At 37.9% G+C, this 144,179-nt stretch overlaps 1 protein-coding gene and 1 pseudogene across 1 annotated transcript; one reads left to right on the top strand and one right to left on the bottom strand.

Moving 5' to 3' along the window:
• Positions 1-35,549: 35,549 nt before the first annotated feature.
• Positions 35,550-120,485, bottom strand: LOC148219840 (uncharacterized; annotated as a pseudogene).
• Positions 120,486-123,972: 3,487 nt separating this feature from the next.
• TYRP1 (tyrosinase related protein 1) lies at positions 123,973-134,604 on the top strand. Its single transcript, XM_014883993.2, has 8 exons — positions 123,973-124,165; positions 124,613-125,084; positions 127,863-128,185; positions 129,457-129,661; positions 130,556-130,723; positions 132,081-132,260; positions 133,620-133,766; positions 134,296-134,604. Exons 2-8 carry the CDS (start codon positions 124,703-124,705, stop codon positions 134,499-134,501), a joined length of 1,611 nt encoding a protein of 536 aa, XP_014739479.1. The 5' UTR covers positions 123,973-124,165; positions 124,613-124,702; the 3' UTR covers positions 134,502-134,604.
• Positions 134,605-144,179: the final 9,575 nt, after the last annotated feature.

Here is a 144,179-nt window from a genome sequence, read left to right as displayed (position 1 = left end):
CAGCATCCCAGTTGGGTAGAAATTTGGTCTATACACCTGCAGGCCTCTGAGAAAAGTAAGCATTAGTTACAGTAGGATCAGTCATACAGTAACAGCTATAAGTACATATATCAGCTGTAAGAAATTATTTTGCATATACAAATTACATATAGTAACAGCTGTAAGAAATTCTTCTGACTCAAATATCTCTATAAAGAATGGGCTAGCTCATATCTATCCAGGGAGTGTTCCACTTGGAATAACCAGATCTACAGTTCAAGTGTTGTACTGTTTTCTTCTCACGTCTACACTGGATGGAGTGCTTTTGAGGCTTGTCCAGCTCCTTATTCATTATCACATAAAGTATGCACCACAGCCCACTCCAGATAGGATACCTTTTTCTATTTAAGCCAAATATTTTACCTATGCGTATTATGTGAGCAGATCTGGATTTCCAAAGAGGAAATATCTTTATCCCAGAAAGTAAACCCCAAACATTCAAACAACAAACTCTTCCTGTCTGTTTAGCTGAAAAACTAGAATAAAATATCCCTGGATATTTTTCTTCTGGGAGTGATGACAATAGATATCCAGAAATTTATGTGGATTAAGAAAAAAAAAGCTGATAAGAATGTGGAGACAATGTAGGTTAAGAGAAAAAAAACTCACTGTTGACTACAGTAGAATCTAAAAAGTTCTCAGTCATTTAGGAAAGTAGAACCTCAGGTTTCAGGAAATTTTATTAGCAAAATCTTAAATAAACTTGCAGGTTTGCAACCAAGACTTTATTTCTCTTGTAAACTTTATTATGTAACCAGTTGTTGCTGTCAATAGGCAACGTCTGCTTCACATCAGCTTCGGTAATGAGAGCTGTCTCTTCCTAGTGGGTCTTTGAGCTCTTGTATGGATTTTCCCGACTTTGGGAACCTTCAGTCCAGCTCGGCCTAATGCTCAGCTCCCAGAACTTACTATAGCTGTTGCTTCATGCCACACTGACTGATGAGTCAAAGACTTTCAGGATGTTTACATAATTAAGGGACTGATCATTTTAAAAAGTCCCCTTGACTATGATGCTTATCAAGATGTAAGCATCATCCTATGACCTTGCATCAGTAGTTTGGCTCAAAATATGAAATCCCTAGTGGCTTATCTATACCATTTCCCAAAGTACTCTTGTTTCTCTTCTGTTCTTCCATACAACATCGTAACACCTAGTAGATTTTATTAGAAGAATAAATGAGATGAGAGCTTGACACTACACATCTGCAAGCTATAGTATGTGCTAGTCAACTCACATAGTTTTTCAAGTTCACCTCCCTCTTCAGGATTTGAGGTCAGTAACAAAGACAGGAAGAGAAGTAGGAACAAGGTGAAAGGGCATCAGTTTCTCTTCCTTGCTGGCCTGATAAATTTGTTTCAGAAGGAATTTTGCTGTAGAGATAAACAATTCAAGGTCAAGTCAGTCATGGATTTGTATCTCCAGAAACGTAATTCTAGCGAGGAAAGCTTCATGCATGCAGAAGGAAATCACTTCTGGCTGAATGATTTAAAAGCTTTAAAAGGTTAGAATCTAAAATTCAAACAAATAGATTTGATGGCATCTCTTGTATGTTTAATAAAGGAAATGGTAGATCTTTGGGAAAAACAGTAGCAGAAAAAGGCTGCACAAATATCATATCTCTAAATCATTCATAGAGTATGGCTCTGAAGTCTTTTAATTTATGCTAGATGACCTACTCTGCTATCTAAGCATTAAATGTGGGTCTCAGTCACTAGGACAAAAGTTATTCTGGGCTAAAAGGTACAAATCCAACTGAATTCATGGAGCCTTCCACAGCAGTATAAATCAGAAATGCCTGCCCCTAAATAAGAGGCCAAATGGTACACAGATATTCATAATCAAGAACATAATTCGTAATCAAAACATAATCCCTCTGAGATTGCAACACTTTCAAAATAGTAAAGAATGTGAAATTATGGTCTCAACTCTGCCAACTCATCACTAGTCAATTAACAGTAAGTTTCTAGGGGAGAAGTGGGGAGGGCCAGGGGGGCGGCTGTCAGTCTGTCTGTGTAAAGCTTTCCCTTAGAAGGCCTGCCCCTCACTTAGTGCTCTTGATAAAGTGAGGATTATACGGTCATGTGTTCTGGTGTTCCTTTTTCACCTCATTTCATGTGGCTTTTAAAAAGTAGATGACCTAAAGGAAAACTATGAAGAGGCTACCTAATCCTGTCTGGATCAGTGACACTCAGTTGGGTGATGTATAAGTGTAGTGTAATCAAATGTCTTGAAACTTGATTTAGTTAGCTATATTACAGAATGGTTTGGGTTGCTTTCGACCTTACAGATCGTCAAGTTCCAACTCTGTGGTGATGGGAGGGGGTACTCCCATGTAATACCCTGATATAATTCAGAGTAATTTGCAAAAAACAAGCACACTTTTGCACAAAAACAACAGACCTAATCCTGGATGGAGGTCTTTTCAGAGAGGCAGTCACAAAGCTCTTGAATATTTATCAAAGTATTGTTATATTGCTACAGGAATATGTAGTTCTACACTACCTTCACAAAGAGTTTGGGATTTAAACTTGATTTAACTTAACAAATGGCTTAACAAATCCATAAGTTCTTATTAAATCACTACAGGATGGCGTACATCCAGATTTATGTGATCCTATCCTTAGAGTTCATAAAAGCAAGGTGCTTTTGTGGGCTTTGGTTCTGTTTGAGGGTTTTTGGGGAGTCCACAGATCCATGTATTAACCGTCACCAGGTACAATGAAATGCATATAGCATAAGCATTCAAATGCTCATTTATCTTAAGTAACCTTTGCAGAGAAGGTTTTATTGCTTGCTCAGACAAAACTTCTAAGAATTAGTGAAGATGTTGTTTGATGGATGTTCCCTTCTGTAAAACAGAAACTCTAAAACCTGAAAGTACATGTTAGCTCTCTTAGTGACAATTTAATTTTCAGACTGTTTTGTGAAGGACATTTGACTTATGCAGTTGGGAAAATTCTATTTTTCTCCTAGTAAGGCTTGAATCCTATTTACCAACTTCAATCATATCTGAAACAAACTTCAAATTATTTCTATTAAAAATAATTTACATTAATGCCAGTATGGAAAGAGTTAGGTGGATACTTGTTTGAGAATTGTATTTATCAGGAGACAGGAGAGTTCAAACTGTGTGTTCTTTGCTGCAGCAGCAAACTGGCCTGTCAACAGTCATTTCCTACTATGCTATCCTTGTAAGTGTTCTTCCAGCCTAATTCCAGAAGATGAGAAGACATCTGGTTTACCTCATCTGGGTGGATTAGAAGGCAAAAAGTGCAAACTCATTGAAAAGTAGATTTATTTATTCTAGCATTCATGGAAAAATGTTTAATTTAAAGAACGTTTTGTTCTCCTATGTGCATAAGCACTTGGCTTCTGTAATCCTTAGATGCCTGGTTTATCCATGAGTTGCTGTAGTTACTCTCACCTGGTTGAAGTGGGGACATAATTGAATTATGACATCCCAACCCTAGAGATCCAAAATACTGACTGATATGCTTTCATTATCGTGCAGACAGGCTCAGCAGTAACAAAAAAATGACACAGATTCTCTGATGACAGTGTGAAACCTCAAGTATTATTGTCTCTCCATCTCTATCCTCCCACCTGTTTTCCAAGAGGAAAACAGAAGAATCCATCTTAGCAAGGCAGAAGAACATCTGTTTTTTTAAAATAGGGCTTTAGATAGAAATCTTTGTACATAACTCGGTATTTCAATGGTATGCTGGGGGCACACCATATTTTCAATGGTAAGTGTGTACATTAACTGCTAAGCTCATTCTCTAAAAACAGCTATTAATAAAACAGATATTTACATTCCAAAGTATGAAATATGGATCCAAATCAACTTCACATCATAAAAGTTACTTGTATAATTCATAAGTCAGTGACAAACCTGATGAATTAGTCACATAACTGACACATTAGAGACAGAACTTTGAATTTGGATGCATGTTTTATTTAAAGCTTGGTATGCTATATAAATAAATCATGAAAATATACTTCTGACTCAGAAAGTAAATAATAATGTAAAGAATAGCATCTCCTGGTAAAAAAAATTGTGGGAGGAAGGGTAATTGAATGACTTTGTGTTATTTGATTGGCATAGACAAGTGAGATTCCTCAGTAGCACTTTTAGGTCATTGTTGCTCTCTACCAGTTTAAACGAGTTATATATCAATCTAGGCTTGACTACTATAAAAGGTTGTTTATACTTAAGGTAAGCAGAAAATACAGTCCATTCTGTATCAGGAATAAGATGGGAATTTTTAATCTTTAATTGCCTGAGTTCTCACAGGAGAAATTCAAATCTCTTCCATCACAACTTTTCTGTGTTCCTTTTTCATTCACTTCTATATATCAAAGTGGACAACTCTCTAAGTGGCACAAAAATAAGCACCTCATTGAAAGTCTGCTTGTAACAAATTAAAATATATTACTTTGAATGGGAACAGCTTTGTTAAGAGCTTCCATATTGGAGGAGTGGAAAGCAAAAAAAAAAAATATGAATGACATACAAGACTCAATTATTGATTTTGTCATTTAGGAGATATTTTTACTGCTTATACTTTGCTATATCTAAGACTCTAAAATGCTCAAAGTTAAGGAAATAATGAAGTCATGTACATACCAAGTCACTAAGTTGCACTTGTAAAAAAAGAAGGCTTGTGATAGAAGGCACTTTTTTTTCTCCATACCACTGAATCCTTCACAGCTTGAACATAATTTGGTAGCCTGAAAATTAATGGTACAATTTTTCTTCTATATGAACCTCTAGACTGACTCATTGCCAGTTAAAAATGGTGACATGCCTTTGGTGAAAATAAATGCCTAAGCTCACTGGCAATTAGTAACAGCTTCAAAGTCCTAAAAATATACATATATTTGTTAGATGAATCAAAACCCTATTCAGACTCTTGGTAACCAAGTGGCTTTTTGTACAATGAAAATTCCTCAGAAGCAAATTCATGAGCTCAGAAAGAATTTACTAAAGTGATTATTTTGTATCCTACTAGGTGATATCTAGGTTTATTAGTTAAAATTTCACTTAAAAATATTTGTGATATATCTGACATGCTAATTCATGATTAGTAATTCATGATTAGGTAGTAATGCTTTAAGTTTGCTTCAAAAAAGAAACACCATCCAATTGTCTCAAATTATAAAACATCTTTCTAGTCCTGGATTAATGCAATCTATGATTCTTAATCTCCTTTCTTCCTTCCATATATGGTATCTCCACAAATAATCCAGTTTTAATCTGCACATTCTCTTTTTTCCTTCTCTAATCATGGTAAATTTTGTCCTCATTAAAATCCAAAAATGCTGGCTCTTGCTTCCTCTTTATAGCCCGTAATACTTATTATTCATCAGTCCAGAGGTTCACTAGTATCTTTATATTTTAATCTTTTAACTACTTTTTTTTTTCTTTTCTTATCTTTTTACTTTTGACTACATTTACAGTACGTGCTGGAGATTAACTTCCTTTTTTCTCCTCAAAAGCCTGTGAGGATCACATATATGAGAATTTGATATGCAGTCAGATTGAAGATGAAGGAAAAAAGAGGGAACAGAAGATCAGGGAGATGCAAAGGCAATAGGCATGGGGGGAAAGAAAGAGGAAATGAAGGGATATAGCTGTTATATTGCTATAAAATTCAGCTAAAGGAGCAATGTGTATTTATCCAGCTTTTAGAAATGTGTTTTGTGACACTTCAATTGTCTATAAAATAATGTTTAAAGAAGTAAACTTTTAAGGGGAACTTTAGGAATCAAAGTTACATTATTAGCCTGGATCAAGGAATATAAATAAAACCAGGAAGATCCTTATGAATGAGTTGAAATTGAGTAAGAAGGATATCTTCTATCATTTCAAGACACAAGCCTGTTTCAGTTAACAAGATAGGCCCTCAAAACTTCTGGAGAGTTCATAAGGTCAAATCCTTTTCTTCTTGTACCTTGACAGAAGCTTCATGAGCTATGATAATGAATAACTGATTAGACATATATTGCGTAAGATACATTTGGTAAGTCATAAATCATCTCTTTGGAACAATGTGTTCTTTCTACTTTATCAGCAATCTGGCAGTTCTCTAAACTGCACTTAGATTTCTGATGCCCCAAATAATTCGACCTACAAGGCTGGGGAAGGAAAATAAAAGTCAATGGGCATGACCTGAAATTAAAAAAAAATCCTGTACCAGCAGGTTTTGGTAGTGGACAAAGACCTGCAGTGATGATCTATGGAAAGGGAAATCTGAGACTTCTTTGAGCTGGTCATAGTCAGTTACAGATAGCTCTGCTATGGACAAAACCAACCCATTGAGCACACAACTGTACCCATCAAAGTAGCATAGGGTACCTCTGCAAAAAGTATGTTTAAGGAAGGATATTAATATCTAAACAAGAAAAGATGCAACACCAAGGCAGATGTGACACCTGAGTGGAGGCAAGGGGGAAAATTAAAGAGATTCCAGGGTATAAGGGACAATATATCAGGAGAGAGAAGAAAAAAGATGTCAAGGAGGCAAAAGTAAGAGTAACAGTCTTCTGAGGAAGGCTGGAGGAGCAGCCCTAGCAGCCAGGAGCAAAGAGAGGCTTGAACAAGGACTGCAGCAGAGACTCCTGAGAAGGACTGTACCAAACACCTACTGGAGCAGACTATAGCATAAAGGCATCTGAGCAGGGACTGGAGCTGGGACAACCAAATTGGCACAGGCAGGTAAACAGGGCTAGTGCTGGGAGACACCTGAGGAAAGGGAGATTCAAAACTGGTCGTTTTTTGGTCCGTGATAATGCAGGAAAGACCTCTTTTGTAGATGGCAAAAAGCACATCTGCAGAACCTCACTGGCCCCCAGCCCTAGTAACCTAATCTAGTTGGCCCTGCTCTACTCAGTGGACTTGACTGGAGAATTCTGGTGGTAACTTCCAGCCCCTGCTGTTCTGTATCTGAGACATTAAGGGTTTGTTGCCAACTTAACTGTGGAAAGTTCCTCTTTCCAAAACACTTCATTAAAACCTTTTTAAAATACTTCTGAGAGTTTCTAATAAAATTTGAAACCTGTGGTAAATGGAAAATACAGGAACAAGGAGTAAGCAGAGCAGTTTCTGTTCTATATACCTTCCTATTTGTACCTCTTATAATAAATAATATCGTTATTTATTATAAACCTCTTATAATAAATAACAGAAATAACATAGTTAACAGATCTGAAGGACTACTGCCAGGTAATGTGGAAAAGTGGGGGACAAAGGCCATTCAGTACACTGGGAAAGGGATAAGTAGAGAAATGTCACAGCATTATCACCTGGAGAGGATAAAAATGCTATATATTATTTGCTTCTTCATCTTCTTGATCAAGATGAAGTTTCTGTGGTAGAATGAAAAGGGAGAAACTGGGCTTAGTTGTTTCTTGTCAACACAGTCACTGCTAGTGTTCTAGAGACTTTTGGTATCAGAATAGGTCTGTGAGACTTTGAAGATGAGGACAAAAGTAGTACCCAGAAAGGCTAACAGAGTGACAGGGTAACAGATTAAAAACAACTTTTAAAACGAGCAATTTTCTTGAGAAGAACTGTATTGGTGTAGAGAATCTGAAGTCTGGGACTGTCTAAAAAATGGGACTATAGCTAAAACTGTGTTGGGTGTAGCTCACCATTCTAACGCTCCTTTTTTAAAGAGGCTGCACTTTTTACTTTCCTAGTCCCATTTCAGGATTCCACATAGTTCTCAAGTTATCCTAGTGGTTTCTTTATAAACAGAAAGAAATATTTGTCCAGATTAAGTTTAACTTGCTATTTATTTTTGTATTGTGGCTTGACAGTACCATGAAAAATAATATGGCAAAATACAGTGTTTTGGACAATATCTCATCTTGGATACCATTCTTCAGCCATTCTAACAAATACTTCCTACCCCCTCCTGCTATCTAACTGTCCACTGAAAACTTTAGGAAAGAAAATTCACACATTTAAAAATCTGTCTCCCTCATTTTAGAGAGACAGGCTGATTGTAAATAGTTTTTAGTAATTTCAGAGAGAAAAGTTAAGACTACTGAGATAAACCACTAGAAAACTAAAACACCATACCCATATTTCATTACTGTTTTTTCCTAACTTTCAAGTGATTGCTGCATAAGCCCAAAAATTTTTATTTTCCCATTATTTTAGTATGAAATGTAAGCAATTCTAGGAACAATCTCATGCAAACCTCTAAATAATAGCTGAATAAAACATGCATAATATGTACAGAAAGACACATGGATTTAGTATTCCAGTGACTGTTTCATCAGCTAGACAATAATTGTAATTTTATTATATTTTCGAGTGTATATTGGTCAATCAGTTCAATGTAATTTCTTCTGACGTATAACAGTCATAAATTAGTCTACAGTTCTTCCTTGTTTGCTTTCTTTAGTAATAATTTACTTCATAATAGAAATCACTATCTTAATTTGTTTGGCTTACTTTTTAGCTTTGGGTGATCAGCCTAGACCAGTATTTGATTCATGTTATCAAATTCAGGATGCATTTCTAAAACCTTTAAGCATCACACTGCTGAAAAAACAAGGTGCAGTTTAAAATGATTGCCAGGATTAATCTCTCTATAAGTCTTCAAATCAATAGTATTGATTTCAATTTAAGGTTTTATTTATCCCTGTTATTTCATTTAGTAAAGATCTGCTATTTATCTAGAAGCAAAATGTAAGCATATAGAGATAATAATACCAAGTATTTTTTTTCCATTCTCATATAATCAATCTCCTGCCCAGCACTCTGAAAAACTGTCCAATAAGTAGTGAATTTTTCAGCAGAAAAGACATATTTGTTTTAGATGTCAAAAAATTCACCTAGCCAAATACTTGTAAATGTTTTTAATTTTTATTTTTTTATTAAGGTTATATTTACAATAATAAGTAGTAATTAGTGCAAGAAAATTTCTTGTCTGTAACCATTATCTTTTCTATTGATGTGAGCAGCAATCACATCCCACAGCACTGTCAGAATCATAGATTCATAGAATGGTTTGTGCTGGAAGGGATCTTAAAGATCATTTAGGTGCAATCCACCCGACACAGTCCAGGATATCTTTCATCTGACCTGCTTAGTCAAAGTCCTGTCCTGTCTAGCGTTGGACACCTCCAATGGACTGTCACAACTCTGGGCAACTTATTCCAGTATCTCACCACCCTCACTGTGAAAAATGCCTTCTTATATCCAGTCTAAATCTTCCCTGTTTCAGCTAAACACTGTTGTTCCTAGTTCTGTGACTGCCAGTCTTGGTAAAAAGAAAAATCCACATCTTTATTGTAAGTCTCTGTAATATATTAAGAGGCCGGAATATGGTCTCATCAGAACCTTCCTCTCTAGGCTGAAATAACTGGCTCACTCAGCCTTTCTTCATAAGGACAGGTCTTCCATCCCCCTGATACTTTTGTTCCCCTCCTCTGTATCTGTTCTGCGAGGTCCATGTCTTGTAATGGGGACCCCAGAACTGAATGAAATATTCCAGCTAGGGTCTCAGCAACGAGGAACAGAGAAGAATTATCAACTCCCTCATCCTGCTGATTGCCCTTCTTTTGTGCAATGCATAAGACAATTGACTTTCTGGGATGCAAGTGCAGGTTGGCAGCCCAAATCCAGTTTTTCATCCACCAGTATCTCCCAATCTTTCTCTGCAGAGCTGCTCTCAGGCAATTCATTTCCAGTACACTACTGATATTCAGTAATGCCCAAGAGGTTACCCAGCAAAGCTGTAGATTCCCCAGCCCTTGAAGTGTTCAAGGCCGAGTTGGATGGGGCTGTGAGGAACCAAATCCTGTGTAAAATGTCCCTGCCCATAGCAAGTGGGTTTGAACCTGGTCATGTTTAAAGGTCTCTCCCAACCTATGCCATTCTATGATTTTATGATTTTCCTGACCTAGATACGTGTCCTTGTCCTTCAATGTGGACTTGTTGAACTACATGAAGTTCACATGGGTCCACTTCTCAATTTTGCCAGGTTTACTCTCAAGCTTGTCAATGTCCCATGGCCTATGTGTTGTAGTATATTTTGCTTCCTTTGATACAAAAATAGAAAACATACAATCAGACACTAGAAGCTCTCTAAAGTGATTAATCAACTGTAGAGGTTATAAAGTCAGAACACTGGTTTAATCTATCTGACCTTTTGTGCAACACATGTTTTTAGATGTGCTTTATATAAATTTGTATTCCAATGGGAGTTTTGCTTTTAGATAAGTATTGTATTTTGTCTTTATTTAAAAATTGTTTATGAAGAATTAATTGCAAATCATACCACTTGTTCAGTTGGTTAATAATGTTAATTGAAATTTATTTCACTTATGGAGTAAATTTCTGTAAGTTAGCTTAAATTCAATATACTAGGGTGACTAATTCTTCAATGTCATATTTCTGTTCATGTAAGTTAAAGAATCATCTCATCCCCCATATTGCTATTTTCTGTATTCTTTATACATTCAGTGATTCTATTAATATCCATTTTCTAACCATTTAAATTTTCTTTTGAGTCTATGCATTATCTCCACGGATTGTGGCCACCTCTTCTGGCGCTGGGAGCAGTTCTACACAGAAGGATAAGAAAATCAGCCTGTGTTTACCGAGACTATTGCTCACACAACCAAGGGTTACAATATTTTTCTGAGCACACTGGTCATCATGGTCAACTTTTATTTACTAACCTCCTAATATTTAAGAATTATTGCTTCCCAAGCTGGAATCTTCCACTCTGAAAGAGTGGTTTATGTTCTTCTGCCCTACATGTATATCTTGCATTTAGCCAAATCTGACATGTTTGTACATTGACTTGACTTCTTAATTTTCCCCTTTTTCTCTGGCTATCCTCTAGTCTTTTATGAGCATGATCAATCATGTACATTTGTGGTAAAATTGTTACATTATGAAAAACAAGAACAAATATGCAGGATTACAATAAAAACCTGCCTGCCTGGTTAGTTCTGTCTGATTGACTTCACAAGGAAATCTATCAAATTACATGACTGTGTTTTTCAGTGGGCTATTTCATGAAAATAATGATTCATAGCAATACAGAAACACTGAGAGAAACAATTCAATTTTCAGTTGTGAATACAAAATATTGCTAAACTACTTAGATTACACAATTTGCTGTCAATATGCTTGAGCAAACAAAAATCTTGCAGATTCTCACTATACTAATATAAATAATTTCCCAAAATCAAGCAATCAATCCCAATCAAGTTACTGCTTTATAAATGAATAAGTAAAACCATCATTATGAAGCATAATATTTCACAATACTTTTTTATCTTGCATTTTTTTCACATTTACTTGTTTTAAATTTGTTAAGGAATACTTCTAAGTTGAACTTTTCCAAATTTAAAAATACCCAAAAGAGCACTGAAAATTGGATTTCAATTATTTATTTTTTAATATGATAGAGTCAATATAACGCTTTAAACAAAAATATATTAAGCATTCAATGTCCTCTTTATAGAGGAAGTTATTTTTATGATTTAAAATCACCTTAAATTTAATTTTTATATTTGATAAATGTGTTATCCTATCAGAAAAGTTTGTTTCTCTGGATCATTTAGTAGTGAATAAATTATATGCAATCACCATTAATCTCAGTACTTCAGGAATAAAATAATTAGAGTATACCTCTTCCATCACTGCATGAGGTAGAGTACTGCACAGAAATAAAACATACTTCCTGATGTCATAACATGTCATCTAATCAGATATAGATACAGTAATGCATAAGAAACTTTTGCCCAAGTTCTTTTTTCCTGTTCTTTTATCCTATTGAGATTTCTGTGAGTGAAATGCAAGCAGCCGACAGCATTTTGTGTAGCTGTTTTTCTATTTTGTCAGGGCACAAGATATTTTTTCTTCATATCACAGGGCATTTAATTGCATTACATTTAATCCTTTGTAATCCTTTAAATCCTCCATTTAATCCTTAGCACAATGACACCTTTTTCGTTTGTGCTTTGCAGCATTTTTTTAAGGACAAGGAAGTTAGATTGGCTTTCATAAGGAATACTCCAAGAACTTGAGACTTTTGATTGTGACACCATGCAGATTGTGCAGATTGCAAAAGTCCCATTCACTTACTTGAGCTATGTCAGACTGCATATAAAGAGCACCTATTCAGCATGTTCATATGCAACAGTCATACATTTTAGAAAATCCATGACAGTCAGTAGGATTTAGACATTTGGATAAGCTCCTCTTTGGAGAATGGCCATTGAAATTGTGCAGCCTGCTTACTAAGAAGTTGTACCATCCAATAGTTCAAGTAATTACCATTCTAATTTCAAACATTGAAAAACTTTATCTGAGGCTTACAAGAACAACAAAACCAACATGCTTTTGCATTTGAAATCTTTTTCATCTACATCTGCAGTGGCTAAAATGCAGTTTTGGATTAAATAAATTTTTATTTTTCCACTACCATTTAGCAGTGCCATTTTCTCTAATATTATTTGAAATGGTTTGAGGTCTGGGTTGTAGTTTTTCTTTGCTTCTATTTGGTTTTCTCCCAATATGCTCTCAGTTTTATTATTCATTGGTGTTACATGCACTTCATGGACATCTGCCCAGAATACACAGAGATATAAACACATGTATATAGTTATGTAGAATGCCACTGTTTTCAGGTTATGGATTCTCTGTAAGGCAAACAGGGTCTACTACACTAAAGAAACTAGACCACTGAAAAACTAACTTTCTGATGTTTGCTCTTTGTTCGTGTGACACCTGATCATGTGTTCTTGTAAAAAGGCTGGGTACCTAATGGAGAGGGAATCCCATAACATAACACATGAGGAAGAAAACTCTTTAAAAAGTAATGCTCTGGTTATAACTTTATTTCTCACCTCCAGAGAAGATTTGTACCAGAGGGTAGTAGCAAGATTACAACCAGAAAGAGCCTTTCTCAGGAGAATAGTTTGTATTCAGTAAAGAACACAGCTTAAATTTTTTAAAGACATCTTGCTTTATAGTAATCCCTGATAAGGTCATTCATGTGTGGACTGCTACCCACATTTGAACATTAATGATGTGGATATAAAGTGACAAACACTATGAGTGAAGTGTTCTTCTAGTCCATATTCCTTAAAAGCAAAGATATGTGGGTCAAGCCTTAAATGATAGAGACAAAACAGTAGTATAAAGTATAAAATCACATGGAATGCGTCACCTGTATGCCCATACAGGTGTGTAGAATACTTGTTTGGATAACTGCTCAGATATTGGCTTTGGTAGCTCAGTTTTCTGCATGATACTACAAGAGTAATATCAGATGTCTGACAGAAAAAAACAAAAACAAAAACAAAAACAAAACAAAAAAAAAAAAACCAGAAAAAAACCTTTTCAGACAATTTGCAATGTGGCTAAATCTCTGAACTGCTAGTATCCATTTCTCAGCATTGATGGTGCTCTATTAACATATAAATTATTAATTGTTAGCACGTGTCTGCATAATCTCTAATGCCTTCCATGCAGTAAATATTAACTTGATTTCCAATTCCCAATTTAACTGTAAACTACTGTTTCTGTAGTAGTTTTTTGTCTGTCCTAGTTATTTCCATGACTTCATACATCTTCTACCTTTCACAGAAAACTTTACACAATTGCCTGCATTCTTTCATTATTCTTTGGAACATAGGTGGGTAGGTACCTAACCTGTAATAAAACAAACACAAACAAACAAGCAAGGAAGTTCAAGATCATGTGTGTGCATAGGAAGGAAACATATTTAGAACAGAAATTAATTACTAATCCGTTGAGGTTTCTGCCTTATTTTTAAATTACTTTCATTGGTAAATTCTTAGTTGTGAAGGAATATATGATAAAATGTTGACTATGACTCACTTAGAATTGATCAATTCTTTTACAATAAGTTGATATGTGAATGAAGGATCCTAATGTGTGACTTTTAAAAATATTATTAAAGAAAAGTGAAAATTCCCACTTGTCTGTCTGTAGCCTTTGACACTCATAATCTCATTATATCATCGGTATTATTGAAAGCAAAGAAAAATAACAAAATATATATTTATATAAAATTATAAAAATATATAATATTATATATGTATAATATATATAACTATATATATTATATAATTTAAAAAAATTATAACAAATATGTAATTAGCATGAACTTAAAAATTAGAGACGTTTTTAACTGGTTACTTTGGCAATGAAAGAGCATGCACATAGGTTGTCATTTTTCAGTAGAGGCACCTCCAACATGAATCTGTTAGATCCCACAAGAATCTTGATTTTCATTAAATTGCTAATCTTCACTCAGGTATTAAGATTAATGTGATAAATACCTTTTGGGAAACAGTTTTCTTTTTAGTCTAAAGCGCTGTTTAACAAGAATGATACAATTAAGAAGTTGTACATTTCTAACAATGTACACCAATGACAAATGAAACCAAGCTTTATTTGGAAAAGAGTATATCATTGGCTTTATATCAGTAATATAGGAATAGAATCAGCCACTTCCAGAATAGCTTTGTACATAAACAAATAATCCCTAAAAGAAGAAAAATGCCAAATTCAGTCCTCAATACAGAACTCATGTTTCATTAAAAATATTTAAAGTGTTAAGTCTGTAGGACTGAATATTTACCCTGCCTCATCATACAGATGTGTACCTATTTCCCACATTTGTGCATCTCTTCGTAAAATATGAAGAAATACATCATTTAAGAAGCTCTGTGAAGCAGAGGTATATTCTCACTTGATTCTTAAGCAAAGAACTATGAAACTACTTTATCATATGGCTCAGGCTGCCTGTCATGGAAAAAGAATCTCAGTCAATATTCTTAAGTAAGATTTCTTCTTTCATTCTTCTGCAGAAGGCTAGTAAAATCATCAAAATGATCAAAAGAAGGGAAAAGTAGGTATAAAATATTTACCTTCAACATCTATAAAATATTTTATTGGGAGCAGGACAGTAGGTATGCTGCAAGAGTGAGAACAACCTATGCCTAGGGGCAACCAGCTGCAATCTTTTGTGCTGCTTAGTGACTTAAGTGATGACAAACTCCAGTTCTTACAGCCTACATATTTAATGCCAAGGAAATGATCACTCATTTTAAAATTTGTTTTTAATTAATTAAAGCTACACTCTTTATTCTTAAAAAATTAGAAAAATAGGGAAGTCCAACATCATAGCTCTAAATATAGGTACTACAATGACTCTGCTGCCAAATACAAATACAGCTGCATAATCACAGTTATTCATCCTGCATTCTACAATAAAAAATAATTTAAAGTACAGGGGGATTTGTGCAAAGAGATGGAAGATGAGACGATTTGTGGAGCAACCGGAAAGTAAAGTAAGTTTTGACAGAGTATAAATACTTTGAAAAGATGCATAAGATATCTGGAAACAGCCCTGGTATGATTTCAAAAATGTAAACATATATCCCTAGGCCCACACATCTGTGCATGCCTGTATGAATCAAAAACCTAATGTAAGTCTAATGATCATGAAGCTCTGCCTTTTGCCTCTTCCTAAAAAGTTGCAGTTGTATTTGAGTACTGGGTTGCTAATTATGAAAACTTAGGATATGTAAATATTGACTAGCTAAGTTACAATGAGCGAAGGTCTTGTTTGGTCATGTTCCTAAGGCTGTATTGTTCTGTTAACTGCACTACCAGATTTCTCAAATGTTAAGTACACTGAAGTGCTGCCAGCTGACTTACACCAGGCTGGCAGGTAGAAACAAGAATGAGTGAGTAGCTGATTGGTTGGCAATAGAAATTAGTCTGTGGTCCAGGATCTTTACACCCAGAAGTCATCATTTGGCTGATTACATTCTGGCCTGCTCTGAGACACCCCTGAGTATCTCCAAGCCAAAAGCATATGGAAGAAGTACTGACCAACTTGTCCAAATTAAGCCTAGGGAGATAAGGCTGCCCTATATCTCCAAAGCCAAAGAGGAACAAGCAGGATTATACCAGCAAGTGAAGGATGATGGCCTATCAAAAATAGCTGTTTCCAGAGACAGACAGTAGAAAAAAAAAGTGAGTGGCCACTCATTTTCAACATGGTTACAATGTTTGGGAATATCTATGAATTAAAAAAAAAAAAAAATGGCTGTATTGTTCTTTGTTCAAAACTGGCAATGTAAACATGTGCATTAGGCAGGAGATTTCAAAGACAGTTGTAGGTATAAATTTAAAATAATAAAAATAAAATAAGTTTTACTGTCCCAAAAAGGATGATCTAGACCAAGGTTTTGCTTTTAAAGACACTAGTCAATTGGCAGTACTGCTTTTTTTGAATATTGTACTTCAGACAATTAAAAAATGTTGACACCTCAACTATGAAAATGAAATCCTTTATTAGATGTCCAAAGTAGGTACAGAAGAATAGAAATATTTCAATTCACTAGCCCCTTTTATAGATCTTAAGACTCTGTTCCTCATTTTAGCAACCTAGTTTATCTAGCTAAACACTAAGCCATGAACAGGCTTGCTTTAGGTTTTCTTTCATGTCGATGGAAAGGTGTTTCTAGAGAGTGTTTCAGAATACTGCAGTCTAGAATAGAGAAAATACCAAGTTTATTATCAGTAGTGCTACTAAGTCAACAGCATGACAGCTCTCTAGATAGTAGTGTCAATTTTTGACAGATGCCTTATAAGATTTCAGGTGTTAGAGAATACTGAAAGAACAAACATGAGTTTTTAAGTTAGATGAAGAAGTACCTCCAATGTTATTTCCCTCCTACTTTTAGGAAGGAGCTCACTGTAAGATAAAACAAAATAAATACATAATATTGCGGTGTTTTGGAACAAGAAGCTAAATTCAACCTTTGATCACATTTTTTCAGTTGAAATTTAGAAGATGCCTTTGGCATTGTCAGTCAGCTTTTCAGCAGAAAACATGCAGTTAAGTCAAAGGGTAGGAGTTATCTGATCTGTATTTATGGATAGATGCTTTTTCATCTTCAGTGGGAGAACAGTTCAAGGAAAGTAATAAATCTGGTGGTGCAGTTTCCCATTTCTGTATTTTTAATCCATCTCTATCACCACACTTATCTGAAATGCGTCCTTGGAAATTCTTTCCTGTCTACAGCGAGGATCCCTTATCATTTCTGCTCACCAATGAGCAAAAGCAGTTCTGAGTATCTTCCCATACTGAGATTCTCAATGAAAAGCAGTTCTCTTAAGGAGCTCTGTGTTCTTATTCTCAGCAGTCTTGAAATTCATCTCAGCAGTATTTGCTTCAACCATGGCAGAGAAAACTGAAATAGAGAGGGGAGTATTCAATTACCCCTGTGTAGTTAAGGCAGAATTTCGTCCTCTGCTATTCTTCCACTGATCTTCTGACAGATGTTTTCCCATCTAAAGGCCTGACAGACAGAAGCAGAGGCCTTAAAGACATTGTAGACCAATTTTCATCCCTCTCATAATTTTTAGGTTATTTTGTCTAAAGTTCCTTTTCTTTTCAACTATTTACAGTAGCTAGAATGCCTTTCATACTACAGCTTCTTTTAGACATTGGGCAAAAGAACATTTTCCTATATGAAAATATGTTTCTACTCTGTCAGGTGAAGTACTTTATTTCTATGTAAGGAAGAATTATGAAAGAGGTTTTTTTCCTTTCTTTAACTCTGCTTATAGTTTTGATCATATGCTTTGTTGGTATAAAGTATTTTTAAACATCTTGTGTTCCCTTACCTATGCTGACAGTTGCTAATGCATAGGAATTATAAGCCGCTTATATTCAAGTCAATTTTTTGAACCAGTTTTTTATCAATATTGCTAGTACAAGATGACTACATTGGTCATTTCTTCTGGACTTGTCTTTCAAAAATACCTATTAAATATATTAGAGGACGTGAATTTATGAATATGCATTCAGTACATTAATTCTCAAAATAGAAAATAGGAATAAGTCAAAGGTAGTAAATATATAAACAATTGGCAGAACATATCATTCAGGAGCATTCAGAACCGATGCAGAAAATGGACAAGGCCTTTTATTCTTTCTAACAAGCACAAAGGGAGTTCACATTTCCCTTGCAAATCTTTATGTAAAATATAGACCCTTTTTCACCAAGATTTTTGTTCAGAAGAGACATTACTGCAAAACCAAATAAGTATATTGCATCACGAAGACATTCAGAGCATTGTTCCAAACCTGTCTCAGTCATGATCTTTCTCCAACTAAAATATAAATAATGACCTATTAGTTAGTAGTAGCACTAGAATCATAAAATACCATAAAACCATGAGGAAAGTTTTTTTTATCTATGATGGTTAAATGCAGTGTCACATGTAACCGTAGATTTCCCACTGTCTGCATTTACATCATCAGTGCCAGCACATTAATGCAATCCACCTGCAGAAGCAGAGGCTGGGTGAGCACACTGCAAAGCTCCTGGAAAGTAGTCTAACCATGGCTGCAGTGATTTGAATCAGACTTAAGTGGTCTCCATTTCTTTCCAGATGTATGCCCTTTGACACAAAATGAAATTTCCTGTAAAACATTAATTCAAATTGGCATTAGCTTGAGCTTCCTGTTCTGACATTGTCTACTAAGCTGGGAAGAAAAAGTATAGGAATAACAACATAGCAAAAAATTTGCTAATAATTCTTTATCATTCTAAGTTGTGTCATAGAAATAATTTTAACTATGCAAATATATAAATTATTATGCTTAATCATGCATCATTTAGTAAAAGCCTTCAACCAGGACAACTAGTTTCTAAGCATACAAGATAAATGCTGTCACTGAGCAAAGGATTAATGCTCTACTAACTCTGAGATATGTCTCACTAGAACCATCTACTTTCTTTCAAATATAGTGAAATTTAATCAAGTGGTCCCCAAATCCCATGTGAAAATAAGAAAATGAAAATATAAACAAAGAGGTTTTCTCAATATCAACAGTTTCTGTATCAGAAATTTTTCGTGCTGTAAAGACCAGCTACTGACTTTTGCCTTGTCTCTGATGCCTTGAATTTCTCAAGATCTATGCATCATTGGGAAAGGGAGCTGCAGATGAAACAGTAGGAAATACGGTACTGTATATCAAGAGAGATTGTTCAATTGTTCTCTACGAGACTATGTAGATGTAAGATTAACTTGGTAAACCAAAGGGATAACCAGGCTTCTGTAGAGCTTGAGTCATGGAACACAGTTTCTCTGGGGTATCATTGCAGAAAATTTATAGCTTTTCCCCTGTATGTTTTATATATATTGGTATCTAAAGACATCCTAAGTCTATCTAAAAAGACCCTATTTTTTAATTACTTCTTATTTCACTGATCATTTATTCATAATTTGTGGAGGCTGAAAGCCCTGCAGAGAATGAGTCTGCCTTTCCCCTATGAAGGGAATTCCCTTATGCAGTTTCTCCTCAAAATGGTTATAATAAGGTTTCTCCTGGCATGACTCTTTGTTTCATGTAAACTGTTGTATCTTACTGGTCTTTCCCCCTTTGTACTACTCCTGTGCCCTTAGATGATTCGCTAGTTGTTCTACCCCGACTCCTGGCTCTCCCATATTAACCCTGCTTTTTTCGCCTTTTTGAGCCATTTCATCCCTGGACCCTTGGAGAAGGAATAAACTTCGCCTTGGATAACCACACATGACCCCTGTCCCTTCCTCTACTGTTGGCTAAAGCAGGGATTTTACAAAAGAGCTGAAATCTCTTTTTTTGGGTCTCTAGTTGTTTGGGTTCTTTTTGGGCTTTCAGTTGCGAAGTTCTTTCCTTTGTCTCATAAATCAGGTGCTTTGAGTCCCTCGTTAAAAAACCCTTCCCCTCTTTCCTCCCCCTGTGCTCGCAAACTCCCTTCCCTGTCTGAGGGACCATCAGCAGGTAGCTGTAGCAATAATGCACAGGGCTGCTTCCAACTCCCTGACACCTCCTGATCCTCTCTCTCCCTGCCAGAGCGGCACTGGCCATGCCACTCTGGATTTCTCCTCCAACCTCCTACCTGTGCCCCTGTGCCCAGTTTCATCCCCTGTTACCATTTCACACAATAGCACTGGCAATGCAGCCAGCCACACCATTTTGCCTCCCTCATATCCCAATTTTCCCGCCCTACCACCTCAGAATGGCTGTTTTCCCATGCCCTCTACCACACCCAGCTCCTCCCCCTCCCCTTCGTCAATAGGTGTAACTGAGTCAGGACTCTCCCCCTCCATGGAAAATCCTGTCCCTACTGCAGACCCCACCCACTCCCACTCTGGTTCCCATAAGACCAAGACTGGAAGTGGCCCTGCCAAAGACCAGAAGGAGGCCATCTTGGCTTCCACTGCCACTCACCATCTAGCATCTCCAGTTCACCCAAAAAAGCCTCACCATGCAAGCAAGCATTCTAAATCCTCTTCAGAAGATGAGAGCAGCAACTCCTCAGACTCGGATTCCCACTTCCAGTCTGAGGATTGCTGGAGAAAAATCCATAGGGAAGCCACCCGGGATGGAAATTGGGATTTAGCAAATAAAATCACAGTCTTCCCAATTATCTACAACCTGGGGAAGAAGACGACATCACCTCCGCTATGGGAGCCCCTCCCCTGTGGGGAGCTTAAAGAGCTGTGTAAAGCTGCCAAAGAGCACGGTCAGGGCTTTTACTTTAAAAATTTTTTAGAAACTACCTTCTCTGCCCATGTTTTGGCTCCCCATGACATCAAAAGTATTATGAACTTCCTCTTTTCCCCAGTTAAATTCATGCTGTAGGAAAGACAATAGAAAAAGCATTTAAAAACGTTATCAGACACCTATTCAAAGGATGTAAACAAACCAAATTTGTCAATGAGCCAATTGACAGAAAAAGAAAACTTCCTAAAACCCACAAACCAAACCCAAGTTTTACCAGAAGCTGCATTGCAAGACACAGCCACTGTAGCGAAAACATCTCTATTCATTACCCCTGATGACTCCCTCCCAATTCAAAGCTTTACTAATATTAAACAAGGGGTAGATGAATCTTTCATAAAGTTTGTGGACCGTTTAAAACTTGTACTTGAAAAGCAAATTGAAAATACAGAAGGAACACAAAAAGTTACTAAATGAAATTGCTATGACGAATGCCAACCCAAAGTGCAAAACAATCTTAAGAGCCCTACCCCTTGATACTGATAGTTAAGGCCTGCACAAAGCACACTTCCACTAAAGAATCTATATCACAGCCTGCGGCAAAGGGCATTGCAGAGGGAGCGTCAAGAGCATTTGCAGTAATGGCAGCAAGAGAAAACCAAAGGTGCTTTAATTGTAGGAAACTTAGGCATTTCCTAAAAACCAGTCCTGAAAGGGAAACTATACAAAATCTCTGCAGAAATCCCGAGTGGCCCCAAGCAGCAATCATCTTATCAGCAGCACTCAGGAAACCTCCAGCAGAGCGCAGAACAGCCCTGTGCAAAGACAGCAAATCAAAAGCCGTTTCACCCCACTCTGCCCATCATCTCAGAACAAGAAAACCAGATTCCAACACACACCCGGACGACCATCCATATGGAGCGATTCAAGTGGAAACCCTGTGACAGCTGGTAAGCAATGCACTTTGTAAATGAATGTGTCCTCAAAATCCCAGCAAAAAAATATGGGCTACCAGATGGTCCTCAAGATATTTTAATTATTGGAGACACCGTTCATGGACCAGACAACCTTCACGTTCTCCCTGAGGTACAGACTGTAGGTCTTGAGGATGAAATCCTTGTCTCCGTCTGCTGTACAGATCCACCATTTGATCTGTACCAGGGAACACCAATTGCCCAAGTTTTCCTCTTACCTAGGGACTACTCAGAACAAGTTCCTCTTAATCCTACCATTATGTGGGTGCAAATCGTGGGCTTTAGCAAACCTATTATTGAGTGTAACATCTTCTGTAAATTGTAAAATATTCTCTGCCCAGGAATGATGGACATTGGAGTGGATGTTACCATCATCGCCCGCTCCAAGTGGCCATCAAATTGGAAACTACCACCTGTGGCAGGGATGATTTCAGAGATTGAAGGAGTTGCAGTCTCTATGAGGAGTAAACACAATATAATAGTGGAAGGTCCCAAGGGAAAAATGGCAACCATCCGGCCATATATAGTAAGGTCACCTTTCACCCTCTAGGGCAAAGATCTTTTATCCCAATGGGGGCTTCCATTCGTATCTCTAATAGGGATTTTTAGTTGGGGCCATTGTTCAGCATGCAACACCCACTACCTCTTGGCTCACCTGGAAACAAGACCATCCAGTGTGGGTGGACCAATGGCCCCTCTCTAATGAAAAATTGAGCACTTTGAAAGCCCTCGTGGAAGAGCAGCTTTCCAAGGGCCACATAGTTGAGACCACCAGCCTTTGGAACTCCCCTGTCTTTGTTCTGAAAAAACCTGGCAAGGACAGATGGAGGCTTCTCCACGACCTTAAAAAGATCAATGAGGCCATCGAAGATATGGGTTCCCTGCAACGAAGATATGAGTTCCCTGCAACCTGGTTTGCCCTCTCCCTCGACGTTGCCCCAGGACTGGAAACTGACCATCATAGACATTAAAGACTGCTTCTTCAACATCCCACTCCATCCCCAGGACGCCCTGAGGTTTGCGTTTTCTGTGCCTTCCCCTAACAGGCAAGTTCCTTTGAAACAGTACCACTGGCTTGTCCTGCCTCAGGGCATGAAAAACTCACCCACAATATGCCAGTGGTACGTTGCCCACATCCGGTCACCCATTAGAAGCCTGTTCCCAGAACATATTGTATTCCACTATATGGAAGACGTTCTAATATGTGCACTGGACTTGACTTACTTGAATACAACTCTAAATAAGACTGTCCAAGCAATTGAGACTGCAGGTTTTGAAATCTCCAAGGACAAAATCCAGTTCTCCAGCCCATGGACTTACCTTGGACTTCGAATCAGAGAGTGCACTGTTGTTCCTCAGCAACTGGCCATCAAGGACAACCCGAAAACCCTAAGGCACCTCCACCAGCTCTGTGGGTCCATCAACTGGGTACGTCCGGTGCTAGGAATCATGACAGAAGACCTTGCCCCTCTCTTCAACCTTCTCCGTGGCAGCGAGGACCTAGACTCACCACGTGGGCTCACGTCCAAAGCCCAAGAGTCCATCAAGAAAGCCCAGGAAGCCCTATCACTGTGGCAAGTGCATCGCTACAAGCCAAGCCTGCCCTTCCAAATGGTGGTCTTGGGTAAGGCACCTAGATTTCATAGGCTCATCTATCAATGGGACAATCAGCTAAGAGATCCTTTAATTATATTAGAATAGGTTTTCCTACACCATCAGCCCACAAAAACTATAACAATGCCACAGGAGCTGAGGGCAGATCTAATAAGGAAAGCTAGGGCTTGCCTCCACTCTCTTGCAGGGTGTGAATTCACATGCATAATCTTACCATTGGCAATAATTGGGGACCTGGAGCATTTGCTCCAGTCCAACAAGAGCTTCCAGATCACCTTGGATAGCTACCGAGGCCAAATTTCAATCCATTTAACAGTTGTTTAAATCAATTTTCAGTTTGGTCCCAAAATTTATTCAAAGCAAAACACCTCTCAAAGCCCTGTCCATTTTTACTGACGGCTCTGGGTCCTCCCACAAGTCAGTAATGATGTAGAAGGATCCCAAGACACAGTGACAGTGTCCCAAGACAGTGGGAGTCTTCTGTCCAAGTGGTTGAAGGATCACCATAGATTGCAGAACTAGCAGCAGTCGTCAAAGCCTTTGAGAAATTTCAAGAACCCATCAATGTGGTCACGGATTCAGCTTATGTAGCTGGAGTAGCTATAAGGGCAAAACATTCACCTTTAAAGGACGTCTCCAATCCAAAATTATATAAGTTGCTTTCTAAACTAATTTATCTCATCTCCCACAGAGAACAACCTTACCACATTATGCATATGAAATCACACACCAACCTCCCAGGAGCCATCGCAGAGGGAAACAAGAAAGCAGACCCATTATGCCTGTCGAAGTCACCAACATACCAAACATCTTTGCACAAGCAAAGATGTCCCAAGTCTTTTATCATCAGAACGTCCAACATCCCAGCTTTAATAAGAATGTCTAAACTTACAAGAGAGCAGGCCTGGGCCATTGTGGCCACCTGTCCGAATTGTCAGTCTTACCAATTGCCATCACTAGGATCTAGGGTCAACCCCAGAGGACTGAACAGCTGCCAGATATGGCAGACTGAAGTAATCAACTTTCCTGCCTTTGGAAGATCTAAATATATTAATGTATCAGTAGATACATTCTCGGGTACAGTGTTTGCTTCTGCACACGCAGGAGAAAATGCTGCACATACCATCAAGCATTTTCTCCTAGCGTTTGACACCTTGGGAGTCCCAAAAGAAATAAAAACAGACAATGGGCCTGCTTATACTTTACAAAAATTAAGGGACTTTTTAATTCAATGAGGAATTAAGCACATCACAGGCATCCCCCATAATCCCACAGGACAATCAATTTAGGAAAGAACTATCAAGCAAGACCTTGATCAGCAACAGGGAGACCATGTCACTAATTGAGAGACTCTGTAAGGCTCTGTACATGATAAATTTCTTAAAGTGATCTTTTTCTGAGCCAACTCTCCCCATACTCTGGCACTTCTCAAATTCAGCCCGAGCTAAGCTCGATGAGAATCTGCCGGTGTTGATCAAACACCCGGAAACCCAACAAATATCAGGGCCTTTCCCATTGGTTACCTGGAGGAGGGGATATGCCCATGTGTCAGCACCATCTAGCCCAAAATGGCTCCCAAGGAAATATATAAAACCATACTTAGGGCTGACAAATGCTGCCCCCACCATCAATAACAAAGTCTCTTCCAAGTCTAAAAAAGCAGGATTGCAAGACCAAAAATGGGCTGCCTAGAGGTGAAGACATTGCAGAGCAATAAACCAGCAGCAGCCAAATCACCCCATCATGAGATCACAGACAACTATACAATGTCAAGCTAAGCACAACCTAGATACATCTAACTCATCCCCCATGACCCCTAAATAAACCCCTATCAACTTGCCAAGTCCTACTTACGTTGGTACTTACTCTCCTGTTTCCCCTTCCTACCTAAGTCCCCTAATATCCCTCATTAACCTTACCTACCTTGTTTCCAGTTTTTAGAAGAAAACCTTTTTCTTCAAAATTAACTATTTTTATTTGAAGTTCCAGCAGATACACCACCCCCACTCTGTCTCCTGTGGCTCAATCACAGCCGACCCCATTGCTGGCAGTCACCAGAGTACCGGTCCATGCTGAGAAGTCCCTCTCCTAGCTCATTTTCCTGACGGGCCATACCAGGAAGGCTTCACCTCCTTTCTACCAGCTTCGGGATGTTCCAGAGGGACCTGTTCGGACAGTGGGGACTTAAAGAATGGGGGCTTTCCCTAGTTAAAAGCATTCTATGGATTTTGTTATTATTTTTGTTGTGTTACTTATGTTCTCTTGTTTCATGTGTTGCCTCAAAAGAGCAGTTGGAGAGGCCTTTTTAATAAATAAAGAAAGGGGAATTGTGGAGGCTGAAAGCCCAGCAGAGAAAGAGCGTACCTCTCTCCTATGGAGGGAATGCCCTCATGCAGTCTTTCCTCGTAATGGTTATAATAAGGTTTCCCCTGGCATGCCACCCTGTTTCACGTAAACTGCTGTATCTTATTGGTCCTTCCCCCTTTGTACCACCCCTGTGCCCTCAGATGATTTGTTAGTTGTTCTACCCTGACCTCTGGCTCTCCTATATCAACCCCGCTCCCTCTGCCCCTTGGAGCCATTTCGTCCCTGGACCCTTCGAGAAGGAATAAACTCTGCCTTGGATCACCACACGTGGCTCCCGTCCCTCTCTCCACCGTCGGCAGAAGCGGGGCTCTCACAAGAGAGCTGAAATCCTTCTTCTCCCAAGAGCAGGAACGTGCCTGTAACCACCAGGACGTCTCCCTAAGGACACTCCTCTGGAAGGTCGTGGCACCAGCGCACGCCCTGCACCCACCGGCTCCTTCCCGCCGGTGCTGCGCCGCTCCGATAATATTTGTACTGATTATTTTTATATCATTATCATATATATATAATATATATATATTTTTTTTTCTATCTGATTATTATTATCTCATTATTGCCAAGATGACCACAACCATTATGACCTACTATTGACTTCAGCAAGCACTTTGCTTAATTTTCAGAAAATTGTGGTTTGTTTCAATTTTGGCACTAAGAGAAGTAACAGTATCCAAATTAAATTAGATGTTAGAAATTGAAGGTCTGCTTTCTAGGAAAACCTACAAATAGCTTCTTCGAACAATCTTTTTTTTATTTGGCCTTGTAACTCTGTGATGCATTAACACTGTCCTCATTTTTTATTAGATTAACTTATCAAATGTAATAAACGATGGCCACCTAGAAGTGAGATCTTTCATCTAGATTTTTTTTTACCAGTACAAGTAAACACCATGAGTTGATGGTTGACAATGATTAAGAGAGGATTTTTAGCTCTTCTGCAAGTCTTTTCTCCAACATAAATAGATTTCTTGCATTATTTTCTACTCTTGGTGCTAGACTTTGTTTTTTTATTTTGAAAAGCCCATGTGTGTCTGGCAAGCCATATTATCCACATCTTGTCATTCATAATTATAAGTACATTTACTGTCATCTGTGCTGTACTATAAGGGTCAGAATTTTACAAGTTGCCATATGAATCAGGCCCTGACCTATACTCAAATGTACATAAAAAGGGAACTTTTGCATTTGCAAACAATTTTTTTTTTAAACTTCTGGACTGTGGGCTACTTTCTGAAAACAAACACAGATTTATAATCACTGTCTCTGTCAAAGAAGGGAGGAAGAATAGAGGGAGGAGGGAGAAGTAAATTATGTATTTTGAACATCATAACTGGAGTGCAAAACCTTTTATGGCTGATAACTTTTAAGTCTTTTCTTCTTCTTCTTGAAAGAAAGAGAGATTCAGGGTTTTATAATAGGAAGACTGTCCAGCAGAAAAGCCAAACAAAAAACCTAAACCAAAATAAAACAAACCAAAACATACAACAAAAAAATTCAAACCACAAAACTTTTCTAGATTTAATCTGAAATTATTTTCATAGCACACCTTCTTTAATATACCTGTTTCATAGCAGTAAAAGAATGTCAGGACTTTCATGAAGCTGGTTTTCTGGGACAGCAAAGAACTTAGGAAGACCTAGAAGTTTATCAAGGCAGAACACATTCATGACGGAGTACAGAAGATTCAGCTTGATGCAAACAGGCAGAAAAGACAACATTAGCATCTCTGTAATAAGAAGCAGCTGGGGATATGAAAGAATTTCTTTAGCCATGGTTTGAAAAAATGTGTCATAAAGTCAGAAATCTTATAAAACTGTAAAAGATGTTCTCTGTACGTGTTTCACCCAGTCATTTGGTTATTTTCTGTACACCACAGGGAGTCTCAAAAAGGAGAATTTATTTGCTCTGAAACAAAATCAGGCTGCTTATAACAGTGAGAAAATAGGAGAGTCACATTTTACATTTCTGCATTCTAAGCCCTTGTCTTTAGACTATGTATATTTATAAAGTATGTCATCATTTAGGATAGCCTAATGCTTCTTTTAGAAAATTTTATTTCATTTCTCAGTTTTTAGCTATTTATTTGGATTTTTTTCACAGAATTTGCTACTATTCTTGATTTTCATAACAGTTTAAATAAAAGGTTTCAGTCATATCCAATAAAAAAGTTAGAAGAAACATGGACTTTCTCTCATTGAAACAATTTATTGCTAATTTCATAGAGAAAAGCTGCTATCTTTACACTGAAAAGATTTAATCTGATGGAGAAATTATCCACCAGTTTATCTGTGGGCAGAAAGTGTCTTTGAGATATGATGGATAAACATCTAGACCTTTCCTTGAGACACAAAGCAAATTTAACTCATAAATATATGCCTGCATAAAAGCCAGTTCCTTTTCAGAGACTAAATTCTCTTAAGATTGCATCTCCTGAGCCTGTTTTGTCCTGTCCTGTAAATCACCTCCACACTTTGTAGAGGGCAGCTAGCATGCTACAGGATTGTGACAGTATCATGGCACACTTATATTCTTTCCTCCTAGAATTATTCCCTCAGACATTGCTATGGTGGCAGCTGAAATAACAAAAAGACTAAATTTCAACTATTTTCAGATTTACATCCAACCTCAGCATAAAGGATAATTGACAGCACAATGCAAAAATTAAGGATCAACTTAAGAAGAAGCAAGAGATGCAGGGATATTCCTTTGTGGTGGTCTATAAGACCACATGGTCTTACGGAGACCTTCTGTCTGACTGGGTTCCACAAGTTGTCATTTTCTATCTTTCTTGGCCTGCTTTGATCCTTTGACATGTTTTAGCTCCATAGCCAATGTGACTGACATTTTCAAGTGTCATTAAGGGGATGGAAGTGTCGCCTTATTGAAGATATTTTAAAAACAGATATTTGGCTTAATTAGTGTCTTAGAGAATAAATACTCTATGAGTATCCACTGATATCCTTTAATCTTTGTCATTTTTAGATAATTGATTGGTGATTGACTTTTGCAGGGAGGAGAGGGGAAAATAAATTTATTTTTCTGAAAAAATCTAAAAAAATTAGAAATACCCGTGATTTTGAATTATACAAGTCACAAAAAGGAATGCATTTCAAACACCTTTTTTTTCTAGCAGTATTGCTATGCATAATCTGAGAATATTATTTGCAGAGCTGCAGTACTGGCACTTTCCTTAAATGTGATGCTAGATAGATTTTTATTTTTCAAGGTCACTGCTACATTTCTGTTTTTACATTATTTATATGATTGAATAAAAAAGTTTTAATTTGATTGAAAGTGGATGCAATAAAGTTTTTTTCAAGATCTTTATTGGTTGTATTTGATTTCATCCCATTCATTCATTCATATGGGTGTATTATTTGCATCAACATTTTATGGCATCAAGATCTATTTCTTTTCATTGCTCTAGCAACGGCATCATAAAGTATCATTAAAGTCCTACAACTGTAGAGGATAAAATCCTCTTTTAGCAAAATTAATTATTGTTTCACTAACAGGGATCATTTCAGTAAGGGGAATAAGTTAAATTTACTTTACCTTGTATATCGCAGAAACATAGAATCATAGAAAGTGACGAGGCATTAATGATCACCTATGCTCAGCTTCCTCTGCCATCCGCAGAAACACTTCTCACCAGACCAGGTTGCTCAGAGCCCCATCCAACCTGAACTTGAGCACTTCCAGGGATGGGGCATCCATAACTTCTCCGGACACCCTGTTCCAGTGACTCATTACTCTCATAGCTAACAATTTCTCCCTAATATTTAATCTAAACCTACTTTTTTTCAGTTTATACCCATTCCCCCTTGTCCTATCATTTACGATTCCTTAAGAGTGAGGTCTCCACACAACCTTCTCTTCTCCTAGCTGTCTTCATAGGGGAGGAGCTGCAGTCCTTTTATGAACCTCGTGGCCTCCTCCGGATTGCCCCAACAGTTCTATGTCCTTCTTGTGTTGGAGACACCAGACTTGGATGCAGCACTGCAGGTGGGGTCTCAGCCAGAGCAGAACAGAGGGTCAGAATTCCCTCCTTGTCCCTGCTGGCCATGCTGCTTTGGATGCAGCTGTGAGTGCACATGGATGGGCCACATTGAGTTTCTAATCAACCATCACCCCCAGGTCCTTCTCCACAGGGCTGCTTTCAGTCACTTCCCAGCCCACAGGTGTGTCTGGAATTGCCATGACCCATGCACAGAACTTTGTGCTTCTCCTTGTTGAACATCATGAGGTCTGCACCAGCCCATCCCTCAAGCCTGTCCAGGTCTCTCAGGATGGCATCCTTTCCCTGCAGGGTGCCAGCTGCACCACACAGGCTGTGGTCAGTGATTGTGCTGAGGGTGCACTCAGTCTCACTGTCACGTCACCTACAAAAATGTGGAACAGTTTGGGCCCTGGTACTGACCCCTGAGGGACACCACCCATCACTGCTCTCCCTGTGAACAGTGTGCCACTGACCACAACTCTGAGTGCAGCCTTCCAGAGAGCTCTTTATCCACTGAGTCATCCATCCTTCAAACCCATGTCTCTCCCATTTACAGACAAGGATGTCATGTGGGACAGTGTCAAACTTGGCCCAAGTCCAGATAGAAAATATCAGTTTTTCTGCCCCCATCCACCACTGCTATAGCCATGTCACAGACAGCCACCAAATTTGTCAGAGATGAGTTCCCTTTATAAAACCATATTGGCTATTACCAATTACCTCTTTGTTTTCCATGTGCCTTAGCACTGTTTCCAGGAAAATTTGCTCCATCATCTCACCTGGCACAGAGGTGAGACTGACTGGTCTGTAGTTGTCCAGGTCTTTCACTTTCTTCTTTGTAAAAATGGAGGTTATGGTTTACTTTTCGCAGTTTTCAGGGACTTCACCTGACAGTCATGTTTTTTCAAAAATGATGGATGGTGGCTTAGCAACTTTACATGCTGGCTAGCTTAAGATCTCTTGGATCTTGTGCACACTTAGGTTCCCTAGATGATTGTGAACTTGATCTTCTCCTACAGTGGACACAAAATCTTCATTCTCCCAGTCCCCACATTTGCCTTCCTCATCTTGGCCAGCATTGCTGGAGCACTTGCCATTGAGGACTGAGGAGCAGAAGTCACTGAGAACCTCAGCTTACTCTTTTTCCAGGGTACCACATCTCCCATTTCCTTGCAGGGAGGGCCCACATTATTCCTAGTCTTTCTTTTGATTGCAGCATATCTATAGAAGCACTTCCTGTTATCCTTGACATCTATGGCCAGACTCAGTTCTAAGTGGGTCTTGGTGTCCCTAACCTTGTCATTTCTTTTTGGTTTTGGCTTCACGATCAGGATTTCTACTGTGTTATTCATAACAGAACAATGAATCAATACTTCAATATCTGTAAGCTTATTTTAAAATAAACTTTTGCAGTTTTTTTACTTTTAAAAAACTATAATTTATTTTCAATATTTGTTTAGGGAATGTTGATGCTCCTGGACAAAATTTCTATCTAAAAATTAGCGATATTTCAAAGCCTGCAGGGAACTGAGAGAGACAGCATTAGGAAAGCAATGCAAGAGTATGTCTTGTATTTCATGCATTTTTGGGAACTAAAAGCATAAAACTGAGTTGTTTTCACATTGAGTGGTTGCCACTAGTTGGAAAATAAAGAAGACTTCAGTTTTCTATTAAAAAAAAAGACATCAAACCTTACAAAATGTGTACTTCTTAGAACTTTCAAGCTTCTTCCTTTCTGATGGCCAGTGACTACAGAATTTACCTAAGTCTAGATTCAGCTCTCATTCTGTGTAAGGAAAAGTGAATTCCCATTTCATTTTAGCCACATAAAAACTCAACACCATAGTGTAGAATGTTCTGCCCTGAGGCTTTTGAACTCATGTCTACTTAAAGTCTTTTTGGTACATTTAATATCAGCGGAAATAAAATATTAACTTTTTACAACAATCATTACTGCATAAAAAGCTGGTCTTCCAGAAAAAATTTTCCCCAAATTTTAATAATTTAAATTATAATGGTTAAATATTAATTGGACAGGAGACTGAAGTATAGGTCTCCCTTGTCCAGGTAAATATCCAGAGATGTAGACTCAAAAACTATTTCTCTATCTCTCAGTCAGGAAATACTCAAATCCATATTTTAAGGTACAGTATCATGAGTTGTGGCTAAAATCCTCATTAGAATATTTAATTTTCCTTTGGTTCTCAGTTCCTAATTAGTGGACTATACCACGTTCATATTGTAATTCCAATTCTTTGCACTTGTAGGCAGATTCTGAGCAGGAAAAGAGTGAAATAAATGTGCAAATTAGGTATTCAGTATTCTCTTTGGTTATTGCAGAACTTTTTTCAGTTTTGAAGTTATACAACATATAAAGCCAAAGCCAATACTGAACTGGGCCTGTGGAATAGAATAGCCTGATGTCAGCATTTAAACCTCTTATTTAATTTTTCAAAGATTTCAGTATACCCAAACATCACTGATTTTATAAGTCCTATGTGACATTTGTGGCTCAGCGTAGATAAAGGGACAAAAAAAAAAAAAAAGGAATCCAAGGAAAGTAAGAAGTAAAAGATTATTTTCAGTCAAATACTACCTCATATCTCTTCTTTCCATGATAGGAAGTTTTCTAATGTTAAAATTTTAATGGTTTCCAACAAAGGACTATTTTTTTCTTTCCATCTTCTCTTTTTTCCCAGTAATATTCTACTCATTTGCTAGATCTGCTACTCATATTACCTAATTCCATAGGTAATTTAGAAGCCTTTTACTACAACTCTGCTCATTCTCTTTTTTCCTTTTCCTATGAACATATCACCCTCCACCACAATTTATAAGGACTGCAAAATATATTTGCTAACTTCTACTGCGTATGTTCCATCACTGCTTTGATTCTGACTATTTAGTTTTATCTACTTTTTGGCCACTACCATACTGTAAATACATTTTCATGTGAAGCGGGGGGCTTTTTTTCTCTGTTGTTGATTTCTGCACTATTGGTGTTATCTCTTCAGGTGGTTACAGGTACAGATAGCAGAAGGCAATGACAATCTTCCAACCAGCCTGATGTGTAATCTTGCCCCTACGGATGGTTTTATCTCATCTACGTGGAGTCAAACCGTGTCACATAATTAGTTCATTTTGTACTTACTCCCCTGTGGCAGGATAAATAAACACTGTTCACTGTGAGCCTCTGTGCTTCAGAGTTCTTGGGATGGTTTTCTTGGAAAACTGGCAAAAAAAAGATTGTCTTTTATTTGTTTACTTAAAAACAATAAACAGCTTGATTTTTACTAGCTTGATTGGTAGGTAAAACATTCCATCATTGTTATTTTTGTTGTTGTTGTACTGATGAAACAACGCTCAGTGTCAACTAGTTTTTTAGTGTTCATTGACAGCCATTAAAAGGAAAATTCTGACATCAGGTAGGCTAGAGGCACACCTAATGCAGTGTCACTTCCAGATAAGGTTTTTCAGAGGCATTGGTGTGCTCCCCTGAGATGACAACTAAAGCCAACCAACAAGGACCCTCGATTGTTAAACTGAGAAGAGCAAACTGGTCTGATGAAGATAAGATTATAGTGTCTCTCATGTGAAACCCACATAGAAGAACCAAATTAAATAAAGTATGATCCCACACAGAGGATTTTGAAGTTGATTTAATGGCATGCTATCACTTTCACTATGTTTAATACTCTTATGAACTTACTGAGTTTCACACACAGTGTCAGTTCCATTCAAAGCAACCTTTATCACAATGCACCAGTTAATTTTTGTCTTCAGGGTAGAGTAATTATGCTGACATACTGCAAAAAAATTACTCACTACACACATCTGAAAATGCCACATTGCACAGATTTAAATTTCGTCCTTTCTCTGGTATGATCTCAAGATACTCATTTGATGATGGTAGCTAAATGAGGAATTGTAATTTTATTTTCACATCCCAAGTAATATAGCTTACAATTTTGTACTCTGCTATCTACCACTACTGAGAAAATTGGAAGATAATCCTTTTTTATCGAATGTAGTTTTTGCTGCATTTGGACAGATGCTATAGCTGTACAATTCAAGACAACACATTTTCTTAATTTTTGCTGAAGAAAACTGTACCGCTACTGAAAAGGTTGCCTATATATGCTAGCAAGAACTTAAGCTCTTTTTCTTACTGCAGCAGCAAAAGAGGGTAAAAGTTAGAAAATAAAAGTACTACTTTTAGATCAGAATATCCTAAAACTCTTTTTAATTTATATTTTTATTAAATTGTTTACAGGAATAGGTGGTTTAGAGAATATATTTCCTGCCCCCCCAAAAAACCTAAAAAAACTGTATTTTAATTGTATAAAAATATTGTTTCAAAGGTGTGAAATTAAAAAAAATTACTCTATGTACTTTACATGAAAAAAAGAATGAACTGTGTAATAAAAAATTGAAAAAGAAAATCAAGCATTTGGAAATGTAAAAAAATAGGTGTTTTACCTTGGTATAATTGTTCTGTTATCTTTTACTTTATGTTAGCACAAAAATATCATATTTATGCCAAATTTGAGTAAAGTAAGGTCTGACTCACCATTTCTGCCCTAATCAAACTGACAGATATTTTATTGCCTTAGCAACATTGATAGTCAGAGTTTCTTCTGTCTCAAATGTAATGTCCTGAACTTTTGATACCAAAGGTCTGTCAAGAAGGGAAGATCCTAAAATAAATTATTTTCTCTTATAATCCAAATCATCTTCAATCTTTATCTTGTACAACCTAATTGAATCTGAAAGCAAAAGTAAACGGATTTGTTAACAAATGAAGAGTCCTGGTGAGAAAAAGCATCTTCTCTATCTTTGGATTTCTGTCTTTTGTGTCCAACTGAACTGGTTTGTTTCATGTGAGGGTAGAAATAAACATTTTGGTTATTTCAGTTGCTGATTCTGCTCCTTCTGTTTTCCAAGTGCATCACATGGTTCCCTGACTTTACATAGCTTTAAACAAAAGCCAATGTGAGAAATGTGCAAAGAGCCAAGGTTGACCCATTTCTGCAAATCTGATTTCCACATATCCCCGTTTGACTGCTAGCATGTAACTCCAATTTCAATCCTTAGTACAGTGGGCTTCTTAGGCAGATAAGGCCAGAGTGCAGTGCTGCCACAGTTGGGAAGGGCACATGATTCCTTCTAATTCTTTCATCAAAGTTTATCTCTGCTAAGTACAGCAATACAACCTTCTTTCCCCGTGGGTACTGTTAACAGGCTTGTTAATTAGTCATCAATAGCTGTCAAATTGTTAAACAAGCTGCAAACACCCAATGGTAACAGTATTAAGCTATGGAATTGCTGATGAGCCCCTGGCTTCACTAACTTGTTATTTGAAATTTAGAACATGTTCTCCTCCACTGAAGTCCTGTGGCAGAGTTTCTGTTCCCTGACTGTATAATAAGGTGATTAGTGGTAGAGAAGTCCTGACTGAAGCATTCTACAGTGAATATTCTGCTGCGCTAAAAGACAGAAAATGTTTGCATTTCAACACAAACCCAAGGTCATCAGTCACTCTGGTAACACAAATCACTCTATGGATGAAGTGAATGACTTGACTTTATAAACTGCTGGGGAAAGGAGAGAAGGAATGTTTTGTCTAATTTTTTTTTTCCTAAGCCACTTTAGAAATGCAGCAGGAAACTTCTTGTTACTTATTGATGCTGAAAGAGAAGAACGAGCCTGCCAAATGGCAGACGGATGACATAAACTTCTGGCAATCTTTTGCCTCTTCTGAAAGTATGTTTCCAAGTAAAATACAAATCCTCACCTACCACTGCAGCAGCCATTATGTGAATTCCAATAGAGAGATAAAGCTTCACCTTTACAAGCTGGGAGCCTGAGCATTTCCTCAGACACCCTCATGTATTAAAAGAAAACACATCACACTATACAAGTGCAGATTTATGATTAACTCTTGTGGTGAAATGCTTGGCAATGCCTGCAAGAATGATGGTGCGTCATGCTACGTTGTGCTGCAGTTGAGTTTGAAAGCCGCTGATAGCACTTTCATCCTGTTCAAACAGTGCCAAAAAATCACAATGTTCAATAACCCTCTAAGCTCTCACTCCTGGTGACATGATTTACTGCTGAGTTCTTCAGCTTTCCTGGTGAGGCCTAAGTCTTCCACAGAGGACACACAATCCAGTTAAATGGTTTGTTATGTGAGTGAATCGCACAATAGAATTGAGCACATCTGGGCCCTAATCTGAAAATCACTGAGGTAAGTGGGAATCATTCCAACGATTGCAGAAGGCTTTTTGTCAACTGCTGGATGAAATCTTGATTTGAAATGTATCTAGCTGCATTGACGATTTTTAAATTGGTGTTTTTGAGGGAAGGGAAAATATTCATTGCTTTCCATGTTCTTATGGCTTAAGACTGTGCTAAAAAAGTCTTCTAACACAGTCATTTTATAAAAATTTGATTTAAAAAAAAGAAGACCTGCAATTATTTTTGGTGAAGTGTTGTATGGATGGCAAATTTTATAGACTCCAGCTACACAAAATAAGGTCCCTAAAAGACCCAGAAAAAAGTAGCAGTGTCTCTATACATATTTTCAGCATAATGTAGCTCGTGACATCGAGGTTTTTCTGTCTCTCAGGCATTCTTAATAGCTGGAAAAAAAAAATCCTGTCTGCAGACTGCACACATTAAAAAAACAAAAAGCAACTATTGTCTTTATAGCACATGAGCATCTACATGAGCAGCCAAGATGGGTTTACCCCTGCATTGTCAATTGGTTTTCTTCCACTGCTGTAGCCACCCCCACATGGCATTAGCCACCATTCAGGAATCAATGCAGAGTTCAGGCTGCTTTTCTCATTCAGCAGTCTCTAGGGCTAGTTGAATGGCTTTCATTTCTGCAAATTGGCTTGACTCACCATTCCTCTCAGCAGCTGCAATGGCTCATTGTGTGGGACTCCACACAGGAGCTTTTCACCTCCCGTGGTTTCCATCACTAAATAGACTAAATAGCATAGACTCTTCTGTTTCCTGGTAACTTGCTATATGGTGATGCTTCTTGGCCACATGCCACCTTCTCAGGCAATGCTCAAAATCTCTGACTTCAGGGCAGGCCATAATCTCTTCTAGGATTCCTGACATCCCAAATATTCTGTTTGGACTCTTTGTGTATTTAATGCTACCCACTTAGGCTATGTAAGGCTGGTAATGTGATGTGTTGAGGGCTGTTTCCTATTTGATTTGCCTTGCTCCTTTTGCTTTCTTTGTTGAAGGACCTGCTTATAGTCTAACCTCTCTTACTGTTATTTCCTCTCCGTCTTCTTCCTTTAATTCTTCTTTCTCTTCTTTTCCTCCCTTACTGATCAGTAGTACGGGACTGTAACTTGCCTTGTTAATTCTCTTGTTTTCACTACTGGGACAATTGCTGCAGTTGTTGTGGTTTGAGTCCCTGTCTCAGCAATAGTGTCCTCAAATGCAGTTTGGGTTCCTGCCTCAACTGCAGTCCTCTGAGAGTACTAAACAGTGGCTCAGCAGAGACAGGCCAGGCCCCAGCACAGGGCCAGAAGCAGATTTTCATGGGGGTAAACAAGACACCCTTCGAAGGGTCAAAGGGGCAGTTTGTTAGGGTTGTTTACCTGTTTAGGTGTAAAGTCCCAGGCAAAGGGAGGTGGTAACCACCCTAGGAACCTCCCCAGATCTTTCCAGGCATGCTGCCATCCAGGAACTTGATGCCTCAGGGCAAGTTTCAACAGCTCCTCACCTAAAGGCTGTTTTCTCTTACACTAAGATGATAACAGAATCCATAGCGTAGCAACAGTATTAGCTAATATTATCAAAAGTATTAAACAACTTACATAAGGATGAACAACTACCATGGAAATGTGCAAAATAAATCATTCACATCCACCTTGGGCAGGGAGAAGGAAGTGTACTCACTCATCATCATTTGTGTTAATATGTTCCCAAACTCAGCAAAATAAACCAATAAGCAGTGTAGCTGATAAATGCCATGTACCACACAGGAACTTGCTACATGATAACTAGTATTTACTATTTATTATATAATTATATATATACACATATATGTACATATATATATGTATAATATATGTATAATATGTATATGTATCTGTATAGGTATAATAGGTATCTGTATCTGTATCTGTATATGTATATGTATATGTATATGTATATGTATATGTATATGTATATGTATATGTATATGTATATGTATATGTATAATTGCCTTTATCTCACCCCACAATCGGTGTCAAAAAGGACTGTAGTGGTTTGACCTTGGCTGGGTGCCCAGTGCCCTTTAAGCCTCTTTATCACTCTCCTTCCCAGTGGGACTGGGGAGAGAATAAGATGGAAATCAACTTGTAGTTAAGTCATTTTACTAAAGCAGAAAAAAAAGATAAGCAAAAGGTTGCATACACATGAACAAAGGGAAAAGTAAGTCTCTACTTCTTAACAGCAAGCAATGTTCAGACACTTCCCTAGAGATAGGGCTTCAGCATACTTAGTGATTGCTCTGAAAAGCAGACATTGTAGAATCACAAATGACCCTCTGTTCCTCCTCTCTCTCTCAGCTCTTATGTCTGAGCTGATGTAATGTAGTATGGGATATCCCTTGGATGAGTTTGGGTCAGCTGGCCTGGTTGTGTTCCTTCCCAGGATTTTGTCAACTCCCAGCCCCTAGCTGGGGGCAGAAGAATGTTAGAGGGACACTGCTGCTCAGCAGTAGCCAAAACACTGGTGTTTTATCAACACCCTTCCAGCTATAAATGTAAAGCACTACACTGTGAGGGCTTCTAAAGAAAAATTAACACTCTCTCAGTCAGACCCAATACAAGTAGTTGTCCAGGAACATTGAGACAAATTAGAAAGATATACAGGGATTATTGATCAAGCGATTTCTGGAATGCTACACATGAGCAAACAGGAGAACACAAGGGAAAAAACAAGTGCATGTATATGTTTAAAACAGTGTATACCTGAAATGATTACAGAGAAAGTAATATCTTAGTTTCAGGTTTTGTATATATCTGAATCAGCTACCTTTCATTTGCATTGTAGAGCATGCCCTTCTTTAGCTGTTTCAATGATTTTGATGCATTGTCAGAAAGCCTAATCACATAGGAATGCCATCTTCATTGCAATGTGAGTGAATAGTGTCAACATTGATAAATATACTGTCTTCACATAGGCACGTTTAGAGATAGAAGTTTTAAATTAAAAGGGGAAAAGGAAATATTCCTAAAGGGTAATACCTTGGAACATGAAAAGTAGTGCCAAATCAAAATGGAGACATAGATATATTTCCCACAGACACTGTTGAAAAGTGGGGGAGAAACTTAAGGCTTTGTATTCTAATACAAGAGGAAGATGTGTGATTCTAAACCAGGTTTAATAGGTTGATGATGGTTTTTTTCTTCCATTAGTGTTACCTATTGAAAATTCCATGATTCCAAGTCTTCTAGAATCTTCATGATGGCACTGTAATGCTCTTCTGTGAAAATATATTACATGCAAATATTTCTCCATCGTCTTCATTCCTAAAAGTGTAATTTCTAAAAGTGTCATTCCTAAGCACAAATTCATAATCCTTCCCTGCTTCACCTTCCAAACACTTCCCTGTCAATTAATTAGTCCCACTAGAGAACTATTACAGGTCAATTTGTTGCTTCTGTCTCCAAATAAAATGCATGGCATCAGGATTCTTTTCATGTCTGCCTTTATCTATCATAGCTAAGTATTAATGGATTTTTGAGAGGAAGAAATGCCTTTACTATCTGTACTTTTTTGTGGATATATTATTAGGATTCAATGATACTAGTGCTGTTTTTAAAAGAATATATTTTCATTAGGGAATAGTCCTTAACCACTGTCAGTAGAAAAACCTGTTTTATTCCTGTGCCAGGTTTATATTTCTAGAAGGGTTCACCGTAAACCATAAACTCAACCAAATTCCTTGGCTGAGTAAGGTGAAAAGAAGGACCTGAGTGAGCTTTCTTCATAAAGGAAAGCAAGGAATGTGATACCAGATCTGGCTTAACAATGAACTACCAAAAATATTAATGACTTCAGTAGGCAAGTATTTCATTCACTTAAAGAACCACTACATTTGTAGCTGTTTTAAGTGATTTTTGTTCAGAAGAATTAGAATGCAACCCTGTAGAGAAGATAAAACCAAAGCCAGCAGAACAATCACACACTTTTCAGCTCCATGCAAAGAGGTAAGTATATCTTTCCCCTCTACACTGGAATGAATTTCATCCATTATCTTTGTTTCTTAACATGGATAAAGATTCTCTATACAAAATGCAAAAAATTAAATGTCCTGGGATACAATGCAAAAATGTATATTCTATCACCATCTGCTGAAATGTGGGAAGGGTGGTGATCCTTATCTGTGGGAGATATCCTCTGCTGATGTGCCATCTGATAAGATCAGGGGGATGATCATCATTATCTTTTCACAACCCATCCTTCCTCCAGAAGATATATTCCGTTAATGGGCCGTTCAGTCCTATTGTGTGACTGATAAGATTACATCATCCCATTGGGAGATGCCCCAGCCAGGGGCAGGAGCCAAGCCTTTCCTACCTAGATAAAAAACTGGGGTTTGGGATCCGAGGGCAGCCCTTTCTACTGGATCCCAGAGGAAAGTCAGACCATTTCCACATCATTGCTGGGTCTTCGGAGGAAAACTGCACCTTCTACAGGAGCACTGCTTCAACTGAACCACATCCGTCATCCAGGAGGACTGCAGCCACCATTTAATGGGACTGCTACCAACACCCTGACTGACAGGGTGTCAGGTTGTATTCTGACTCTGTCGGTGGTTTTTCTTTTGTATTATTGCATGTATTTTATTTTTTCTTTTTTTTTTTCCTATTAAATTGTATTACTGACTTGGAGTCTCGCACTGGTTTTGCTTTCAAACCAACACATTAAAGAACTTGTGTATAAAAATAATCTAACTGACACAATCCACGGGTGAGATCCGAGTCTGTTAATATAAGTGAAGTTATACTGACACATACAAACATTGAGTTTAACTACAAATGTGACATCAATATATTATACATGAGCTCACACAAGAAAAGATAGCTTTGTAAAAGATTTCACAGATGTCCCAATCTTGATCATATTTTACTTAAGCTTCTTCCAAGCAGAGAATCTTGAGTAAGTGTGACAATAAATAGCAGCCATTGTCACTTGTAAGAGTCTAGAGAAAGGCAGGACACTATATTAAAATATCTCAACACACTCAGTTAAAACAGAATCCAAAATTAAAATGGATTTTGAAGCATCAGCAACCGTCTGCCAAAAACTTGTGCCAACCCACGTCTGCTTTGTCTGCAATACTTACTGCAGAGACAGAAAACACATTTGACCATGAATAGTGTCTTGTGGGACTTCGTTCCAAAGCTGTTCTTTAAGGATTTAGATAAAATATGTCCCTCAGTGACTTGTAGTTTTCAAGAATGCCCATGACTGGGGCTCAGTGTATCATAATACCTCTTTGCTACTCTCTGATTACACATAGGTATTCTACAAAACACAGAAGTTGAAAAATGGGCATCAAAATAACCAACTTTTCAAAGAACCAGCATTCCTAATGTCTTTTACCCTGTAATTAAACTCATTTGTGTTGTTCTCATTTGAGATGATTTCATAATTACTGTTCCTATAGTCTCGTAATAATTAATTTTGCTTCTTCATGCTAATGCTTTTTCAAAATCTGAAAGGATTATATTTTTAATATATATTATAATAAAATAACCGGTTCATGTGACAAAAAATTTATTAAATTGAAGGCAGGGAAGTACTGCTCAAAAACCAAATAGCTCATTTAGAACAACTTTGCTAAAAGACACAATATAAAGCAGAGCTTTCCTGAGCCTTAAAAAAACAAAGGGATTGCCTGAGTGCTGACATGGGGGGTGATGGGGAGAATTTCTCAGACTCATGACAGTTGACAGGAGAATAGAAAATGATCCATTCATGCTACAGACCTCAGGCATGTTCTCCTCTTCTTGTGTCCCCAGTACAGGTCAAAAGTGAGTCATTCTTGTTTACAACAGATCTTAACAATATATTGCTCAAAGGTCTTTGTATATCATAACTGGATATGATGGAGCAGAAATGCAGTAATGGAATAGTCCTGACCTTAAGTTTTGTGTGCTGTGGGCTCTGCTATCTGTTTGTTCACCGGGACTTTACATGGGGAGAGAGCTCAGGTATCTCATCTTGGCAATAAAAACCATAACATGGGGTCTAGGACACCAAGAATTTCAAGCTACAGAAGAGAGAAAAATGCATAATTTCTCTTCTCTTCCAGAAAGTTCTCTAAAGACTAGGATGTCATGGAGAGAGACCCCTGACACTATTTTATAGATGAATGTAACTGCAATTTTCAGTACTAACCACTGTAACTGGGATTCAAGGTCTGTTAAGCTTCTTCTGCAAAGAAATCATTGTTAGAGAGTATTAGCATACCCAACCCTCTCAAAATGCAACTGTTTCTGCATAATAACCCCCTACTAACTTAGCCAAAATTTTAGCATGTGATGTTCCTAAGTACCATTCTTTTTAATTACATATGATAAATATTTAGTCACAGACAAGAACACGCCCAAGTTTTCCTTAGATTATGAACTTCAGTTCATAATTGGTAGTTGTCTTTATTGAGTCTATAGAATGTTTTTGTTTTAAATAGTATAGCTTGTTATTCCTGATTAATCAGTGCTTTTGAACTTCAATGAATCTCCTAGGTATAAGAATCACTAAGTATAGACATATTTCAAGGGATTTATTTCCTTTCTAACAAAAGTTGGCTTTTGCCTTAATATAGGAGAGTATCTTTTTTTTTCTTACTGAAGCTTCATAGTTTACAGAATTGCGAAGAAACTAACTTTATTACCTGCAAGGAAAAATAGTGCTTGGGGCATGAAGGAAACAAATTTCTAAAAGGGAGAGTGTAAGTAGACTCAGTGTTTTCAGACTTTCTTTTGAAAATAATGTTTTTCTTTGAAAAAAGAGGTCTGTCAATATGAAAAGCAAACACAACCAGTGGTTTCTACCACACAGAGATGAAATTATAGGACTGCTACAGGACAGCATTTTAAGCTGCTAAGCCTGATGGTGAAAGCAATTCTGAAAATGATGGTAGATCTTGCTAGGCAGGGTAAATACATGAACTGGTTGCTTTAGAAAAAAAAATTGTATTTCTGGTTTTAAAAGTATACATACAGCTTCTGAAGACACTCAGTCAAATTGAAGAAGTGCAGCAAAATTATTCTCACATTTCCAAATACACTAAACCGCCATTCAGAAGGAAAAGGAATAATATCAGCCTTTTATGAACAGAAGAGAATGTTGATTTTAAATAGAAATTGGTGCTTTGACTATTTTCTCTTCAGTAAGAGAATAAAAAAAAATACTTTTCCTCTGGGCTTGGAAGAAGTTTACTATCAGTTGAAAAAGTTCAGTTGTGTGCATCTTGTTGCAACAGAAATTGAGGGTATTTTAATGAGATTTTGTGGAGTTTAGTGGGTTACAATCTACAGAAAAACACTGAATAATTAGTCAAACAATAATACATTAGATGTAAAGAAGGTATGTATCTCTGTGTTTTAATCAACTGAAACTTACTGTGTGAGATAAGGGTTATGCTTTTCAAGATCCAGTGAGGACCATTGTGATATAATCCAACAGGGTTTTCTGTTAGGCACATCAAATATGAAAAGATTTTAAACTACGTTAAAGGAAAAAATGAGTTACTTGTCTTCTACATAAATGTCTTTCACTGGGATATTTGGAAAAAGTATTATTCCTTCAGATTTGTTAGGATGTTCTTTTAACAGATACAGCAATTGTGAACTTTTTTGATATGCCTTTAAAATCTTAAAGCTCCATAAACAAACTAAAATGAAATTTTCTTTTCCCCAAAATAAATGAGATTTTTTCTTTTATACTTTTAAATTCCATATCTATCTCTAATTACACACCATTATTTAAATACTGTAGGGATAAACTAGAGTACATGAACAAATATTTAAAAGAAATCATCCAAAAAATATCGTGTAACACCTGGGTCAGCCAAACAAGGGAGAAGAATTAATATGGAATAATGTTGGTTGTTATAATCTAATTGAAAATCTTCAACTTCTGCAATATAATTTTTAGGTCATCCAAAAACTTTGTTTGCGTCTGTTAAAGATTTGAGTCTAAATTTATAATATGCAGGCTGAACAGTATAGTGGCTGACATTGTGACCACTTTTTTCAATCTATTATTCTTACTGATTTCACACGTTATGAAAATTAAAATAATTATTTCAATTTTAAACATTGACTTTTTAAATTTCATTTTTCCTTCTATTATTATTTTTTATCCCTTGGAACTATTTTTATTTCATTTTAATCTCAGTTTTTAGAATTTTTCTTCCAACCAAATAAATTCAGGGGTGGAGATTGTGCTTAAAATATTTTAAATTGAGTGAGTAGGTATGTGTACTGGTGAAAAAAAACTTTCACTAATAAAATGTCTCCAATAAATTTTAGCAGAAAATTAATGCTATGCATTTGAACTGAATCTAATGATTTGAACAAAAGATTTAATCTCTATATCGTAATTACTGAAGATAAAAACAAAGAATAATTAAGGTGGGAAAGTATCTCTAAAATGATCAAGTCCAAACATCAGCCTAGACCTCTACCATGTTCACTACTGAACCATGTCTTCAAATGCCATATTGTCAAATTTTTTGAATACTTCCTGGATTGGAAGTTTTCCAAAAAACAAAAGGGTTGCTGAGCTTGTGGATATACAAAGATGGGTTTGTATGATTCCATAATGAAGAACAACATGGAGATTTTATTTCCCACATTTCTTTATTACAGATTATCGGAAATTACTAATAAAAACTGAGTAAGCTTATGATTAATAAAGACAATGCATCTAAGTTACCACAAAATTACTACCAGAAAGTACATATATTTCAATAGTAGCAGCAAGCATATATTTCATTATTAAGGTTACTAAAAAAATAACCAACAGGAAACTATAAAATATACCTAATTACTTATATGCATACATATATATTTACTGTTTAGAGTAGTAATTGTACAATGCTCAACAAACTGCAGCAGGGCCAAACAACGATGAACAAATTCTCACTTTGAAGAGGATCCTGCCACAGCATCTGGAGTCACCCAGGGATCTCCCATAGGATTGCAGTCTGTCTAGCAGACAGAGTTTGCCAATGGCATTAAATTACGAGAACTTGTTGATTCTCTTGAATTTAGAAAAGGCCTCATAGAAAGACCTTGATAGAGAGACCTTTGTAGGCTGCACGAAATCAGCAAGGACAAATTTCAAATTCTTTCCCTGGTGTCATGGGCGGGACAGGGTTAATTTTTGCAGTAGCCAGCAGAGGGGATGGCAAGAGACAAAGGTGATTCTATACCACCTCATGTCATTTTCCAGGTATGGGGGAAGAGCTTGCTTCTGGGTCAGGGGAGCACGGAGCAGTCAGGTGAGGTCCAGTAGTGAGAATTTTGCATGTGAATCACTTGCCTCTCTCTTGAACAGTTATCTTAATAATGTTATTATTATATTAATATTGTTGCTGTTAGCATTTGTTTCCTTATCTCATTGTCTTTTCCACTTAATTTTTCTTATCTCAACCCATGATCTTTATTTTTTGTGATTCCAATTCTCCTCTCCAGCCTGACCAGTATTTTCAAATTTAATTTGAAATATTTTTTTTCCCTTTTCCTTCTCTAATAAATACAGCTGTGTACAAAGACTCTTTTTCATCTTGTTTTTCTCTGATTTGTTTTTCCATTCAGAAAGTTAACAAAATTGCAAATAAGAAAACGTAATACTGTGTAAAAATTGTCTGATCTACATACCAGAACAAGAGTCAAATTACACACATCAATCTGAAGTATGTTCAGAGATGCTATAGTGAGAAAGGCACTTTTGAAGAATGGACTAGAACTTTATTGTTTTGCACCCTGAGCTGTTGAATTCCTTTGTTTGTTTGTTGGACGCAAATCATATAACTTTTAAAAATAGAGTGGCATCTGGACAATGACGATGATGATGTATCTCTTATCGAGGCAAAAATCAAGAGTAAAAGTCCCATTAGTTTAATGAAAGAGGGATTGTGAACAATAAGAGCAGAAGAACAGAATTTAAGGTATAACGAACCTACAATAATACAAGTTTTAGTTATCACGTATGTACCATTTCCTGTAGATGGATATGAATTTGGGTTTTTTTCAGCTTTATGTAAAATTATTGGATGTTATGTGACAGTTGAAGACATGTTCTTAAATGAAAGGATCTATTTCCTTTCTCCTTGAAAAGAACATAGTGAGACTAGTGAGAATATAGTATCTGGGGCAGAAGAACTGAAAATTGACATATTTTAGAATTCAAAAGGAAGTCTCCAGTGCTTCATTTTAAATTTTAAATAAAATGTAAAATAGCAAAATGAATGAGAAATATGAAATATCCATTTGCATAACTAATGACACTCATGTCTATACAGTAGTATGCTGACTATAATTCAAAGGTGTGAGAACAAACTGTTTCATGAAGTTAATGCTTTCATTTTGTATTCTTAAGGACCGTGATGTTGGGACTGGGTTTTTCAAGACTTAGAAAAGGATTAGAATTCATAAATACTGTAAGAGCATGGGAAAGATTGATTCAGTGATTAATCTCATGTTAAACACATGGGAACAAAACAGCTGAGTATATTTGTCTACATAATCCCTTTTCCCAAATGTAATTACAAATGGAATTGATCAACTTCTGTGTTTCTTCTGAGTCAGTAGCAGACATATTAGAATTCCTAGGCTGTATAATAATGTAGAACAGATCAGCAGTCTTCAGTGCTCAAGAAAATTAGCTACTACCACTGTATTTTAAGAAAAATTTTAGATTTCAAAATTTTTCGCAGAATATTTTCCAAAGAAAATGACAATTCTCTTAGAGGAATTACTTTTATAATTTCGACCATATCCTTTGTATACTGAATATCTTCCCCTCTTAGGAGGACCATTTTTATTCTATATATTAAATATTTACTGACTTCGAACATGGTGTTCTATGACTTCAAGGGAGTAGATACAATACCAGACAATAATCTACTCTCTTTTGTAATTAGCTTTTTGCTGCAGGGTGAACTTCTACTGCTGCATTTGTTACTGTTGGTTTCTGTGGAAAAGAAACAGAGCAGGCATGGAGTGCCACAGGTATTCAAAGGACATGAGTGGAGATGCTGCCTTGAACTTAGAGTTGGTTGCCTAGTTTTTTTGAGAGAAGCAGAGCTGAGCATATTTTTTTTTCTTCAGGGCTTCTCATTGTTTTTGACCTGATTGGCACATTTAGTTTTTTGAGATCTATTCTAAGATCCCAGGACACTCACGGACTCTATGGGCAGGATAAGTTGTTCACCCCAAGACTTTTTCACGTAGCAAAAAGCAATGCAATGTGCTACAAATGTTGAAAAATTGTTGTTGTCCTAATTCCTACCTATTTCAGACTCTGTGTTTCCTCCCACAGCAATACAAGCGAGCAAAAGGTCACTAAAGCTGAGGTATAAAAGCTTGTGTGAGGTGCACATTTTTTCTCTGGGCAAACAGACTGTCATATTATATACTAAATTCTATTTGCAAATGTGCTTAACAGTATTCTGACTTCTTTCAAAGACAGCTACAAGATGAAACAAAATTTAGAGTGCCTAGGTTTAGATTAAATGATAAAAGTTTCTGTGTTCATCTGATACCCTTAAGAACTTTATGATTTCCTTCTATGTTCACCCTTACATCTGGTACAGTTCCAAGGTATCCTTCAGTAGAAACTTGTGCACGTGCAAATTTCTGGCGATTAAATGTTACAACAAAAATATAATATTAAGAAAACACGAAATCTAATTAATCTGTTAGAAATTATACTCTTCCACATTATGCTTCTGATCAAGATAATATTTTTCCCTTAAAATAAATAAAAAGCATTAAAACCCCCAACTAAACAAATTACAGTTACAGAAATTAATTTTTTTCTTTCTACTTTTTTTCTTAATAGCCATGGTATATTTCTTATGATTATTCTAAAATCTATACTATGAGAAAAGAGCAACTATATTTCTGTTCTTAAACACATTTGCTATCCCAAAAAATTCAGGTTTTATGAAAAAAATTGCTTACCATAAACATATACACAAATATGTACGTACATACACAGAGAGAGAGAGAGGGCACATTTTCACTGGTGTTTTGAAGGAGAAAGAAATGTTTTCAGTATCTGTAGAAAACAGCCTTTGATGTACTTTGGATGAAGGGAACACTGGTTCTGTTTTTTTGCTGCAACAGCAGAGCAGAATTATATTAAGAGCAAAGCTGTCTGTGTTATTGTTATTAATATCAGGGAGAGTTCAAAATATATTATACATGGGCTGGAGTCATCCAGTCTATTCAAGCTTTCTCTGGACATCCAAATGATTTGATTCCGTGGTTCCTTCATCAGAGCTGTTTCATCCCCTAGGAAAAATTATGATTAAACCTATGTATCTAGACCTATTCAAGAGCCATATATACTTGCCTCTGCTGAATTTCCTTTGGAGGGAAGAAAATCATACACCTACCACTCTCACTAGTTGTTAGGGACAATATCAGATGATACACAGCTGTTAAAATATACAAACAGACTTGTCCCTTTGAGGAATAAATCTGTGCCAGATGGAAGATGGCCCCCATAGAGGTGGGATGTGATGATATAATTAACGTACACCAGAAGCCTCAAGTGTTCCTGGAAGCATTACATTTGGAATTTCTAAACTTCTGAATGCTTTACTTCCACATCAGATTTCTGAAACTATGTCAACAGTTTCCTTTTTTGATAGACAGCAAGGGTCAGAATATGGAAAGGTGAAGGGAAGAAATACTATCCAATGTGTCATTACTGTAATACCAAATAACATGGTAAAGCTCTTGGCAGGTTTGTGCACTATGGGGTTTAATTTGATTTTTAACTTGCTGTTGTGAGACTCAGTCTGGAAACAAACCAGTGTAGTGCATATTTTTGCCTTGTACACAGTGGGACAATAGTGACATTTGAAGCAACTGGTTTAAATTCACTATCCACAATTTCATTTCCTTTCAATATGTTCCTTTATGTGAAAAGAGAACTTTAATCAATACTTTTTTCTTCTATTTCTATTCACCCAGCCTTTTAATAAAAGAATTGGTTGGTCATGTAAAATCAAGAAATAATTAACACTTCAGTTTTGAGTCCCCGATAAATCTGCCATTAAGATTTCAAAAACATCAAAGTGAAAATATTCAGTTGAAACCACTTTTCAACACCTAAAACAAATTGCCTCATCTATGTGTTAAGATTTTGTCATCTTTTGTTCTCATGATCAGTTGTTTTTCTCCAGCTCACAATTATGCTCTGTTTTGACAAAATTCTTAGCAGATTTTCAGTTTCAGTGACAATTATTTCAGCTAGGATTTCATTGTAGTTGAAGTAGGGCAGAGTTTCTCCTTCTTACTCTTTTGTCTGAGTTTGGGATGCTCTCTTGTATGTGTGTGCATTGCAAAGCACAAAGGTACACTGTTATGGAGAGGATTTTTTTCTTCAGCAAAAGATAGCTTACAGTAGCTGAGCCACTCAGAGATGAAGAGGGGGAAAAGCATGGAACAGACTCACACTGGAATGCAGTTCCATCCGTCTGATGTCTTTATTAAGCCCAACTGATTAAGCTGTTTATGGTGCAACAGTTTTGGATGCAATTTTTAAAAAAAAAGCTACCTATCACATCTCAAAACTTGTAGGTTCACTCAACAAAGGATGGAAACGGCAGTCTAATTTACTCCATAGTTGCTCCTCTACCTCAAAAAACCCCTAAATATCTAAAGAATGAAAACCTGGTAAAAGTGCTTTTGAGAGAGGTTAGTGTAGCAGTCCCAAACCAATGCTACTTTTTTGGGGGGTGGAACAAATTTCCATTTCTTGGAGGGCATTGAATTCCCATGTGGTGGAACAGAGTGTCTGATGTTGTCGAGTATCTTATTTTCCAAAAAAATTTTTCTTAAGCTATATTAAGTCTATGTCCTGTCATCAGATATCTTTCTTCTTATTGTCATGCTGTGTATTTTGTGACTCATTAGTTCAAAATAATTGTTAAATATTTTCTTCAAATCCAGGCTTCTTTTTTCCACTATGGAAAGTGCAAGGTATTATTGTCACATTAGAGCTATACAAAGCTGTGTGGATCATAGCTTTCCTGAAATTTTTTTTTTTTACTCTCACAGATACCTTATCATCACTGTTTGCAGTTTGAATGTGTATAAACATTAGTATTGAATTAAGGAACATTTATTTGGCATGACTGATCAAATTGTTCCTCTCTACAGGAAGATCAGACACATTAGTCTTTCTAAATAATGGAGTGCTGAAAAACATCCTTTAGGAAAAAGAGTTGACAGTGAAGTTGCAAAAATCAGTATTTCAGACTTCGGGAAATAGTCCGATCTCTGGGTCAGTTTTAGTCATGACTTTTAAAACTGGAGAGAGCTGTAGAACTGATGCTGCTGCAGCTGCAGTGATGTCTAATGACTGGAAGATCTTCTGCTGAAGATGAAATCCTATCTCCACATTAATTTATTCAGTGTCCGCCACCTGAGCAGACTAATGTAAACCTGGAACATGCATAGGTGACTGCTGAGTGGAGGACCCCCAGCACAAAATATTTTTTCTAGGAGAGTGTTCTAAACTATGGTGTAGACAGAGTTTCAAGGCAATAGGGAATGAGAGTCCTGGGGAGAGATCCTTAGCCTCTGCACCATGCAGCTTAGGGAGCTGGGAACTCATGTTCTCTCTCACAGCCACCAGAATAAGAAAGCAGGTGAGTGAGCAACCCACACACATACTTGTCTTTTTCAGCTCTGCAGGCAGCTTGTTAGACACTGCTGTGGTACAACTTTTGATCTCTGCACAGCCAGTGGCAAAGCATCATGGACTATTCAGAGCTAAAATAGTGTTTAACTAATAAAAAGAATGTTACTGCACAGAATCTGTACAAAAATCTCTACAGTTTAAGTGGCAGGATTTATTCAGCACGCTAATTCTTATCAAGCAAAAGACAAAAATTTAACCTATATATATACACTAACGAATGAATTCAGTTCAAGAAACTATGAAAGTTTTCAGGTACTCTGCTAAGTTTCTGGTCAAGTGGCTGAACACAGCTCTGACCAACCTGATCTATTTGAAGATGTCCCTCCTCACAGCAAAGTTTGCTGGATTAGATGGACTTTAAAAGTCCCTTCGAACTCAAACTATTCTATGACGTTATCCTCCTGTTTTCATTCTAAAATTCTCTCACTGAAGCTTCCTTTGAGTTGCAAAGGTCCTTGCTGCTATTTCTATACCAAGTTTCAAGTCAGACAAAATATTTTGTTTTCTGGATTAGGTAAGGTTTGAATTTAATCTGTCTTCTATGAGCTTTGCTTGGGCTACATATCATATGCTAAACCACTGTGTAAATTATTTTTTAATAAAAAAATTCTGGATCATATTACCTCTTTTCTTGCTAGACTTTGTTTTAAACAGTCAGTTTAAAAGTCCAGTTTTATAGCGTTAATTTTTCTTCAATTAACTGAGATACTAAAAACATTACAAATAAATTATTTCATTTGAGAGAATAGCTCTATTTTCGGAAGGATTTTTCTATTAGCAAAATAAGCGGAAAATAGTCAAAGTGTCACACATGCATCCAGTGTACGTGATCCCTTCTAGCACATGTATTGATAGTAAGCTTTTAGTCACCAACTTACAACAAATCAAACAGGCTGGATTTTGATTACCACCTAATGACGTTATATCCCTTTTCCATTAAAATAAAGGTCATCTAGACAACTGTTGATTTTTATTTCACAAGGGTTTATGATGTTGTTGTCTCAGGTTACTTACATAGTTTAAAGTACATATAGACAGCTAATTTGCTTTATAAATCAGAACAAAATTCTCTATGTTCTAGGAAATAGTGCATTTATTTAATTAAAGTTGAAGAGTCTAAGAAATCCCTTTTTGGACATATTGTTTCAGCTTGAATAGCAGTATATCTTTTGCACTCTTTACATGCCCACATATGAATATATGCATGCATATATCCACGAACATTAGTGCAATATATTCCAAGGCAGCATTGTCACACAATAGCAGTCTAGACATTCTTTTATAATCTTTATTTTTTGGCAGTTTATGGAATAGTTTTAACAAGGAATGTGTGACACCTTTTATTATGCAAGCAATCCCAGTGTGCCATGACCTAGTACAAGAAAAGGGAAGCGTGTATGAAGAAAAGGTGTTTCTGCAGTTCTACAAACACAGTCTTCTTTTCCACTCAACTTGTTTGCTCAAACTGAACTGCCTGTAAATCAAAATCATTAACCAGACACCAATATTGGCTGCACAAATTCTTTTTCTCTCTTGCTTTTAAGAAAGAAAGATTATAGGGTCTCGTAGGGTCCCTTTTTATGTACTGGTAATAACTTCTTTTTTCCAGAAATATTCATGGCCACTTGCCTAATTGGGGGGTGGGGGGTGGGGGAGAAGAGGAGGGAAGAAAAAGAAAATATAAAATTTATTTGGTATTCAGTGGCAATTACATCACAGACCAACATCTTCAGGGGGCTGAACTGTTGCTCACAAACTAAGGAAACTTCCATTGACTGTAAAATTAAGTACAAGTCAGGGTCTCTTTCATTATTGTGTTTCAGAAACAATTTAAGGTATTTTTTTGTCCATGACAAAAATGTAATCTCCAGAGAGAGAATCAGCTCTAAGTGCCTTGATTCCTTTACTGTCTATATTATTACATGATTTGACATAAATTGATCACAAGCAAAAAGGTTTGTATAAATCCATCATTTTCCATTGGAATGGACACAAAACTCTACATCTGTAGATCATGAAGACATTGTTTGGTCAGATTATTCAAGATTATTATTCAAGATGGAAAAAAAAATCGACCTGATATTTTTTTAAAGATGCTTTAGGCACATGAAATCATTATATATTTATTCATTTATTGTGGAGAAAAATAGGTAAATAATTAAAAGAGTATTTTGTCAGGTTTATTCGTTTTTCTGTCATCATGAATGCAACTGAAACTCCTAAGAAAATAAAATTTCATTTGTATGTTAACGATATATAAAATATATATATATATAAATATATATAAAATAATTTGAAAACTTAGTTTAATAAGATTTTTACTGACAGCTTAGTGACAGATGATTATTATTGTTTTACACTTTCATTGTAAATTCAAAATAGTTTATTCCTGTGGTCTCTATATTATATATGAAAAATAAGTAGATTGTAATTCACCTTGTCATTTTGATTTTCCTGCATATGGTGACTTTGAGGCATGGGAAACCTGGAATAAAACTGGTTTTTCCTGCCTGACTTCTGCCATGTGTCAAGTTTCTTTCAAGCAACAAACAAGTGAAGCACACTTATTATCCACTAATTATTGTGGTTCCTAAAAAAATGCAACAAATTATAGAATTATGAGAGGCATATTTCTTTGTATATATCCCTGTTTTCTAAATTTATAATCTATTTTTAAGATTATTCCTTTGAACGTATCAAAGAATCCTTGAAACCTGAGTTCTTTATGAACGTTTATGAAATCCATACCATATAATCAAAAAGAACTTCTTCTGATGAAAATTTCAAATTATAAGAAATTTAAATGTAATGATACATTTTTTCTAACATCTACTTTAAACCATCTCTGCAGAATTTGTCCTTTATTTAATCTAAAACAAATGGCAAAGCTTCATTTTAAACAAATGAAGAAAATTTGTTCTGATCTGATTTTCAGTTTGCAGTCATATTTTAGTTTATGAAAAGTTACCATGATCTTAAGTTCCATCCTAATAAAAGTCTAGCAGAATTGGATAGAAACATCAATATTGAGATAAAGTGAGGTTTATTTTGACTAATGAGGGATTTTAGCTGCATTCTTGATTATTTCTTCATTTGCAAGTTCTGCTCATAACAAGGTCAAGGTTTCATTCCACAGAAATTTCATTTTTTTAGAATACTTGGTTGCAGTTATAAGTACAGCTACATTATTCTTTGAACATAGACTTTTGCTTAAGCTGGGTCATTCCACTTAAAGTGAACACGTGTTAATATTCAGTGGGGGGTACTCTTGTGACACCAAAGAAACCTGCATGACACTCATCCAACTACAGACTTTATTCATTTTTTTTCACTAGTCCTTTTTTCTCTTTCTTTTTTTGTTACATTTATTCACAGTTGACCCAGTATTTTTTGATGCTGTATGAGAGTCAGTATCCTAGACATCCCAGGGATTTGAATGACTAGTATAATGCCTGCATGGGAGATGAGAAGCAGAAGTATATTGTTGAACCTTTAAAGAAAGGTTGACATTTTCCTGGCCTTGAGCAGCTCTCTTCGGTATTGAAGCTTTTGCAGCTTTCAACCCTTTGATTTATGAGCAAAAGTGTAACACAACTTGGCCATTATGGAATCATAAAAGTCCTTTATATCTTCCCATTCCATTTTTACTTTAAAAAAAGAAAAGTTAACTCCTTTCCTATTCTGTCTCCACTTTTTTGATATTTTTCTATTTTCGGAATAGAAGATTATTTATGAAACATTTTAGTTTTGTTAAAACGATATGAAGACTTTCAAATGTTAATTCTCATTTCAAAAATTTCTATAAGGATTCTTGAACAAGGTTTCAAATTCTGAAATCAGAAATTAAAACACAAATTTAATGTCTAAGTAGTTAAAATCATAGCAATCTTGATGAGAAGATAGGGAAAAACTTTGAAAATAACAAACCGTTTTTTTGTAGAATTCACATCTCATGGGGTATTAAACCACCTAAGAACAAAAAACCAAAGAATTAAGCTTACTTAAGCTTATTGATTTAGTGTAACTGTTTCTGCTTCGTGTAGTCAATAGGACTCCTTTTAATGTAACCATCCACTCTCACTAATAGTGATAAAAATTTTGCTGTGCTGCAGCATTAACAAAATGTTTTCAGATTTTTTTGAAGGAGTAAGCATTGATTATAATTGCTATTGATTGTAATTTATTTCTACAGCCTCGTGCAGATAGATATCCCACTTGTAATCTCCTTGCAATCCACAGTAAAATTTCTATCAACTGCACTGTGGGCAAAATGAGACTCTTTCTAGCAGTACATCCCTATGGTTAGGGGACACTTTACAACAATTTAATAATCATATTAATTACATCATCTGTGTCTCTGTCCACTGTGGAAAACACCTAGTCTTGTCCTATAAATTTAGTTCATAATTGAGCTTACATTAATACTGACCTTCAGTAGGATTTACTGATTTTGAGTCAGCCTTATGCTAACACTGAAAATGTGCTCACCAGTAGCCAGCTTCTACAGTCAATGCAAACCTTCACCAGAAACAGATTTAATATCATTATTACGATTATTGTGTTTTGTGAATAAAAATTGACAAAAACAACTCTTTTAGCTGAAGCTCACCTTAATTTCCTTTGTAGATTTTGCAGGTGCTCCTTCCCAATCACTTCTATTGCTCTTGCAAAGTTCTGTAAGACAAAAAGATTTGAAAAACAACTTTCCATCATAACATGTCACTTCTAATATTCTAGAAAATATTCTAGCTAGACAGTAAAAATTCAGATGAAGGCCGATAAGAGCAAGTGAACTAAGACATGTCTCAGAACTACACTACTGATTTTTGAAAGACTCAAGAAGAGACTTCGGACTCAACAGTGCACCACTAAAAACAAGAAAAATTTATATATTCAGAATCACCTCTCTTGACACAGAAAGAATGAAATTTTAAAAGCCAGAAGAATAATAATGAAATCATAAAAGAGTCGTATGAGACATAAGCTCAGTTTTTAGGCACTATCCTGGGTCATAAGTTTTCACATTTCACAGCCACACTTTGAAACTCTGGAAGGAATTCAGTCACACGTGAGAACATCTAGTGTCATTTGAAGCAGCCTATGGAAATCAGTTTTTCTTTCAGGTGTTGCTCTGAAAGGATGTGGAACTGCCAGATTTCACAGAGAAACAGAGAACACATTGATGTACAGTTTTCACCTAATTGTTTTAAATTGCACTTTTATTTATGAAAATAAAAGCCCTACATGGGGTTTAAATGCATTAGACCAAATGTGAAATCCAAACAGGAAATAGTTACCCAAATTTAGTTATGTCAAATTTATTTTCTGTTTGTTTGGTTGGTTGGGGTTTTTTTGCAAGTTTCAATAGGTTAAAAAAAATCCAGAAACAAAGTAAAAAACCCCACTATGCCTATCAGTCAGCACTTAGAAAATTATTAGAATAACTTACAATATTAATTAGCTGGTGAATAAAATCTAAAGTACATGATAGAGCACTTTTCTTCACAATTCCTTCAACAGTCTGCCTATTCATAGCAACAAGCCATCCATACTGTAAGGTTAACTCTTTTAGAAAATTCAACAAAACAATGAATGAGTCTGAGTAGTGTGGGAGTTAAGCCCATTTCAAAGAAGTCAAATGAAAGACATTAATGAGACAAATTTATTTATGTCATATAAAAGTTATATATATATATATATACTGCTTAATTTCTCCTAGTCTACAGGGTCTCTTAATACCATAAGGTCCGAAAAAGATGGTAGTCAGAACCATTTAAAAATTGAAAATGAAGGTTGTGACAAGAAATAATAGCATACAATTCATTTTATTTCAATTGAAATAATGAGAGAAAATTCTTAAGACCATACTCAAACCCAGAAATCTCCATTGGCATTTATACAGATTAATTTCCCATAGGCAACATAAATTTCTTTGAATATAATATTTGAATTTTCCCATTTTCTTTTCCTTTTTTTTCCCATTTTCTTTTCCTTTCAATTCTCCATTCTATCTTATTTCTAAGCTCTTTTTTTTTAGTCAGATTTACTGCCTTTTAGACAGACAATTTTTTGTTGTTCCCAAGTGAGTCAACATGCTCTTTCTCTTTTTCATTTTGCTTCTGACTCCTTTGGGCAAAACCAACGCCTCTCTACCACAGCAGAATGTCAAGAGATTTTATTAATACATTAAATAATTTGGATTGGGATTTCTAGATCTAAAATGTTGTAATCATAACAGTTTATATCATACACTGCTATAACAAAATGAGACTTCATAAAAACCAAAATCGTGAACACAGAAAGAGGAGTCACAACATCAACCACAATATCTTTCTAGCCTGTTATCTTCTCTAATTATGATATCTTGGAAAAACACCATAAAAGTGCAAAACTATAATTTCTCCAGAATCTTACCCCTCACTTTCTAGATACACCCTCTCATTTTGTATAACAGCCCATGAATTATTTTCATCAAGAATTTGTGTCATTGAACTTTCTATAACCATATTGTTTAGCATCTGAACTGTCAATTGGTGAGGAAGTAAACCTTTTCAAAATAATGTGCAAAGAAGTATGCTTTCCTTTTCACTCTGAACCTTCTATTCTTTAGTTACAGCTGATGTCCACATTTTATCATATTTGAGCACACTATGAACATTCTTCATTTTCTATGCTATACACAAGTTTTCTGTACCCCTACTTCTCAGTTTCCATCTTCTCTAGTATGAAAAATACTAATCTCACGGCTAGCTTCTTTAATCAGAGGAGGCTCCAGGGAGACCTTATTGTGGCCTTTCAGCTACTTAAAGGGGGCTACAAGAGAGGTGAGTGGGGCTTTCTACAAAGGCATGTAGTGATAGTGATGCCTAAAGAAGCTACCTAGATCAGAGGTGAGACAGTGTTAAAGGAATAAAGTAGATATTTATTAAAAAGGCCTTTAAAGGATACAACTTGGGCAGCACACGAGCCTGGCTGAGGCTATACCCAAGGTGGACTCCTAGTCACACTTTTGTAAGTTTTGGTCGATTTACATATTGGGGTTAATTGTCCAATTACAGCTTCATGTTATGAAGTCCAATCCTCCCACATTGCTCTCCTCAATTCACTGTTGTTTATACTTTTTGGGCCTGAAGCTACAATGGTGTCCTTGGTTCTTGGCTGGAAAAGGATTGTTTTGTCTAATTAAACTGTGAAGAGAACTTGCTAACACCTTATATGAAGTTCAGAGTTATATACTAATGCAGTACAGAATCTGGAAAATATGAAAGCTAAAAATTAAGGCATCAATAGGACAAGTGACAGTGACTTCAAATTGAAAGAGTGCAGGTTTAGATTAGATGTTAGGAATAAATTCTTTCACGTAAGGGTGGTGAGGCACTGGAACAGATTGCCCAGAGAAGCTGTGGATGCCCCATCCCTGGAAGCATTCAAGGCTGTGTTAGATGGGGCTTTCAGTAACTTGGTCTAGTGGAAGGTGTCCCTGGTCGTGGCTGGGAGGGGTTGGAGCTGGTTAATCTTTAAGGTCCCTTCCAACACAAACCATTCCATGATTATAGGATAATAGAATTATTAAATCAGATCTGTTTTACATAAAGCAGTGCTGGTTGGCCGAGGGCCTCTGTAGAGGAATTCGTGCAGAAAGAAAGATGGAGGGACAAGAAGAGACTGCAGGGTAAAGGGAGATTCTCTAGATCCTTAGCTCTTCAGGTGAATGCATAGCATGGATTTAAACTACAGAAAACTGCTTTTAAACAATGTACTTGTAGCTTGTATATTGAAGCCTAACAACATTAATTTTATGTTTCACTATTTTGCCTCAATTGAATTTAACAGACTTCGGCTTTGCTCTTGTTTTATTAGTATTTGTTGTATAAAGTTGCCCTCGTGTAAACTGACTTGGCTGAAAATGACAACCAGAAGATAACAAACGGAGTTTGTCAGAAAGTAATATCTGAGGATTTAGAAAAACTGACAAAATTACTGAGGTTTAATTATGTTTTTAGGCATGAAACTTTCCTAATTCAAATCATGTTAAGTATGAATATGTACATTATTTATAAGTTTTAGTAAAATATTAGAATTTTCATGACATAAAGTAACAATGAACAGAAATGAAAACTAGTCCAAAAATATAGTTAATAAAATTCTTTCACTAGAGCAATAGTTTTACACATAAATTGTCATTTCGCTAATGTATAGGCAGCAATGAGATGGAAAACAGAGACAACAGAAACATCTAAGTTCAAAAAAAAATAATCCTTAAGCTAATTTACCATAAACTGATTGATGTCTTAACAGAATTCAGAGGTTTCACAATTAGTCACTTCATCCCCAGATTATAGAATACTTAATGGGAAATGTAATTGTAAAGAATAAAAAAGATTAAAATTAAAACGTTTGATCAAATATAATTTACGTCTGAAATAATATTCTCTAAAGGCAAATCCAGTCATTTAGGTGATTCTGATATGTAATTCTTTAAACACTATGTTTGATCAAAATAATACAATTTTGACTGATTTATTATTATCATTATCATATAATATTCTTGGCTTGAAGATTGGTTTTGTAGATAAGATTTTTATATAAGCATACACAAATAAAGTCTCTTTTATGAAACAAATAATCATAAAGATGGGGCTGAGCTTGTATATGCTATCCTTTCAGACACCAGAGTTAGTATGCCAGCGTTCATGGTCTATTTCTGCAGCAACTCTTCTTGGATCACTCCACTGCTGGACCACTTGCTTACTCTTCTGCATAAAGAAACTACGCCTTTCCTTCAGTCTTCCTCTCATCTGCTTCTAATGCTTTTTTAAAATGTATTTGATACCATTGTTCTAATGTGTTCTAATCACCATCTCCTTCCCATGGCTTCTGTGAGCTGTATTTATCTTATTGTTGGCAGAAATTATAAAGAAGTCCGTTATTAAGTTGAGATGTTGTCTTAAACATGTTTACAGTGCAAGATCATGTCCTTCAAGTCTTTCTTTTCTTGTTGTTAAATGTAACTCCCTTCATATTCATTGATATTCCATATTTCCAGAAATTGTTTCCTGTTTATTTTTTCTCTTAAAATTAAAGAAACAAGCAAAACAAACTTCTGTTCGCAATCTTAATGCTCCCTCACCATGTGGCAAAGTATATTAACATGATTCCTCCCTAAGTAATACTCCTAATTAAATGGTTATGAACATCAACTTGTTTAAGTAGTATACCAAACAGTTTCTATGTAAAACTGCATTTTATCCTACTTCTGTGAATTTATTCTCCAACCAAGGCAGACATGCCAGACACCAACTCCTGAAAGACAATATATTTTTTAATCAATATAAAAAGGACTTAATGCATTTTGCATTTTGAAGGACTTACACATATTCTAAAAAGAAAAAACAAAAAAACCCTACTTTCATCTATAACAAGAAAACAAATGTCTTAGGACACATTTACACCTAAATTAGACCAGTTTTCAATGACTGAACCTCATAAATTATGAGGCTGTTTGATTCTTCTTCTTTTGGCAAGTTTAAGAAATGACAGGCTTATGTGATTTGGAGTGGACATGTTGTGGTTTTTTGCCTTTCACACTGAAAAAACCCAAACAAACACAGAAAAAACCTTAACACTTGATCCCCCCACGCAAACAAAATAGTAGGTAGGTAAATCCATTATTTGCACAAACCTGCATACAAGAATTCTTTATGGGTCACAAAGACACAGCTATGGAGTTGTGCAGATAAGTTTTGGGATTTTTTTCTCAAAAATACTAGTTTTAAAGTAACATCAAAAATGTAATAGTACAGAAAGCAATATCATCAGTTCCTGCAGGAGAAAAATGTCTGTGTGGTATATTTTTACCTTCAATGTCAAGAAGAATGGCATGATATGAGAGAAAACTTATGACAGAAGCTTTCTGTATTCTGTTCTCTTTTCCACTGGAATCATTGGCATACAACTTTTGCCTGTTCACAAAACTTTAAGGAATACACATTTCCTGTCTAACACATAACATTTTTCTGCTCAGTTCCACAGGAAAGAGTGAGATTTTCTGCAGGAAGGCAAATCATACTTTTAAATCCATCCAGCATGAAAAGATATTAAACTTTGGGCAGTTTTCTCCAAAGGGAATTAATAAAGTTTATTTCCCTTCTCCCTCTTTAAGATTCAAAATTGCTTCCTGAAGCTTAAAACACCTAACAATCAAGATCCGGATTCCAGAAAGAAAGCAGAAATAGTGAGACTTTATAAAATCCGTGTTCGAGATACTATTGCCAGTAAGTTGGCAGAAATATCTTTGATTGTCAGAAAAATTATTTTCTCGACAGAAGAGGATAGCCACAGTGAGTGTCATGCAGAAAAATCAGAGTTAATGGTCCACTATGAAAATTTTGCTTCAAGGTAGAATAATACTGGCAGCTCAAGTGCAGGCAGGGACTTGCATTCAAGATGTCTTAAAATAACCCAAAACCAAACCAAACTTAGTCTTTCAATTGTGTATGAGAAATAAAAACTACCAGAATTCACATGTTTTCTTGCCCAAATGGTTAAGTGGTTGAAATTCAAATAAATTGGATAAAGTTTGGAAATGTCGAGGATGTAAACAGATAACAGAAGAGATTTGAAGCTGCATTCACTCAAGAGGCAAGTGCAGAGATAATCAGTTTTGCATTCAGGTTTAATTCTAGACAAAATTCTAAAATAATATTCAATTATCAGTTTCTTTAGCAGCTACAGGTTCACTGTTTTAAGTGTGAGATGTATCCCTAACATTGTTAAATCAGAAAAAGCATGATGAGTAGACACAATAACTAAAAGCAGAACTGAATAAGGATTAACTGGAAATTTAATGAGGCTTAGGTAGATTTCTGTTGCTAAAGCAAAATTATCTGTCTTGCCCACTACCTACAATCAAAACTCAGCCTAAATATTCAAAAGTCATTCCCAGGATCATTTCTAAAAGCAAAAACTTCCCTTTGCTTGGTATTTGGCCTGAGCACAGGGAGAGTTTCACTTGAATTTTATTCCTGAGCAGAAAACAAGACTCCAGTCTTCAAACACTAGCTGATGCAAAAGTCTTCTTGGTCTTTCTAGTGGAAAAGGCCCAAAAGAACTGAAGAACATAAGCTAATCGTGTTAGATTGAAGGCAATGAGAGCAATTAGAAACCTTGCTTCATGGAAAGAAAATTTTACTCTGAGTCTTTCTGTGCCACTAAATCGAAAACCAAGCTTTGTGTTGGCACTTTATACTATGCTGATTTTCATCTAAACAAGCATGTGCAGAGAAGCAGAATAAAGAGGCAGTAAAGACCTGCTCAGTGGCATGAACATCTTTCCTAGCAAGTTCAGGCTTCTGCAACCTTACCGGCTCTCAAAACCTACTTTTTATAACAAAGATATCTCAAGTGAGTTTAAAGTGATGAATTTTTAAAGAGCTATGAATTTATTTAAATTGTGGTAAGCATTTTAAAAGCTATGAATTCATTTAAATTGTATGTGCATCTTTTATCTGGGCCAGCATCTTTCATTTCCAGTTTCACTGTGGCTTATATTTCCTGTACTTAAAAATGAGCTCTGTTCTGAAGTTTGCATAGTACATTATGTACTTGATGGACCAAGTTCACAAAGAAGTCAATGAGTTTGACTCAAGGGAAAGTGCTAAACATATTTCCAGCAGGAACTATGATGAAGATTGTTATGATGATATAGTTCCAATTCTCTGAGAGCTATTATAAAGATAACCTATATTTCAGACAACTTGAACTTTGAAAATACCAGTTCTAAAAAAATAAGTCCTCAGTAAATCAGCATCATAACCAATCAACAGAAAAGTGGAAACCTATGGAGGCTTCAATAGAAAACTGGAGCAGAAAAAGCAAAGTTTGAAGCAGAGAGCAAGAAGCTGAAGAAGACAAAGGAAGCTCTGTTCCAACCACATAGGGGAGACTGACCTTGAGGTTGAACTTCTGCATTGATTACCTTGTATTTATTTAATCTTCACAGGTTCTAAAAGACAAGTGACTTCTTACCCATAATCACAAGTTACAATGCAGAACTGAAGCCCACAAACTGAGGCTGTTTTGTGGGGTTTTTTTCACTACAGAAGAAAAATTAGTCACAAAATTAGGTATTTTCATAATTGAATTCACAAAATGTCTCAGGCAGAAGGGGATCTTCGGGCAAAATTTATTAGAGAAGTCCTCCCATCAAGTCACAAGAAGGAAAGGATTCCCTTGCTTTTTAAAACCCTTCCCAGAGAGGAATCTGGGTGCATCTGGATCCAGTCAGCACCAGACTTCAACAACGGTTTATGTGTATGGGATTATACAGGTGTAACTCAATAAACTGTGAAAGTTTGTTTGAAGGATTAAAGATGGAAAAGCCAGATTAGATAGATATAGATGATATAGATAGATATATAGATATATAGAAATATATATAGATATATAGATGTATAAATAGATATATATAGAGAGTTATAGATATATAGATATATATAGACATATGATAGATATATGATATAGATATAGATAGATATAGATAGATATAGATATAGATCAATAGATAGATACACACAGTATGGCAGCTATAACAACTATTAAGTACAGTGCATTATAAAGCAAATTTGAACCTATTATATTAAACCAATTGTATAAAAGCTAGCAAAAGTAATTATTAAGTAGAGATTGATGTTACTCACCCATACCAACATTCATGGACAAATGTCTTTCACTCAGCCTCAAGGAGTAACCCTAAGGGGCACCCCACTCAAGAAGGTACTCTCCACACTCACACTCCAAGGAGGAGTATGTTAGAAGACCCTGGTTTTAAAGTTTGGGACTGGTCTTAATAAAGTGATTGACTGTCAGTCATAAGTCATGGCTAGCTGCATCACCTCAGCAACTTTAGATAAGTTATCTGCAGTATCACTTGTTTGTTTCTTTAGCCAGATATTTTACCAGGCCTACCTTATCTTCATCTCACTATCAGGATCTTTAACTTCGGGATTAGGATAAGATCAAGTCAGAGAGATTGTAACATTATTCAACACCAAAAGCCGCATGATACTCCCTTCTTCATTTACCAATGATAGCTTTGCAAACAAGGCGTTGTTCAAGTTGTTTCACCTCATTCCAGGCAGAGTATCCTGCCACAGGAAACCTTGTGAGGAACCAAACATATAATTGTCGTATGCAGCATATTGGCTAGGTGATGAGGAAGATGTTAAGAAGCTGTTAAATCCACTGTCTCAGAAGAATAAATTTTTTAATCTCTGCCACTCTCTGTTGCAGCATTCTGCTCCAATTACCTTGGGTGGATATGACTGAATGATTTATATTTTTCTTCTATTTCTGAATCTCTGATATTGTCTCTAAAGCTCCTCAGAATGTGGGGATAGGAAGAGCTAGGTAGTGTTGTTACCATGTCTCGAGTTTTGCTTCAGAAAGTGTAGGGATCAAATGAAACAGTATGAATATGAAAGGAGTATTGGGAAAGATGTATTTATATGTTATTCTAAAATGCCAATTGCTGCATTGTTTTTTTTTATATATAGCTTGCTTCACTGTCCTTCCTTTCAAATACTTATTTTTCTCTAGTTAGTTTGGACTTGGGGATGGGAGCTGGTTGTGTTTTATTTTACTTTTTGTTCTTTATTAGCTTTATTTCATTACTGACATTTCCTCTCCTCTTCTCTTAACAGCTTAATCTCTTTTAAAGCTTAAGAAATACTATAAAGATGAAGATTGGAGGGTTTTTTGTCTTTTTAATCCTAAACCTGAGATATTTGGACCTGAAAAGCCAATCTTGAAATGGTGAGGTGTTGGAGGATGTAATACTGAAGACACAATACAGTGTACTTAGGCTAAAGCATCATGACAGACAGTGAATCAAAGCAAACGTGTATGTATGCAACAAGGATCCAATTTCCTGTTACAGTACTGTAAAGCTGAAAATGCAGTATAGAAGAATAATCATGTTCCTTGCAAAAAATTCAGAATTCAGAAGGAAGCAAGAAACTTGGCAGTGCTTCCTCTGCCCATACTAAGAATAACTGATCCAGAAGACAGCATGCATTTTAATGCTGCAAGTTTGGACTATTGTCCACACACAATCCTAGGAAATAAGAAAAAAATCTTGCACAGTCTCTGTGGTATTGCAAAACTCAAATTTGCCAGCATCCATATGGTTTTGTTGTATGAGATTTGTAGAATGTTCATTTTGAAAACCTTAAGAAAACCATTGATCTTCCTGGAATCTATATACATCTTCTACTCCCTGCCCACACTCTCACAAGGCCCTTCTTTTTCACTTTTAATTTTACTTGAAGAGTTGGAGCCCCTTTTCCTATTTGATTTTCTGTCTCAAACTTTGCTACAGCAGGATGTAGGCCCTTGAATAGACTTCCATTAATATCACTTGATTTCTCACCTCTTGCCTTTTAGGGAATTACAAAAAATTTCTTTTTTTTTCCCATTCCCTCTATGCTGCCTTCTTGACCCCAACACTTTCCTTGAACTACTCATTCACTCAGTTGGGTTTACACCCTCCCTGTAATTTTTCCCTTTGTTGGAATACATAATTCCAAATACTATAAATCATTTGGCTGGTAAAAATTCCAGACCTTTCTCATATTGAAGTCTCTAAGCTCTTCAATACAATTGACTTTTACTAATGATTCCTTTAGTTCATCAAAGTTTGTGCTTTTTTAAAATCCAGACTCTTAGTTCCTTTCTTTCTTGCCCTATAGTAAAATTTGACCTCACAGCTGAATATGCCCTATACTCTTTTCTCTATTCCTTATGCTTTTTACGGACTTTTTGCTTTATGTCCTTGAGTTTCTTAAAGTTTTATTTTCTTCATGAATGACAGTAAAGTGAGAAAAGAGGTCAGCTGTCCTTTGAAAAGTTTTCAAGGAGAGCACAGGGGAGTTCTATTTTAAGGATTCTTTTTCAGGTATCTAAAGTCAGAAATCCTTTTTACTAAAGATATACGAAAAGACAGATTTTTTTTGTTGTTGTTGTAATGTGCTAGGGATTTTTAATTTTTTTTCTGTTCACATATATTTTCAAAGCTTAGTCTGTGTGCCAGTCCCTTTGATATGGCACATCATGCACTGCATTACTAAATGTTCACCTGCAGGAGAAGCTCTAGTGGGAAGATGCTCTGTACGTACCATAGTCCTGGAAACATGTGCTATGTTAATTGAGAGATTCAATTGTAGTTTTCACTGAAAAATATTTCAGGTCTTAAACATATAATAGTGATCGTTGGGGTTGCATCTCTAAAGGAACAATCTGTCTTGCTAAAAGAAAAATTTATTATTGTCTGCTAACTTAACCAAATACTTTTATTCATTACCTTCTGATGTTTTCTGAGGGTCTAATTCTGAGCTCTTTTGGCAAGCCAGGCTTCTCAGAAACAAGTTTGTTTCTTCTCTGGCTAATTGTCTCTGTTTACCATAATTGGATGTAATTTCTTGAGTATTGCTGTTCTTAAAATAAATAAATAAATAAACAAACAAATAAAAGCTAAGCAAAACACACCTGAACAAATTTGGAGCCTACCAAGAACTAGACTAAAATTTGACGATGCTCTTGTCCTAATGTGTTTCGAAGGCATAGGAATGTGTTAGCTACAACTGTGGTTATTTTGTTTCTAAACGTCTATACAGCAAATTCTGAAGCTCCTGAAGGAACTGTTGTTTTCTCAGTTGTAGCCTTTGTATTTAGACTAAAGCTAAATGGGGCTGAATTTACCACTCCTGGGATGAAAGCTCCTTTTTATTTCCTGAATATATTATCACATAAATAATTTAAAACTATCTTTCAGATTGTTTCTTGTGTGAATATAAGCATTCAGTAGGAGTCTAGTTATGCTCGAAGTCATTGGAATTCCTTTTCCAAAATGGTCCAAAACTGCCACCTTCTGGCTGTTTTCATTGCTTCTTGCATGAGCCAAAAGCAGAGCTGTATGTATTTGGCTTTGTTATAGTTGGAACTCTGTTTTTTTTTTTTTTTTCTGTGCAAAGAGTATAGAGAAAAAAATACACAAAAATGAAGCATTCTTACTGCTTTTATTTTTATAGAGGGAGAAAATAAAATTAGTATCAGTCTATCAGTTGACTACACAGGAGCTGGACTTTCCTTGGCCTTCAGCTGGATGCAGCCTAATATCACAGGCTCTGGATCAACTTTTATTTTACTGCACATACTCTTTCTTGCATTACACGTATAGCTAGTACTCGTATCTTGCTGTATGCTTTTGCTATGGTGCTTCTTCCATAGTTTTAAACAATCTATTTTTCCTTGGTTATGCTGGGTTCTGTTCTTTTAGGGCCTTTTCTTCAAGCATTATATGGTAGAATATACTGCATTTTCCCCACAGCAATACCAGAGCAGAGGAGTGAAAAAGAGAAATTAGAGTACATTCTTTAAAAGATGTTCAGAATTGTCAGAATTTTTCTAATGGGTAGCCACAAGGATTTTGATTTTGTTCTTTTTTTTGTCCTCTTCTCACGACAGATAAAGTTGGACTTTCAGAAGCAATAGAATTTCATGCCTTATTTTTGGGATGACAACATGATAAAAAATATTAACTAACCGTTGTCTTTGGTTTGAAGGGCAAAAACCAGCACCATCCCAATCTGATAAATGAAGGTATCCCACAGTAAAACAGATGTTCACTTCCAATCCACAAATATATATTGAAGGTGTTTGGGCAAGTCAGAGCTGTTTCTGTGCAAAGACATTCCCAGAGTAATGTTTCTAACTAATTTCAGGGGTTTTTCTTTGTATTTGGAAAGACTGTTGTTGTATTTCGATATTTCACATCTGCTTGCAGTTAATAAATTACTAATATCTGGAGTTGCCTAAGAAACATAAAAAATAAGTGCAAACTACATGATAAGTAGTTTTTACAATATGCAATATTATGCTGAATTGCACGGAGGTTCATCCTCAAGATTAAAGAGCAGATAAAGAGCCACTAGTGTATTACTCTTAGAGTTCATGCCTAGTGTATTAGAAAAAATTCCAGTGGAAAAAAAATCAGTTCTTATATTTTTCAGAAACCGGCAGGTTTTTTAGAAAGCTTCAAAATTTTCTTTAGGGCTTACATCTTGCACACAAGACAATAAGAAATGTATTCAAGTATTCTTCTGCCTTCTCCATTTAGCAAAGTCTCCCATGTAGGCAGCTAGTTTCTTCATTCATAGCAGCATAGTTGCTCTCGGAAAAAAATGCAAAACAAAAAGCAACCAACCAAAAGATTAAGAAAATAAATAATTAAGCCCCAGGAAAAAAACCCCATGAGTCTTTTATTTTCTACTGAAATAACTGAATGCAATTTCTATCACTTTTAAAAAATTAGGTGTTTAAACAGAACATAAATATTTACAGAATTAAATACCTTATTTTAGTGTCCTTATTTATGGATTTGTTTTAGTTTTAGTTTTGAGATAAGGATCAATCTGAAATTCAAAATATTTTATATAACTCAGCAAAAGATGGAGGAACTACTCTGTGATGACAAACCACAGAGATCCACAATCAGTTCCTGCTGTTTGAATTTTCTGTCAGGAAAAATGAATGACCTACTGCTGACCACTGGTCATCTCTAAATACACATAGAAACAATCAATAAAAAATCTATTAAAATTGCTTGCAAATGTATGTTTTCTCTAACAATATCCCCAGTACAAAAAACACACTTTAGGGAAACTAATTTTAATAAATTGAATATTTTGACTTTGAAAATGCAAGACAGAATTTCAGTTACTGAGGGTTGGTAAATACTATGTCAAGTAAAATCTGTTGTACAGTGTCTATAAAAATGTGAAGCAGCACAACAGTACAAAGTACAAAAATATACAATTCTTCCATCATTGTTCTTTCAGGTAATTGAGGCTTGTCTGCTTCCAGTCCTCCCATTTGTGTTTCAAATGTCCTACCGTCAAGTTCCAGAAATTCATGGCATATTTAACTTCCTACATGGTATATTAATAGGTCAGGTATTTTCTTCACCTTTAGAATATTGTAGTGTTACACACACAAAAAAAACCAAAAAAAAACAAAAAAAACAAAAAAAAAAACAAAAAAAAACAACAAAAAAAAAAAAAAACAAAAAAAAAAAAAAAAAAAAAAAAAAAAAAAAAAACAAAAATTAGAATTAACTTAAGGAGAACAGATTCTATTAAAACCTTAGTTAAATTGATTTCTCTAGGACGAGCTTGGTAAGATTAGACACTACATCAAGATGAATTGGTTTAGATTAGGATCAGAACAATCACACTGGAGTGAAGTTCAGAGCTGATTCAGATCAGTTTGACATCAGTTCTGCAGTTAATTCATGACAGAAGTAAATAAAGTATCATAGTAATTAAAAAACTGAGGGATAGACAGCTATTCTGTGATTGGATTATTTGAAGTTTTTGCCCAGTGAATCTAAGTCTAACATTTTGCAGTTTTCTGATTTGTAGGGTTGGGTATAAAGGAAAGGTAAGTGCTTGAGGAGGAAGAGAGCAGAGCTGGTCAGACAACTGTAGCTCAACATTTCATGGAGATGTATTGCTTAGTAAGGTCAGTATTTAAAAATATAATTTGAATTCATCCATTCTTAATAAATTCACCTAAAGTTTTTCAAAATCTAAGTCTTCATCAAGATTGAAAAGTAACATTTAAAGTTCTATGGACCTGATTTTCTCAGCATCCAATTGAAAATGGTTTTGCATTTGTAACTACTCATGAAATCACATTAAGACAAAATAAATATAAATAAAATGAGGATAAAATGTTTTAACTAAGTGAAAACAAATAAGCAAACAAACAAAAAAAGTGGAAACTGCGTTTTCCTCCATGGAATCTCTTAATTTTCCATAGGAAGCATGGATATTTACTGGGTTTTATTCTTTTCAGAAACCGTATCATTTTTTTAAAGCCAGTTCTTTTGGTATTGCCCATCCCAGAGTTTAGCAAAATACATATGGAGATATTTCTCAAACCCCTATTTTTAGAATTCCAAGTAATCCTTTAAGATTTTCTTAAATGCATCTGCAAAGCACTATTGTTGCAATTTAACCCTTCTTTTAGAAAGGAAATACACTTCTTCAAATTAAATTCTAATCACTGTTAGAGAAGTTACCTTTCACACTTTCTGCTGAAAATTGTTCTTCCAGCTAAACCAGCCTCAGCTGTAGTCCCACAGCCTTGCCTTGTGGCATGAGGAATTTCACTCCACTGCCTTAGGGGGTTTCCCCTGAAGTACTGCCAGCTCCCATTTAGGCTTTTCTTCCACCGGGACCCCAAAATGGGACACTGGAAGTGTATCCTGTTGCGGTCCGGTGGGTGTCGAGGAGAGGGGACAGTCCGTGCCCTTGCCTGGCTCTCGGGTCTGCGCTCTACTCACGGCACCTCAGGCTCCTGCCCTGGCGTGAGTGACTTCAGGGCAGCTCCCCGAGGGAGTGGCACTAAGGAAATTTCCCTGCCCAGCCATCCAGGAACTGCTCTGGCCGTCTGTCTCACACCACACCACACCACAGCTACACCTCACACCTTGCACAGTCAGGGCTTCCACACCAGCTCATCCCCAGGCTTCCCTGGGCTCTCAGGTGTCCAGATCCTTAAGATAATGTAATCATGATACAATAACTAAGTAATAAAATAACAGCTCCTGCTGGTGCCTCCAAGGAGGCACCCTGAACAAAGGAACACCAGGGCTTTTATACCCTCACAGCCACAGAATCACAGAATTAACTAGGTTGAAAAAGACCTTTGATATAATCAAATCCAACCTATAACCTAACACCACTTTATGGCACTGAGTGCCTCATCCAGTCTTTTGTTATACACCTCCAGGAACAGTGAATCCATCACTTCCCTGGGGAGACCATTCCAGTGCCCAATCACACTTTCAGAGAAGAATTTTTTCCTAAACTGTCCAACCTAAACATCCCCTGCTGCAGCTTAAGACTGTGTTCTCTCATTCAGTCACTGGTTGCCTGGGCAGAGACCAACCCTCACCCATCTACACCTCCTTTCAGGGAGCTGTAGAAAGTTATAAGCCTCTTTTTTTCCAAGTTAAACATCCCCAGTTCCCTCAGCTGGTCTTCATAGGACTTGTGTCCTAGACTCATCATCAGCCTTGCTGTGCTTCTCTGGATGCATTAGAGCAGCTCAACATCCTTCCTGAACTGAGGGGCCCAGCACTGGACACAGCTCTGAAAGCGTGGCCTCACCAGTGCAGAGTACAGGGAGACAATCCTGCTGGCCATCCTATTCTGGTACAGGCCAGGATGTTTTCTTGGCCCCCTGAACAGCTGGCTCATGTTTGGCTACTGCCAATCACCTCCCCCAAGTCCATTTCTGCACTGTCCAGTCACTCTGCCCCAGCCTGGAGTGCTGCATGGGGTTGTTGTGGTCAAAGTGCAGGACCCAGCACTTGGCCTTATTAAACCTCGCATCTTTGGAGTCAACCTGTCTATCCAGACTTTTCCTCTGCAGAGCCCTCGTGCCCTCCAGCATATATACACTCCCTCCTAGCTTGGTGACTTCTGCAAATTTGCTGCTGGTGGACACAATCTCCTCATCCAGATCATCAATGAAGATATTAACACTCCTAGCATAAGAAATGTGAGGGTCACATCTCCTGCTGTCTCTGCATGTCCTGTTCCCCGGCCAGCCCCAGGTCCCCAGGCCCTTTGTTATGCAAAAGGTCAGCAGGTCACAGCCTCTCCACCTGCAGCTTGCTCTGCAGTGCTCACATGGAGCTACCAGCACCAAATGTATTCTTCAGCAGTGGGTCTGAAAGAACACAGACAATAATCTATTCAGATGAGCATTCCTTTAACTAGTATGTGTGGAGAATGACTATATACATATGTATATGTATATAACCACCTTCACATGTTCAATCCTCACTGAAATCCAAGACTAAAGTATAGAGCTGGTAGACTTGAAATGTGATGGAATCCAAAAGCACAACTCTAGGAACTGAGATGCCTCTAAAATCCACCTGCCACAGATATGAGCCTGAGGTGTGGGATCTGGGGGATGTAATATAACTGGAGGATAATACTAAAAGAGGTAATATGGCAGTAGCAAAGGATTTGACAAATGAGGATAGGTGGGTTGTGGCTCTTGCAAGGAAAATTATGTCTTAGATTCACAGAAGACATCAGAGTGTTTGTCACTCAGTAATTTTGCTAACTTCATACATCTGAGCCAGGCCCAGCATATTTTCCAGCTGGGAATATATACTATCAGGAATTTTTTTTTATGACAGGACATTTCATTGCTTTTTCTCTATAGAAAGGAACCATAAGCTCATTCTTGTTAGAAAGTGATTTTTCAAAGATGACTGTTGCAAATCATTGCAGGTGACCTCACTCTAACTGTAATAAATGATACAGAGTCTTACTTACAAGCAGCTGACTAAACAATAGGATATTAACTTGCATATCTTCTGGATTTTTGTTGTAGTGCTTTCTGACTTCTTTTTTTTTTTTTTTCTTTTTTAACGAGTCCTATGCAAGAAGTAAACCCTTCCAAGAAAAGGAAATAAAAGCAATTTTTTAACCCCTGGCTTCTCTTCCCCTCCTCAGTAGCTGAAGAGCAAGTTCAAACAGTAAACAAAGAGGTAATGAGGCACAACAAACACATCCTGAGATAGTGCTATTCCTATAACAGCATCACAAAGTGCCTTCCCAGTGCTACCAAAACAAAGATTTCAGGCTGGATCAGTATCTCGTGTTAATCAGCTAGCTTCAGTTACTTTAACAAGTTATTTAAGACTGTGTAAGTTGAGGTAGATTAGGCAAGTGCTGACCATTGATCGTTCTGCATCATTTATGCTATTGTCTCCTGTAAGGGGTGCCTGCCTGCTGCAGTTTCTGAACTAGAAACTCATATGCAAAAATACACTCTTCCTGTGAAAACTTCATACACAGCATTTAGCTTCAGTGAGCGTAATCGAAAGACTAAGAAATGTGTGAACTCTGCTAAGGGTATCCTAGGCAGCTGGGTACAGCAGGCTGTTTTTATTAAGGTGTGATAGTTGACATTTGGCCACCCAAGGAAGATTGCATATGGTGTATAAACTCTGAACAGTTATGAATTATCTCTCTTTCCCCCCAGATTTTGACAAGCAGTCTAGGTGTAGAAGCTCAGAACAAGTGCACAGAAATAAAACACAATCATCTATAGATTCATCTCAAGATGACCAAAGAGTTGAATGTGTTTTTATGTAAATATTTGCTGGTAGCTTTCTATTAAAAATAACATACTGTTGGATATGTAGTATTTTAGAAGACAATACACCAAAATATGACTTAACCAAAAATGAACTTCCTGTTCAGCAGCAGGTCAAATGCATTCACTTTGGCAAAAGTGAGTGAATATTCCAAAAATTAACACTGATTCTGTCTTAAATTTTCAAGTCATTAGGGGGCATTTCAAGGCAGCTTTTTGAACTCATAAATCCCTCCTGCACGGACCAAATAGAATTGCGACATATGCAGAAGCAAGTGAAGGATAAAGGGAATAAAAATATTTTCTTGGTAGGTCACATTACACTGTATGCTGTGTTGTGAGAATACTAGATGTGTTTGCTAAATAAGTAACAACTAATAAGGGAAATAATTAAAGGAAATAATTATAACAATTCTGACATATACACATAATACTCATGTGCCTCAGACATTACACTAACTGCTGGGTTATACTTGCTTTTAAATTGTTAGCACTGAAACCCAGCCATGCTTGGGACTCAAGTGACAAAGTCTTTTCCAAACCGTTTTTCCTGATTCCAACCAGGACAGGATTAATTCTTCAGTAGACAACAGTGACCATGGCTATGACCCGAAGGTTAATCTATACCACCTCACATCACTTTCCAGGGATGGGGCAAGGGCTCCCTTTGGGGTCGCACAGCTTGGCAGATGGTCGGGAATTGCCAGGCTCCACGTGGTGAGCAAATATTAATTGTTCACCTCCCTTGTACACCCTGTTATCACTTTTGCTCTTACTCTTTGTTTCCTTATTTCCTTTTCTTTTTCAGTGAATTGTTCTTATCTCAAACCATGACCTTGACCTTTTTTGCCTCCAATTCTCCTCTCCATCCCACCACGGTGAGATCGAGCAGAACACTGGAGTGCTATGGCGGGGAGGGGGGTGTCACTATATTGAGGAATACCATCCCTAAACCACAGTAATAAGAGTCAAACAGATCTATACTTTGACAGTGGTCTGATGCTGACAAAGGCAGCTTAGAGAAAGAAGGTGTGGAGACTTCACCATTGGAAATATTCAACCTTCAGCTGGGCATGACCCTGAACAACCTTCTGCAGCTGACCTTGCCTGATGGGTGGCAAGTGACACCTGGGGACACAGTTTATTGGTGAACATTGGTGGGATAACAGGTGGACTCAATGATTTCAGAGGTCTTTTCCAGCCTCATTCTGTGATTCTATAACCATGCAACATCCAAAGGTGTGAGCCAGGTTCAGTCATGCTGTCATTCTCAAGGGCTGCAGTAGGTATGCATGACCGTATTTCCTAATCCGATCGGTCGTGTTTTTACTGACACACCTTCAACATGATGCATGCCAAACATTCATGTTACTATTCTGTATCTGACTTTTAGCTCTTCAAGGCTCTGCAGCAGAGAAAACTAATCAACATGGAAGTCATAATCAGTCCCTGTATGCCTCTTATCTGTCAGCTTTCTGAAAATAAAAGCATTGTTGGACTTTCTAAAAAATATGCATTCTTATATTCACTACAAGTAGAATTTCAATGGAAATTTGAAGTAGAATATTGCACAGTCTGTTTTCTACATGATTTTCTTTTTTTCTTTTTGCCATGCTTTTGAGTGATATTTATGGATTTTCAAATCTGTGATAAATGTTTTATCTAGGTTAGCAAAGAGATCAATAAACGAGGAAAATTATCGCAGTGCAAAAACGCAGGACAGTCTCTCATTTTCTAACATCTGTCTTGGGAGCCAATATTCCTCTTCCTTGCCAATCCATATTCCAGTGTGAGTAAATGGAATCTAGTTCGCCCCCATTGTGCTAAACTCTTTGGTATATATCCCCATAAAATTCTGTCATTATGTTTGTGTTCTGGATGTAAGACAAGCTGTTCTGAGCATTAAGGCTAAAACATTTCCTACAGTATATAAATACAGTATATCCCTTCATTTTCTAATGCATATATTTCAACAAAATGTGATATGGAAATAAATCTAAAATAAAGGCCTTGGTAAAACTATGTAAAAGCACCAAATCTGGTGTCAATTTCCCATTCATTCTATGCCTTCTCCCATTCTCGCACATATAATAAGAGTGTTCAAATACTAATTCAACAGTTAAATCCAGAGTAATTGTACATTTTTGCACAGTTGGATAGTCAAGTGGAAGGAAATAATGAGCAAAATTAAAAAGTGCTGTAGTTCTTAATATATGTTGGGAAAACTCTGTTAAAGATACAGGGCTAAAGAGAGTGTATGGAGGAGAATTTCTCATCTGGAGACAGTAGCAGTTCTGAGGAAAGGCTTATCCACTTGGGAGGAGCATGACTGAAACCAAGATGGGCCTAGGTTGTTGTGCCAAGTTTGCAGAAAATGTATAGACAACTTCAATTCTAAGCTTTAACTATGCTTTAAACAGATTTTTCTGCCTCCTTTACTTTTTGGGTGTGCTCAGGGTTTTTTGCTACTATTATTTTTCATTACAAGCTGAAATGAGTTCAGCTAAAATTATCTTGTGTAAGGTCTAAATCATATTAGGAAGGCAGAAAGTGTATGTAAGACAGCAGCACACAGACAAAAGAAGAATAGCTGTGACCTTGAGAAAAGAAGCGACAACTCCAATAAAAAATAGAGATAACAGAGATCCACATCTAAGAGGAAACAGGAGTCTGTAGGGAGCCAGGAAAGTGAATGCAGAAAAAGCAGAGCCTCCCAGAAGCCCTTCCCAACACCAGCTGGAAGGAATTGGTCACAGGCAAAAATGGGTCATGAAAGAAAGTTCTTTAATATCTCACAGCTGTGCACAATTGCTACAAGGTACAGAAAGTACTGACTCTGAAGAGAAGATATCTATCTATGGTTTCTGTCTTTCCTTGTGTAAGCAGAGGACATGGAAAATACTGAAATCTTTAGCAATGTAATAGTTGTATTATTCCTACCATCTTTCTGAAGGCTTTATGGTAGTGCAAACCAGGAAAGAAATATTAGAGAAAAATTAGATGTAAAATTCCTGCTTGAAAAATGACCGAGGAAAAAAAAAAACTATTAATAAAATTAACAAAAATTAAAATAAAAATAAAAATAACTAGAAAAAACACATCCTCAATTAAGAAATGCAGCGTAGGGAAAAGTCACACTGTGCAGAAGCACAGCACCTGAAGAAGCTAGAAGACAAAACTTCCTGTATCTGATATTTCCAATTGATTGCCTCTAAAGTTTGACAGACAGCCAATAACAGACACAGACAAAAAATTTTAAGTGGAATTCAGGCTTTGTTCATCAGCAGACCTCTAAATTTTGTCTTAGTTTTCATCTGTAGTTAAAGTCTGACATCTGCAATACAGTTGTAATTGCTACTGTACAAGAAATATTTGCTCTGCTCTTCTCTCTACTGGGGTGGCCTCACCTTGAATACTGTGTGCAGATTTGGTCACTGCAACAAAAGAAAGATATTAAACGATTAGAGAGCATCCAAAGGAGGGTAACAAGGATGGTGAAGGGCCTTGAGGGGAAGCTGTGTGAGCAGCAGCTGAGCTCACTTGGTCTGTTCAGCCTGGAGGAGCAGCTGAGGGTGGACAGGGCTCTGAGGGAATGGCCTGAAGCTGTGTCAGGGCAGGGTCAGGTTGGATATTTGGAAACCCCAGAGGGTGGTTGGGCACTGGAACAGCTCCTCAGGGCAGTGGTCAGAGCACCAGCCTGGCAGTTTAGGAAGTCTTTGGACAATGCTCTCAGGCATTGACTCTTGGTGCTGCCCTGTGCAGTGCTAAGAGTTATACTTGATGAACTTTTTGGGTCCCTTCCAACTCAGTGTATTCTGTGATTCCGTGATAATTCTTTCCACTGCGGCTCCACGCATTGTATGAAGGAATTGAGAGGGATGAAAATCAAGTGACTTGTGTGGTTTTGGGTTTTGGGGTTTTTTTAGAAAGGTCGATTTCATCATATGCTGCAGGCTTCAGCCCCACAAATAATGATCTCAGCACAAATGCACAAATGATAAGAAAGTAGAAATGAGTCTCCACAACAGAAATACTGTTTTAAAATGTTTAAGCATTCCTACTGCTGTGACAATGAGGATGGAAGCACAGTAATATTCTCTCACATTCTCTGTAGGTATCTAAGGAAGATAATGTAATGCTAGCTTTCAAATGCATAAGATAAAAAGTACTTAGATTACTGTTACTTAAAGTCTTCAAATTACTTTATGCCCAGCTTAGCAGAAGTAGATTGTTTTTGAAGTACTGTGTTTTAGATATAGAATGGTATAATGATAACAAATGCAATAATAATTTTTCTTACTCTAGAAAGCAATAGCTACTGAAAGTATACCCTAAGGCCCAAAGAGAATTCATAATCCATTTCATATTATCCAAAGTAACCCTAATTTTATCAAAATTGTACAGAGATTTTTTTTTTAAAATACTTAGACAAAAGGATGCATTTAATCTATAGCCTTTATTATCTAAAATCAGAACCTCAGATGAAACCATTTTTTATTTTTAACACTGAACATGATTTTAACTCTGGAAACGTTATTCATACACACAGCATCAGGTATTTGGCCCCAGATACAGGCAAGAGAACTGTTTGCTGGTTATACTGCAATGACATGATACACAAATTGATGTGTAACAAAAAAGTCAAAGAAAGTGAATTTAGAAATAGTGTCTTGGGAGATACTGAAGAGCCAGTGCAGTTACAAGCATTCACTACCACTGTCGTCAGTGGCAGGCAAGAGTTAATGTCTCTTCAGCTCTCTCATCAGGCTCACATATTTTGCTTCACGTATGTTTTGAGAATGCATTAGGCTTGTATCTCTCTGTTGTGGTTTAACCCTGTCTCACAACTAAGCACGACAGAACCGTGCCCCACCCTGCCCTTATCCCCATCTCTGGCTCCCATAATGGCATGGAGGAAAAACTGAAAGAGTGAAAGTGAAAATGGATTGAGAAAACAACACTTTAATAATTAAAAATAAGTAAAAAATAAGCTTTAAAATTGTAGAGAAAAGAGAAAGAATAAATAATAGAGAGGAAAATAAAACCCTCATCAGAGAATTTACTACAATCCATGAACCACCACAGAAATAAATTACTGTGTATTTTTCCCTTATAGCTGTGTGTAGAGCCAGTTGGATAGCTTTCACCTCTGCATACTGACTAGGTTCAACTTCTTCTTCTGAAGTTTCTTCAAGAGCTTGGGAGACCCCACAAAGCAACTTTCCACTTTTGATGTTTTCCCACAATACAATGGGATTCATTTTTGAACATATTGCTTTTCAGTTTCAGGTAATTCATTACACAATATGGCCTCCTCAGTACAAGTTACCTCCTCTACCAATTCTCCAAAGTTTCAGTCCTCTGGGGAGTTCTGTGGTTCTAGAATGATCACTTCCAGGGTTTTTGTGCAGTCAGATTTTCCCATTTGAGCCTGTTGCATTGTCAGTGCAATCCACTTACTCCGTGTAGCATCACACACATGATGTGTAGAACGGACCTTCCTATTTTTATATCCAGCCCAGCACAGGCAACCAAGAAAACAAAAGAAGCTGGTCTTCTGTATCTACTACTTCTGAAGAAGTTCCAAAAACTTCATGGGCTGTGAATATTTCCTTTTCTTTTGGAGTGCAATGGGCTTCACACCCATTACATTCTGGGCTCCAAAACTTTACATGTTAATCTTTGTCTCTCCAGGCACTCTCTGCCAGAAGATCCAGGTGAGGACATTATCCCTGACTCAGGTATAATGCATATTTTTCACATCCTTTCTGGACTAGCCCAAGTGCTACAGCACAAACTATCTCCCATTTAATTTGCTTAAAGTCTTGCTGCTTCTTAAAGCCCCACTCAAAATCATTCTCCCTCCAGGCCATTCAATAGAGAGGGCTCACAGAATAATTAGAAAAATAAGAATATGAAGAATATGCCCAGAATATGCATTCTTCAAAAACCCACAACACCTAAGAAAGCTTGTGTTTCTCTTTCACTAGTTAGTGGTGACAAAGCTGTTATTTTACTGATCACATACTTTGGGATATCATAACATCTATCTTGCTATTTTATTCCTAAAAATTAAATCTCTTGTGCACATCCTTTGACCTTAATTTTCTTTATAACAGAAGCACCTTTCATAAGCATCTAGATTACTTTTCTCCCCTTCTCACACACTTCTGCTGTGCTGTCTCCCACACTGATGTCATCAATATACTGTGAGTGCTCAGGAGCTTCCTCTTGTTCCACCATAGCCTGTATCAAACCATGACAAACTCTAAGACTGTTTCCACCTGAGAGCCAGTCAGTTTCAGGTGTACTCCAAGACACTCCTGCACATGAAATCCAGCTGTCACCTGCACTATGCTGCCAAAGGGATAGAGTTACCTACATCAATAGTTGCATAGCATTTGGCAACCTTTGGCTCAGCTTCTTACCTGAGCTCTAGCATGTCTAGTTTTTCTGGTACAGCAGCACTCCATGGTGGTTACAATACTTTACTGTAAGCCTACACCAGTTGGATTTTTGCAGTGGCCATATGAGATTAAAAAACAAAGGTGGCACTCCAGTCACCAGAGGAGTTTATGGATGATAACCAAGGGGTCTTAGCTGATGTGATATTGTCACTGTGCAGTGTCAGGCTAGCAATTAGAATCTGTTGTTCTTTAGACTTAATCAAGCCCACAACAGAAGGATACTCTGAGACCAAGCAACCTAGATAGCTGTTTAATCCATTCTCAAGACAACTATATCTTGCCAAAGCACACCTTGGTTCCCTTCCCTGTCTCCTGAGGCAGTCTCCGTCAATGATATATAGAACCTCCAGACGAGTCACAATAGGATGCTTTTACCCAGGTAGGCATACCTCAGTCCCCAACTTAGACCATTGCTGGGATCCCCCATCACTCTAGAAATGCAGATGGATTCCTCCCTATTGTAACCTTACTGTACCTATTGTTACAGTACACTGTGGAGCAGTGTCCACTAGAGCTTTACACTCGTGGGGCTGATATGTCAGGCGATGTCAGGTCACTGTGGCAGATCCAGGTCTGTGTGAATAGATGGGCTTTGACAGAGCCTTTTCAGGATGTTGCAAATCCTTTATGCTGCTGTTACAGTCAGAGTGAGGGGGCATAGTGTTTTATGCAGTTCAGTTCTGTGCTTTCCAGGTTGGCAGGTGTGACAAGTCTTGCAGGGGTTTTGCAGTTTAGTTGCGCTGGTTTATGTTACGAAAGAAGAGGTCTCTGACTATAGGGTCAATTTGGGTGACAAGTTAACTGTATAATCAGGATTTTTTACACTGAAATTCCCTCTTTCACTTGAGTGTTGCAGCCTCTCTCTGGTGATGTGTAAGGTCTCGGGCTGTGTAGCTTCAGGCCCAGCGGACACATCTGGGAAGAGACCTTTAACTTAAATGCCTATCATTGAGCTCCCTTGTGAATCCCCTAAATTTTGTAGATCATGTTGTACTGTCTTTCAAGTTGAAGTGAGGATTTTTTTGCCCACGTGAGGTATTTTCTGCTGATATGTGCAGCACTGTAACAGTGCTTCCTTTCTTAAGGGCCTTAGCTTTTTTAAATTTTCTGGAGTTTGTTAAGGCTGACCAATGGAGTGTAGGTGTTTGGAGTCCACTTCTTCTCCTTTTCTTCATTGCTTGTAATCTTGCTGCTGAAGTTTTAACATCCTCCCACTACTTCAATCCCTTTCTGATTGCAAATAGATCAGGTACAATCAAGGACAGTAACTGATGAAAATTAGTTCCTTGAGCAAATTAGTTATGAATCTATTGATGGACTGTTGTTGGTCATTCTCTTTGGGAGGTGTACTCTTTCATTTCAGATGCCCTGTACCATTTCAGTGCTGATGATACAATATCAATTTTTATTCTATTCTGAGCATTTTTTTGAGGAGAAGAGGAACATGGAATCAGAAAAATTAGTATAGAAGCACTTTTAAAGCTTTTCTGTATATATTTTGCAGAAGATATTAGATGTGATATTCCGTAGTGAAGTTTGCAAAGACTTATTTTAAGAGTGGCTGTATAGTTTTCTTTTCATTGGGTAGTTTTTCATCTTTATTTTTTTCTAAAATGTCTTACCTTTCAAAGGTCCACCAAACAGAAATTGTGAACTCAGGGCACACTGAAACTAAAGCAAAAAAATCCCTGGTTTAAAGGAAGGAAAGCATATATATGGGAAAAATTTTGGTAGGTGCCAAAAAGCTGAGATAAGTATAAAAAAAATCATAAAAAAAAAAATCATGCAAAGTTTAAATCTTTCACTTAAAACAAAATTTTGCATACCCTTTATTTTATTTATTTCTCCATTATCTGTTAGTGTTTGCTTTAGAAGTAAAGTTTCATTGTAAAGAAAGTTTTTCTCTTTGGAATTATAACACATTCTTTATGATGAGGAAAATATGGTTAGAATTTGTCACTTCTTAAATGCTAGCTCACTGTAAGTGAAGGATATGCAATTCCTTTAACCTCTGTAAGATGTATACTCATGTGAAAATTCAGAACACTCCATTTGACAAGAAATGGACATTAACAGTTTTCTTTAGAGTTTTTTTTAATTAAAAACATAAAAACAAATTGGAAGTTATATTAAGCATTTGTATGTTTCCTGTTCTGGCTCACCTTAAATGATCACAACAAATCTGTATCAAGAATTAAATTTGTATTTTTTTATACCCTTTTTGTTGGAGCAATTTGCTGGTACTCCTGCATGATTTTAATCTATTGATAAATGCTTTGACTCTAGGAAACAGTTGTAGCTCTACAGTGATATATAATCAAAGGTGTATTATTTTCTTATTAGTGATGTATTTCACTTGGTACTGAATATCATGATAGTGGAATCATTCAACGAGAGTGTGTTCAACATACACTAGGATGATTCACATACTGAAATTTCAAATGCTTCCTATACAAATTAAAGGCTTGGAATTATTGCTATTTTTCCGTCTGTGGCATTTTTTACTGGTGTTGTTTACTTAAAATCTCATACTTTTAAGCAACAGTCTGAATTTTTATTTTAGAAAAACTTGTTCTGAATTTATTAGTTCTATGCCTTTTGTAATAATTGTACTTTAAGAGTGCACAAGGTAGCCCTTATAAACCATCATAAACCATGTTAAAATCCCTTCATAAACTGAATAACAATAGTCATATAAATACATTTTTTCTGCTAAAGACTCTACATTCTCAGTTCAGGAAAATGTTTAATTATAGCATTAGAGAAGAACAAAATGTTAGAAGAACTTGCATTTTCAGTTACAAGGAAAACATTTTGACATCTTGTAGATTGTGGTGATAGATTAACTCCATGTCTTAATTATCTCAAATCAAAATATTAATCTGAAAATTACTGTCTCCCATCCCAATATTAACCAGAGCTGTCAATATGATGACTTGTGAATTAGTCTGATTTAGATATAAGTGTCAACACAGCATGACTAAAACCTTAAACAAATTTTTCACTCTGGACAGTACAAATCACAATTAAAAAAAGACAGTAAGTCCGAGCTGCTTTTGGGTAGGTATTGAAACTCAGCCCACATCCAGTGTGGTGGATTGTACAGTCCTGATAAACCTATCTGAATATAGTCAGGCACTCATTCTGCTACAAACCCTTAATCTGAACAGTAAAGTGCTCGGGTTAATAACAAGAACAGCAAAAGCAGCCCTTGCAGAAGCATAGTTTTCTTTCTGTGTGAATAGCAGAGAGATCACAGAAGCTGGGTGGGCTGAGGAGACGCCTGAGTCAAGGTGTCTCTGACACCTGGTAAGGAACCAACATGCAGACTATTTCAGGAACAAAAGCCATCCAAGACTACTATAAGCTATCCAAATACTATTGCATTATTCTACTTATATGGCTTACAATAAAGGCATAGTTTAACTTCTATTTGGAAAGAATTGTTTTACTGCATAATTTCTCACTCAAACCATAAAATCCCTCCTAGGACAGAATATTTTTATATCCTTTTTATCAAATGAGCATGGCAGTTTTATTTAGTTAAATACAGAATGAACTTTGGAAATGAGCAATCATTTTCTTAGAACTAGCAAGCTGCAAAATGTGGTTCAGTTAGCTGAATGTTATATTTCAAAAGAAAAGTCCTGAGTATTATAAAAAAATATTATTCTAAACTGCCCAATAAAAAATCTGCAGTAAAAGAATATCTTGATTTTTTTTCTGCTAGAGCTGTCTTCATTGAAAGCCAGAGAATCAAAGAAAATACTACAGTATGAAATTGAATGCAATTCAGTGTAACACTGAATACAACATATATTTATTTAATTACTGTGATATAGATGGGCTTGTCGATTGTAAAATGCATACACAGGTTTCACAGCAATAAGAAATTATAGAGATAATAAAAATTCTACAGAGTAAACTTCCATGGTACACAAAATTCTAACTCATTTTAAAATACTACTTTTTATTTCTGTGGCATCTTCTTGCTACAAGTCTTTAATAAAATTTATAGGCAGTAAATAATAAAACATTGTAACACCCTCACAAACAATATAATGTATCTTGGATGACTACCGACTGATAGAGTGCTAAAATAATTCTAGATAACTTCTTCTGTACTGCTCAGCTTGTAAGATGGGTGATGTACCACAGTGTCAAGAACTGACTTTTTGTTTTGTGTAGTTTTTAACTTTCATTATGCATTTTTTTTAAAGAGCAAATATGTTTCATTCTAAACTGCTATTCTGGGCCCTTCAGTTATCTGTCAGACATATTTTTATTGTTATCAAGGACACTAATTTTCATACCCGATTGTGTTTACTTGCATGGCACACGAATATTTGTGACATTTAGATTCCTAAGGAGAATTTTATGTGTCAGTTTGGCCTATTGCAATTTGTGCTCATATTAAGTCCTCTTTATTCCATTTATCTCTTCATCTACTCTGTTATACTTGGCCTTTCAGATTGTAGATCTGGGACATAAATTCCATGTATGCATTTAAAATGTATTCCTTAATTAAGTGTATATGCCTCAACCTGTGACTTAATTTCTCTCTTTTACTTTTATTATTATTCCCCTTATCCTTCTGGGGAGGGGAGGAGTGGGTGAGCAGCTCTGTGGTGCTTAGTTGTCAGCCAGGTTTAAAATGGACTTATTTTGGTGCCCAGTATATGGCATGGAGGGTTTGAAGTAATAACAAATTTGACTAGAGTGAATGAGAGGGCTTTATATCTGTAAATGGTTGCTTGTAATGATATTAATTCATCTGCTTTTGATATTAGCTTATCTGGTTTGTCGTGCTCTTTCTTTTTTTTTTTTGTATATAATAAAGATTGTCTTTTGCAGTTTCCTGTGCTCGGTGGCGCTTAGTGATGCTTTGCCTGGGAGATTTATTGCTAAAACTCTGATTTTGAGTTTACCTGGTATTTTGGCTCTATACTGAAGTCATTACTGTATTTCAATTATTACCTGATGGATACAATTAACAACTAGATAATTCTTTCTCTGACAGAGGTTTTTCGTTTGGCTTTTTTGAGGAAGTACAGAATGGCACCTTCACCACATTTTGTGATGTTTTCTACCCCATTACAATGAATTTTCAGCATGCAGACAATCTTTGGGTAGTCAAAATACTTTTATTGGTATTTCTTAGGAATATCGGTTTGGCTTTTTAAAGGTTAACATGCTATTTAGGAATGCAACCTAGGCCTCTTGTCAGTGTGGATATGGGTGGGAAGGTGTGTCAGAGAACATTGGCAGATATCTGGGAAGTTTTCCCCCTGAAGTTATTTGGATCTTCATTCCTGATCAAGTACAGAATCCTGACATAATGTATTTGAAAAGAGATGCCCTGGCTATTTCAAAGAAGCACATTTTACTGAACTGTGCTGAGGCCTGACCAGCACCTACCAAACTTGACCGATATTGTTCAGCACCTTCAAGAAGGAAGGTCTCTGAATCTGTAAAATATCAACAGATACTATGGTTGAACCAGAGAGCCAGCCCTCCACTATTTCAGTTACACCTATAACTAAAAAGAATCTACACAAGTGAGGTCAGCTTATTTAATAAGGGATGAAGAGGCTTCTTTGAAGAGAGAGCAGGAGATATCAGAAGAGACAGTCGGTTCCACAGCAGAGAAGTCACAAGAACAGGAGGAGGAAGTAACTGAAATATTAAGTGTGGAACCACCCAATCCCTATTCTTAGGTGAGTTTTAAGACATGTGAAAATATTTCAGCTGTCAAGTGGGCAAGCAAATTCAGAGCTGACTAATCCAAAGCTGTGATATCAATAGTAATGAATTAAAGGGCAAGAAATGGCAGCTGGAATCCCTTGCTAGGGATAAATTGAAAAAGAGATTGTGGAAAAAGCATGAGCTCTGAGCTACTCCTCAAGTGTGAAGGACAGGTATGACTTCAAGGAAGATTCTGCAAATTCCTAAAGTAAATGAACTAATGTTGAGGAAGGTATCCAGCACTCGAGGTGGAGGTGTTCTAAAATACCACCAGGTATCCAAAAGCCTGGATGAAGTCCGGGCCATGTGGCGAAAGTTTTTAAGAATTTCGGTGGTGACATATGCCAACAGACTGCTAATAATGAGCTGGACAGACACAGAATCTATAGATATAGATTGGCCAAGCAACTCCAGGAATATGAGGACAATCTCACTTTCTTACAATGACCTTGCACCTTGGCTGTAGAGAAACTGATCCAAATATTGTCTGGGCAGTTCAAGGAGAAGTGTTCTTCATGCACACTAGCCAAGGTCTCAGCTACTAAGAGTCAGCTTTTCTCTACTCAAGGGAGAGGCTACTGATGGCATACACTGTGTGTAACCCCTTGATTCTTCCTGTGTGACTGGGGGATGACATGAAGAAGTGGGGTGGTCAACCTAGCTGGACACTAGAAGCTCAGATGTAGCTCAGAAATGCAAGTTACAAAAACAGCTAAAGACATCCATCCAGAATTGCTGCTCCAGGTTGAGCAGGTAGAAGGGCTTATCATAATTTTGGCCCTGATGAAGGAACTTCTTTGCAGTTACAAAATTCAAGTAATAAATGCTCCAACTTGTAACAGAGGGGTCCTGCCTTTTGCCAGGAGGAAGACAGTGAGAACTGGATTTATTGGAAAAGGCAAACAGCATGTAAACACTTAACAAAGATATGAAAAGCCTCATGCAAAACCCATTGTAGAGCATGATCAGTCTAGGCTAGACCGTGTTGCAAGCTTTTAATACTCACATTTTATATCATAAAACCACACAAGTAGAGCCTCATCAAGAGGCCTAATTATTTGCTATACGTTTTAAAAGATGATCTGCCCCCACAAACAAATCAAGCCATCCTCAGTTTCTCTCTGATGAAAAGGTAGAACCTTCAAAAAAATAAAAAACACAACGAACATAGGAGTAATGCTAAGAACCTGGAATACAGGTAAACCATGATTAATAAAATGGAGGAAAAAGAGGCTGCATTACAGAACATGAATTAAAGGGACAGTCTACCAAATTTCTTATATTCTTTTTATTGACAGATCATCTTCCTTCTCCAGTGTATCTCTCTAAATCAGAGAGATTTATATTTGATGGGTGAACTATCTGGTGGATGAGGGATTGGTTGGAAGGTTGCACACAGAGCTCAATGGCTCAATGTAAAGATGTGGATCAGTGACAAGTGATGTCTCTCAGAGGTCTGTATTGAAACCTGTATTATTTAATATCTTCATCAGTGACATATACAGTGGATTGAGTGCACCCACAGAAAGTTTGCCATGGACACCAAGCTGAGTGGTGCAGTTGAGAAGCCTCAAGAATAGGATGCCATGCAAAGGGATCTTGCCAAGTCAATTACAAGGTGCTGACCTGGGTCGGGGCAATGCCCGGCACCAGCACAGACTGGGGGATGAAGAGATCAGAGCAGCCCTGCCCAGAAGGACTTGGGGGTGCTGGTGGGTGAGAGGCTGGACATGGCCCAGCCATGAGCACTGGTGGCCCAGAAAGCCAAACGTGTCCTGGGCTGCATTCAGAGCAGTGTGGGCAGCAGGGGAGGGAGGGGATTCTGCCCCTCTGCTCTGCTCTGTGAGACCCCACCTGCAGGGCTGCATCCAGCCCTGGGGTCCCAGCACAGGAATTACCTGTGTTGAAGCCCTCTGAAGATGATCAGAGGGCTGGAGCACCTCTCCTGTGAAGAAAGGCTGACAGAGCTAGAGAGGTAGAGCCTAGAGAAGAGAAGACTCCTAGGAGATGGTGGAAAACCCAGAAAGCAAGGGGGCATCCCTTTCCTGAATTATTATATGACACCTGGAAATGTTACAACTTTGGCAATTTTCAGTATTGTGTTAAATTCCTGCACCTTGACCATGAAAGTCTTTATTTATTTTATTGTTTTTCTTCTACACTGAACCCTTTCTTTTGCATTATCTCAAATGCATTTTCCAAGATGATCATGTCCTTTGCAAAGGAGATAATTTATTTTCAGGAAAACCTCTCCTGGTTGATCTGTTGATCTTTTCTCCACTAAATGAAAAAACACCTGGTATTTTTGTTTCCTGGGAAACTGCACTCAGTAATTAGATGCTATCGGGGTGGAGAAACATCGTCTGTTTTTCATTTAGATATGGTAAATTAGTTGAACTCTTCAGTTTTTATCCTGTTATTTTACTACTGCCAAAATAACATTTAGCTGTTGTAGAACTGAATTGGAGTATAGCTCAACATATAAACTTCTTTTCCTAACAGGACTTCAGATGGAAATTAATTTTGTATATGTATGTCCTGGTTTAGGGCAAATTTGGGGGAAAACCTCCGGAAGGAGCCCCAAGACAGCAAACCCCCACGACTCCTCCCCCCACCACCGGGTTCGGGAAGAATTTCCTCAGAGAGGAGTGGAGAAAAAAACCTGTTTATTTAACAAGCAAAACACTCCCCAGCACAGGGAAAAAAACAACACCAGCTGACAAAAAAAACTTCTTTCACCGTTCTGAAGGGATGACAAGTTCAGTCTCTCCGGCGAGTGGTCACCCAGTTATCAGTCTCTGGCGCTGGGGATGACTGCTGCAGGTGACAGAATGCAGACTCCCGGTGTTTCTTGGGGTTTCCCAGGTCCCCGTCCAGAACAGGTTCAGATGGTATCCAGGAGAGGGAGGGGACGGGGTGGAAAAGAAACAGTCCAGGGAAAAAGTTGGACTGCCTAGCTGAACTAACTAATAAGCAAAAGCAAGGGCAAAGCGAAGGGAAGGAAAAAAAAAGCAGAAGCGAGCAAGCAGGCAAGCAAGCAGACAAGCAAGCAGAGCTAAAACGTCTCCTAAACATAGACCATGGGGGAGGTGAGCCGGCTGATAACAAGACAAAACAAACCTTCACTTTCAGAGTCAGTCCTGAAAGCACAGGACATAATACCAATCACAAACAGAACACACGACTGGAGATACAAACACCATAATATCACCCTAGGACAGTGTAGCATCACATAGAGGCTGGTGAAAAAAATCAAGTAGAAAAGCATTAATTATGAGACAAAATAATCATGTGTGCATTTCAGTGTCAATATTAATTACAGTCATATTTCTTCTCCATTTAAATATCATGACACAAAAATATGTATTCTGTTTCTGTGTAAGTGCAAATGACATACAGTGACAAAATAAAGTAGATCCTGAAATATTTAGACAATATACAATCTGGTTTTAGTTGTCCTTAGCCTGTCTTTACTTGTCTTTTCTTGTAAGGTGAAATTGTCATGAGAATGGAAAAGCACTCTGTGGTACACTCATAAGATGCTGGTTTTTTTCCAAAATTCTGCACCTTTGACAGAAAAAATATGGTTATATCTAAAGGGAAAGTAGCTAATTCTTTAACAGAAGGCAGAGATAAATGTAAAAAATTTTATGAGATACAGCTAGAAGAAGGGTTTCTTTATCTGTGAAAAAGTCAACAAGCCTGTCCTGTTTTGTGACCATATAGTCCTAAATAATAAACCTCCTCTTGTCATGAGTTCTCTCCAGAAGCCTCCTGCGTTGCTTTTGGTCTGCTGTACTGTCCATCCAACAGATATTGATCTGGTTCAATCCCCAAAGAGGATCAGGGCCTGTGCATGTGAGACTGCTTCCAGATGTCTGAAGAAAGTCTCATCTAATTTAATTCCTGACCAAGCAATCTATGGAAGACATCCACTATAATGTCCCCTATACTCTTCAACTCCTTTATCCTTACCCAAAAGCCCTCATTTACTCATCATCCATCCCCATATGCTTCTCCTTTTACTCCATCTGCTCTCTCACATAAAAAAAAAATTGCTCATTCTTGTGTTCCTAGCAAGTTCTTTCTAAAAACTCTGTATCCATACATTATAGTACTCCAGTAATGGTTGTAATCTCATCATATTTCTGTAATCCCAACAAAGTAAGTCATAGCCCTGCAACTCCATTTCAAAAAGGCATCTCAGCATGTAAATCTCATGTAAATCTCAGATTTACAGAGAGGCTCTGTGGGTTTCCCTGATAACGATGCCATGAATCATTGCTTAATGTTTGAGATGACTCTGCTTAAGCCCTGCTTTGCTGATTACATAAAAAAGGAAGCCCAGGACATTTGCTTGCTGACCTTGTTCATCACTCCCTCACATGCTGCTGCTCCTTTCCTTCCTCATGTTTTGGACTTCTTCCTATATAGACAGACAATTTGACTATGCTCAGGAGCAGAGCAGCAGGATTCTGCCAGTGGGGACTCCTCCAGCAGAGGACACCCTCTTTCTGTACTCCCCGAAACTTGCTGTCACCAGCATCCTGTCCCTGCAGCTGCTGGAGACCAGATAACATCCCCTCATCTGAGAGCTGCCAGTAATGAAGAGAGCAAAGAGAGAGAAACAATCATCACACACCAGGTTTTAGCACATATTCAGAATCTTCATCCTTCCCTTTCCACAAGGGGCAGGAGGTGGGGGGAATGTTTGCTTTGCTTTTATTTCCATGTTTGGTCATCTTATAAAGGAAGCAAAGAGGCCTGGAATTCCAAACACCACATACAGAAGATTTTGTGCTTTAGCTCAGTGGAATTCAAATATCCTTATGTAATGGAAAGGGAGATCTTTAGAGATATGTACAGGGAAAAGAAGAAGACGGGAACATAGACCAATGATTATTGCAAATATTATGTGCTGCATTTCTGTCTGCTCTTTTAAGAAGGCTGTAGAAGTCATGGCAGTCATTGCTGCTGTGTCCAGGGACATACATTACTTTCTGAAACCCTTTCCATCGCAGGATTTCAAAGCCACTGGACTGAGCCATCTATAAAAGGTTTTTGCTTGTAGTAGCCATTTTCTGAATGCCGTGGTTTGCTATTAAGTAACCCACAGAGGGTCACTGCCTCGACCTTGCCAGTTTCAGTCATGTTGTTGCTGCATGAACTGCAAAATCTGGGGACCTTATCAGATGTGGCTATCTGCTTCAGATATCTGCTGTGCATAAAAGCTCCCATGATGGGGTAAGACATAACATCCTCACTGCTCCTTTCATCCACTGAGTACTCCTTACTGAATGATGAATGACTAATCTATGCAACTTACCTTCAGCATGACTTGTAGAACTGGAACTTGAAGATTTGTAAATGGCTTGAAAGATTACTCCTATACGAGGGAGTTCAATGCATAGCTTATTATTACATGGATTTTCCCACTCTGATTCTACTCCAGAAGATGACTTGGACATAAGTACCTCACTCCTTTTCAAACTAAGTATTGACTGGCAAATCACCTACGTTCAGAGCTGAGTAAGAGTGTCTAGTCTTTGTTATTCTGTTCATAAAATGAGAAGGAACTACCAACAGAGAAAACTTAATGAACATATTTGAAGATTACTTCTTTTACATTCTTTCAATCTACAGAGGCCAGAAAACAAAGTACCAATTCAAACTGTAAATCTCTTGTAAACTTGCAAAGCCATAAGGAGCTTAGTCTCTCTTGTAGACTTCTTTGCATACAATGTGTTCTCACTTAGAAAAGGAACACTGTCAGCAATTTAAAAAAAAAAGGGAAAAAGTGATACCCAAACTAAAAATAATTTTTAAAAGATAACATACAAAGAGCTCAAATTAAGCGCTGGTAAAGGTACTGAAACAGTATTTGTGATATATGGTCCGAGAAATATATTTTAATTGCAATGAAGATCAGAAGAGGACTGCAACAATAAAAAAATTTCCCTTCCCTTCCCAGAACTTCCCTTCCCGGAACTTCCCTTCCCAGACCTTCCCAGAACTTCCCACTTTCCTGCAGTATAGCAACTTTCACAGTCAACAAATCCTGCCTGAATAGAGTATCAACAGGGAATTAATTTCTCTAAATTAGCAGCACAGAAAAACAGAACTGAAAAAAGCAAACCCAATGTTACGCTCAGTAGCACTAACCCATACATAGGAACCTCTTAAAAGGAAGCAAAACTTTAGGAAAAATGTGATGGAGTAACATTTCACGTGATTTCCCAATACCTAGTGGTAAGTATTTTGCCTGTGCCCTTGCACTTAAGGACATATAGCTATACATATAATTCAAGATTTTACTTGTTTTTAAATTTAGTTGTCAATATTTGACTTTAAAAATCCAAATACTTTCAGGTTAGATTTTATTTTCTACAGTCTGTTTTTACAGATTAACAACCTTCTTTTTGTTTGGCTTTTTTTCTCATAAATTTCTTGTAAATAACAATAATTTAAATAAATTATGTTTATATCAAGTTCTGAATTTATTCGAATTATAGCATTATTTTAATTGCATAAAATTATATATAAAAATATTTCAAAATACTTTATGCATAAGCAACAGTCACAACATTTAAAGCTTTGTGATGCCATAGTAGACCTAGTATTTGGCTCTCCTTTTAATTTTGTCAAATAATTGTTTATATTTTCCATTACAGAATATCTTTATTGTATGAAGTTTTATCTTTCATTAACTTTCAGTTAGGGTTATATAAAAGTAGAATATTATTATATTAAACGGATGATCTCCTTATGATTTGAGGCAAACACAGTATGCTCTGTATTCATATAATAACTCATGATATAATTTCACAGTGAGGTTCTGGACTACTTTGTGTCACTTGATCAGTCACTCAGCAAACTGCTCTGCAGGTCATCAGAGACCTTTCACTGCTGTTTACCATCTTCAGCTTATGTATCTCCTTTCATAGTTCATTATTAGTTCTTTTTTTCTCTCCCTCTCTTTCTCTCCTTTCTTTACTTTCTTTCTCTTACTTTTCTCTCTTTCTCTCTTTTTTCTCTTTTCATCATTCCCCTTCTCCGTCTTTTCTTTTCCCTTTTTCCTAAACCAAAAATTAATTCATTTTCTCTAAGCTGGTGAGAATCATGTTTAAAGACAACAGATCTTCAGTACTATGGCCTTTTACAAGACACTTTTATTTGACATGCATCAGTAAAGATCAAGCTCTACTTTTTGTCTTTAAACCATGCTTCGCCACAGGAGCATTTGTCCTGTTATCCGGAGATGTGTGTCTATAATTACACCTACTTTGGAATACTTTTATAATAGATTTTTTAACTGGAAAATTAGTGTCTTGTGGAGGTGGATATGTTTCCCACAAGACATTTCAGCTTCAATGGAGTTTTTTAACAGGATGTTTTCCTGACCAATCAGAAAGAAACAAAGGAATGGAGAATTGACTGCCTGGTATGCTAACAGACTTTAAAATTTTTCAACTTCTCAAAAGCAGCCAATAACTCTGGTACCTCACAGAATCTTACCTATGACAATATTAGAATGAGTAGCAAATTTGAATGGGTGTCTTCTATCATCAGTTGCAGACAAAGCACTCTAGAGTTGGAGAATTTATTTTACTTACTGAGTCAATGCAAACCTCCACTCACTGACTCAGTAACTACGTAAAGTAAACCACGATCACAAACAGGTTTATGAACTCTTACACAAACACTTGTCTCCTCCCCATTTATAAAACTTTCTGCAATTTGTCTGCAGGTTGTGCCTGCAGCTTAGGTGGCAGGGAGCACAGGCAGTGAGGCTGTGTGCCTAAAGGCTTCTTTTACCCTCAGCCAAAGTCTCATGTCCATTTAGTCCATCGGGGATGTCCTTCCCCCAGCATGGGTCATTCACAAGCCCTCTGGGGATATCTTGACCATGGACATGGTCCCTCAGAGGGAAAGTGTTGAAGGGTTAATATTGATGCTGCCTCAACTTTTTTTTCCTATTCAAACTTAATCGTCAAATTTTAGCCATAGAACCATGATATGTCTTCATGCTCTAAATTAAGGAGCCTTTTAGCTAATTTTACATGGAGCCACCTTCCAATTAAACCATCCTGTGAAAAAAAATACAAATAAAAGTTGTCTAATGTACAATTACGTGACATTCTTGCTTTGACTGGTTTTTCTGCTTCTTTTCTTCATCAAACCTGGCAATACTAAGGATAATATGGTTAAAAAGAAGAGGGTTTGTGGTTTTTGATATACTGCTTTCAGGCTATGTTACACACTCCCTAAATTCCTCTAGTTTCTTCTGTTATTCACCAACAGGGTTTTTGACACAAAGACGTATTCCCAGAACATTACATTGTTAATATATCCTTAATGCCACCTTCATCCATGACATAATCTGAATGATAACAACTTCATTAAAATGCAATTTTCCACAGCTTCATAGTCAACTATGTATCACTGATCTGCTTCTATTGAAGAGCATTTCTTTGATCTTTAGATCATCCCTGTTGTCATGGAGTAACTAATTTTCTTCCAGAAATATAGGTTGATCATCTTGGAAGATGTACTCAAATAACAGACTTGGAGGTGAAAATCTGGTATATCTAATAATTTGGTGAATTTTCAGCACAAGTATTTCACCTTCAACTTTTTCCACACACCTTATCTTTATAAATAAATGAGTGATATAAAGATGCTTTTCTTTGTGGTAATGCTTCATGCAGTCTACATCATCATTGGTGAAAATTGTCAAGCTATTAGATTATTAGATACATTTTTTTCAATCAAAGACATTTTTCAGTCTTGGTAGACAATCTACGTAGAGTTTTAAGGAATATTTGTGTGACTTTGGTGACTTTCTGTCTGCTGAAACTCCAGCTGGAAACACCTCTGCCAACACGTGAGGTGCAGGAGAACAGAAGGCTCATCTCCTTTTCATTCACACTGGTACTCTCATACTAATTTAAACAAGTTTTCATTTCAGCTCATTTCAGTTTCATGGACAGGGAAATTTTATAGGAGAACAGTGGAGAACATTATCAGAAATACCATTTCAGGCAATGAAAAAATAATTGTCAGAACACTCTGCATTGGTAAACCTTATTCTCATCTACAAGACAAATACGTTTGACCCATTTTGAAATTCTGCTTATTTTTAAAGAAAATACGTATCAAAAATTAATGTCGCTTTTCTATAGGAATAAAGCCAGCCTGCCAAATCATCAACAGAATCACAAACACCCCAGATTCAAGTCGTTTCAGGAAGTGGTATAACTCCCTAGTTAATTCAGATCAGAACCGGGTACTTTTACCCCAGTTAAATGAAGAATCCCAGTAGCATCACGTAGCACCTCTTGGTGCTGTTAAAAGGTTTGGTCTCAGCTACATGTGATGTTTCTCCAGGCTAAGCCTTCTGTCACTCAGCTCCTACTAAGTTTAGTGTCCTGAGAGCAGCTGAAGGGAATGCATAATTCTTATCAATACATTATTTACATCAACCAGTGTTGTCATCCAAAATGGTGTAAACATCAAGGTTTTGGCTTTTATGATAACACAACCTTTGAGAATCATGGATTGTCACAGAGAGATGTAATAGTTCTGGCAAGGAACTGGCAAGAGTACTGTTTTCAAGAGGCAGGCCAGCCTGGTTGGAAGAGTTTTACACTAGGAACATGGAGGAATGAGACTGCAAGCCACAACCAAGTAAAGAAGTAAACAATAGAAAGGGGTGGAAAACAGAGAGTGAAGAGCATTGTTAACAAGAAAAACCTAAAGAATGATGAAACAGTGTGGTAGGGAACCAGTTTCAAATACTTGCCCATAAATATGCACAACCTAGGGAAAAAAGCAGATGTGGCTACAACTCCAGCCACAAAACTGGGATGTTGTTTGAAAAACCTAAAGTATGGTAAAACAGCTAGCACAACTGCACTAAGTTATGTACAGTACAAGTTTTTCAAGAGAAACAGAATAAGGAAAGAAGCTGCCTTACTGTTAAGGAGCATCTTGAATGCCTGGCTCTTCTCTCTGACATCCACAAAAGGCAGTGTGAGAACTCATGTGGTCAGGTCAGTAAGGATAACACCATGGTGCACCATGGTAGGATTGTGTCCACCCAGACAGGATATGAAGATGGACAAGCTTCTTCAAACCAGGAAGTGTCTGTGTCACAAATCTCAGTTCTCCCTGACATCTGCAGGCAATGTAGTGCAGTGACCTTCAAGCACTCAGGATTTCCAGAAGCTGTTGAGGTTCTGGAGTTCACATTCACCGTGATGTGGAATGACATGCAGTTGAATCTAATGCTCAGTAAACACAGAGACAAAGACAAGGTGGTGGATGTGACAATCAGTAGCTAGTTTCTCTGTAGTAAGCATGATATAGCAGAACAGTTATGAAACACTCTAAACTAATTTAACCTTCCAGAAAAACCATGACAATGCCAGAACAAATAGCGCAAAGGTATGTGTTAGTCTGTGAAGGCAGCTGACCTTTTTACTGTGAAAAATTGCCAAGTGATCACATAATTAGAATGATGTGCTGAGATGACGGTTTTCAAGATGTTCTAGAAGTCACACAGGATTTAGAAGAGTAAAATAATTAAGAAACTATGCAAATAAAGTAAAATAAATTTTCATCTTGGAGTAAGGATTTCTTTCATGTACCAATCAAATCAAAATTCTAACATCAATAAGGTACTGAAATAGCAGGCCTCCTTTTTTGCTCTGCATATGCACACAGTGTGTGCTGTATTTTTAATAACTGTTATTTTAACAGCAAGGATTATTCCCTAGAGATCACATCAGAATCACATGATATGGATTTTCATTTTCTTTTAGTGCATTTAAAACTTTTTCTAAGTGAAATGAACTATGCTAACTGTTATATGTGAGACATAAATTTTCCATCGTTTTGCAACAGAAATAGGACATTACATTTTGAGTGGGAGACTGTGGAAATGGAAGAGGTATAACATAGAGGATAAAAAAAAGACACCTAAATATATATATACCTCATACAATGTTAATTCATTGTCAGTAACCAAAACATCTGGTAACTGCACCATAACAAGTAAGCAAACAATTGATCCCTCACTTGACTCATCAAACTGCTTGCCAACAGAGAAAAGTACCATCTACTGCTACTAAATAAAAAAGGCCACGTATAACTACAGTGGTTTTGAAGAAAATGTTAAAATAAGAACTCCAAAAAACATACAAAAGAGAAAAAACTTGAAAATGCAATTATATATGCTAGCATAAATAACCAATACAATATATCCCTACATTTAATGTTTACCTGTTTGTGGTAAAGTCTCAAAAGTGTTAGATATTGGAGTCAGTAAGTCAGGAGTTTCTCTGAATCCTTCAGGGAAAGATCAGAATGCAGGGATTGAGTTGAAACCTTTAGATGAAGTATATTAGGCCTCTCACGTATAAGGCAGAGGTGAAGACTTAGGTTGTAACATAAGAGAGAGACAATAAGTAAGTAAATGGAATAAGTTTTAAGTGCTTTTAGTGAGTAAAAGATCTTAGATGCCTGAGAAGTAGGACATGTTCTAGTGGAGGTTGAAAAACATGCTAGTGTTTCCTTAGAGGCTCCAAGAACCTAGCTTCAGACATAATAGAGTTAAGAATATTGCTTACATTTTTCAGTTAGAACAAGCTAGGCCATGAATGTAGTCTATACGTAGCCTGGCGTGCTAAGAAACCAGAATTCTAATAGGTTAAGGAGTAGTGGTCCGAGTTTGTGTCTTAGCTAGTTGGAAAGTTTCAATAAAAGAACATGCATCAGGGAGAGCTGGGGCTCTATGCCATGGCTTTATGCCATGTGCATTTTGCCACTGCATTTTGCCACTGCAGCTTTGCCATTGCTTTATGCCATTGCTTTGCTTTGCTTTTGCTTTTGAGACTGATGTGCTTCTGCAATGAATAACTGTATAGCAACTATTAGCCGTTTTGCTTTTTACACAAAATAATAGGCCTGACAGTGTGGGTGCACAGGAGGCACCCGGAGGTCCTGCCAAAACCTCACATCTAAAGAATTTTAGAATGCTTTGGTTTGGAAGGGATCTTTAATGATCATACAGTCCAAAACCCTCTGACATAGGCATCAACATCCTGCACTACAACCGGTTGCTAAAAGCCCTGTTTAATCTGACTTTGAACACCTCCAATGGTGGGACATCCACTTTTGTGGGCAAGCTATTCCAGTGTTTCAACACCTTCACCATAAAAAATCTCTTCCTTTTATTCAAACTAACTCTCAGTATAAAACCATCACCCCTTGTCTTGTCACTACCAGTTCTAGCAAAAATTCTCTTTCAGTATTTCTTACAAACTACCCTTTAAATAATGAAATGTAGAATGGGGGCTATCCTGGGGGCTTTTTTTTTTCCAATCTGAACTCTCTTATACTTTTTTTGTTGCGGAGGTGTTCCAGCCGTCTGATAATTTTTGTGGTTCTCCTCTAGACCCTCTCTAAAAGGTACATGTCATTCTTATATTGAGCTGGATGCAGCACTCCAAGTGGGGTCTCTCATGAGCAAAGCAGAGAGAGAGAGAATCACCTCCCTCAATCTGCTGGCCATGCTGCTCTTGATGAAGCCCAGAATACACTCGGCTTTCTGAGCTGCGAACAGACATTGCCATGTCACGCCCAGCTTTTCATCCACCTGCACCTCCTCTGCAGAGCTGCTCTGAAGCAATGCATCACTCTGTCTGTGCTGACAAAGCATTGACTCATTCAGGAGCAGGACCTTGCACCTTGCCTTGTTGAACCTCGTGAAGTTCTTGTGGGCCCACTTCCCAAGCCTGTCAAAGTCCCTCGGCATGGCATCCCTTCCCCTAAGCACACCAGTGGCACCACTCAGCTTGGTGTGATCTGCAGGGTCGTTGAGGGTGCACTCAATTCCACTGTCTGTGTTGGGTCCCTAGGATTTGTGTAGTATATTCATGTTCCTAACATGGTCTTCAACCTGGTCTTCTCTTCCAATCCTCTTTCCCCCAGTCCCTGGATTAAGGTTCAGGGCCTTAAAGAACAGGTGATTGATTACCAATGAAAACAGTGGGAAAAAAATTGTGGAGTATTTTAGTCTTCATGTCATTTTCACTTGCTTTCCTGTGAACAGGAGGAGTAATTTCATTAGCAAAGTCTAAATATTTACTCATGCTGACACCCAAACAGAACTTCAGGATAGAATTTAAACTGTAGGACACAACGTTATTTCCCATACTCTCTAAGAGAGTACATTTACCTTCAATGGCTTGACACAGGGAAGGTTTGAGTTGGAAGCTGCTGCAATGTAAGTACAAAATAGGGTATGTTCATTGAAAACTACAGCAATTTTGGCAAATTCCTTCCTCTACAATGAATTCAACTAAATGAGCTCAAGATTGCAAAAATATGTTTTTGATTTTGTAAGCACCCCTACTAACAAAAGAATAAAATCAACACAGTATTTCACAATAGCTATAGATTTTAGATGCAATTATAACTTTTAAAAACTTTTCCATCTGATTTGGAAGATGTATTTCAGTTATATTTATTTCTGTTAACAAAGCACTCGGCGTCTTTTTGTTCTGACTCTCCATGATTATAAACGATATATAGTATTATATATGCATTATTATATGTACTACTCTAAACAGTATTATTTGTTTAAACAAGAAATGTATAGAGTTATTTATCATGCAAGAATTATTTATTTGTTGTTTATGTAAATGCATAAACATTTTATTTTTGGACTCTTCTGATGTCTTTTTTTCCCAGGTCATTATCCAAACTCTTTTTCTTTATTTTTCATAGTAGCTCCCAAAAGAAATTAAATGCACTTTTTCCTTTTTTGACATTCCATTGACATTAGTATTCTTGACAAGAATTCCATTTGCTTGCTTTTATGAGAGATGATGTCCTTGAGTGGAATGAGCACAGTTCATCATTCTGCTCGCCATTGAACTCATGATCTTGAAGTCTTCTTCAGTACATTGACAGACCCCCCATAGTGAGATTAGAAGATAATATATTGATAGTAAACCATTGTACATATTCAGTCTTGATGAAGACTAATCAAATTACACCTCCACTGAAAAACAATGCTTTGTTTTTTTTCTTGTTGTATTATTATTATTATTAGAATTATTATAATATTCCAGGTATTTTTCCATTTTGATAAATACACTGGAAACAACAATGTAATTATTTTTGTCTTAATTTTTCTTACTTTTTTGAAGAGAGTGTGTTTGAAATCTCTTTATGCCATTCATATATTTGACATCTTCTAAGGCTAATACATGAGAACTGAACACATTATAAAAATAGTCCCAAGAACCTCCATTTCACAAAGAAGCAGAATCTGAGCATTTTTACTTAATGGTTGGCTTAACACATTACCTTAATTCTTGTCTAAAACATACACAGCTCCTTTGTTTGTAATATATTTAATTATACATTGCATCTTTAATTACATGCTGCTTTGGAATGACAGTGCAAAAACAAGCTGCTAATTGAGAAAAAAAAATTGAGGTTTGAATGCTCAGTATCTCTAATAATCAGACCTTCAGTGCTGTTCGGGGAAATGAATAGGACTTACAGAACGAAATTAAGGCAGACTCAGATAAAAACCAATCGTGGTTTTGCCAGGCTCAGTTCTATCAATCAGGAAACAGTGCTCAACTTCCACCCTGGAGATGACTTCAGTGTGGATGATCATTACTGCAGAGACCACTTTTTTGGAAAATAAGTCAGATATTATCACAGGCAGAAACAAGGATCTTTGTTATAAATGCCCTTTCATAAAAAAAAAATAAAATTACAATACCTGACTTGCATTTCAATGAAAAACTATTTCACATGTTTTCTTTCAGTATCCTGCAATAAACCTTTTCCATGAGATAAACTCATGACTGGTGTCAATGTCTGCCCGTATTTTAATACCTGCAAGAATTCCAATCTTCTACTCCAGCCATCACATGACCAAAAAAACCTCTTAATGTTTAATATCTACAGTGAATATGTATAATTTCTGCCAGTGTTCAGGAGTTTTAGACTTAATGTGACCATTACACAAAATACTGTAATAAAAAAGTAGTTGGGCAATCAGCAGTTTTAATTTTAAGACTCATTCAAATATTTCATGATGGAAAATGAGACAAAGCTTTAACAAGCTCCAGTATCCTTTCTCCAAATCAGATATGTTCTAAAAGCTTTAAACCAAGATGATATGTATTTACTGGAAATTTTATCTGGCATTGGATTCTTCCTCTCTTTACCTTAGCATGAATCACTTTTCTGCTTACACTTGGATTTGAAAATAAGTAGGGCTTCAGTGTCTTCCTTCTTGGTTTCCTGATCATTTGTACCATAACCTGTTTGTGAAAGAGGGTTTCCACGCATTAATTTGTTACTCAGATTTGGGCTCCTGAGCAACATGCCTGTTGGAGAACAAAAACCACACGTTATAGGGGAGACTGAATAGAAACAGGTATTTTTCTCTTCTTGCTCATGTCTGGATCTGCAGGGGACCAGTTCAGTCTCTCACTCAAATTAGATTTGAATAAAGGATCTCAGGTTACACCACTACTAACCTCTCAGTGTTGCCTTTATTGTGATGCTTTGATAAAATACCTATTACCCAATGGCATTCTTTATGCTTATTTTAATATTCTCGTGAGACTTTGCTACCTTAACAGCACTTTTTTTCATTTGCACATGGTTTAGATGAAAATCAGGTAGTTGTACATATTTCGTTCCCTTAACATGCATAGTCATAATTCATACACAATTTTTAAAAATGATAATGAATTGCATTTGGTAAAGAAAATCCTTTCTGGAGCTACTTGTTAAACTGCAAATAATTTGATCAGAAACATTAATCTAATCTTACTGGACATAGAAAAATAAAAACAGAAATAACTTTCCAAGAATTTTATTGCTGCGTAAAATAATAATTTGTAGTACCATTGCTGCCCAAAGGAACTCAGACATGCTGAAAGGAACAGTCTGAGGAATTATTTAATGTCATGCGTTCAATGAATGACGCTAATTTTTTCCTAGTCATTACTTTTGTATTATGAGTAGAATATAAGTGTTGTTTATTTCAAAAAGCGTGGGAAAAAGACCACAGTAGTCTTCCTTTTCTTTTTAACTCAAACATTACTATCTTTCAATATGTTTCATGTGACTTTGGATAAAACTGATAAAGGATTCAAAGGATTTCCTTAAGACTAGAAGCATGTATATGGTCTTGTTTTTAGTAAAGCAATTCTGCCTTTATTAACATTTCTAAGACCAGACAGACATTCATAATAGAAAACTGTGTCTCTTCCCTAGCAAGGAATCCTCTTTCAGAGTGCCTGTTCCCAGATAAAAACTTGGTCCATTGCTTGCTGAGAGACAGACACAGAAGAGAGCAGTTCTTGGTGTACTAGCTGAGCAATCATAGCACTGGGGGCTCATCCTATGAGCCTGACACTCGCCTGCTTTTTGAAAACTGTAGCACCACTTTCTGCACGAGTAACACATGCAGCTTGGGCCAAAAAGTGATTGAGAAAAATCCTACAGAGAAGGACTGGGGTTTGAGGGTTGACAAAATGCTCAACATGGGTCGGCAATGAGCACTCACAGCCCAGAAAGCCAAACGTGTCCTGGGCTGCATCCAGAGCAGCGTGGGCAGAGGGGAGGGGATTCTGCCCCTCTGCTCTGCTGAGACCCCACCTGCAGGGCTGCATCCAGCCCTGGGGTCCCAACAACAGAAGGACAGGGAGCCATCAGAGCAAGTTGACAGGAGGCCACAAAGCTGATGAGGGGACTGCAGAACCTCCCCTATGAAGTCAGGCTGAGAAATTTGGGGCTGTTCAGCCTAGAGAAGAGAAGGTTGTGTGAAGAGTGCACAGAAACCTTCCAGTATCTGATACGAGCCTACAGGGATGCTGGAGAGGGACTCTTCGTCAGGAACTGTAGTGATCAGACAAGTTGGAATGGCTTTAAGCTGGAAGGGAATAGGTGTAGATTAGCCATAACAAATAAATTATTTTCTATGAAGGTGGTGAGTAACTGAGCTTGCCCAGAGCAGCTGATGTCAGTTGATCATCCCTGGCAGTATTCAAAGCCAGGCTGGTTAGAGTCTTGAGTAACTTCGTTTAGTGAGAAGTGCCCCTGCCCATGGCAAGATGGATTGAGTCTAGGTGATCTTTAAGGTCGCTTCCAACCCAAACCATTGGAAAAAAAAAAAAAAAAGACAGTCATCCTCTAGCACTCAAGACAGAGAACTTTTCTGGGACCTACAACTCATAGCTTTTTGCTATTCAGCAACAGTTGTAAAAGCTTAGAAAAAACTGTATAATTATTAATCTATTTTGGAATTCATTAAATGAAATATCAGTGTCTTTTCTAGCTGAAGACTGTTCCATGTGTCAAAAATAAGGCAGTGCAAACTTCAGGATCATTTTTTCTATGTATTTGATGCTTCAAAGTCTGTCTTTTTAATTTAAATTATGGTATTTAATTTAAATTGTGGTATTACCAGGCATTATCATTGCAATAAATAAGTAAAAAAAAAATTAAATTACTGTCACCTATTGATATTATTAACTGTTAAAAAATACTTTTCAGGACCTTTTAAAATATATTTCATCTCAGAAAGACTGAGATTGGAAGGGACTCTGCAGTTTTCTGACCCAACCTTCTGCTCAAGCAGAGTCACCTAGAGCCAATTTCTGAGACCATGTTCAGGTGGCTTTTGAATATCTCCTAAGATTGAGAGTCCACAATTCCTCTGGGTAATGTAATCTTCTGTTCTGTCACCCTCACTGTGGCAAAGTGATACTTAGAGGGAAGCTCCTGTGTTAATGCTTGTGCCCACTGCCTCTTGCCCTGACACTGATCACACTGTAAACAGCCTGACTGTCTTCTTTACTCACTCTCCTCTATTCCTAAGATATACATATACATTGATAAGATGTCACTGAGGCCTTCATTTCTTCGGGGTGAATTACCCCAGCTCTCTTAGCCCTTTATTTTAGAAGAGATGGTTCAGTCCCATCAACATCTTCAGGCTTTTCATTGGACTGTTTCCACTATGTCCATGCCTATCTCATATTGAGGAGCCCAGAACTGGACACAGTACTCCATGCGTGGCCTCCCCAGTGATGAATAAAAGGGTGGGATCACCTTTCTCAGTCTGTGTCAATACTGTGACTAATGTATCCTAGAATACCACTTACCTTCCTTATGGCAAGGGCACATGCTGGCCTACATTCAGCTTGGGGTTCATCAGGGCAATCTGCTTTCCAGCTCACATTTACTAGCAAACAGACTTTAATCCTTGATTTGCTAAAGACAGCATAGGCTGTCACACTGTGTTTATAAACCAAATCTTGGATGTACCACAATACTGACAGTTAATAAAGGGACCATGTATTTTAACTTTTGCAAAAATGCTGAGACTGTATCTAGGCTTACAGTCTGCCAAAATATATTGTAACTGTGAGACGAACTGATATTCATTAATAATTGCTTTCATTGGAGAAAAATTTATTATACCTAACATTAAAGACAGAATTTGATAGAAGAAAAACACTTCAAATATCTTAATCACTTTCTGTGATGACTGTAGGGTTTAATTTAAATTTAAAAAAACATGGACATGCAAATGGTTGTCAAATGTGCAGTGTATCAGTAAGACTTTTTGAGTAAACTTTTTAGTCAGAAGCTCAATGTTCAGTTCATGTCAGCTAAGTTTTGTCTTCTACACCTGAAGTAGCTGAGCATGGCTGTCATTGCAGCAAATGGTGGGAAATAGGTGCTGTTGGAACACAGAATCATCCTCTGTGTTTAATATTTTTATTCTGGAATGAGATGCATTGCATTCTGAAAGTACCTGTTTCTCTCAATACACTGTAAAATGAACCTCCCATGACTAGTTCACATGCTTGTTTCCACAGGTAGACACTGTAAATCCTGGCCCTGGTGCCGATCTAAATTGGCCATCATGTTGAGCCTTAACTCTTATTTCTGTTCTCTTATGTATAGTGTATCATTTTTGCTCAATTCAGCACTTAAAAGTCAAAAAGTGTGTGAAGAAATAGATAATCTTGAAAAAGCATACAAAATCAAAAGACCTGGATGCTTTCAAATGGAAAATTTCCTTTCTGATTTATCGTACAGTCAGTCAAAATTCAGGCATGCTAGTAACTCTCAATTTTCAGAGCCTTCTTGCAAAAATTGCTTATAGCTGATGCATAGCTACAATTGCTGAGCTTCCAGACGAATGCTGAAATACAGCTATGAGAGTTCAGTGCAATTTGAAGGGATCAGGGCAATGAGGGAGAGCTTCTCTGAATGAAATTTGCACCACTTCAACAATCCTATTTCCAGTACATTTCAGTGAAGAGATCTTCATGCAGTGGAAGAGGATGCCATTTATATATCTGGTATCTTTCACTTCCCTCAAACCCACCTCTCAGAGACTCAATGCCATGGCTTTGGACAGGTGGGTTACAGGCCCTATTCTTTACCTCATTGATTACATTTTTTGTTACAACATTTCTAAATTCCTGTTCTTTCAATAAATATGTTTTCTGAAATATTATATGAAATGTGCTTATCAATCCTTTTGCTCTGTCTCCAGTAACATTAAAACCAATGCATATATAACCTATATATGCGTATTTTCAACTTTTCTAATCATGTTTACTTATAAAAGCAGATGTCAATGTAATGAAATATTGTGAAAAAGCCTCACTGAAGTCCATCTGATCATCCAGCCCTTTTATTTGTAGAACCAACCACCTGGATTTGTTAAATTACTTCATTATGTGAGCAGTCTATTGCACAGGCTTTTGTTGCCAAAATAGCATCACTTTAATCAGAGCATTCTCAGCCCACAAAAGTCCATGACAACTCCCTCTCTTGGAAATGTCCATTGAGCAACAACAAACCAAATCACTTTTTACTTCCAAAAAGTTCTACCTTATTTTTTCCTCTGACATGTCTTGCCATAGCAAGAATTAATTTCAAATATATACAAAATTAAGTGTGCTACATTTAGTCTGAAAACAGTCTTTGTCTTGTCCCCTTATGTCTTTATAATGTGTCAGAGACGACGGGAGACAAGCACATCCGATGATGATCAACAAGCCTCAAGTTTATTGATCAGAAGGCTACAGTTATATAGACAGGATAATAAAGCTCATACATATTGCAAAAGCTAAGCTCATCATTGGTTCTGTGCTCTGGCCTTGCTGGGCATCATCCTCACACATACTGTTACAAACTCCGATGGCTATGGTTGCTTCACTGCAACAGCTAATTCTTGTTTTAACAAAAGCTAATTCTTATTTTGACATCCCGTGATTGCCTTGCTCCTTGCTCAAAGGCACAATATTCTTGCCCAAGGCCTTATCTCCTGACTAGTGGAATCTCATCATGTCCTCTCTCACATAGCCAGTCTTCCACAAAACTCTCCACAATAATGCTATCTTAGCAGCATTTTTTTAATTTGCACATATAACTTGACATAAATCACCATTTCTATTTTTAAAGAATACATATAATCAGACTACTCCTTGAGTTTATATTTTTTTCTTCATTTTTATCTTTCTACTATTGCACCATGGTTTAGGTGGAAATGAGGTACTTGTACATATTTCAGTCCCTTAAGAGGCATAGTCATAACACCTATGCTTCATTATTCAGGATTAAGTAGATTTTTTAAAACGCTAATGAATTAAATTTGGTATAACAATAAATTTGTATGACAGTACAATTTGTTCTGTAGAAGAAAAAAGACTAGCCTTCCTCAAACTCAAGAAACAATTCTCCTTCTGCAAATCAATTATATATTTAGTGTATCTGTGGTAGATGATAAGTGACAGGTTTAAGTCTTGCTTAAACTCTGATTCAGGTTTTACATAATTGAACAACTTTTTAAATACTTGAATAGGAAGTCTGACATATATTCTCAAACATCACGGTATTTTTAAGATGAATACTACTTTCTCTACATTTGGCATGTTATTTCCAGTGGTACACTCCCTTATAAATACTGAATTTCTCTATGACCAGGACATGATGAAATATTCATCTAAATTAACCCTGTAGTGATTACTAGGTATTCTAGGAACAACAGCTAATAACACTTACAGCAAGTTGAGAACCAAACCCCCTTGTCCTGCACATAGAGATGTTCTATATTGTTTATAGAGATGTTCTGTATTGTTTCTAACCCCTACTTTACAATCAACCATTTTGCAGGGTGATGGTTATGGAGATATTTCTTTTAAATATGAACATCTGAAGACTTTAGATTGAAATTATATTTAAATGCTATGTGGTTTTTGCTAATTTCACATTAATAATTTTTCATCTTTTGCATTCATTTCTTTTTTCTATCAAACAGAAGCTAATTTTGCTCATTTGAAAGAGACTTCCATGCCCATTTCCCTCCCTTTTGACCGTATTTTATTCAGTACTGTGAATAACCATGTCACCTATTTTTATCTCCCACAGGATCAGATATAATTTTTCCTTTTTTGAATGTATTCTGCTTTTTCTTAGGCTGCCATTCAGACTTGGCAGGATCACACACACATATAATACTTTTTCACCTATTTCCTACAAATTTTCATAGCTGTAATGTCCACTAAAAGAACTAGTAATAGCTATACTGCTATTCTGCAGAAATACACCCGTTTAACAAAACAAGCATTATCCTGAGTGGGCTTTTCTTTCTGTTTCTGAACATCTGCAGTTTCTTGTCTTATGTCAGGTTTAATTTTTCTCTGTGTTTTTTACCATATTTGACAGCATTGATTCTTGGACAAGGCTTTTAAATGCAGTAAAAATAAAAATTAATTGATCATTTTATCAATGGGCCCAGTGCCACCCACGCTCTGTCTTAAAAATAGAATTTGAATTGTAATTGGTGCACTTGAAGTCTTATGGGAGAAAGAAGCATAGTTTAAACAAAAGAGGAACCAAAAAAGGAACTTTTATCTGGAAATGAAGGACACTACCTCCAAAGAACTGCAATGCATTCAGAAAGCCTTGGAAAGTGCAAAGAACCTGCAACATTTGAACGGAATTTCATTTTTCTATTTTTCAAGTAGAAATTATTATCTTGCTTACTAGACATTTATGCAAGAGCTGTCTTACATTGGTTAAATTTGACAGTATTTTTTAGAGATTAGGTCCTTGTTTTCCCTGCATTCAACTCTATCCTTGGATGAAAAAGATTATTTACATACCCTGAAAATTGTGTGGAAGGCATGCAAGGAGCTCGACTCTTTGAAACAAGATATAGCTGGTGGTAAGAACTTCGTAAGATTCAACAACAAGTTGTCATTGCTACTAAAAACAAAAGTGAAAAATTTTTGAGGAATCATTTCTGCCTGAGATGCTAGCAATCTGGAAGTGTGCTGATGGTAAAATACCACACGAAACAAAAGATGGTGAGGGCTAGGCTAGCATCCTTACATCAATCCCACCTTTAAAAAAATGGAAAACTAAATAGAGTATCTATTCAAAATATGATGTGATAAAATTAATAAAAGTCTGCATCAATATAGAAATCTTTTAAGAGTGATTTTTTTCTTCTAAAGTCTATCACAAGCATATCAGCAAGTTCATTCAAAAAAAGCAGAAAGATATAAGCAACCGTGAAATGTTCTGTCACTTAGGTCTGACAAAAATCAATGAGAGAAATATCAACTAAAAAGATCCTTTTACTCTGAAAAGATGCATTTACAGTAATCACTTGCTTCCCAAGTACTTAATTCACCAAATAGCTTAACCTTTTCTATACTTACATATGTCTGCCATTATTAGACACATTTGTATTGCTTATTTGATCCTCTTGAGTTCTTTGTTCATTAATTTCCTTTGGAAGTCCCTCTAGTCAATAGAAAGAAATTAAGAAGTCTTAAAGGATATCTATGACATACCTGTAAATCTGTCAGCATATTGGAGCCATCAGTGCTCATGGCATTTAGAAGTAGCCTGTGATCCTTGCCTGAAATGCACACGTGCAGTTTTGACTTCCATTACTTCCACAATATTGGAATCAGATTTCATAGCTGATCTTTCTTATTGTTATATGAGATACCCTAGGGCATAGCATTATTGTATCTACTCTCATTTTTAAATATTCATTCAATTAAGGATTTATGAGTAGGTGCTGGTAGTTTCATCATCAAAGAAATTTCATCATGTTGCCTTTTATTAACTGCTCACAGAAGGGAAGGTTAGAGAGCATTTCTTTTTGGTTTGTTCAGGGAGATTTTCTTCTGAAATATACCAAAAGAAGAACCCTAAATCCATCTAGATAACACTAAAAAATTAAGCGTATACAGGAGTTGTAACCTTGCTTGCTAGATTTTAATGTATAGATTTCCTACTATGGTGCAAAGGTTAACAAGGTTTGTGGGTTTTTTTGGAGAAACAAACTTTTGTGAAGGTTAGCTCATAATATACAGCAAGGGATAATGTAAATATCCTTTACACTTTATCAGGTACATCAAGGATTTTTATTTGATCTCTGACATTGAAGATATCAAGTGTTAATGAGATTTATCAGGCCTGCTCAAAAATGAAACTCCCAAGAGGTTTTTTTTTACTTATGGGACTTAGCACTCCTAAACATCAATTCTTATACATAGATCAAGTTCAGTTAAATAAAACACTGGGAAAAAACACTGTTCAATTTTCAGAATAAATGTCTCAGTAACAGCATGATAAAATAGTCTGCATCATGAAATGAATGGAGCTATCCTATTTGACTTAAAATACTGTGATACTTAAACGGCTTTGTCCAGACTAATGCTGAAAAAGGACTCCGTGATACTGTTGCAAAAAAAAGTGTCACTAAAACTTTCATATAAAAAAATAATAAATACAAATTTCAGTTTCAAACGGTATCTGCAGATATTCCTAAAGTAAGTAAAAGGTTAGCACTGTGTTTTGGCAAGGGATAATCTTTAAAGAATTAATTAACAGAATGCCATTGTTATGATATTAACATCATCACTTGTAGTAGCCTCCCTTGCTTTTCCTCATATCTTTCGACAGTTGTGAGGCTTCAATTAAGGTAGTGGTAAAAATGCAAAATAGAGCTTTGTATCATGACATGTGGGTTATAAAAATAATAAAAAATCTCTTTTCTCCAGAATCAGAAGCATTTCAGTTGTGTCGTTAAGTCTTGGTTTAAAATGCACAAGCATCAGCTTCTACTGCTGTAAATGAAAACATTTCCCAAGGCATGACAAAAATGTCACAAATTTTCCACAGGACCAAAAAATCTTCATCCATTTAACCCATAAATATTACATAATCTTCATCAAAGCTTTTAAGCTAACTCAGAAAGTTTGTGAGGGGCTTCAACATTCTGTTTCTTAGAGCAAGCCATTTGTGATTGCACAATAGAAATCTGTCATGATGGACATTCTCTACAGTGCAGTAAGGTCAAAAGAAAGAGTATTGTTCATTTTAGTGGGCTCTGAGAAAAACATTGACACTGGAGACAGTAGCTATTAGTTAGTTTTCTCTTGACAAAAAATAGCTAAGAGGCTTTCCTTGCACTGAACTCTTTTCTATTTACTTTGCAAATATGTCAGTGATTACTCTTTAAAGATAATTTACAGAACAATCATATATCAGCTCGGTAGGATAACACCCTACAAAGTATTTTCACCTACAAAACATAAGCTATTGATCTATATTACTCAGTGCACAATTTATTTGCTTCAGTCAAAAGGCTTTGTGTCTATCAATGGAATAACATGAATTTAAGGACAAAATTAATCTTGTACAAGTATTTTTTTTCATTTTCCAGACCTGGAATAAAATGCCACATTACAGTATGTATAATAGAACAGGCCTTTCAATTCATAACACTGGAAGATAATTTTTCATGGAAACCACTTCAGCAAAGAGAAAAATACATATTCAGTTTCTTGAAACACAGAGGACTTGATTCTTACTAAATATAAATTACTGTAACTTCTTGGACATCAATAGGCATATCCTGAACAGTATAATTTCTTGGAGCTATGGCAGTTTACTCTTCAATTTTATGGTGTTTTATAATGCATAAAATGTGTTAAACAAACACCATCTTCGCCCTTGAAGATGATTTGACCTGAAAAGGCAGGAGAGTACATCTATACAAATTGACAGAATCATTTGCCTTGATCTGGGGTTTGTTTTACTTCAGGTTTGTTTGGGTAATGGCTTTTATATTGCTAACTTTAAAATCAGTAGCAAAATTCCCATTTACTTCAGTAGCTTGTGGTCTTGCCCAAAGTGTATCTACAATAAGAACAAAACATATAACACTTTTTGATTAGTAGCTCCCTGGAGTGTGGTCAGAGGAGGATAAATTTCCTGAACATTGCATTGGCAGGTGCATGGATGAGGGCATGGGGTAGCATGGCAGGTGCACAGCACTGCTGGTGATGAACACCTCAATTTCTGTAAACTCTGTCTGTGCAGAGACGCCCTCCACCTCCAGGGCTCAGTGACAGCCATTCTGGGTTCAATGACCCTGTGACACTATGTTAGTCAATTTCCTATTCTGTCGTTCAGAGTTTTACATGGCCCAGCTGCAACTGCATTGTGACAATCAAAGCAGTGTGTTCACAGTACTGGCTCACAACACAAAGTTAACTTTAATACCACGGTTGTCCCTAGGATTAGAGTATACCTTAGTTTCTTCACCTTTGACTGCTAAGAAAGTCAGATTTTATCAAAAGTCACTCATAAGTAAAACTCATGATTCCAGGCTCAACAACACATTTTCTGCTTTCTGGAAGCTCTATCAAATCTTGTACCTTTGTTAGTCAACTCTTTCTCTGAAATACTGCTTTCAAACCTTACATATATTTTCAAGAGGCGAAAGTGATGTGTGCTATTTTGCAGCTATTTCAAACTCTTACACAAGTGCTACTTATTTTCATTTTATGCCTATCTGCAACACTCTTTTAGGTCTCACTCGTTTTTCTGTAGGCAGTCATTTGTCACCTCTATTGCATCATTTTGAAACTGCAGATCTCTCTAGGCACTGGACTGTGTTTGGTGAAAGCAATAAAGACTCCAATTACCTATACGTTTCCCGGTTGAAGGTGAACTTTTGAACTAAAAAGATAGAGTAAATTTTCTGCACTTTAGTTTGCAGAAGCAACTGCAGGCCAATTTCATTTCTCAGCCATACTTCAGCTCATTGATATCATTCCAGAATAACAAAAACACGGAGGAAATGTTCAGAAATTGTTAGCATTATTATAACACACATTCAAGTACATGGCTAAAACTTAAGATGAATAGAACTTATTATGGAATAGGTATGACTAAAGTTATTAATTTTGCTTAAACTTTATAGCATTTGTGAGATTTACTGTGAAAATTCGGTACTTTAAAGAAAAACGTTATCAATTTGTCTAAAATATTGTTTGACTTGATTTAATTTTTTTCTCTTTAACCAGGTTATCAAAACTTCAGATAAAAAAACTTATCCTTTGCTTTATTTATCTTTCCTATACAAGGATTTACAGTTGGTCCAGTTTGCAAGAAAAGTGATACATATTGTCTCAAAATGAAAATAGAATTTACCTTATTTGCAAGAAAGAAATAAGTTATTGATAGAAATATGAGTCCTACTCTCAGAGAGTAATTTAAGTACTCAGTAAGAATCATGCAGTCTGCTGGATGAAGATGAGAAAGTTGTTGCCAATAAGAGGGATGCCTAACTAATACTCCTTTAATTAAAAATAATCCAGAATTCAACCTTACAGTAGAGTACAGTACAGTACTCTATGATCATTATTTCCTAGAAAATATCTCCATGCCTGAGATATGTCTTAGGTGCTATGAGACTTCCCATATCTCACACAACATAAAGCACTAGGAAGAGATGAAACAATTTAATGAACGTGTGAAAACCTTATGCTCCCTCCAAACAAATGTAAAAAAGAAATCTTTTTATTTCTATTCATTGGAATGGTATTTTTGATTTCATAAGGTTGCACTAAGTGCGGTTTCATATTCACTACTTTCAATTGTCTAACAAAGAGAGATAATATAGACTAGGACAATACATAGTACAATTAAATGAGAAGTACTGCCGTTGCTTGTAACAGCATTATTTTTGTAGTGTTCTTGTCAGCAAATGAGCCTGCTGAAGGTTAACCTACCTAAACCTACCTTAACCTACCCAAACGAGCCAAGCTCCCTCCAGCTGACAGTAATTCTCTGTCTTATTAAAACCAATAGGGCTGTGTTGATTTGCATTATCCGAGGCTGGTCCACTGTCTTCATACTACAGCAAACAGGTTATTTAACAGAGCACTGAGGTTTAGACGTCCATACCTGCACTCATTTATTCTAGCTTGAAGTAATTTGCTAAAACCTAAGGTTTGTGGGAAAAGTGAAATTATGTACTCCTTGTGATAATGTACTTCTACAGTTTACATGATGAGTAACAGTAGGAAAATCTTGTCTCAATTTCACTGCAAGTGTTAATCTAAGTAAAAGATTTTCAGCAACAAATTTCTCCCTGGCTGGTTTTCCTGAATAGAAGCAGAAAATTTAAGGCTGCAGATTAGTTAACATCACCTGATTCGTCTTCCACCCACTGCCCACCTCACCTGGGCTAGCGGCTAGCTCCGGGAAGCCTGTGTCAGTGAGTGGCCCCTCCCCGGCACCACTCCGGGAGCCGCAGAAGGGGTGTAGCAACAGCTACGCCTGGGCGAGTCGTCAGGGAGGGACAAAGAGGTGCAGGAGAGACCTTTTACGGTTCTGGGGGAAGGGATTTAGTGAAGAAAAAGGTAACGGGTCCGGAGGTTGGGAGAGGGAACCGCAACAGGTGTTTTGAGGGGTTCTACACAAGTTAAGTACGGGGGAGGTGCAAGGGGAGGGCACAAAACTCTGGCCAATAACGGGTAACGGGGGGAGGTACAGAAGGCGGGGAAAGGGGAACATTGAGCCAATAAGGCAAACCGAGGGTGGGGACACATACAATACAACCAATCATGGATACAGAAGGGAATGCTTAACACAGAAACTTCTAGAACAAAGGGAGGGGCTACAAAGGATTGACATCCCGTGGGGCAGGGTTTAGGGTGAGGGACAGGGAAGGTTCCAGATAAAGGGGAGGGGTTTAGGATGACTGACTAGGGCAAAGGCGGGAAAGGGAAAAAAACATTATGTACTTAACTTAGGGGAACGAAACTGGGACGAACCATCAACCCAGAAGGAAAATTAACATTAAACAATGCAACACAACATCTCCCCCTTTCTTTTAAAACAGAAGTGTCATTTTCAAAGTCCTTGCCAGAGGTGAGCCCATCCTCCTCTTCCTCAACTGCTTCCATATCTTCACCAGTTGGGGGATCTTCGAGATCCCAATCCAGGATAGGCCCCACCTTTGCATGGTTAACTTGGGGTGATGGGGAGATGCTGCGGACAGCTAAGGTCTTAATAATGAGGATAGCAATAAAAATGAGAATAATAACAAGGACAATAGAAATAATGGTTTTGACAACTGAAGCCAGCCAACCCGAAAGTCCCCAGCCTTTAAAGATGTTTCTCAGCCAGTCTTCGGATTCCTCCTTGATGTTCGTGACAAGGCCTTGTATTTGCTGTATCTTGGAGTCGACACTGCTGCTCCGAGATGACAAGTTGAGACAGCAGAGGCCTTCGAAGTCCTCGCAGCCGTGGCCATGTGCAAGCAACAGGAAATCTATTGCTGCCCGATTTTGTAGGGTCGCCTGCCTGGTAATTTCCTCTGCTAGGAGGTCGCTTAAGGCCGCTGATGTAAGGTTTGCCTCTTTCGCTACCTGGCACTCTAGGCAGCCCAATTCACCTAGGGCTTTAGCCACTGCCACCCACGGTAAAAAGATGGACTTAGACCAATGAAAAACATCTGCATTGCAATTTTCGTCCAAATTATGAGCCTCTCTCTTTTGGATCGCCGATTTTGTGTTTTTAGATTTCTAATTCGAAATTTGGGTACGGTTAGGCAAAAACAGGGTCAGTCGCCCAAGGGTGCACGGCCCTCCTATCAGGCGAGAGGGGATGCCTGCCCATGCCCAGTCGCCACAGATCAAGAAGACCCCCTTACCGAGCTGACGAGGTTGGTCTACAGGGGTCCCCTCAATCTGGGCGGTGGCGTTGCACCACGCGGCAGCTCAATAGTCAAGGTTGGGTTGGATAACGTTTAGGTATGATTCAGGGTTGGACCATCTATAATGATTCTGAACACAAAAAGGGGATGGGGCTGAACCAAGTCACTCTAATTCCTGAGGTTCCTCGGGTGCTTTGGGAAGGTCTTTAGACCACTCCTGCCACACCCAGAGAGGGTTGGTCATAGGATAGGAGGCATAGGAGGGGTGCCACCTCTGGGGGTTAAAATCATCCCACATGTTGATGATTGTCTTGGGATATTCGTCACGCTGAAATGGGATCCCCACCAGGCAGGTTGAAAGTGGATTCCCTGTTGCCGCAGTTGATAAGCAGAGATGGTCCTGCTGCATGGCCTGGGCCAGGGTGACCCACACATTCTTCCTCGGCCGCGGGACTATCCACTCCACTGAAGACTGGCAGAGGCACGCCCAGATGACAAGGGCGTACACCACATCCTGGGGCTCCAGGTGGCTGACTAAAACAGAACAGGAAAAAGGAATGGGTTACTCAAATAGGTCCTGAACTTCAGGGAGAGGAAACAACTTGGAGAAGGGGCTGTCCCGCCCACTGGGGGACCCTTGGTGTTCCAGGGAGGGGCGCCAGCGACGATGAAGCGCTGCATATTTGACATCTCCAGAGCTTGGCCCTGACAGATGTCCCTGACTGGCAGTATAGGGCCGGACCCACCTTTGAGGGACCCACCTCAAACCAAAGGGTGTGGATATGCAAGCGTACCCAGGACCCCAGGTGACTAACTCATGTCGGCCCTCCGTTTTATCCATCTCTGGGTTCTTCACCATCACGGGAGGGGGTTTTCTCAACTGTAATGATGAAGAGTTCGCGAAGTGCCTCACAATGGGACGACTCAACACTTCGAAGGAGCAGTTAAGAAAGTTGATGGTAAAAAGGACTTTATGCAATTTAGTATGAGGTGTATCAAATTGACTATCGCCCTGTTTCTGCTCCAGGACCCGTTTGAGCGTTTGGTGGGCGCACTCAACCATGCCCTGACCTGCAGGGGAATACGGGATGCCAGTCTTACGTTTGATTCCCCACCTCTGCAGGAACTCCCGGAAGGCTGTGGAAGCATATGCTGGGCCATTGTCTGATTTCAATTCCTTTGGGATCCCCAATACAGAGAAGGCCTGTACAAGGTGTTTCTGTACGTCCTTGGTCTTCTCCCCTGTGTGGGCAGAAGCGAAGACTGCCCCAGAAAAGGTGTCCACACTCACATGTACATATTTCAACCTGCCGAAGTGTGGAACGTGGGTGATATCAATCTGCCATAACTCACAGCTCTCCAGGTCTCTAGGATTGACGCCAGAGCTCAGGGTTGGCACCTCAAGCTTCTGGCACTGGGGACATGTGGCCACAATGTCCTTGGCCTGGTCACGGCTTAGTTGGAATTGCTGTACCAAGCCAGGCGCATTCTGATGGAATTTCTGATGGCTCAGCTTTGCCTGTTGGTAAATATCAGGAATCCTGGCCATATCAGCTGGTGCTGCCAGGGTGTCGCTCTCTGATTACCCTTGGCAATAAAGCCTGGCAGGTCTGTGTGCGATCTTACGTGCATCACAAAGTACGGATGCTCTCGGTGGGAGACAGCATATATCAGCTTCGAGAGCAGACTGTGGAGGTTCTGATTAGAGACTTCTTTCAAAACAGCGTTCTTTGCCCTTGACACCACACCTGCCACATAGGCCGAATCTGTAACCAAATTAAGTGGCTCTGAGAACCTCTCGAAAGCTCTGACGACTGCATCTAACTCAGCAATTTGAGGGGAACCCTCAACAACCTTAACATCTGCCTCCCACTGCTGAGTCTGGGGGTTCTTCCAAGTCATGACTGACTTGTGCAAAGCCAGTTAGAGCTTTGAGCGGCACCAGGCTCAATTTTTCTTTCGGGACCAGATTAAAATTTGAATTAAATAATTTATGACTTTGGTGGTGGACAGATGTTTGTCCTATCAAGGGCAAAGAGAAGAGTCTCATTCTCCCGGAGCAAATGCTCCAAAACCTCCTTAGTCAGCTTGCCCGATGATAAGGCAAGTGGTACTCGGATGAACGCAAAATCGCAACCCGCCAGCTCTTGCAAACGGGCCCTGGCCTTCCTGATCAGCTGCGCCATCAGCTCCTTTGGCCTGGTGATACGTTTGGACCTCTGATGACTGAGGAACATCCACTCTATAATCAAGAGGGGGTCCCTCTGGTCCTGGTCCCACTGCTAAATGAGGCCGTGGAGGTGTGGCAGCTGTCCCAGGATAAAAAACTCAAATTGCAGGTTCGGCAGGTAGCGATGGGCTGGTCTCGTCCCCATCGCCTTCTCTACCTCTTCCAGAGCTGCCCTCGCCTCTGGGGTCAGCACCCTAGGAGAAAGTAACTCATCTCCCCCCTTCAATAAATTGAAAAGGGGAGCTAGGTCCTCGGTGGTCAATCCTAGCCAGGGTCTGACCCAATTCAATGACCTGCACAGCTGGTGGAAATCCGCAAGGGTTTTTGGTTTGGTGTTAATTGCCAATTTCTGTGGGGCAATAGTCCAGTTGGTAATTTGGAGCCCGAGATACTGCCACGGGGGCATCCTCTGAACTTTCTCCTTCTGGAGCTCAAACCCTGCAGAGATCAAAACCTCGATGACAAGGTCAAGGACATGCTGCAGTATGTCATCCGTGGGGGCACAAATTAGCACGTCATTCATGACGGCCTCCCCTGCCTTGGCACCGACAAGAGACAGCAGTGAGGCCACGTACCATTGACAGATACTGGGGCTGTTCTTCATGCCCTGAGGCAGTACTCGCCAATGGAAGCGCCTCATTGGGGCTTCCGGGTTGATGGAAGGAACCGAGAAGGCAAACCATGGTGCATCCTTGGGGTCGAGGGGAATTTGGAAAAAACAATCCTTGATATCTAGGACTGCCAGATTCCAATTTTGCGGCAGCATTGAGAGTGAGGGCATACCTGGTTGCAGAGACCCCATGTCTTCTATCTTTTTATTTATTTCACAACAGATGTGAAGGAGCTGCCACTTGTCCTTCCCCGGCTTTTTGATGACAAAGACCGGAGAATTCCATGGGCTCCAGGTTGGCTCGATGTTACCTTTGGCCAACCGCTCCTCCACGAGTTCGTTGAGTGCCTGCAATTTTTGTTTGTTAAGCGGCCACTGATCTATCCATACTGGTTCATCAGATAGCCAATTCAGTTTCTGGACAGTGGCCGCTAAGAAAAATCCCGCAGGGTTTTCGGGATCTCAGTACGAACACCCCATTGCGACATGGCGTCTCTGCCCCACAGGGGAGCTTTATACTCCATAACAAAAGGGCGGACATTAGCCACCTGCCCTTCAGGTCCCTCAATTTTAATTACACTTTTTGACTGCCGAGCCAATTGGGCCCCCCTGACTCCTTGTATTCTGCCAGCCACGGGTTGCGACTCCCAATGTGGCGGCCAATTCTCGGTTGGTATAATTGTCACATCTGCTCCTGTATCGAAGAGTCCGTCGAGGTAGAAGTAGTCTTCACCCCGACGGAGTCTGCATCCAATGATTGGTTTATCCTCACCAATGACTTCCACCCAACAGACGCAGGGATTAGCCGGTTTCGCCACAATGGTGTTGGGCACCGGAATCGTCTGCGCTATTAATTGTTCCTTTGGCAGGAAGTATGGTGGCTGGATGCACCGTGCCAGGAGAGAGAAACCGTCCGGACACAAAAGCTGTGCCTGCGGCACGATTTCAATCTCCTGAGGGGTACACTTTGTATCCCCAAGCATGACATATGTGCAGTCAAGTCCGGCAAACAAACCCGGTGACATGGGCTTCACCGACACCAACCACCAGTCCTGTGTTTCAAAAGAAGTGTTATCTGTCAGGGCCAAGCTCAGGGGAGGACAAGGAGTCCACCCTCGTGCTATTTGTCGTGTTCGGTAAATGTCGGATCCAGTGGGAATGTCACATCCGGTATTAGTTTCGCCCCCCCCAAGGTCCCCCTCGCGGCCCGCCTCATTTTTGTTTTCACGCGAGGCGGGGTCACGTTCCCCAGTTAGTTTTTTTTTGCTTGTGTGTTTGCTCCCGCCTCCCCCTGCCCCAGCCCGTTATTGATTTTATTTTTAAGAGGGCACACGTGCACGATGTGACCAAGCTGGTTGCAGAGGAAGCAGCGCACAGGGAAAGTCTTTGCAGCTGCAGTCATCGCCGCCATCTTCACTCCTCCTCTGGTGGGAATAGGTGGTGCTGGCACAACTGTGCACTTGACACAGGCCTCCACTATAAGCTGAAGAGACAGCTCAGGGTAGAGAGGTAGAGATGTTATAACCTGTTTACGTGCATCCTTAGCGTTTAACTTTATCATTTCAATTATTAGTTCTTCATATTGGTTTTTCACCTGCTTTTCAATTTCTATCTTTAGCCTCTCCACGAACTCAATGATAGGTTCCGTCGGACCCTGTTTGATGGAGGCATAGTGGACACGGGGCTTGGTGGTTGGCATCACCATGAATGCCTTCTCGGCAGCAGCTTGAATTTTTAAAATCACAGGCTTTGGGATTTTTTCTGCCTGTGCTTCCACCTGGGACCACTGCCCTTCGCTGCGCAAATGATCCATCGTGATCGGCTTTTAGTCTGCATCAACGGCGCACTCGGAGGTCTGCAAGAGCTCAGGCAGGAGTTCCCCTAGCATCCTTTTCCATGTGTCCTCCCACAATCTGTATTCAATTGATAGGAGGAGACATTTAAACAATCCTTTCAAGTCGCTAGTGACCAAGATATTGGAGGAGAAAGTAGCTTCCAATAAGCCTTTAAAATACTCGCTCTTTCTCCCGAACTCCTTCTGTGCCTTACAGAGCTCCTTTTTATGGGAGTATTCAAATGGCTGCCAATTAGGAATACCCCTCTGCCGAGAATAAAAAACCAGAGTGGTAATGAGTGTAGTCTCTGGTTCAGGGTTCCAATCCCCTGGCCTGTCACTTCCGGTTCCCAGAGCGTGGGAACTGGAAGGAGGGGCTTGGGAATCGGAAGTTGGAAGTGGAGGGGCGGGACCGCTTACCGAGGAGGAGCCAGAACACTGGCAACATTCATGGTGATGGGCGGGACCTGTTGAGCTCGGGGGCCGCCTCTCTGGGGGTGGAGTAAGAGGAGGAGTTTTAGTAGGAAGAGGAGGAGGAGCCTGGGGAGGAAGAACACCCCTCCCGTGGGAGGAGACAGGGGCAGGACTTGGGGAAGGAGGCGGGAACAGAAAGGGGTTGGGACACGGGGTAGGGGGTGGAGCCACAGTAGGAGGAGGAGGGAACGGATCAGTGAAGAAGGGATTCTGGGAAGACAAAGGAGGCAGAGCACAAGGGACAGGCCATGCCATGTGGCCGGCATCATCTTGTGCGCCGGAGTCCGGGACGCCATTTTGTGGCTCTGGGGGAGATGACTGGGACCTGACTGACTTTGGGGTTTTTGGGGTAGAGCCTGAGGTAGGAGCGGGGGAGGGTTTCGGGGTACATTTACAAACTTTACAACTCTTTAAAACAGGTTTCAGGGTAGAACTCTGGGTGCAACTGGGAGAGACGGAACTGCAGGAAGAGGGATTAGGGAAAGGCTCCCTGACGGCTGGTGCCTTGCTGCCCGAGCTAGGGTATCGGGAGGACCGAGAGGGGCCAGGTGAGCAGCAGCTGGTCTCCCTGTCTGGGCTCGCCTATGATCTTTGCCCAGCTGCCCGTCTCGGATCCCCCGATGCAGGGGAAGAGGGACTGGAACGAGGGTTAGGAGACGGGGGAACAACTGGGGGAACCCGGGATGGCTTACCTCCCTTCCCCGCCCTCTCCTGATGGGGCGGGGCCACGCACGCGCCCCCTGCCTTTTCTTTTACAGCTGTACGAATTTGAATGTATAAACTGAAAAAACGATCCATGGAGGTGTCATCCTGATTGCTCAACGCCATGAGCCTTTGTCCTACTCGTTCCCAAAATTGGATCAACTCCACTTGCTGGGGTGACACCCCAGGGAATTGGGAAGCAAGCCATTTTATGAACTTCTTTAATGAACCCTGTGAAAACTTTCTTTTCCCTCCCTCCAGGGTACCCACAACTTGGAAAAACATCTCCCGCTGCTGTGTGGACAGCTTTGCACCCATTATGGTGTGCCTCGTGCCCACACAGCAAAACTCACTCTCCCACCGCAACAAAGGAGAACTGAAACAACTGAAAATAAGGGTCCCAGGGCCAGTGAATCCCCCACCCTCAGGGACTAAAGGAAGGGGTGTTTTTATGGGCCACCACACCTAGGGCTGCACACTCTGCCCCGCCTATTGGTAAGCCCCCCTTCACCCTGTTGGGGGATACCTACCTGCTCCATTGCCCTCTGGAACAGGAGCTGCAACAGAAGGTCCCTCCCTCGAAAGTGGTCCTCCAGGTGCTGAGGTTTGCCAACTTCTCCCCGGGAGCACTGCTGACCTGGCCTGCTCCGACTGGGGTAGTCGACGCCCAATGCCTCTGATCCTCGGATCTAGAGGCTTTTCGTGAGGTCACCAGCGAAGTGGCCCCATGTTGAGCGCCAAACTGACGTTTCTTCCACCCACTGCCCACCTCACCTGGGCTAGCGGCTAGCTCCGGGAAGCCTGCGTCAGTGAGTGGCCCCTCCCCGGCACCACTCCGGGAGCCGCAGAAGGGGTGTAGCAACAGCTACGCCTGGGCGAGTCGTCAGGGAGGGACAAAGAGGTGCAGGAGAGACCTTTTACGGTTCTGGGGGAAGGGATTTAGTGAAGAAAAAGGTAACAGGTCCGGAGGTTGGGAGGGGGAACCGCAAAAGGTGTTTTGAGGGGGTCTACACAGGTTAAGTACGGGGGAGGAGCAAGGGGAGGGCACAAAACTCTGGCCAATAACGGGTAACGGGGGGAGGTACAGAAGGCGGGGAAAGGGGAACATTGAGCCAATAAGGCAAACCGAGGGTCGGGATACATACAATACAACCAATCATGGATACAAAAGGGAATGCTTGACACAGAAACTTCTAGAACAAAGGGAGGAGCTACAAAGGATTGACATCCCGTGGGGCAGGGTTTAGGGTGAGGGACAGGGAAGGTTCCAGATAAAGGGGAGGGGTTTAGGATGACTGACTAGGACAAAGGCAGGAAAGGGAAAAAACATTATGTACTTAACTTAGGGGAACGAAACTGGGACGAACCATCAACCCAGAAGGAAAATTAACATTAAACAACGCAACACAACAATCACTGTTGTTTCCTATTCATTTCACAATTTATAAATAAATGAATACTTTTTTACATCTACATGTTCTGGTAATGTAACTCCAGCACCATTTCCATTGTAAAGGCTGCAGCTGTCTACTGATGCCTTGAGACTGCAGTTTTAACTGATTATTGCTTATAGTATGCTGGAAAAAAATTAAACTGATTGGCTCTTATTTTCTTTTTTTCCCCCTACTCTTCAGGAAAAAAAATAGGTAAGTTCTGCACTCTTTTACATTAATCTTGCACAGTACTGTTAGAATGTACCAGCTGAACTAGAAGAAATAAACCAAACTCAAAATGCAATGTACTTATTCAAACGTATAGAACTGAATAAGCCTATGACAACTGAAGAACTACAAAAAGAGAGAGTCTACCTAAACAGGCAATCATCTTCTGACGTATATGCTCCATGAGTGCCACTGATAATTATCTGTTTCCTGACACTGACCTTTAATGCTTCTTAAAGGTACTGTTTCACAGGAAGAAAAATGAATGTAGCAGTATCACTACAATCATATGTCTTTTCATGTGTTAAAAGAACAGAGCTTCTGAATGAATACTGTGCTCTTTAAACAGAGATGCCTGTATTCCAACTCTTAGTTAAGACAGCTGGTAGCTCCCAGACAACTGATGTTTGACTGTGGGGCTGATGGCATGGGGTGAGACAGATTCGGTACCTCAGGTTTCATCAAGCACAAATACAACTGGCTAAATTTTTATAACCTTCTCCAGTAGTTTAGAGTATAGACCACAGTTAAACCTTGGGTGTCTGCATAGAGCTCTGTTCTCAGCATCAAAACTAGTGTTTAAAAAATAGAGAATGGTGCAAGATATTTGTAAATATGTAACATATTAAATAACTCTCTTTTCAGGTCTTTTAGTCCACACAATTAGCGAGCTAAGGGTTCACACATTGACTTTTTCCTCGATACCTTGCTTTTCTAGACAAGCCCTTTCTGAGCTGAGCCACAGAAACACAGATGCTGTGCATTTGGATAATCTCCAGGATCAAATCATTCCAGGCACAGTAGGGGAGCAGAAGTCTTTAAATGCAAGAATGTCTCTAACAGCAAGAATATCGAAATAAAGATATAAAAAGAATTGCATTCCACCAAATGGTTCAGCATGATTTCCAACAGGAAACCCAAGGGAACATCTAGGGGCTAAGAAGGGACATGATCCCATGATCCTCAGCAGTGCATCTCTTTTGTAAAACATTCATAGGTGTTTTCTATGCAAGAGGTTTACAAAAGGTCTAAATAATGTACACCATTACAAGGGGAAGTTTTATGATGCCAGGAAACCCCAGTTAGTACATCTGTTTGCTCTGTTTTACTGGGGTTTTGTCTCAGGAGCAGCATTTATCCCTTTTAAGCTTATTATGAATTTGCTGTATTTGCTAAATATTCATGGCTAAAACCGACCTGTGTGCTGCTTCTTTGAACATTAAGTTCTTTTCAGATAAAATTTCAAGAGGTTTTTTACCAGCTCTGGTTTACCGTCTGATGTAGAAACAGTCAATTTGTGTCACATGTGTCCTAATAGACAGGTTCAAAGAGGAAAGGTTTAAGCTTGGAAAGGAGCAGGATAAGAATACAAGAATATAGGATAAAATGGAGAATGAAGTGGAAATCAGAATAGAAAAGAGGTTTATTTGAGGATTAGCAAATATTCCCATCTGCAAATGGAGAATGAATTAAAGAGACAGAGAAGTGTACTAAAAATCTAGGTCCTACCCTGAAGAAAGCATGTTGGATTATACAAGCTACAGAGGGGGCAAGGTTCATCTGCTCTGGTACATGGCTGGTTGTCGAGAATAAAGGCACAAAAAACCTGTTTCTTTGTTCTGCCAGAATTGGGTGTACTCTTGCATTATGACTTGCATATAGGGAAGAAGAAAGAGTAGGTAATCAATTTTCTGCTTGATGTCAGTTACAGTGTGATTGAATCTTTTCCCAGAAAACTTGTTAATGTTTTGTCTTGATGCCAAGATGTTTCTTGACATATCTTCACCTCACTTGACATATCTCCACCTCACTGAAATCCGTCCTTATTGAAAGCTAAGAAAGAGAGTAACAACTTGAATAAGGTAATTTCTGCGCAGCAGAAATCATCCTTGAAAAGAAGCATTTTTTATTTAAGAGATTTGTCAATTTCATTGTTCCATTACCCTTCATAGCACTGGTTCAGAACTTAGTATTTCACAAAATTCCAATATGATCATTATCTTTTTATTTTAGTATCAAATAAATTGTTAAACTGAAAGCTACAAGTTTAAAAATTGGAGTGTTTCATTTTATAAATAACATTGCCTAGTCACTTAAGTCAGCCTGATCTTGAAAATACCATCATAAGAACTTTTTCTAAGTGTATGTTAAATGTGACTTTCCCCACTGTTCTTTGTCTGTTTTCAAGTGAGCCTTTCTTTGCAAGTAATTAAAAAAAAAAAAACAAACAAAAACCCAACTTCACATTTGTTCTGTTTTGAATTCAAGTATTTGTCTCTGACCTTTGCTAAAACTTGTAAAATCACAAGGAGATAAGCATGAAAGAAATCATGTGCTGTTCAAGTACTTAAAGTCCAGAGAAATGCACTGAAGTAGAAAGGGGATTAAGAGAGGAAAGAGAGTGAGGCCAAGCCATACTGTGTTGGTACAAGACGGATTAGCAAGCAGACTGAACCAGGAGAGAAATTAGCCGTGCTTATTTCAGGTTAGACAGTCATAGGACGTGCAGAGATAGAACAAGATCTCAGCAGTGGAGAGGTACCAGGAAGAGAAAACAGGTACAATGCATGAAAAAGCATAGCTTCACTTTATGTTGGAGCTGACAAGGAGAACAGCAAGAAAACAGAAGGGAGAACACAATATACTAGTTAAATGCAGAAAAGGCACGACCTGGGGGAGGGAAGGAGGGGTGAAGAAAAAGTTTTAGAAAACTGGTGCCTTAGGTTTTAGAAGTTTGTGGTAGTGAAGCAAATGCATTTGGCAAGTGCAATATATGAATGAGCATTTTGGAAGAATTTAGAAGTTGTTGAGCAAATACAGATCTACTTAGTTACTATCTTTCGTGCAATGAGAACATTAGTGTCTGTGGTCAGAGTTGTTCACCTTTCCAGACAGTGTATTGAAATGTAGAGCTAGAAGAAATTTTCTGGGGTGAAAGGGGTAGCCCAGAGATTTGTATCACTTGTTTTTATTCTGCCTTTCTCTCTTTCTCTCTCTCTCCACAGAGGGAGCTGGGTGTCCCAAGACAGGAGAGGAAGCCAGCGTGTGTGGACAGGCAGCTCTGGGGACAAGCCGGCTCTGCTTGACCCGCTGCCATGCGGATCCCCACGCTGCTTTACCTTTCCCTGCTACTGCTTCTCACCACGTCGGGCCAAGCTGGAGCTCAATTCCCTCGGCAGTGCGCGACTGTTGAGTCCCTGAGGAGAGGCATGTGCTGCCCAGACTATTTCCCCGTGTTTGGGCCGGGTACTGACCGGTGTGGTGTGTCCACGGGAAGGGGCCGGTGCGTGCCGGTGACGGTGGACTCGCGGCCCCACGGCCCGCAGTACATCCACGACGGGCGGGATGACCGCGAGCAATGGCCCATCCGCTTCTTCAACCAAACCTGCCGCTGCAATGGCAACTTCTCCGGCTACAACTGCGGGTCCTGCCGGCCCGGCTGGACTGGGCCCACATGCAGCCAGCCCATCAACATAGGTAAGAACGTCAGAAATATGACCTGGAAATTGCTCCTCGGCAGTGCATGCCTCTGAATGTACCTGCTGGATTTGTCCTCTCTAAGGAACAAAATGTCCTTTATATTTATTTAGCAAAGGTGAGTTGCTAAAGGGCTTATTAAGGCAGGTGCTAGAGGAGCTGTTCAGCATGTGTATAAATTACTTATGCTTACTAGCCATTAAAAGGAAGAAAAGAGACCAGTAGCTAATGCATGAAAGTCCATTAAAAATAGAACATCTATATATAATAGAAAAGTATTATTTGGAGTAAAACAATGTTATAGGCATGTACAGGTGCTTGTGAGTGTGTCTGGGAACAATATGTACCTCGTAACTATTTTAATATGACAGTAGTTCTCTTCATTCAAAGTCTCTTAATACAATTCTAAACTATGTACTTTGTCTGGTAAATTTTTTCTGTCCTTGCTGCTGTCAATATTTTGAAAAACATTAGTCATGACTGTGGACTACTGTTCAAATGAATCAGTCCAGGGTGTGGTAAGACCTCTTCCAGTATTCCAGTTTCAGTTAAGTCTAGCATATCACTGCACAGATTTTTTTTTTTTAATGGATATGAAATCCTTTCAGGACTGGAAAAATGTTGACTATTATAGGTAAATTAAAAAAAGAAAACAGGCTTTGGGACAGATCCTTGTTTTCATCTGAATGGACAAGATTTCAATCTTTATTTTTGAATTTAAACACTTTTAACTTCAAAGATGTTATTGAAATCCTGTATAATCCATAATCCCCCCAAATGAGCAATAGGTTCTGCTGATATGTTAGACAAGAGGTCTCTAGCAGTGTTTCTCTCTGCAGAAACAGAAACCAGCACTGACATTTTCACCAGATAAGGGAACATTCCACGGATGTAAGAGCATGTTCCAACAAGGGTTAACAAAGGACCACTTACCAATCAAAATTTTAGCAATAATTCATTAATAATAATTCATTGATGGCTATGGGAAAGATCTTTGAAATTTTTTTTTATACTTTGAGCTTCAAGAACTAAGCTAGAAAACAGAAAGTATTACTTGTGAATTGGGTCTGCTAAGACAGATTGCATTCTCTGATATTCTGGCCTATTCTGTTTTACAATGATAAGAACTCTGAAGAATAATCAAGAGATAAATGTTAACACGCAAACTTAACAACGTAAACCTAGTGCAGGCAAACAGCAGTTTTAGATTATTTTCTAGAATGTACAAGACCACTTTTTACTTTGCTCTCATTAAATCCTTTACAATGCATTAAAATGCCAAATAAATTAGATATGTCATGCATGATAATATGAGTTTAAAAAGTGTAAATTACTTTCTTATTATGCTTTAAGTTTCCACATTGAGGTCACCTCTTTTGGCCATCCATAGATCTGGCCCCACCTGCTCAGATTTTAGAAATAATTACTGGAGTACTGTTGCCATATCCATAATAAATTGCTGTAACATGCAGTTTGATGTCTTCATATCTTCTCAGTTCATGACTACCTCTAATAATAGCCACAGTTTTTTATTGTGGTCCAGGCACATACTTGAAAGTGAAAATGTTAAAATGCCTATGTAAATCAAAATTATACGGAAAATTATTGTTCTCTACTTGAAACACCACAAAAAACATCACATCAAGCAACCAGCCAACCAAACAAAAAACCAACATAAACAAAAAACCCCAGCACTTCAGTGATGAGAGCTATCATGTGAGTTCAGTTCTGCAAAACAGAAAAGCATGTTTCAGAACACGCAGTCCTTAGATGAAATTCATATTTCAGGAAAGACTTTATTTAAATTTCCCAGAAGCTAAAATATCCCTCACGGAATCAATTTTTTTTAGTGAAACATAATTCACTTTTATTCTTCATATAGATCCACGTTGAAGATCTGTCACTTGTTGTATCAACATAATCTATCACTAATTGGAACAATGAGTTATGGATTTTTACAGTGTTTTTTTATAATTACAAGAAGTAAATATTGAATAACAATTGTGAGGACTTCTATCTTCGTCTTAGTCTAAGCTTGGTTTGAAATTTTCTCAGACCAGATGGAAGAAGGACTGAGGTGATCAGAACTCAGTTCTTCTTGCTGAAATACTCCTATTTCAACAAATCAGTTTTCTTCCTTGTTTCACTTCCTATGTGTGGACAATGACATTTTTTCATTATTTTGAGATAACTGCTGATTTGGACTAATATGTGGCATTTTTTAATAATGTCAGGTTTAAGAGATAAGAGATAATGTCAGATTAAAGAGATACTGTACTGTGTGACATTCACAATAATTCACTAGTGAGTCTGTCATTTTTCCTACAAAGGTTAAAGAATAAAAAAAAAAAATTCTTCATTAAATTGCCAAACAGAGAGTTTCTGAGTACTATAGACTGGTTTAGAGTGTTCATTTATTGTAGAGTGCTACCACAGGAAACCTTAAGTATATTGGATGAACTTCTGAAAGGTTTGTGAAACGTTTGTATGACAAAGAACTGTCTTTGTCTTTTGTCTAGAGGGATGAAAAGATAATCTGTAACAGTACTCCTAAAAGCACTAAAATTTAAAGGATTTGGCCTTTATTTTAATTTATTTCAGCTTTTCTCAAAATAAATAACATCTTCCATTTATGCTCAGTGAGTTTCCCAATTAAAGAAGGGTGAATAATTGAAGAAAAAGGGACTTACCCCAAATTACTAGGAATGCAATAAGTTCTGAGAGATCAGACTTCAGTGTCTATGACTTTGGTAACTTGCTTTTTCTCTCTTATCACAGTCAGGAGGAACCTTTTGGATCTCAGTGCGGAAGAAAGGAATCGCTTTGTGAATGCCTTACACCAAGCCAAGGTGACAATCCATCCTGACATCGTTATTGCCACACGAAGACGTGAAGAAATCTTTGGACCAGATGGCAACACACCTCAGTTCGAGAATATCTCCATTTATAACTACTTTGTGTGGTCTCATTATTATTCTGTCAGGAAGACTTTCCTTGGTGTGGGGCAGCAGAGTTTTGGAGGAGTTGATTTCTCTCATGAGGGACCAGCTTTTGTCACGTGGCATAGGTACCATCTATTGCAGCTTGAAAGAGACATGCAGGTGAAGTTCCTGTTAATGTTCACTGGTGTTCATGCTATGTTTTATTGTTATAAAACTTCACTACATATTAAAATAGGCAAAAAATGATAGCAGCTTTTCCTACATATTGAAATGACTCTGCTTCAATTTCAGTAACTCATTCGACATACTAAATTTAATAGAGTGCATTTAGGCTTCAGATTGTCACTTTTATAGAGATGTTAAATATAGTATTTTAATCACAGCAATAGAAAATGTAAAATTTTCATAAAATGTTTTGGAAAAGAAATTATTCTAGCTATAAGACATTTTATTGGTCCAACAATGTTATTTTCAGTGGTGTTTTTAATCTGAAGGCCATTATTCTTGAATAACATTAATCAAAGCGGCAGAAAGCAGCAGAAATTCTGAAGAAAGTGATAACGGAGATGGCACAGGGTTTCAGAACCACATTTCATTTATGTAACTGGTTAAAGAAATTAGTGTTTTGCTATACCCTGTTCCATAAATCAATTATTCTCTTTTCTTCCTTCTCTTATGCAGACCTATTCATAAAATAGGTAGAGTATTTTATGAACCTCTCCTTCTTAAAAAAGCAAGAATTAAGTTTTCAAGGTCAGGACCTTGGTTTGAAATCACTTCAGTGTTTCCAGTAGCTTTAATTGCTTTATGTCAGGCTGAGGCACAAACTCCCTTCCAAGACACACATTTGTCATCAGTGACATTTCTCTATGTGGAAGCCATGAGAAGTACTATCTATCTGTGATTTAATATATATTCCTGTTTATGTCAGTGGACTTGATCATTAGTCAAATTCTGCCTCTCTAACTCCAGAACTGTTCAACTCCAGCTCATACTAGAACCAAACAATGCCAGCTGGAAAAGCCAGTATCCCTATTCTTTACGTTTCCTTAAGTTCCACAGTTGACCTAGTCATTATGTGCACTACAAACACTGCTCTTGCTGATAGGCTATTAAAAATATTTGGAAAATGGAGTCTCAGTATTAATTTACATTTCTTACTGTTCACAATATTGTTTCATGGAAGAGGTGCTGTCTTATTTGTGAGGGTCATCCGTGATTCAGTAGTACAGCAATCTGTTCTGCTGAACAAAGCATCAATACGAAAAACTATCAAAAGCTTCTACATAAATTTTCCATATAGTTCTTGTCTTCTATAAGGCAGGATTCTGACTTTTACTAAGATGTATTTAGCTGTTTTTTTAGCATTCTCCTAGCAGTAAATATAGCTGTGTCATACACATAGTAACCATTTTATTTGTGTGGTTTAGAACATGCTACAGGACCCCACTTTTGGACTGCCCTACTGGAACTTTGCAACAGGACAAAATACATGTGATATCTGCTCAGATGACTTGATGGGAGCTAGAAGCAATTTTGATGTCTCTCTCATAAGCCAGAATTCAATCTTCTCTCAGTGGCGAGTGCTATGTGAAAATGTAGAAGAGTATGAAACCTTGGGAACCATCTGTAACAGTAAGTATGCATGATGGAACACATATATAGAGAAAATTCTCTTAATAATAGATATACATAATATTTTACATTGCAGTGGGGTTTTTTTTTTGTTTTTTTTCCAGCCAAAAGGTCATAAAGGTTGGGTTTTTTTTTTATTTTTGAATATTATTGATCCACGTTTCATCAGTCTGTTGAGATAATACATACTCTCAGGAGCTTGTGGCAGAAGGAAGATTAAATGCTTTGCCTTCCCTTCTTATGCAGTACCAATTCATCTCTTGCACCATAAATAATTAAATCTGGCAGTGTTATTTCTTAACTGAAGCTTAACTTTTCATCTGACTACTCTACATATCCACGTATCACATTCATGCCATTCTGCTCCTAAAATGAGAACATCCAACAAATCTCCATAATAACTATGTGGGCCATGTTTTGAATGTGAGTAATACCAGATTTTAACATACCTACCCAAATTAAAATACTTTTTAAAATACCAGTAAGTTTCTTATATATTCATAAAAGCATTGTCATGGAAATGGGAAAACTAGAAACCCTCCAATATTGGATTAGTCATTTACATAATCTTTTCCCCAGCTACTCCGTCAGGACATCCTCAATAATCTTGGCCTAGGTCTCATCAGGAGAAAATCTGTAGAAAATATTCCTAAATCACTTGGAGAACAACAAACTTCAGTAAGAGGCTTCAAGATGACGTTTTACATCCTGGAACAGAGAATCCAGAACACAGGGCCCCATGAAAATTCTTTGCCCGACATAAGGAACTGACCAGTTCATTCAGTATAAATGTTATTTGTGAGGGATTTTTTCCTCCATGGTACAGTCATGAGAGCACTTCATTCTGTAACCTACTGTTCTGCACCTTGTTTTCTCTCTTCTCTCTATTTCCAGGTACTGAGGGTGGTCCCATCCGAAGAAATCCTGCTGGAAATGTAGCACGACCTATGGTACAGCGTCTCCCAGAGCCTGAGGATGTTGCTCAGTGTTTGGAAGTTGGTGTATTTGACACTCCTCCCTTCTATTCCAATTCAACAGACAGTTTCCGTAACACAGTAGAAGGTAAACATGGCAAATAGAAAGACCTGGAACAACTCCAAATAAATCAGGGAGCAGACTTGCCACTTTTTCCTGTTGGAAGTATGAGTCTTGAGACAGGCTATTGGACAAAATGAACATATTGTTCTTAGCATTAAGTATTAGCTCATTATTAAGCAGAAATAAGCTCTAGGCAAATTACTTTATAGCTATAGCTTATGTCTTTTAAAATGCATAAAAGTCTCAAGAGTCTGCTGCTGCTATACTAAGTAGAGACTAACTTCAGGTCCTTGACACATAGTTATTAAATTCCCTTTGTTGAAAACACGGTCCTTGCCTGTGGATTGATGCCACTGCATCCCTAAATGAAGCAAACAAGAGCTTCTAGTGGTTATTCTTGTATCTGAATTAAAACAAATAAAAGAAAACAAAATAAATTCAAAGCTTTGGTAGTAGTAAGTGCAATGGTATTGAAATAGTAATAGGATTTACTGCTAGACATGCCAGCCTTACTCTCTGGGACATAAAACTCTGCTCTTTTATAAGCTCTGCACATTTAAAACGAAACTCTCAGTCACTGACACCAGAACACACACACACACACACAACAGAGAAAAGAGCCTAAAGATTTGATTTACACTGTTCAGACACCATCCTAACAACTTCTTCTATAGGTTAATAATCCAGAGCTTTTAATAGGAAAAGATTAAAAAGTGACAGTTCAAATCACTGCCTATCAATAACTAGGTGTCCAAACACAGTTTTAGAAAATTAACTGTATGTATCCCTCTCTGGATCAATTGGCCAAAGCTTGAACACAGGAGGAGTTTTCATGATGCTTCAGATCCTGACATCTGACTTGAGGGTTATGAGGTTTTGGGTACAAGCAAAGCTACAGTCTACGTTCACTGAAAAAATAAACATCAGAGCATATGAAGCTTTCCCGTATGTGTTCCCAGTATGCATGGAAGTGATGTATGGAAACCTAACAGCTAGCTCATTAGAATAAATGGCAACACACACCTGCCTTAGTAAGCAGTTAGAAAACTCATGCAACTATTTTAGTATGGTGAAAGATATGTAGGGCCTGAATATATACTTCTGTTTTCATGCTATGATGTTATTTTGGCCATTTTTGATGTAGAACCCAGCAGCTTTGCAGTCCACATTCCCAGTACTCTTTTATAAAGGCATTCCATTTTTATAAATGCATTCCAGGAACATTTCTCAAAAGTCACTACATAGCTACCCATTTGTTTTAAGCAAAGCAACATAACAACATGAAAATCATTCAGAGAAAAAAAAAAAAGTATTCATCTGAGACTGTAGCTTCCAAACAAAATCTTCACTGGAATTTTTGTTTTCTTGTTTGCTTATTCAGGGTACAGTGATCCTTCAGGAAAGTATGACCCAGCAGTTCGAAGTCTTCATAACTTGGCTCATCTGTTTTTGAATGGGACAGGAGGGCAAACTCATTTATCACCAAATGACCCCATTTTTGTCCTCCTGCACACGTTTACAGATGCTCTTTTTGACGAGTGGCTGAGACGGCATTCTGCAGGTAAGATGTTCTCATGGACAGAGGCAGGATGGGTGGTTGTCAGTCTTTGCAGTCACAAGAGCTCAACTCCTTGTGAGACAGCAAGATGCCTCTAAATTTAGGAGCGAGGATTGGAATTTTAAGAGTTAGTATAGTTAACAAAGTAGCACCAAGCAAGATCTCTTCCTCACCCTATTGACATTCAATTGCAGATCACTCTCTGTGAAGGGACCTGGTCAGAGACAGCAGGCACAATTCAAGAAAACAGTATGTGGGAATGCACTATATCCACAGAGCAAAGACATTGTAATCCTGGAAGGACATTCCATTGTTTTGTGGAGTAATAAACTATTTTCTTCTTGTCAAAGGAAGAGCAGATGCCATACACACTCATTTTTACCACCTTTGTGATATACTACCAGCATTCAGTAACCATCTCCATATACTTCTAAAGGATGGTTACTGTTTCTGCCCTTGCTTTTTTAATTCCAAAAAGAACAGAAAAAGGTAATACAGGAGAAAGTGAAAAAGAGGGGGAAAGAACAGAAGGAAGGTTTTGAAAGGAATGAAGGGGGGAAAAAAAATAGAAGGAAGCAGACTTACATCAGTGGACTAGGGGAAGAATTCAGTCTAACCCTTACGTCTATGCATCAGGCAGCAAGTGTATTCCTCCACACAATGCAGCAACTGTATTCTCCTAGGATAATCTATACTCCTCTTCCTTCTTCTACAGAAGACAGCTGTTGCTGCACAACTGAGACTTCTTTGTGCAGCTTCCACAACCTGCCTCACTGAATTTTCCCACATCAGCTCTCAGAGAGCAATTGTATCCCCTTGTAATTCTTACATGATCTATCACAAGGTTTGGTATCATCTTACCAAGAAGTATTTTCTTTCTGTTATGATGTTGTTGTTGCTGGTTTGATTTGGTTTGGTTTGAGGATTTTCTGTTTTGCTTTGGTTTTTTATTTCAGCTGACTTCCTTCTGATTTAGCATAATATTGCAAAAAAATTCCACTGGAATTTATATCAGCTGTCATCCTGTTTATCACTGCTACAATTAGGCAAAGCAAGAATGTAGAAAAAAGTATTTGACATATTTCTCCTTATCCAAGTGAGAAGAAATAAAAAGTCCAACACAGGCAGAATTTAAAAAAATTTACTGGTGATTTCTGTTCAAAACCAGAGATAACATTAGTGGCCTCAGTTTTGGACAGTTCAGAGACTCTGCTTTGCATGTCAGACTAGGAAATAAATCCTTCTGGAGCAACTGAAAATGAATTCTGGGGTACTCAAAACCCTGAGTGGGGAAAAAAAAATGAAGTAGTGCAAGTTATTTTGAATTTATTTACAGAAATGTGATTTGACTTTCAAATTTAGATATCTCAACATACCCACTGGAGAATGCCCCTATAGGACATAACCGACAGTACAACATGGTGCCTTTCTGGCCTCCAGTAACCAATAACGAAATGTTTGTTACTGCACCAGAAAACCTGGGATACAGCTATGAAGTCGAGTGGCCAGGTAAACTGAAGCCTAGATGCTTAATCTCCTTTTTTCCCTTCATATCTTTGTCTCTTGAAATTTATTCAAATTTCACCAACAATATTTGCTGTCTTTGTAAAGGCCTTTTTCTTCTTTCCTGCCTTACTTTCCAGATGTTTGTTTGGGATTTTGTATAGCTACTGGTCAGAGATTGCTCCAGCATGAAGTTCCCAGTACCCACCCTAATTTTAGGAGAAGTTCTCATTTGGATCTTATCTTTGCAGAACATCTTTATTCCTATGTCAAATAGCTTCATTAGCTCACTAGAGAGAATGCAAATCCTCACAAATAAGGTGGCAGAAGAAAGGTCAGAACAGATTTTAGAGTGGAGCAAGATAGACTAAATTTTCTCACATTTTTGAACAAGAGTTATCAAACAAAATTTTAATTACTTCTACTCACCAACTCAGTGAATAATGACAAATGCCGAGTTTCAGTCTGAATCATATTTGTCCATATAGTTGACATTTGCTCTTAATATCTTTGCCTTTTGTTTTCCTTCTTTTAGGTCCGGCTCTCCGTGTCACAGAAATGATAACTATTGCAATAGTGACTGCACTGGTTCTCGTTGCAATTATCTTTGCTTCTGCTGCATGTATCGTACGTGTCAAGAAAAATAAGGATGACTTGCATCAGCCTCTTCTTACTGACCAGTATCAGCACTACTCAGATGATTACGATGGCATACCAACACCAAGCCAGTCTGTTGTTTGAAGAGATGGCATGTTTTGCATCCGACTGAAACTGGGGATCTTTTTGCTTTATTTCATAAATGGTGGTCATCCACCTGCTTTAAAATAAAGAGCATAAACTGTCAGCTCTCTCAATATGTTTCCTTCAGGTTTCACTTCCACTTTCACCAGACCTAGGCATCAATAAGTCATCTTTGCAATGCTAATTCTATGGTGATTATAATACAATCTTTCAAGGGTCACCTGCAAGCCTTTCCTATGCATATTTCTGTAAAATCTGCAAACATTAGTTAACTTGCCAATAGCCAATGTCATCTGATTTTATCTAACCTTTACACCCAGAATTATTTTATGAGGTACTTTTGTGAAAAGGTCAAGTCTAGAACAGGACAGAAGGAAAATACAAAACACAACTAAACACCTTGGCTAGATGAGCAGAATGTGTTACAAAATAGGCATCATGCCAGACAGAGTGACAATGGAATTCTGAGGAGAAGAGTATATTTGAAATCCAACTTTATTCACAAAATATGGTTATGAACCAATTGCTGCTTATAAGTGGATCTATGAAAAGAGATTCAACATCAAAGCCACTCCAGTATTTGGAGACTTCTAACAGGTGTTCAAACACAGCTGCCTGGAAGAGAATCCAGTTGAAAGGACAGCTGGCAGCAACCTTTGCTTAATTTTTATTTCTATTTTTTATATTCTCACTCCCTTCCTCTCTCCCACTATCTCCACGGCAGAGCATTCTCCCCAGCAATGAGAGACTTTGCTTTAGTTGTCTCATGCTGGAATTTAAACCTGCTCTTGTACTTTGAAAGAAGGCCCTAGGCATTAGGCTGTAGAAGAGACTTGGAAAAATAGCCTCAAGCAGCAGTTGTTGAATTGATTCAACATAAGCCAACAGGAGAGCAACAAACCAACACCTGCCTTTACAGCCCGAGGTAGGCCTTGAGGAATCTGGCTTCAAGCCTCACCTCCTCACTCTCATCCTAACTAGGTACCAATAAATCATCAGAGTGTCTTCCTGTGATGTGTTATTGAATCCAATTTAACACTCATTAGCTGACAATAGGGATGTTCCTGGTTTCAGGCTGTTGAATCCCCTACCATGTGCCCAACTTTAGCTGAATGTAACATCAAGATGTCCTTTGTTTCTCTTTCTGTCTAAGTCCAACTTCACAGAAATGGCAAGTGACTTGGACTGAGCTCCTTCAGTCTGAGGCAGCCCTCCTAGACACTAAGTTAGTTACTAGGTAGAAGTAAGGGTCACATGCCATACTAATCTTAGGGATTTCAGTGGCTACCAGGTGTGCTCAATGGACATGCACTTCATAAGGAGATACACTGGGAATGATGCAAACAGGAAGACTCTTGGCTAGGCAAGTGGAAGATGGGTTATCATCTCAATCCACTTTACCAAGCATGAGTTATGGAGAGCAAAAAAAATTTACATAACTGATACTGAGAAAGAAAAATTTCACCTGTAGCACTTATGGCACAGTTAATTAGAAACAGGAAATTTTTGTTTTGTTCTTGTTTTTACTTGCAGTCTAGCTGCTAACTATTTCACACATACAGCAGCAGCTTGTGTTCCAATTTAAATGCTTTTTCCTGACTATTTTTTGTACTGACTAGCAACTTAACAAGTCATCCACTTTACTGATTTCAATGGATTAATGTAGGGTGATCCAACATACTCTGGATTGGGGTCAAGAGACCTGGATTTTATTCTTAACTGTTACTGATCTGATGAATGTTCTAAGCTTGCACATTTTTACCTCCATGACTCATTTGACTCATTTATAATATGAGAAAAAATAGTTTCCTTTCTAAAATGATTTTATTTCAATGGATGAAAAAAACATACAGAAGCTTGACAGGAGAAGGAAAATACCAAGCCAAAATCAGACCTTGAGAAGAGGATGTTAGTCATTAAAGCTGTTCAGTCCTTAAAGTAAAAGCACACAGTCATGCTTTGAGGAGGACACAAGTCTTGAGGGTCAGAGATTGAAGACAATGGCCTGCTAGTTTCAGCTGCCAAATCTAAATCAAAGAAGCAAAGTAAATTTTCATGACAGAGATAAAATAAAAGGGACAGTAAGCACAGGAATTAGAGAAGAAAAGCGGAGAACTGTGTGCTTGACCCATTCTTGAAAACAGCCCCATAAGACCTTCTTTTGTTCACTATTTGCAGTACTTGAATTATGTCTGGGTGTGGAGAAGTTCCTGCCATTCATTGAAGCTGCCTGGTGCTCGTTCTTGAACTAATATGATTGGGAAAAAATAGCTTGGATTTGAAATCTGAGACGCCCAGCACACGAAAAATTTGAGAAAAATATATAAAAACCAGAAAATTGATTGTGTCATAATTATAGCCTTTAGCTTTTTATATGGAGACAAAACAAGTAGGAAAGGTCAAAAGAAGAGAGGAAGGGAAAATATGGAAAAGAAATACTAACTGAGAAGTTCTTGGTGCAGTAATTATGAAGCAAATGATGCCATTTTCCCCCCATGACTTTTCCTCCCTGTTCTTCTGAAGGTATATACCTATACGAGTTTTATAAAGCAAGTGTAATATATACCTGGAAATGGTATACTGGGAAATGATGAGAACATAGAGCTTAGTTCATGGTGACCATGGACTGATGACCATGACAAAAGGAACTCTAACATAAATAGCAAAAAGTTGGCACCATTAAGGAAAAAGTGAAAGGGTCTCAGATTTGGATAGAAGTATAGTTCTTCAAAGATTTGTCAGGCAGGAGCTCTCACACAAATTAGAATTGTGACATTTACATTAAATTTGCAGGTTACTGAATTAGTATTGATAATGACACTAAAGGGAACAAAACCCAGGGAGGTAATTGCTGACAGATCCTCCTTCCACAAATAATTACTGGCCCAATTATATACCATATTATTATTCTTTTGGATTAAATTGCAGTGACTGCATCACAAAACAAAACAAAAGCACAAAAACCAACCAAACACACAAACAATTTAGGCCTCTTATGCATTCCCTACAACTGAGGATATTAATAAGACTTATCTTAATATGACTTCTTAGCTCCCTAAGTTTGGTTATCAACATTTATTTCTCTTACAGAAAATCAAATTAGTAGACAGAAACTAGTGAATTCAAATAGTGAAACAGTAATTCAGATTCTTTCTAGACAACATTAAATTAATACAGGTTTTGAGAATATTCAAGACAGAAAGGGAACTAAGGTCGTGAATTTTAGAAACAAAAAGAAGGCTGCCAAAGCTGCATTTGACCTTGGAAAAGAAATACTGAAAACATTCTTTAACCACATAAATTAAAATGCAATAAATGCAGAGTCAAGATTAGCACGACACAGATACATTTTCCCATGTCAATGATATTCTATCTCTGCTTTTGTAAGATTCTATGTTTCTTGAACAGAAAGAGTTAAAAGGTAATGGAATAATAGACAGAAAATGCCTAACAAGACAGGCACTAAACAATATATCTACACCAAGACAGCAGGTAATTTTCATCCAAGAGACTAAAACTTACTTACAAAACTGTAAGCCCATCTGTAAGGTGTCTAAATAATTTTATCATGTCACCTGGTATATTGTGCAATTGGGAGTATAAATATTTTGTGAGGAATGGAAAGTAAAAATGCTATGTGCAATTACAAACTTATTAAATTAGACTCAATAGCAGACAGTCTTCAAAACAAACAATGGGAATACAATTTGGATCTAACACGACAGATTTATCAAAATTAGACCAGCTTAATACCTTTCTTTGATAAGATAAACCAAAGATTTTATTTAGGAATTATATTGACTCAGGGGTTCATAAAATGCCATGTGTTTAAGCCTGAAAAATTAGGAATTGAAAGAGGAAGTATATGGACTGGGAAGAGAATTAGTGAGAAGATAGGTAATGATGAATTACTGGAAGATGTACCAGGGCTACAGAGTTAGTTCCTGTAGCAGAATTATGAAGATTGAATCAGCCTTATTTAGTTCTTCCAAGAGAGATCTGGTGCACAAAAATGCCATTAGTGGATGGCCATCCCCCTGAGGTCAGTACAGGAAGAGAACATATAGAGGCACAATGATAACCGGCAAAGTATTTTGTGAACTTGAAATTTGAAGAAAGATGAGAGGGAGCAGAACAGCACAGCAATGATATCTCCCCCCTTTCCCTAGATTCCAGTAAGATGAATTTCTATTACCACATCCAAATTCTTCCAGAAAGGAATGAAAATATTGCAAACAAGCTTGCAACAGCAAACCTAATGCCACCAAAGTGATACTCAAGTGAAAACAGCAAAAGCAGTTGGCCCTAAGATATAGCATTGTTCATTCAATAAATACATGGTATACCCTGGAAGTTTAAAAGATTCAGTGAGTTGGCTGCCCAGAATAAAGGCAGCATCCAGGGAAAATTTTTCCATACACCTTGGTATTTCTACATGAAAGAAGATTTTCAAAGGCAGATTAAAGAATTTAGTCAAAGCTGCTAGGTGATTAGGCTGTCCAGTTAACTTCTTCTTAATGGTGGGTAGTAAAATCATAACTTTTGTAAACATTTCCTTTGGCACAAAGCTGAACTATTTTTATAACTTAGAGAAACATTTCCAGAAGTATCACCTCATCTCTGTGTACTATTAGTAATAGTGTTATTGACAGAGAATTAGAATGATTCCCAAAAAAGATTTATTGCCAAAGTGTATTATGATTGCCAGCTTAATATTTTTAGTGTTCAAAACATGCCTACCAGCTAAATATTTAGCTATCAAAAGAATAATTTGCCATGGGAGACTGAGTAAAACTGGGATGTTTGGATTTAAAATGTTAATTTGAAACAAAATGTATGGCTCTCCTCTACAGAAACTAAATTTTAACTCAGTATCTTATTTAACCTCCAGTTCAAAATGCAAGTGCTAGTTTTAGCAGATGCTTTGTCCAGGTAAAGTGAAAGGGAAATCACATTCATAATATTTGCTTCTTGGTGCTCACTGAAGAGAATTAAACTAGCACAATTTCAACAAAAATAAACCTTGGATTGATTTCTGTGTAGATCATGAAACATAGAGCCTATTGTGCATTGCTTTGTGTCATCCTCCCAAACCCCCCCTTATTACCCAGAGTATGCTTAGTTAAGACATTTCCAATTCCAGTTATGTGCATCTCTGTTCCCTCTTCACCTGTCAACTGCTGGGGGCAAATGACTGGATCTAAACAGTAATTTTACAGTATGTTAAGTTTTCATGCACGTAGAAAATTACTTCAAGACCTTTGGCAATCAGCCAAGAATGGATTTAGCTTTTACAATTCATAACAGCTCTTTGAGGAATAAGACTGGTATCTTGTTAAGTCCATGCCCCTGCTCAGTACAAGAGGGACCCATGGCTCTTGCTTGTAGCTAAAAAACCTCCACAGGAAGACAGAAGTGATGCTGTAGAATCTACTAATCTTAATTTTGAGACTGACCTGGGGATAGGATGACTGCCTAAGAGAATTTTTAAGTTGACCATTCAACCTGTCTGTTTACCACTGATCTTAAGTTTTATTTTGCTTCAGTTCAGAACGTTTCAGAGAAAACTACTGATACAGATAAAAGGCCTTATGTTGAAGAGAATTTCTCCAAACAAAAAAACTCAAGAGAGAAGACAGAAGACTGATAAACTGTTTGTATAGAAACTGAAAGTTGTGCTGTAACTGAAATGGACTCAGGATATTGAGCATGTAGTTTGCAGGAAAAACAATATTTCTCTCTAGAACAGAAGAGAATACTAAGAAAAAAAACACCAGAAACTCTAAACCAAAAAAATCTCCAAACAAATAACATTGCATCCAAGGCCTCCAAGTAGGATTTTATATTCTTGTAACACCTTATACAAATCAATACATAGGAACACTTCTCAGTATGAGCAGCATAGTTAAAGACAAAGAATTAAATAAAGTTAAATAGCATTTAACGATTGAACAATTATGTCTATAATGAAAAGCAGAGATACTGGTTTCAGTTGGGCTTTCAATGACAGAGATCAACCGTAATTATTTTTTAATTTAAATGGGGGAAAAACCATCTCCCTTGCTAACAGCTACTAAGAAATTGCATGTAATATGACCACAAAGCATAGGTGCAGTTTAAAGCAAGGTGAATTTTGCTTACCCCACGGCTCAGAGAGCGCAGGCGGTGAAACCCGCCCCGCTGTTGCTGCCCCAGCGCTGCTGGACACAAGGCCCTCTGTTGAGGAACAGAAAACCACACAAATCACACACTTTTCTGAACGGGTCCTCCTCCTCTTCCAAGAGAAGTCTGTCTTCTTTTAAATTGGGACATTATTTATATCGTTGCAGACCTGCTATTTTAGCAACATTAGCTTAACAGGAAAACATCATGCCCAAAGGTCTCATGTCTGTAACTGCATTACTGAATCACAATAGCAACCTGCCTACTCAGGAATGCAATTATTACTATTTTTGTTATTATTATTAACAATAATAAATTATTTTTTGACAGGGGCAGGGAGGTGACTGTGTCTTTTTTTTATCCCTGCATCTCAAGTGATAAGAAAATGGTGGCCTACCAAATACTGACACGATTTGATATTGGCAGTTTATTATCTGAATTTGTTAGTTTAATACTTCTAATGTGTTTTTGTTTTGTTTTGTTTTGTTTTGTTTTGTTTTTCCATGGCAGCCTTAGAAGATAAATCAACAGCTGAAGCAGCAGGGCCTTCAAAGAGAGCATAAGTTCTTCAAGTGATGAAGAATTTTCCCTATTTGAGTAACTTTTTCAGATTTTTTGTCATCAGTTTCTTATTATAATTATCCTTAGTGAGTTTTTAAAATGTCTTTTCTAGCAGTGGAGATTTGGAAAAAGAGTACTTCAAACTTCAGCCTCCCACACACAGAAAATGTGTATTCTGTTCAAAATTACCCCAAAACTATTTCTGACTCAGAGTAAAATAGACATAAATGTTAATTATGGCTCTTATCCTTCAGGTGTTAGTGAAGTGACAGGAAAAATAAGTCTATTCTCTTAGCTATGGAAGATAAGGCAAAATGACAGACAATGAAGGATAAATGGCATGGAAAGAGTTCAACATTGTTCTTGGTAATCAACCAGTAGTGGATATCTGGAATGAATTCTGTGAATCTTTAACATCTCAGGGTCATGTCCTGTATCATCCTCAGGGGCTGCATTTCCTATGATTCTGTAATTTTACATCCCATGGAGAAGGAACCTTAGCTTTGACATTTGCTTGAGCCATGTAAAGCTGCAGGAGCTTCCTAGGGCTGACTGGTTGGTGACCAGTGGTTCACTTGCTTTTACTGGTTTGTTGGGTTTTTTAAAATGATTTACTGCTTTTACTGAAAAGATCCCTCTTGTTCTGCCTTTATTCAGGTGCAGCTCAGCATCACCGAGGCTAATGGGTCAGACAACAGGAACAGTGAGAGTTCGCTTTTCAAACCTGTCCCCAGCTTGCATTGGAAATCTGCAAAAAGTTACTGGTCATGTCAATAAGGGAGAGATGGACAGGTGAGAAGAACTCCATAGACAAGGCAGAGAGGAAGAAGTAATTACTTCTGTGGGAAAATTTCCTTCATGCAGAAATGTATCTTTGTGCGTGATGTCTGTTCACGAACTATATTTTCAAAGGACTTGAGACAGCTGAAATCCCACCATACTGAAAGCACACCCTCTGAATGTGGATGAACTTCACCTATTTGAGACGAAACTTTGTCTTCTGAAAAAAAAAATTCATCCAAAGTTTTCATTTGAAAATTTCCATCCAAAATACAATATTAAATGTTTTCTCGAACAATGAAGAAAAATATGGAAAACAAAAAAAGATGAAAAAAGGATTAAAAAACCCAAGAAAATACTATTAAGAAAAGTTGAGGGATGGGAAGCCAGAAAGAGAAATGAGAACTAAAACCTAAATGAGTATTGCTTGCTTTAATCAAGTTTTTGGATTATGTTTTAAAAAGGATGAATGAGCATTCCATTGTAGAAATACTTGCCTGTATTTCAACAGCTGTAGTTTTTTTCCCTTTTTCCTTCTGTCTAAGTAGCTCTTGCAATATCATTCTAGCACAGTCTTCTTTTCGGGATAGCAAATAATCATGTTTAATATTTCATATCCATGTGTTTTATGCAAAAAATAATATGCTTTTCTTTCCATTAAATTTCTCAAAAGACACAAATCCAAACTGAAAAACAGCCTCTTGTTATCACCTCTTTCTGCAGGCAGTAGCCTCTCCTACAACCCCAGGAGAAGGCAGACAGGTAGCACAGCACTGGATGTTCATGGGTCATCCTCATGGGCTGGATGGAGGTAGCAGTCTGCACAGCTATTTTGTCCAAGGCTGCTTTCAGGGACACAGCCTGGGACTCTCTAGGCCCTCTGAATCCTGTTGTACAGCCATTAACAAACAGATCAACTTCAGCCCCTGTGCTCAGGCACTTTTGGACACAGTTTCTGGTTTCCCAATCAACTTGTGTTGCTTTTCCAGATAGAGAAGAAAATTTGGACACCAAATAGCATTGTGTTGATGTTCCAGATATGCAGAGTCTGAAAAGAAGAGGGGGATTTTTATCATCTAAAACCAGATGTTGGTGACATTGGAAATTCATCTGTGGGATGCTCTGAGAGATGAGCACATGATAGATGGTATGTGCAGACAAGGCTCCTCCAGCATGCTGGGGGAGCGAGACCAAGAGGCTAGTGTGAGTTCATAACTGCAGCAGAGTAACATTTTGGGGCCTCAGAGGCCAAATTCTTTCTTGACTATTTTTTTGACATCAGTAAGTATTAAATGAAAAGATACTTCCCTAAAGATTTAGGTTTTTAAAATTGCTTTATCATTTATAAGGAATATGCCATTAGTGTCTTAGACAAAGGACTTTCCTTATGTCAAACATGCACATAAGGTCAGTCTGTATAACCTTCACATTTTCTGCCCCAGGCTATTTATTGGCATCAGCTGTGTGCCTCTACCTCTTCTCAGGAAGAACAGTGGGTAACTTCCATACAAAGGAGAAAAATATTTTGAATTCCTAACTAGAATTAGAATTAGAATTAGGTTAGAATTTGGGCAAACACATTCTTCACCTATGGCTAAGCATGGTGTCCTTCCATCTAAAATTAGTGCTCTTGGACACCACCTTCCTAGATACAGGCTATCAGAGAAACAAACGTAAGACGGAGAAGATGAGCTATAGGAAAGGTGTCAGGAGATCCTACAATAACTGCATTTAGGGCTATCTCAGAGACAACAAAGTAGGCTTGAAATATCTCACTTTATTTAATACACTATGCTACCTGGGAAAAATTGTATCTGTTGTGGTATCATCTGGCTGCAATTAACCTGAGCCTGAACTCAAACCTGATCTTTAGGCTTAGTCACCTCCTGAGGCTGCAATTTGCTTCTTCACCTGAGGCAGATAAAGTTTAGTAAGGATCTGGAAATATCAGATTAGGTGATTCAAGCTACAATCTCTGCTGTCATCAGAAGCTGTTAGTATTTTTACTTGCTTAACTAAAGCAAGCTATGGATTAACCATTTCAATACAGTAGAAAGGTATCAACTGGATAGGGGCTGCCCTGGAATTTAATGCTCACAGTGCCTTCTGTCAATGACATAATTTTAGGTCTAGGCCATGTAAGCTAAGGCAAAGCAGTGAGGATGATATCACAGT

Source organism: Sturnus vulgaris, chromosome Z (assembly GCF_052056855.1).
Source record: "Sturnus vulgaris isolate bStuVul1 chromosome Z, bStuVul1.hap1, whole genome shotgun sequence".
NCBI lineage: Eukaryota > Metazoa > Chordata > Aves > Passeriformes > Sturnidae > Sturnus > Sturnus vulgaris.
This window is presented reverse-complemented; position numbering and strand designations above follow the sequence as displayed.

Coding starts and splice junctions, on each gene's coding strand:
- TYRP1 (XM_014883993.2), top strand. CDS start 124,703: ATGCGGATCCCCACGCTGCTTTACCTTTCCCTGCTACTGCTTCTCACC. Junction 125,085..127,862: donor CAGCCAGCCCATCAACATAG/GTAAGAACGTCA, acceptor CTCTTATCACAG/TCAGGAGGAACCTTTTGGAT. Junction 132,261..133,619: donor GCTGAGACGGCATTCTGCAG/GTAAGATGTTCT, acceptor TTTCAAATTTAG/ATATCTCAACATACCCACTG.